Source organism: Oryza sativa, chromosome 2 (assembly GCF_034140825.1).
Source record: "Oryza sativa Japonica Group chromosome 2, ASM3414082v1".
NCBI classification, from domain to species: domain Eukaryota; kingdom Viridiplantae; phylum Streptophyta; class Magnoliopsida; order Poales; family Poaceae; genus Oryza; species Oryza sativa.
In genome coordinates this window covers 34,804,668-34,918,293 of record NC_089036.1, presented here as the reverse complement: position 1 = coordinate 34,918,293, position 113,626 = coordinate 34,804,668, and the positions used below count along the sequence as shown (strand labels likewise).

The 113,626-nt window shown below is 44.6% G+C and overlaps 16 protein-coding genes and 1 long non-coding RNA gene across 28 annotated transcripts; 9 read left to right on the top strand and 8 right to left on the bottom strand.

Annotated features, from left to right (window-relative positions):
- Positions 1-8,273: 8,273 nt before the first annotated feature.
- Positions 8,274-13,108, bottom strand: LOC9269581 (GATA transcription factor 11). The gene is made up of 3 exons (XM_015770621.3): positions 12,753-13,108; positions 10,773-11,137; positions 8,274-10,121 (listed from the first exon to the last, which is right to left on the bottom strand). Exons 2-3 carry the CDS (start codon positions 11,112-11,114, stop codon positions 9,207-9,209), a joined length of 1,257 nt encoding a protein of 418 aa, XP_015626107.1. The 5' UTR covers positions 11,115-11,137; positions 12,753-13,108; the 3' UTR covers positions 8,274-9,206.
- Positions 13,109-33,618: 20,510 nt separating this feature from the next.
- LOC4331070 (GCN5-related N-acetyltransferase 4, chloroplastic) lies at positions 33,619-39,411 on the bottom strand. The gene is made up of 3 exons (XM_015770167.3): positions 39,244-39,411; positions 38,449-38,845; positions 33,619-34,236 (listed from the first exon to the last, which is right to left on the bottom strand). The coding sequence occupies exons 1-3, from the start codon at positions 39,380-39,382 to the stop codon at positions 33,957-33,959; spliced, it is 816 nt and encodes a 271-aa protein (XP_015625653.1). The 5' UTR covers positions 39,383-39,411; the 3' UTR covers positions 33,619-33,956.
- A 187-nt stretch (positions 39,412-39,598) lies between these two features.
- On the top strand, positions 39,599-42,982 carry LOC4331069 (mRNA-decapping enzyme subunit 2). Its single transcript, XM_015770166.2, has 8 exons — positions 39,599-39,765; positions 39,888-40,039; positions 40,142-40,269; positions 40,618-40,716; positions 41,180-41,332; positions 41,916-42,019; positions 42,186-42,253; positions 42,627-42,982. The coding sequence occupies exons 1-8, from the start codon at positions 39,680-39,682 to the stop codon at positions 42,806-42,808; spliced, it is 972 nt and encodes a 323-aa protein (XP_015625652.1). The 5' UTR covers positions 39,599-39,679; the 3' UTR covers positions 42,809-42,982.
- Positions 42,983-43,312: 330 nt separating this feature from the next.
- Positions 43,313-49,279, top strand: LOC4331068 (uncharacterized). Of its 2 annotated transcripts, none has more exons than XM_015770165.2 (17): positions 43,313-43,847; positions 43,939-44,178; positions 44,271-44,437; positions 44,529-44,709; positions 44,797-44,849; positions 44,989-45,132; positions 45,284-45,388; positions 45,859-45,984; positions 46,073-46,270; positions 46,641-46,747; positions 46,906-47,068; positions 47,280-47,345; positions 47,439-47,532; positions 47,673-47,785; positions 48,060-48,130; positions 48,284-48,473; positions 48,598-49,279. In XM_015770165.2, exons 1-17 carry the CDS (start codon positions 43,439-43,441, stop codon positions 49,042-49,044), a joined length of 2,874 nt encoding a protein of 957 aa, XP_015625651.1. In that variant the 5' UTR covers positions 43,313-43,438; the 3' UTR covers positions 49,045-49,279. The 2 variants fall into 2 exon arrangements, with proteins under 2 accessions (XP_015625651.1, XP_015625650.1); XM_015770164.2 differs by having other exon boundaries at positions 48,272-48,473.
- A 339-nt stretch (positions 49,280-49,618) lies between these two features.
- On the top strand, positions 49,619-51,654 carry LOC4331067 (uncharacterized). Its single transcript, XM_015768547.3, has 4 exons — positions 49,619-49,886; positions 50,804-50,915; positions 50,999-51,049; positions 51,238-51,654. The coding sequence occupies exons 1-4, from the start codon at positions 49,699-49,701 to the stop codon at positions 51,319-51,321; spliced, it is 435 nt and encodes a 144-aa protein (XP_015624033.1). The 5' UTR covers positions 49,619-49,698; the 3' UTR covers positions 51,322-51,654.
- Positions 51,655-51,971: 317 nt separating this feature from the next.
- On the bottom strand, positions 51,972-54,226 carry LOC4331066 (uncharacterized). Its single transcript, XM_015767668.3, has 6 exons — positions 53,886-54,226; positions 53,271-53,450; positions 53,108-53,189; positions 52,901-53,008; positions 52,558-52,716; positions 51,972-52,374 (listed from the first exon to the last, which is right to left on the bottom strand). The coding sequence occupies exons 1-6, from the start codon at positions 54,144-54,146 to the stop codon at positions 52,178-52,180; spliced, it is 987 nt and encodes a 328-aa protein (XP_015623154.1). The 5' UTR covers positions 54,147-54,226; the 3' UTR covers positions 51,972-52,177.
- A 1,935-nt stretch (positions 54,227-56,161) lies between these two features.
- Positions 56,162-59,072, top strand: LOC4331065 (3',5'-bisphosphate nucleotidase AHL). The gene is made up of 3 exons (XM_015771920.3): positions 56,162-56,709; positions 57,323-58,007; positions 58,310-59,072. Exons 1-3 carry the CDS (start codon positions 56,307-56,309, stop codon positions 58,611-58,613), a joined length of 1,392 nt encoding a protein of 463 aa, XP_015627406.1. The 5' UTR covers positions 56,162-56,306; the 3' UTR covers positions 58,614-59,072.
- LOC4331064 (uncharacterized) lies at positions 59,070-60,614 on the bottom strand. Its single transcript, XM_015771922.3, has one exon. The coding sequence runs from the start codon at positions 60,489-60,491 to the stop codon at positions 59,286-59,288; it is 1,206 nt and encodes a 401-aa protein (XP_015627408.1). The 5' UTR covers positions 60,492-60,614; the 3' UTR covers positions 59,070-59,285.
- Positions 60,615-61,266: 652 nt separating this feature from the next.
- LOC4331063 (uncharacterized protein At4g04980) lies at positions 61,267-63,472 on the top strand. Of its 4 annotated transcripts, none has more exons than XR_010739554.1 (5): positions 61,267-61,620; positions 61,716-61,799; positions 62,509-62,770; positions 62,866-63,018; positions 63,149-63,472. XR_010739554.1 is itself a non-coding variant. In XM_066307843.1 (4 exons), the coding sequence occupies exons 1-3, from the start codon at positions 61,590-61,592 to the stop codon at positions 63,002-63,004; spliced, it is 624 nt and encodes a 207-aa protein (XP_066163940.1). In that variant the 5' UTR covers positions 61,445-61,589; the 3' UTR covers positions 63,005-63,018; positions 63,149-63,371. The 4 variants fall into 4 exon arrangements, 2 of the variants coding, with proteins under 2 accessions (XP_066163940.1, XP_015627410.1); XR_010739555.1 differs by having other exon boundaries at positions 61,279-61,620; positions 61,716-61,812; XM_066307843.1 differs by having other exon boundaries at positions 61,445-61,620; positions 61,716-61,812; positions 62,509-63,018; positions 63,149-63,371.
- Positions 63,473-64,889: 1,417 nt separating this feature from the next.
- LOC9269153 (transcription factor SPATULA) lies at positions 64,890-67,968 on the top strand. 4 transcript variants are annotated; one of them, XM_015771757.3, is made up of 9 exons: positions 64,890-65,178; positions 65,299-65,423; positions 65,506-65,604; positions 65,698-65,763; positions 65,908-65,973; positions 66,365-66,667; positions 66,785-66,854; positions 66,959-67,100; positions 67,579-67,968. In XM_015771757.3, the coding sequence occupies exons 2-9, from the start codon at positions 65,331-65,333 to the stop codon at positions 67,634-67,636; spliced, it is 897 nt and encodes a 298-aa protein (XP_015627243.1). In that variant the 5' UTR covers positions 64,890-65,178; positions 65,299-65,330; the 3' UTR covers positions 67,637-67,968. The 4 variants fall into 4 exon arrangements, with proteins under 4 accessions (XP_015627243.1, XP_066163939.1, XP_015627242.1 ...); XM_066307842.1 differs by having other exon boundaries at positions 67,542-67,968; XM_015771756.3 differs by having other exon boundaries at positions 65,293-65,423.
- Positions 67,969-68,058: 90 nt separating this feature from the next.
- On the bottom strand, positions 68,059-70,288 carry LOC4331062 (proliferating cell nuclear antigen-like). 2 transcript variants are annotated; one of them, NM_001417034.1, is made up of 4 exons: positions 69,876-70,288; positions 69,638-69,790; positions 69,443-69,540; positions 68,059-68,625 (listed from the first exon to the last, which is right to left on the bottom strand). In NM_001417034.1, exons 1-4 carry the CDS (start codon positions 70,192-70,194, stop codon positions 68,404-68,406), a joined length of 792 nt encoding a protein of 263 aa, NP_001403963.1. In that variant the 5' UTR covers positions 70,195-70,288; the 3' UTR covers positions 68,059-68,403. The 2 variants fall into 2 exon arrangements, with proteins under 2 accessions (NP_001403963.1, NP_001403947.1); NM_001417018.1 differs by having other exon boundaries at positions 68,165-68,625.
- A 1,550-nt stretch (positions 70,289-71,838) lies between these two features.
- LOC4331061 (auxin-responsive protein IAA9-like) lies at positions 71,839-73,113 on the bottom strand. The gene is made up of 3 exons (NM_001417017.1): positions 72,567-73,113; positions 72,327-72,432; positions 71,839-72,209 (listed from the first exon to the last, which is right to left on the bottom strand). The coding sequence occupies exons 1-3, from the start codon at positions 72,964-72,966 to the stop codon at positions 72,167-72,169; spliced, it is 549 nt and encodes a 182-aa protein (NP_001403946.1). The 5' UTR covers positions 72,967-73,113; the 3' UTR covers positions 71,839-72,166.
- Positions 73,114-77,513: 4,400 nt separating this feature from the next.
- Positions 77,514-85,313, top strand: LOC4331060 (AP-1 complex subunit gamma-2). 3 transcript variants are annotated; one of them, XM_066307885.1, is made up of 20 exons: positions 77,514-77,745; positions 77,863-78,133; positions 78,271-78,412; positions 78,701-78,874; positions 79,186-79,365; positions 79,854-80,008; positions 80,217-80,307; positions 80,771-80,934; positions 81,014-81,068; positions 81,406-81,528; positions 81,619-81,714; positions 82,118-82,245; positions 82,509-82,613; positions 82,713-83,002; positions 83,507-83,611; positions 83,726-83,791; positions 83,870-83,944; positions 84,027-84,196; positions 84,582-84,686; positions 84,927-85,313. In XM_066307885.1, exons 3-20 carry the CDS (start codon positions 78,344-78,346, stop codon positions 85,020-85,022), a joined length of 2,247 nt encoding a protein of 748 aa, XP_066163982.1. In that variant the 5' UTR covers positions 77,514-77,745; positions 77,863-78,133; positions 78,271-78,343; the 3' UTR covers positions 85,023-85,313. The 3 variants fall into 3 exon arrangements, with proteins under 3 accessions (XP_066163982.1, XP_015627036.1, XP_015627034.1); XM_015771550.3 differs by having other exon boundaries at positions 77,863-78,165; positions 78,721-78,874; XM_015771548.3 differs by having other exon boundaries at positions 77,863-78,165.
- Positions 85,314-85,338: 25 nt separating this feature from the next.
- Positions 85,339-87,315, top strand: LOC107278745 (uncharacterized). The gene is made up of 2 exons (XM_026022973.2): positions 85,339-86,505; positions 86,933-87,315. Exon 1 carries the CDS (start codon positions 85,482-85,484, stop codon positions 86,403-86,405), a length of 924 nt encoding a protein of 307 aa, XP_025878758.1. The 5' UTR covers positions 85,339-85,481; the 3' UTR covers positions 86,406-86,505; positions 86,933-87,315.
- A 1,246-nt stretch (positions 87,316-88,561) lies between these two features.
- LOC4331059 (ribonucleoside-diphosphate reductase large subunit) lies at positions 88,562-93,477 on the bottom strand. Its single transcript, XM_066308066.1, has 18 exons — positions 93,065-93,477; positions 92,903-92,964; positions 92,726-92,813; positions 91,918-92,181; positions 91,600-91,840; positions 91,438-91,514; positions 91,179-91,349; positions 91,010-91,102; positions 90,780-90,929; positions 90,609-90,695; positions 90,366-90,530; positions 90,167-90,286; positions 89,740-89,942; positions 89,490-89,639; positions 89,260-89,407; positions 89,057-89,140; positions 88,878-88,979; positions 88,562-88,785 (listed from the first exon to the last, which is right to left on the bottom strand). The coding sequence occupies exons 1-17, from the start codon at positions 93,290-93,292 to the stop codon at positions 88,878-88,880; spliced, it is 2,433 nt and encodes an 810-aa protein (XP_066164163.1). The 5' UTR covers positions 93,293-93,477; the 3' UTR covers positions 88,562-88,785.
- A 612-nt stretch (positions 93,478-94,089) lies between these two features.
- LOC136355313 (uncharacterized) lies at positions 94,090-96,502 on the bottom strand. The gene is made up of 2 exons (XR_010739474.1): positions 96,346-96,502; positions 94,090-95,104 (listed from the first exon to the last, which is right to left on the bottom strand). It is a non-coding gene; the product is annotated as an uncharacterized lncRNA (long non-coding RNA).
- Positions 96,503-97,515: 1,013 nt separating this feature from the next.
- Positions 97,516-112,184, top strand: LOC9268394 (adenylyltransferase and sulfurtransferase MOCS3). Of its 2 annotated transcripts, XM_015768256.3 has the most exons (11): positions 97,516-97,874; positions 97,953-98,045; positions 98,281-98,336; positions 98,639-98,703; positions 98,822-98,896; positions 98,983-99,061; positions 110,301-110,339; positions 110,419-110,527; positions 111,001-111,119; positions 111,229-111,348; positions 111,629-112,184. In XM_015768256.3, the coding sequence occupies exons 1-11, from the start codon at positions 97,607-97,609 to the stop codon at positions 112,016-112,018; spliced, it is 1,413 nt and encodes a 470-aa protein (XP_015623742.1). In that variant the 5' UTR covers positions 97,516-97,606; the 3' UTR covers positions 112,019-112,184. The 2 variants fall into 2 exon arrangements, with proteins under 2 accessions (XP_015623742.1, XP_015623743.1); XM_015768257.3 differs by lacking the exons at positions 98,822-98,896; positions 98,983-99,061 and having other exon boundaries at positions 98,639-98,674.
- Positions 112,185-113,626: the final 1,442 nt, after the last annotated feature.

Here is a 113,626-nt window from a genome sequence, read left to right as displayed (position 1 = left end):
GACAGTAAATTTGTGAAGGAACGACAGCAATTTCCCACCATTTTGGGCCTAGCAATTCTGCTATGCTTGATGTTTCATACTACTACTTGCTTAGACAGGAGCTCCAGTATCCAAATAGCAGCTGATCCACTCTCTGCTTTTAATTGTAAATTTTACTGAATGTCATAAATCTTCGGGTGAACAAAGTACAGAAACAGTAGGAGTATGACTCTGCTCATCGAATAATCGCTACTAGCAATCCATCTTGAGATTTCAACCGTGGAGAAGAAATGGTGAGAGGAATTAAAGATGGAAAAGAGAAACAGAGCGCCTCAGTTTTAGCCTTCAGGAGAGTAATGCCGACTTGCAGAGAGCTGCATATGATTTAGTCGCTGCTCCCCTCTCCTGCCCGGTCGCCCACGTGGACGCCATCGGCCATTTAGGCATTTACCAATCTGGTGATCTGCCGGACCTCATCGCCGGTCCGCCGGCCGCTGGCGTCTTCACTGGTCATCGCCGGCCGCGTCCGGGCCTCACCTAGTCACCTCCCTTCGGCCTTGGACCAACAGCCCAACAGGCAATTCCTTCGAGAAGGCTAATTCGCGACTGGTGGCGTGCGGAGAGGAGGGCGGTGGACGGCGCGGTTTCTTTTTTTTTTTTTCGGTTTACAGTTTCCTTTTTTTTTCTGTTTCATCTTTCCGTATCGCCCTTTGAATCGTAGGAATAAAAAAACGGAGGAATAGGAAAAATATAGGATTCTGACAGGAATGTAAGTGTAAAACAGAGGATTGCAAAACACAGAAAAAACATAGGAATTATCGTTTGATTGGACCATAGTTAAAATACAGGAATCGGATGAGAGAGATAGACTCAAAGGATTTTTACCAAGAGGTTGGACCTCTTGCTAAGTTTCCTCTAAAACCAATATGCAACAAGCCATTCCATAGGAATTTTGTAGGATTTGGAAAACTTCAACCTTTGAATCAAAGGGCTACATGGGAAAATTTCCTGTAAGATTTCAATCCTATGAAATTCCTTCATAATTCCTTTGATTCAAAGGGGCCATAGTATTTTCGCCTTTTTTAATACGTATTTATAGAACTTTGTATACATACACATACAAACTTTATATACGCGTATACAAACTTTATATACACGTATATAAACTTTGTATATACGTATACAAAGTTTGTATATGTGTATATTTTGGGTTTTTATCCGTACGCACTCAAACTTAGTATATGCATATACAAAGTTTATATACACGTATACAAAGTTTGTATAAGTGTGTTTTTTAGACTTTTTTATACATACGAACACAAACTTTGTATACATATGTATATTTTTATACATTAAAGTGTGTATGTATATACAATATACATACATATAAATTTTGTATTTACGTATACAAAATTTATATGTATGTATATAGTATATGCATACGTATATACACTAGTACTTCCTCCGTTTCACAATGTAAGTCATTCTAGCATTTGCCATATTCATATTGATGTTAATGAATCTAGATAGGGGAGTGGATTCTAATCCCTCGAGGGGATATCCCCTCGTATACCTTTTTCTTTCAAATTCGATGTAAATAGTTATGAAAAAATCTGAAAAAAATTGACAATGTAGAGTATAATGATACCTACTAGTGCACCAAAATTCAAGTTCAAATTTGAACTACACATCGAGAAACAAAAAAGACAAATTTAGATATAAACAGTACGCTACTATTCATATGCTGAATTTGTCTTTTTTATATCTCGACGTGTGAGTTGAGTTTGGACTTAAGATTTTGTGGAGTTGTATATATATGTTGTATGAATGTTGTCAAATTTTTCCAGAATTTTTCATAACCGTTTAAATGGTTTTTAAGCAAACGAGGAAACATCGCTTCGAGGGATTAGAATAGTTTCCCATCTAGATAGATATATATGTCTAGATTCATTACCATCAATATGAATGTGGCAAATACTAGAATGACTTACATTGTGAAACAGAGGGAGTATATAGGAGAAGAGAGACTAGAGGGGGCCAGCTGATCGCGCACGTGCGCGGCCGCGCGACTAGCCGCGGATCAGCAGCCCCCTAATGCAGAAGCGGATTCAACGTGGGTGCCTGCAGGGGGACTTGAGTCTCACTACACCCACAAGACCTATGGATACCCCCTCAGCACCCTTTTCGATTTTTTCACCATGGATGATAAACCAAAGGTCTCTAGATGGCTAGAGGTTGAAAAAACTGCGTAATTGAGCCCCCCCAATTTTTTTCCCGGATCCGCCCATGCCCCAATGCCTTGGCCTCCTCTCACTTCTCCTCTTTTTTTCTAATTCTTGATTTGATTTGATTTGATTTAGTGTAAGAACTCCAATATTTCTATTAAAAGTTTTGAATCACTGTATAACTAGCATGTAACATGTTAGGCCACGTAGATTACATGGCTAGAATTATTATATTTTTCTCACATAATAGCATATATATTTTCACATTTTATTAATAAAATATATTAAATGGTAACATAATTTTAAGTTCTGTACTAACTTGATCAGATTAACAAATGTGTAATAACTTAATTATATTTCTATATAGACTCTAGATTCCTCTTCCAATATTCCTTCTTTTTTAATTTGAAGTTTCGTTATTTATAAATTTTATTCCTATATGTACTCTAAACCCTTATTTCAATATTTATTATTTTTAAATTCCGAATTTCAGTTATTTATAAATTTTATTTCTATATGGACTCTAGATTCATATTCCTTATTTTTTTTAATTCCGAACTTTTGTTATTTATAAATTATACTTCTATATGGATTCTAAACTCTTTTTTTCAATATTCCTTATTTTTAATTCTTAATTTTAGTTATTTCTAAATTGTATTCATATATGGTCTCTAGACTCCTTTTCCAATATTCCTTATTTTAATATTCCTCAACCACTCGCAGAGAACTCCGGTGGGATCGCTACCACGCCGGTAATTGGACCAGGTGTGTAGTTGTACCTTGACCACTCGTAAAGAACTCGTAGAGGTGGTGGGATCGCTACCACGCAGGTACTCGGACCAGGTCTCTAGTCATACCTTGATCACTCGTAGAGAACTTTTAGAGGTGGTGGGATCGCTACCACGCTGGTACTCGGACCAAGTGTGTAGTCGTACCTCAACTACTCGTGGAGAACTCTTAGAGGTGGTGGGATCGCTACCATGTGGCTACTCAGACCAGGTGTGTAGTCATAGCTCAACTACTCATGGAGAACTCGTAGAGGTGTTGGGATCGCTTTTTAAACCACGCCTGTACTCGGACCAGGTGTATAGTCATACATCAACCATTCGCAGGAGCGCTTGAGTTGATTATTACATGTGCTTTTCATGTGGCCAACATGACATCACATACCTAACTTATAAGCATGTCAGATGTCCATTCGCAATCATGCCGGGTGATCAAGCTGACAATGCTCGCGAGGAGATTGTATGTAGCAACCTTTTCACAAATAAACTGGGTCGTGACCGGCACTAAATGTGAGATAGGCCGCCGGTATTTGTTGGTAGGTTTGGTCCGACAAGTCCACGTTTGTTCGAGAACGTTCTCGACAACGGGGTGTAATCGACCTCTGGCTATTAGAGTGCTCGATCATTCCTAAAAAATATTTTCTATAAGACAAAATATATAGCATAGAAAGCTGAGTACATACTCAGAAAATTGTATAAATCTTCTAGTATTGCAACATATATAACATAGAAAGCCGAGTACATACTCAGAAAATTGTATAAATCTTCTAGTATTGTCAGGATGTAATGAGCATATTTGGATTAAGAATCGGGTATTATGTATACCGTAAACAAGCGTCATATATACAAAAAGAATAGAGTAAGCCCTCAGTATTAAATGGTAATCGGCCTAATATAGGGAGCATTTGCACAATAGATATTGTATAAAAATATGTTATATGTAAACATAATAAATTATTGATATGAAAATAGGTATGGTAAATTGTATATATAAAATATTATGTATCTTTGTAGATATATGCCGAATATATATTTGAAATTTTTAGATTAATTGAAATCAATTAGTCTACTAATTACCTTTTTGGACACATACTACAGTCTACAGGTAATATGCGTGTCTGTCTCCTGGATGTCCATGTGCACGTTTCTGGTAAGTGACCACCAAACAAGCACGTTGGTTTTGTCCTTTACCGAATAGGTGCATGGATCGGGTCATACGGTGTATTCGCAGTTACAGTAGTAGACTCGTAGGTATGTGTCGACAGAGTAGATTGTGATTACGGTATTTGCATGATATGAGTATCGTTCGTGCTAACGTAGAAGCGAAATTGAGATAAAAGAGATATAGACAAGTATTTTTATATAGGTTTGGGCTCCTTGATTGTCAGGTAATAGCTCTACTCCTGTCGATCGAAGCCGGTGTTGCTCTTATTCATCAGGATCATATGAGCACAATATTTGGGTCTAACCTACCTAGTCGTCGTCGACGTGGCAGCATGGAACACCACATGTAGTAGACGACAGGGTAGTCTTCTTACTTGAATATTAACTAGACGAGGTTAGAGGATAGCTCTAGATCCCTCATGTCGGCCTCTGTGACTCCAGATTGGGTCTATCTAGGCATGTCCCTCATGTTTGTGTTTGTTGGCATATATTCGTGTGTGTCCCCTCTTCTTCTAGGGGATCTTGTATTTATACCCACGAATATCCCTTTTTTCAAGTAGAACTAGGAAGATACATATGGATATGATCCGAATAATCCTTGTAGTTTCCAACTTGAAGTAGTTTCCTTCCTTATCTAGAACACCTTTCGTATATGAGGTATGATTTGGTATAAGACTAGTTATATGGTGGGCCTCACCGAGACCAATCCAAGATCATTAAGCATGCCTTATCCATAACACACAATATGCATTAGTTGTTGTCGTGTTCGACTTGATGATAGATGGGAGGATGCAAGCGCACGACAAGTTTGCAGGGGAGATCAACATAGTACTCTGTACTCGACTCTGATTGCTCGAGAGTGCCGATGTCCGTCCAATGTGAAGGGCAGTCTTCCCGAGGTTTAGGTTGTTGAGTCTTGGTTTGCGTTGATTTGAAAGTAATCAGCCCGGGTGAACTCTTGTGGTCGACGATATCGAACCGTTGTTAGTCAATCTTGGTAGATGGAAATTGTTGGTGGCGACGTTATCTAGTCGGGTCATATTTCCCAGAGCCCAAGCCGTTGAAGTATCTCTCGTCGAAAAAACCACACTAGCAATGTCTTGACAAAGTTTAAGACAACGAGGATCCCGCTCCATTGAAGAGAACGCGCTCCGATTGGGTCGTATCTCCTAAAGCCGAAGTCATCAGAAAGTTCGCCACTTGAAACCCATCTCGTCAAAAACTTGAAGCACCAAGTCCCCTACCTAGTGCTCCACTATCGAGGGTGGATATCCCGACCACAGTATTTATACAGTATGGATATCCCTACCTGGTGTTAGGTTATACGTGAGATTGAGGTAAAAGAGACGGGAGACAGATATTTTCATACAGGTTTGGGTCCCTTAACTAACCGGTAATAGCCTTACTCATATTGGCCAAAACCAGTGTTGCCTTTATATATAAATATCATACGAGTACACTATTTGGGATGATTTAATCTAGTCTTTGTCGGCTTGGCGGCATGGAGCTCTCACACGTAGGCGACGGCTGGTGTAGTATTCGTTCTCGGATCTCGAATATGAACTCGGCGAGATTGGAGGTAGCGCTAGATCCCTCATGTCGACCTTTGTGGCTCCAAATTGGGTTTGTCTAGGCTTGCCTTCCATTGGTCTAGATTTGTATTGGCTTCTGTTGGCGTGTCCCCCTCCTCCTAGGGGTCTTGTATTTATACTCTCGGATGTCTCCTTGTCCAAGTAAAACTAGGGAGATAAGTATGTATATGATCCTTGTCCAAATAGAACTAGGAAGATAAGTATATATACGATCCGAGTAATCCTTAAGTGCCCGAGTAGAAGTTTGTTTTTTCTTCTTTATCCGGAACACCTTCCGTATATGAAGCATAATTCCGTATAAGATTTAGTATATGGTGGGCCCCGCCAACCCCAACCTAAGATTATTGAGTATGCATTATCTATAACACTCATTCCTAGAGGCTAGATGGAGGAGGCTGCCCCCCAGTACCACGTGGCCCTCCCCGAGGGGAGTCAGGCCCGAGGTGGGGCGGCAGCCACTCCTTCTTAGAGACTAGATGGAGGAGGCTGCCCCCCAATACCACGTGGCCCTCCCCCGAGGGGAGTCAGGTCCGAAGTGGGACGGCGGTCACCCCCTCATGTGACTAGGGGTCGGGCTCCCCCGACCCCCTCAGCAGGTCGCCACGTGCGGTGGGTTAGGTGGCCACCTTCGAGCGCTCACCTACCCACATTAATGGTGACCTGAGCAGACGCGCCACGCCGCATTTAATGTGGCGTGCACCGCGCGCTAATTTGGTCTGTGACTGGTCGAATGACCGACAGGACCCGGGGTGTCAGGCGTACTATTGCATGGGTCAGGGGGCGTGCACCCTGTCTTGTCCCATCAGTCATGATGACGAGAGGTCTTAACCTCTCATCCTGGCCAGAGTTGGTCCGTCCGCCCTGGTCAATTGGGGATTCCGTTTCCCGGCGCAAATAGGGACCCAGAAGTCTCCACCCATTAATAGCAGCTGACATGGGCGCCCCTCGTGTCAGGCAGCAAGATTTGACAGGCCCCATCATCAAGATGACGTGCGCTTGCTTCCCAAGTCAAGAGACAAACAGGCATTTAATGCAAAACACTTCTCCACCGGAGCTAGGTTTTTGGGCCCATGTGGTAACCCCTTGAGATATAAAAGGAGGTCCAGGCCTAGAAAAAGGGAGGAGGGATCGAGGACGATCCATTGGACACTCTAGAGCAGTCTCTAGCCACGGATGATCAACACCACATTTTACTCCAACAAAGAGATCTTATAATCCTTCACTCAAGGAGCATAGCACAGGAGTAGGGTATTACGCTTCTTAGCGGCCCGAACCTATATAAATCCTTTTGGTCTCATCATCTTTGAGGGGCTCGACCCCCTCAACACAAACACTGCTTCGCTCACCGAATCCTCAAATCTCACCCGCTGCCTCCGGCTGAACTTACAAAGGAGGGTCTCATGACCTTCCGCTAGAGAGGATCACTCCTCGACAAAACCAACTAGCAATTTCTCCTCTAGATGGGTTCAATCCAGCACCAGATACACAATGCAACATGAAATCCGAGCCAAGTTGGTTGAAATATAGGGATTGCGAAGAACAAGAAAACAACAGGTCAACTGGTACCTGGGTAGAGGATTATATACGCCGGCGGTAGCTCAGCCACATCGTAGCCGGCCTCCTCCACAACTTGAAGCCACACCAACGAATTGGATTCGCGCAGATCGGCACAGCCGGGCGATCGATCGGCGGACTAGAGGCGATCTATCGTATCGTAGGACGTCCGACGCTATCGATGAGATCAATAGGCCCAATAGGCCCATTGCCGTGAGGCACCCGCACCTCTTTGCTCAGTTTGTGCGAGTTTTCTTTGTTCTGTTTTGGCCATGAACTCTTCAAGTTTGTCTAATTCTGATCCTCTACTTCTAAACCGTTTAATGATGAGCAATGAACGATGGGAGAAAGAAACAGAGCGACTCTGTTTCTAGTCTTCAGGTCAGAAGGAGAGTAAGGCAGATTTGCAGAGAGTTGAACATGATATTGCGAATTGTGACGGGCTGATGATGTACTTAGTACATTTTCATGGACATGGCAGGCCCAAGTTTTATTACCACTAGCAGCCGAACAATATCTAAAGAGGATTTGATTCGTTATTGTATTCATGACTCCTCTTAAATCTACTGTAGTTTCTTCTCAAGCAGTTGAGCCCCGTGAAAAATCACTCATACTAAGGTGGAGTACTAGAACACAAGATGAAGATTTGAATGTTCATCATCCGCACACGGTACATCTATGGTGTGGCTGTGGGTAGTAAGACGATAAATAATCTCCATTCTGAACCCTCGTTTGTCAGAATTAGTTTGCATTATGTTCTTTCTTTTGTCTTTATATTATTGTACTGATCCGGCACAACAGTAGATTTCCCATTCATAATCTGCACGACAGTACAGCAATGTTCAAGTGCCCACTGGTCCAGCACATTATTAGGTGCCCAACTGCCCAGCAGAAGCCGCAAATTGAGTTGTCAGTAATCAGCAGTAGCGCATAGTTATACCAGAGGTAGCCAGATCACAAGAAGAAAGAAAAAGTTCAGAGCATAAAGGAATATATCTCCTCAAATTGGATGATCACAACTTGTACAGAGGGAGGCACCACCAACCAACAAGGCAGGAGAAACAGAAAAAAGGCATATAGAGATATATAATTAATTGCTACAAAGTAATTGCTAGTATAGAAACCAAATAACACTTATCAATCCCTAGACATAGATGAACTGCAAAAAGAATTTTTCGGAGTTCAGTACATCAAGCTCCAATATAAACTATGATGGATGTCCCCCCTGAGTAGCTACTAGCAAGAAGAAACTTCTAATTAGCAAACCAACAAACTCCACTTCCTCATCACCCCCCTTAAAAAAAACACATCTCATTTTCCTCCTCCTAATTGACTGACTGACTAGCTGCAAAGTTTTCCTCTCTAAATCTGTCTCCCTCTGCTGCTGGTTTAGCTCTCCTTCTCACCTACCTAATTTTGCAAGCAACTGCAAATCTGCAATGCAACAACCACTGTGATTCATCTATTTCTCCTGCCCTCCTCCTCTCTCTCTCTCTCACCCACCTCTATACAAAACAAAAAATCATCTTTTTAAGGGGAACCAATTAATCAATAGACAAAAAGGAAAAAAATAAAACCCCAAGAAAAGCCCTAGTGAACTAACGCCAGTATGACCCCGGCGATCGATCCATGGATTGATGATGATGCTGATGCTGATGCTGATGGAAACCAATGCAGAGCGGGTGGTGATCGATGATGGATGATGGCTTCAGGAGGGCAATGCTGCTGATGATCACACTGCTGTCCATGTCCATGTCCATGGTGATGGTGATGACGAGGAAGACGACGCACTGACGACTGAAGCAAGCATGCATGCATACATACTAACATGTATACATATATAGCTAAGGGGGACTGAGACCGACGACCAACCGTCCTCCGACGACGCCGCCGCCGCCGCCGGGAGATTAATCCCGGCGGCGGATGTACTGCAGGAGGTCGCAGGACGGGTCGGCGGTCCGGGTTGCCTTCTGGCGCATCTCCACCACCTTCTTGTGGGAGTTGGAATGGATGGACGGCATGAAGGTGGGGCTCGCCGCCGGGCGGTACTCCGGGAAGAGGCGGCCGGACTTGTAGCGGACGCCGCACGCGTTGCAGAGCGTCTTGGGGCCGAGCGGGCCCGCGCGCCACTGCGGCGTCTTCTCGATCTGGCAATGCGTGCACCGCCGCACGGTGCCCGGCGGGAGCGCGAGCGCGCCGCCTTCCTCGTAGTCGGCGTCCGCCGCGTCGGCGTCGGCCTCGGCGTCAGAGGCGGCGGCCGGAGCGGCCGGCTTCTTGGCCTTCTTCTTCTTCTTCATCGGCGGCGGGTGCGGGTTGGACTCGGCAATGCTCTCGGGATCCGAGTGCGACGAGGTGGACGAGTACATTGGCGTCGGCACCAGGATGGTGGTCTCCGTCGCCGCCGGCGCGCCGCGGACAGCCGGGAACGCGGACGGCCTAGACCGTTTGCTGCGCGCGCGCGCCGGGATGACGAGCACGGGCGGCTCCGGGCGCGGCGACACGGGCGCGGACCACGCGCGGCCGCTGCCGGAGAACGACTCCGACGAGGAGGACGCCGACGAGGAGGACGACGAGGAGGAGCCCCCATTGGTTGCCACGTTGAAGCCGCTGTGCTCCAGCACGGAGATGGGGCTGGAGCTGCGGAACAGCGCCTCCTCCGCCTTGTCCGGCAGCACGACGCCGGCGTTCGCCGTCAGCGCCGACGCCTTGATCGGCGCCGCGCAGTTGACGCCCGGAAAACTCGGCTCGTGCGGGATGGTTCCATCGTCGAACAGCCCCGACAGCCACTCCAGCTGCGCCATGTCCATGTCCAGCTCATCACACTGCAAACGACAACCATTGCCACGTCAGATCAGTCACATTTCCTCTACAGCTGCATTGCAGCAGCCTGCTAATTTTGTCGTTACTAGCTGTTCATGTTCATGGTCAGTAGTACTACTGCTAGTACCACCATGACATCATAATTTCTTCCATCCACTACTACTGTGTAAATCTACTGTAAATCAATCATCATTAGCGGTTGGAGGAAGGGGCCCAGGTTTAATTTCGGTTGCTTAAAGCGGAGAAAAGGGTTACTGCTATGCTAGGACTGTTTGTACCACGTTGGGTTTAGTACTAGCATAGTATAGTTGTTGGGCAGGCTAACTACCCAAAGTAAATGGGCCCCAAAAAGGCCGAAACCGCCGTAAAAATCCAACCAAACGGAAGCAAAAAACTCCCATCACGATGGCACGCCGACGCCCGTCCACCGACACGGCCATCGCCTGACCCAACTACCCCATTCACACACGACGCGCGCGCCGCGTGGCGTGGAGCGGGCGCCAACGCCTAATTGGCGCCCAGCTGTTTTGAACTTGAACCGCTCGACCGACGCCGACGCCGACGCCGACGCCGGCAGCGGCAATATCGTCCGAATTCCTCTAAATCGGCCGTACGCTCAACCACGGGGAGGTGGTGGGGGAGGGGGAACTTACCGGGCCAATGTGGGCGTCCTTGCGGTCGAACACCTCGGCGCCGAGCGCGCCGGCCGCGTCGAACAGCGCCGACGCGTCGTCCTTCGCGGGGGCCGGCGGCGGGGGGAGCGCCATCATCTGCGGCGGCGGTGGCGGCGCCGCCGCCATGGTGGCGTGGCCGCCGATGATGCGCGAGGACAGCGGGCTCCCTGGCGCCGGCGCGTCGAGCAGGAGCACGTCGGCGGCCGACTCCTCCTTGGGGAAGTCGAGCAGGTCGTCGATGTGGTCGAAGAGGTCGCCGCAGGTCGCCTCCAGGAGGCTCTGCTCCCGCAGCATGTCCTCCACGAATCCAACGCCCGCCATTGCTGCTGCTACCAAATCACAATCTGTTCACCGTATAAATACAGAGGGGAGAGAATGAAGAAACGCGTGTCAATAATGCCTCATCTCGAGATCAATGTTTGGATATGCATGCATTAAACAAGGCAGTATCCACAATAATAAGAAAGCAAATTAAAGCAACACGGATTTATTCACCTATGATAAAATTAATCAATTCCAAGGATATGATCCACCTATATCAATAATAAGATAAAATTCGTATAAATGGTTACACAACACACCACTGCCAGAAATGGATAGATGACGAGGCGTTACTAATCTATCCCTACTACTACCAGAAGAAGTGCAAATCTATCTCTCTGAGCTGTAAATCAAAAGCTGCAGGAGGGAGATTTTTTTTTCTTCTCTTTCAAAGTGACGGCAGGAGCGGGCTCCATATGTATGCGGTGCATGATGACGCGCTTCCGTGGGTGGGCCCCACCCACCCCCAGCCATGTGACCCCGCATGTGACGGGTGAATTTTCTTTTCTTTATTCTGAAGCAAGGCTATACAATACAGATGGCGTACTACTCTACCCAGGGAAGAAAATTAATATACACTCACTCCGTATATAAAATAAAAATAATAAAAAAATAATAAAAGTAAAAAAGAAAGAAAAAATCTGGGCGTTTGTTTGATTGATTCACCACCAAGGACTCCATCCCTATGCGTACGAGTAGTAAAAGTCAAAGCTTGCCAGCACAAGGAATTTGTCAAAAGGGCGGGGGGATTAGCTGACGTGGAGGCGCCCTATTGGTCCGGACGCGTCACTGGCGTGCCACTGGACAAAGCAGCCGCCTCCCTCGGTAAAAGCAGCTAATTATTGCCGAGTCCTCGGGTGAAAACACCGAGGAATTCATCAAATTTTTTTCTCGCATCAATCGCGGCCATTCCCACAGGAGGAGGGAGCAGTACGGATCATGCAAAGGCGAATCTTGCCATGGCGGCAATGGAAGGAATCTTTTTGGTTTTTTTTTTCCCTTTTTGTTGTTGTTTTTACTGCTTGCTTGCCGGCGTATTGCCTCTCAGAATTTGCACATTTTTTCTCACTGTCCCCAAATGTTTCCAGATAATCCAGACTGTAAAAAAAAGTACTACAAAATCAGGGGGACGCGGTTGAAAAAGCTTGGAATAATAGCAGTAGTACCGACGTGTGAACCCTGATAATCCCATCCAATTTTTCCATGACTTTCTATCCATCTAGTAGCCGGAAGCTTCCCTTTAGTAATTTTACTCTCGATTTTTTTGAATTGATTTGAAAATTTTGAAATCTTCAAATTGAGAAAGAGTCCAAATCGGAGGCTTCCGAGTTTCGTCATCCTCCTATATTCCTCCCCTTTCGTCTTCCTTCCGGGGAAGATGAATGAAGCAATGAACGTGCAAAAAAACACGCATGGCAATGAATTAAGCTGGCGACGCGGCGAAATACGGCCGCGCGCCACCGGGAAGCCAACTTAAAATGCAAAGCCCCTTTGAATTCCCGATCATTTCTTGCCATTTTTTTGAATTTGAAGAAAGCGGCGGCGGCTGATTTTGCGGGGGGGGGGGGGGGGGGGGGGGAGAGAGAAATGGGAAAGAACACATCACATGCAGCAGGAGCAGCTAGGCTTTCAGCTCACCTGTGTGGGAAAATTGTCTCTGTTTCCTCGCACCGATCGATCAACACCTGCTCGATCGCTCTCCTCGATCAGCTTTTGCTTGCCTTGCCAAAAAAAATTGTCTCTGCTACCTCTTGTTGCACTCTAACTAGCTGCTGTTGCCGATCAAGAAGCTGGCTATCTGAATGCGTTTGTTTATGTAAGTAGGGAGCAGCTGCGAACTAACTCTATATATCTAGTACACCTTCTGCATGGACATGGTTGCTCCAGAGGAGGAAAAGGATGAGCAGATTATGATAGGAGGAAGAAGAAGAAAGTTGCTGCCTGCCTTGCACCACTGCAATTATATGGAGAGCACTTCACTGTACTCCTAAGGCAGAGAGATGGCGCAATTCCGGAGTGCTATATAGGTGGAGGTAAATGGAAGAACGGAAGGAGGGGGATGGAGAAAAAAGGATGCGTGCGTGGGTCGGTGGAATTCAATTCTAGAGCTATAAGAGGAGGTGTATGTAGTACTACTAGTATATGTATATACTGGGGGAGGAGTTAAGCTGCAGGCAGAGCTCAAAAAAAATTTCAAAAATAATAAAAATGGAGGATTAAATATGGGTGTGAGAACGTGAGGGAAGGTAAGAAACCAGCACAGCTTTCAGGCTTTCAGCTGGGACTTGAGAGGAGACGAAACCAAAAAAAAAAAAAAAAAGTGGTATCTGCTTGCTGGGCTATGGCTCCTGGGTTTTGAACGTTGGAGGCTAGCTAAGCTATGGCGGAGTGGAGATCCACTCCCACTCCTCGTTCCCTTTTACACTGGTGCTCGCACACGACCTGCACGGCACACGCGGATGGGAGGAAGAAAAAAGGAGACGATGCGTCGAGCTGGAACGGCACGAAAGAGACGACCAGAGAGAGGCGCCCTTCTACAGCTAAGCTTCCGTCCGTCAGTCACTCACTGCCTCGTGAGGACCCAGCAACAACTAGTACTACTACTGCTGCTACTATGCATGCCATTTACTGGGTCTGGGACGACTACTTCTCCCACGATTATTACGATTACGGTCACGATTAGCAGTGTGGTAAATGGGTTGTTTAACCATCCATGACGTAAAAAAAATCAAAATCAAATCAGCGTGGTAATTAGGATCGTTGAGCAACCACAATTGCTTGCTGGTAGTAAGTGCTACAGTACAGGGAGATGGGGACGGTAGGTGAGCCTTCCTCCCTCACTGCTAGCTGTCCTCGCCCCTGTCGTGACGTTGAAGTTTCCTCCCTCTTTCTCTCTCCTCACATCCCTCTTTTTTTCCCCTCTCCCAGTTAACCAAAAAAACCCAGAAAATACAAAATGCTAAAATCACCAGCTCAGATTTTTTTTCTCTCCCTCCTGTATGTACACATGGCGCTGGGTTATCACACATGGATGGGCATGAGATGCCAGCTGCTGTCACGACGGTCACGACTTTCCTCCCCCTTGCCTCCGCCGCTCGCTCCTTCACACTGTTTAACCGACAGCCACCGCTCCCGGGCATCGGTCGTCGGATCCTCTGCGGCCACTGGTAAAATCCTCGCACGCCAGACCGGTCGTCTCGTCGCAGCTACTAGCGTCCAGCCGTGTCGCGGTTAGCGCGCGCCTCCACGGAAGCATCCCGCGGTCGCCGCCGCACCGCGGCCGCGCATTGACCGCGCGGAGGCCGCGTCGTCTTGCTTCGCTTGCAGCTGGGTGAGAACGGTCAGAAACAATTGGAATCGGTAGCATCTCTTATAAAACAATATTAGATTAATCGGTAATTAATTATATTTATTATTTAAATTACTCAGTGTCAATAGATACAGCAAAAAAATTAGAAAAAAAAATTTAAAAATAGCCAAAACGATACCATTTTGGAAACGGCGCTCCGTCCATCAGTTGATCGGCAGCCGTATGGACGCGGACTCGCGAGCCGCGCGGCGCAGGGTGCGTAGCCGCATGCGACTTGGAGACCGCGACGGCGATGTGGGGGGGCAAGTTGGGCAACGAGACAGACGCTGCGGAATTGCCTCTTGATTGAGAAGGACGCGAACCCGATTCAAAAATTTTCTTTCTCGGTCCAAAGGACTCGTGGGGTTGTAAATTCAAAACTTATCTAACTCGATCGTCGATTGCATATCCGTTCGGTTTTGTTTTTTTTCTATGTGCCTACTTGTTGGCGTTCTAGGGTCAGCGTACGTATGCTCTCTCGCCTAACACTTTTTTGAGTGTTCTGGTATATTGCCCAACCCATGGAGGATATGTGCGCACGAACGACAGTGCAGTTAATCCACTGTCTCTGTCAAATTAATCCCTTCGGTCGATAGATATTTACCGAACTTAATTACTGCCGTGCCCATGTTACGACTTACTAGGATATATACATGACGTATACGCACATATATAGGACGTAATAGTAGTAGTAGTTGATCCTTTGATCCCTGATGCATTACTACTAGATTAATCTTATCCTGCCAATCGATCGATCTGCATGCATGCATGCAGCTGGTGTTGGTGGTAGCAAAGCACACCTGCACATGAACGATCGCATCTGGATCGAGCAGCAGTAGTGGCCAGGTCGGGTCACTCACTCACTCACTCGACCTACCTACTTCTCTCTACTACTACCTCCTGCGTGTGTGCACACACACAGCCACGAATACAAACGAACGAACTTGGTTTCGTTCGTGCATGCAGGTGGATGGGATGCCATCGGGGACTACTACTACACCCGTCTAAAATTAGGATATCTTTTTGAGTTTTTACTTATAACATTTGACTATTCTTCTTATTTAAAATATTAGTGTAAATTAAAAAATCATATTTAAAGTACTTTTGGTAATAAATTAAGTCGCAAATTTAAAAATAATAATTCTATATATTTTTTAATATGATGAATGGTTGAACGTTAAAAATTTTTTAAAACGATAAGTATATTGAAACAGAGAAGTACTGATCACACAAATCAACAACAAGAGTTGTCCTGCACAGGCAGCACAGCATGCAAGCACAGCTGCGCCACATGTGACTTAACGACCATCGTGGTTGGGGTTGGGAAAAAAATCGCACGGAAAAAATGGCGATTAATTGCTGGAAACGGGAGAACGGAGAAGAGGGGGGTGCGTGGTGATGGAAAAGGGGAGCAACGGAAAGGGAAGGAAGAGTAAAGTGACCGCACAACCGATGGTTGTTCGGGCCTCACTGCCCCCAGCAAATCATATGACGGGTCCCACTCCACTACGCTACTGATCAACCTCTTTTCTTTTCTTTTTTTTCTCATATCATCTTCTTTCTTTGCATAACTAACTTGGGTTGCACTCCTTGCATCCATTCCTTGAGCTTTACTACTCCCCAACTCACTCTCACTCTCTACCCCGATCACACCTAAACCCATTGGCCACGCCAGCACCAAAGCCTGTTCCACGTGTACGACAGTCGGATTCGTAATGCTTGGCTTCATCTTTTTAGTGTAAAACTCGATACGGTATCAGAGTCAATTTGACGAAAACGTAAACCCACTTTCAATCAGGTGAACATAAGTCCATATCGTCAATGAATGTTTAAACTTTTCATATATATATATAGGGATCTGGAGGATGAAGCATGCATCATTTTATTTTATAAAAAAAATATTTAAAGCGTACAACTTGATGGGAAGGAATTGAAAAGGTATTAACCATTTTGCGGTGACATAATTCATATGTGTGTGTTTTTTTCAGTGGTTGTTGCGGTTGCCACTGCCGTTTTCGCGAGGCATAATTCGAGCCTAATGATGCCGACTTTTTCCTCGATCGCGCGCTGCGGACGCAGCAGAAAGAAATTCGTGCGCGGCATGTCTTTGCTTGTTTGCCACCGACGGGGCCGAGCGACCTCTGCCAGACAAATGGGTGGCATATTATACTAGCAAAGGAGGTCGACACTGAAGAGTTGATCGAGTGAGTTAACATCACTCGTCACCAACCCGTATATATACGTTGTCAAATCAATCGGCCGGGCAACTCAAATTTTATGTCAATCTTTGTTAACATATTTTTAAAATTATTAAACGGTGTGTTTGATTAAAAAAATTATATAAAAATTGTTTTAAAATACTAAATAAATTCATCGTTCAAGTTTGCAGTAACTAAAACTTAATTAATCTTAACCGTGCAGTTGTATGGTTTTCGGGTCTGGTTTTTCTTCTAAAGTGGACCGATTCTCTTCTTCTAAATATAAAAGTGGAACAAAGTTCCGCCAGTGGTTTAAAAAAACTTAATTAATCATACGTTAATATATTTTTAATTTTAGGATTGCTAATTTGATCTTTATCTTTATTAGAAAAAGAACACCGTTGAAGAGTGGCATACTAGCAAGGAGAGTTCGAGACTGAACAGTTGAGTGAGTTAACGTCACTCGTCACCAACACCAACCCGTATACGTCGTCAAATCAATTGGCCGAGCTATTCGATCAGTGGCTGTGCTGCTCTCTCAGCTCGATCAGATCAGTTCGCTTGATGGCCGTGGCTAACTAGGTACGGCTTCAATTTGTTGGTGTCGGATCACTCACTCACTTGATATGATCCAACTGCCGCCTCTGATCTCTCTCTTGCATCTCCAGCAAGCAACAATTGCTGTAGCATTTCTGGCCTCATTTTCTTCCTTCCTATTCTTCTGTTGAACATATAATTGCACGATTGTTGTATACTCCCTTCATTTCAAAATATTTCACACCGTTGACTTTTTAGTATGTGTTTGACCATTCGTCTTATTCAACAAATTTAAGTAATTATTTATTCTTTTTATATCATTTGATTCATTGTTAAATATACTTTTATGTACACATATAGTTTTACATATTTCACAAATTTTTTTTTGAATAAGACGAATGGTTAAATATGTGCTAAAAAGTTAACGGTGTCAAATATTTTGAAACGGAGGGAGTACATCGAATGGAAAAAGTAGTATACTGATAATGTTGGATTCAGTACTACACTGTTGGTGGCAGTAGTAGTACCAGTGCCACGACGACTGTACACACATGCATGCTGTCTCAGCTCGGTGGCTTGGCTTAGCTCCAACACCTGCGTTCCGGGCAGACAAGGATTAATTATGGTTTGTTGCAAGGCGAGACAGCCAGCCATCCATCCATCCATCCCTACGGAGAAGAGGACCATCGGATCGAGTACTCATCTTCATCTAGTGCGTGACATATATCACGAGTCGTCGTTTAACCACTCGTTTGGTGGTTAGTTAGCTGTGCGTATTAGCAGCGATCGAACAAACACATGTAGTACTACTGGTTCCAGTACCGTTTACATTGATCGGTCCCAAAATAAGCTTATGTGTGGGTTTCTATGCTTAACGTTTGATCATCTATTTTATTTAAAAATTTATAGAATGTTAAAAAAACAAGTCATGTATAACGAATTATTCATATTTTATCTAATAATAATAAAAATAGTAAATTATATTATTTTTTTTAAAAAATAAGTCTAATGGTTAAACGTTGAACATAAAAATTTACAAATGAACTCGTTTTGGTATGGAGGGTGTACAATTTCTCATGGGCACCTTGTCTTCTTTTGCCATTGAGAACTCACAGAGAATCAGACATGTATTTGTTACTGCTACTAGTAGTTGGCCAGGTAGATTGGCATTAGCAGGAGCAGCAACAACATGATGCTGCTTGTTGCTTGTTGCAAGTAGAGAGTAGAGTACAGTAATAATCAGTGAGAAGAAGCGACAAGAAGCACCCGATCTCTGACAATTATGGGATATTCAAGTCCCCTGCATCGATCCCTAGGGGGAGCGGATTATGATTGCTGCATGCTCAACATGCCCCTTTGTGCTGTCAGACAAATAAAGTTACTCCTACTACGATCAGTTCCAATAGTAGGCTATTAGGCAGCTGTAAACATATTTTAATGAGATAAACAATGAGAGAGAAAAGCAGCGGGCTATAGATCTGTAGTCAGCTATAGCACGGACTCCAAGACACATTGTGTGTATGATAGGTGGGACCATATATTAATAGTATAATAAGCAATTATTGTATGAATTGACTATTAAATTATCTATTGATGAATTAGAGCTAGGAGTAGACTGTACTATTATACTTGCTCTACTAGTACTACTGCAGGCAGGGCACCAATCATTCAAATGCTGCCAGTAATTAAACTGGCACTATCTAGTTTATCTCTGCCGTAGAATCACTTGGTTTTTAATCAACCGTGACCGATGCTGACGGCCCACTGGAATTCAGATTCTCCCTTCTCCCTCCTTGCAAGTAAAAGCTTGCATTCTGGTAGAAATGGCTAGCTACTGATTAATTAATGAATTGAAGTGAAATCCACCGGTCGATCGATCGAGCCATGTGTCAATGTACCAAAAGGGTCGATCCATCCAACCACCGGCCGGTTAAGACCAAGATGAGAGTTTATCTGGATGATCCGGGAGTAACATGGGATTATATCAGCTAGTAACATGTACATTAGTTGCTAGTATCATGGCCTGCTCTTACTTACTGTAGCCTTGTGACTAATGAGCAAGACAACAAGTAGTGATAACAATTCATCAGGATTAGTGAGATAATTAATTCACTAGTATGCCTGAGTATCCTTGTGATAATTAACTCACTTGATCGCCTGTTAGTGAGATAAGCGACAGGCTAACTGCTTGGAATTTCCTCTGGTTTCACTGCACAGGTTAATTAATCAACAAGATTGTAGATTAGTACTATTAGGTGGATCATCAAACGTAAGGAAGATTCAGACAAAGCATGCACGCACATGGCCGGAGTTAACAGACAAACCAGCCCAAATTCATGGTTGGATCACCCCCAATTGCGCAATTTGATAATGAACTGACATAAACAAATCGAGGGCATAATTTTTTTTAAAAAAATAAAGGGAGCTGATGGAGCAAACCCCAGTGGCGCGAGAGGTAACAATACTGGAGTAGTAGTGGTACTAATCAGTTTGACACTGATGCATGAATGGATGGCTCCTGATTAATTAAATTAAACAATTTATTAATAGGATGGTAGAATTAGAGCTAGAAATTTAAGTAAGTTATTCAGAGGAGAATTATTATAGCCGCGAGATGAGATGAGATGAGCTAGCATGTGGCTTGCAAGCTCGATCACCCTGGCGTCGTGTTGGTTGGTTGCCCGGTCGCTGGTTTCTGCTAGCTGCTTCACCTGCTATCTCTCCGCGTGTGCATGGATGCATGTATTCTACGAGTACTAGCTTAGTTATGTATTTTTTTAATAATAGAATATAATATCGGTTTTTGCTCAAAGAGTTACAGCCAGTTCTCCATAGGTTCCTAAATACAAACATTTATAGATTATTTAGCAAAGATTAAAAAGACAAGATCTCCCTTTAGCCATCTCTCATTAGTTAAAATTTGAATTTTGAATTGGTTAGATTTGTCTTGTAAGCATCTGATTAACTTCAGATGCTTGGTTTTTTGTGTGTTGAAATCAGTTCCTTAGAAATGTTTATGTTGTGTATTACAAAATTTAATTTATAGAAATGCTTATATTTTTGTAACGCTGGAAGTATTAGCTAGCTGATGCGTTCTTGGATCACCACCGTGTCCATATTGCTGTGCCTGGTCAGCGCATGCACGTACAACATTGATCATACAGTCCAAATTCAGATTAAGGTGTTAATCATGTCATGTGCTTGCCCTCTATTATGCACTACCAACACACAGTCCTCGTCGTAGCGGTAGTGCCACTACTACAACTACCAGTTGTACATTCTAGTATAGTATAGTACTATACCTCATTCTAGTATAGTATAGTAGTGTATGCTAATTGTTGCTTTGACCGGAGCTGGATTGGAGATTCGTCGCCTTTACTAACTGACGCATGGGTAAAAAATGCAGAGGTAAATAAAACAGGGGTTTTACTAGCTTGACTCTGTAATTATCTTGGAGAGTTGAGAAAAGGACTGGTTCCTCTGCATTGCCTTCCCAGTTGTACTCTGTCAAAATGTTGTTATTTTTCTTCATCAACTTGTCTCGTGCCAAATGTTGAAGTGGTAATACGCGCGCCGTAGCTTCCTAGCTAGTGAGGTAACCAACTCTGCGTGAATTCCTGATCTGTTCTAAAATAAAAGAAATCTGGTTTAAAAAATAAATAAAATAAATCGTGATCGATGCAGGCACGTCATGTGGATCGTGCTTTGTCAAACCTAACTGCATAGTATTTTAGAAGTAGTATATGCTTCATTCGTTTTTTGTACGATTTAATTTGACTGAACAAACTAAAATATATCGAGATGGGCCGTTAATGCAAGGAGAAAAGAAAATCCCTGTGTCCTAAAATAAGTTTTATACGTGACCGTTCTTCTTATTTAAATTTTTTTATGATTAATAATTTTATTGTTATTAAACGACAAAACATAAATAATACTTTATACGTGACTATTTTTTTTTATAAATTTTTTAAATAAAACATACGGTCAAATGTTAGACACAGAAATCCACGGCTACACTAATTTTGTAACGGATGCAGTACAAAGAGAGTTAATATGTTGGATCAAATCCGGCCGTTGATTTTGTGGGTGATGGATGGAGCAGGCAAGGCAGCTGACCCGGGAACTGTTTCCCAAACCGGATGCGACGACCAATGCCCTTGCCCTTGTAGGACAGAGAGAATGAAATGGAAGATGTGGCTGGTCTACTTCTCTACTACAGATGTATTTATTACTAACAAGCATAGTGGCCCGCGCAGATTGCGCGGCTAGCATCATTATATTTTCTCTCATATAATAGCATATATGTTTTCTCATTATATTATTCAAATATATTAAAATGACAACATAATTTTAAATTTTACAATAACTTTACAAAACTACTAATGTGTAATATTTATATTATATTTTATATACGTGTTAGTTATTAATTATTTTTAATATCAAATTTTAGTTATTTGTAAATTATATATATTCCTATATGGACTCTAGACTCGTCTTTTAATATTTCTTTTTTTAATTCATTTTTATTTATGAATTTTTATTATTTCTAATTGTATTTCTATGTGGACTCTAAACTCATCTTTCAATATTCTTTAATTTTTAATTTCGAATTTCAGTTGCTTCTAAATTATATTCCAATATTTGTATTCCTATATTGACCTTAAATTCTTCTTCCAATGTTTTTCTTAATTTTGAATTTTAGTTATTTGTAAATTGTATTTTTATACAGACTCTAAACTCTACTTTTAATTTTATTATGTTTATTCCAAATTTTAGTTAGTTTTAAATTCCTATATGGACTCTATACTCTACTTCTAATATTCCTTATTTTTTTAATTCCGAATTTCTATTTTTTTTTCTAAATTGTATTTCTATATATACTCTATACTTTACTTCTAATATTCCTTATTTTTAATTCCGAATTTATATTATTTCCTAATTGTATTTCTATATGTACTCTATACTCTACTTCTAATATTCCTTATTTTTAATTCCGAATTTCAGTTATTTCCTAATTGTATTTCTATATGAACTCTATACTCTACTTCTAATATTTCTTTTTTTTTAATTCTGAATTTCAGTTATTTCCTAATTGTATTTCTATATGGACTCTAGTCTCCTCTTCTAATATTCCTTTTTTTCATTCCGAATTTCAGTTATTTCCTAATTGTATTTCTATATAGACAGACTCTAGTCTCCTCTTCTAATATTCCTTTTTTTAATTCTGAATTTCAACTATTTCTAAATTGTATTTCTATATGGACTCTAGTCTCCTCTTCTAATATTCCTTATTTTTTAATTCCGAATTTCAGCTATTTTTAAATTGTATTTCTATATGGACTCTGTCTTTTCTTTTTCTCCGATTAATGTGAGAATTTCTAGGCCATGAGAGCGAACTTGGAGGTTCCTTTTTCTATTCCTTTAATTATATATTTAATTCCAAATTTCTTTGTAAATTGTATTTCTATATGGACTCTAGTCTCCTCTTCTAATATTTCTTATTTTTAATTCCGAATTTCAGCTATTTTTAAATTGTATTTCTATATGGACTCTGTATTTTCTTTTTCTCCGATTAATGTGAGAATTTCTAGGCCATGAGAGCGAACGTGGAGGCTCCTTTTTCTATTCCTTAAATTATATATTTAATTCTGAATTTCTATTTTTTCCTAATTGTATTTCTATATGGATTATATAGTCTACTTCTAATATTCCTTATTTTTAATTCCGAATTTCAGTTATTTCCTAATTGTATTTCTATATGGAGTCTATACTCTACTTCTAATATTTCTTATTTTTAATTCCGAATTTCAGGTATTTTCTAATTGTATTTCTATATGGACTCTAGTCTCCTCTTCTAATATTCCTTATTTTTTAATTCCGAATTTCAGCTATTTGTAAATTGTATTTCTATATGGACTCTAGTCCCCTCTTCTAATATTCCTTATTTTTAATTCCGAATTTCAGCTATTTGTAAATTGTATTTCTATATGGACTCTGTTTTTTCTTTTTCTCCGATTAATGTGAGAATTTCTAGGCCATGAGAGCGAACGTGGAGGCTCCTTTTTCTATTCCTTTAATGGACTCTAGTCTCCTCTTCTAATATTTCTTATTTTTAATTCCGAATTTCAGCTATTTTTAAATTGTATTTCTATATGGACTCTGTATTTTCTTTTTCTCCGATTAATGTGAGAATTTCTAGGCCATGAGAGCGAACGTGGAGGCTCCTTTTTCTATTCCTTAAATTATATATTTAATTCTGAATTTCTATTTTTTCCTAATTGTATTTCTATATGGACTATATAGTCTACTTCTAATATTCCTTATTTTTAATTCCGAATTTCAGTTATTTCCTAATTGTATTTCTATATGGAGTCTATACTCTACTTCTAATATTTCTTATTTTTAATTCCGAATTTCAGGTATTTTCTAATTGTATTTCTATATGGACTCTAGTCTCCTCTTCTAATATTCCTTATTTTTTAATTCCGAATTTCAGCTATTTGTAAATTGTATTTCTATATGGACTCTAGTCCCCTCTTCTAATATTCCTTATTTTTAATTCCGAATTTCAGCTATTTGTAAATTGTATTTCTATATGGACTCTGTTTTTTCTTTTTCTCCGATTAATGTGAGAATTTCTAGGCCATGAGAGCGAACGTGGAGGCTCCTTTTTCTATTCCTTTAATTATATAATAGATAATACTTTACCACTATTTACCGATAAATATTAGCACACTTACTTAAAGTTGAAACGATTAAATTTTTTCACACCTTAACAAGCATAAGGAAATCTTACCATATTTATAAGTCAATGGCGTGCGAGATTTAGTTTGCTGGAAAAAAAATATTGCCATGACTGTATCTATAAACAAACAACTGCTAATGTGATCAAACCCGTCTAACCTTAGACGTGACAAAACTGTGGTAAAACGTGGCTGACAACCTAAGGGCATCCACAATGTAGTCTAAAACTAGTCCATAAGCAATAAAATATTTCATTCAGCTACCTCACCATATTGTGGAACTAGTCCATAGCAAGAAAATAGCAAAAGCTACCTATAAGCTATAAGCATATGTGTTGCTCATATAGAATAAAATATGTTATTTGTCTCTATTTTCTCTCTCCTCCTAATACTAGTTGCTATCTATATACATTGATAATAATAGTTATAGTCTATATATGTGGGTCCCATTTATATGGACTACTTTTGCTATATGCATTGTTGTTGCCGTAAGCACAACCTACTGCTGTATTGTTGCGTAACGCGTACAGCAAAGCGCAAGTGGAGACCATGCATCGATGCAGAGATGCATGCAGCTAGCCCATGTCGAGAAACAGGATAAAGAAAAGGGGAATTGCGAGATGGCAAACGCCCAAAACGGGCAGCTTGTTGCCTGGAGAGGAAGAGTGCTGGAGAGTAGTAGAGCATTGAGCATTGCAGAACGTGGGTGCAAGTACAAGCCCACTTTACTTTTAAGTTTTTTTTTTTTTACCAACGCTGCATGTTACCCCTCATGGATGGATGATAATGCCCTTTCTGGTTTCATCAGTACAATGTACAGTACAGTACTAGCTCTAGTTTGGGATGATCACCTACTTTATTTGTTCAGCACCCGTAGTAGTTGTATAATCTATGCTACTAGTTGTATCCAATGCCCATCCATTCAAGTGATGGCATCCAAATAATACAATAGCGAGAACCTATCATCCAACAAATAAGCGAAACGACATATTTACCAACGACAAATAATTTATAAATAAAACTTTTATATACGTGTTCCTAACGATATAAAAGCAAAGGCTAAAAAATAAAGTTCGAGATATAAAAGCAAAGGCTAAAAAAATAAACTTTGATTAAAAAACTCAAATTCAACTCCAAATTTAATATTGAGAATTCAAAGCTGATAAATATAAGTATAAGTGTGAGGCCGTAGTATAATCTAATCTAATCTAATCAACCTGTTTGTTCTCTCACTGCAGTTGGGTCCCACAACACAGCAAGGGCGAGTGAGTGAGCGAGTGGTGCGGCGGCACGCAGCGACGACGAACCAGGAAACGAAGCAACGCAACGGTGGACAGCTCACGCGCGGTGGGGGGCAGCGTGGTCGGCGGCACGTGACACCCCCCGCCCGCGGCTTGGCTTGTCGTGAACCCAGCCAGCCATGTGAGTAGTGATCACCGGGGGCTCTACGCCGTCGATTCCGAATCCGATGGGCGTGATCAGACGGCAGAGAGAGGGGAGGAGGGGGGCAATTCAGCGCGGGGATCACGCATGCGTTCACGCGTCGGTGTCTGTTTGGATTCTGAACAAGAAGAACAACAGTGGGTCGATTTTCAGTGACGCGCTGCTGGGTTGTGAAGTCGACAAATGAGGTTCCTCCTCTCTATCGTACTCCAGCCGTTCCATAAAAAAATCTAGAATTAGATGTTTGATTCATAATATTAATATGTGTTACATTCGGTGATAGTACATCTATTATCTCGATGCTGCTAGCTACGAGTACTAGTTTCATACTGAAATTTTCTCTTTAAAAATTGTTCCATTCTAAACCAACCTCTTTACACTGTAATAATAATTAGTTTATTTATTTTTACTCTGAAGTAGGTTATAAAAAGAAATAGATTATTCATTAATTTATAAATTTCAGCTGTGGGGTCTTTAATAATTAATATTGATAGCGAGTCGGTTAACAAATTCAGCATGGTTAACAAATTTCATCTTCAGAACATACTGTTTATTTGCCAAATCAGCTCTGGATGTTGGTATAGCAATCTGACGATAAACCCACCTTTTTTCTGAACCATGATGAACCGATCCAACCAGCTGACCTGACATCAGTTTCATAGTGAGGTCCTACAACATCCCGGTCTGTTCATCAATGAGCAGTTCCCAATTTGACAGCATGTAGCCAAGCTACTGCTACCAGTACTGTCCTCTTCGTAAGTCTTTCCACCATTTTTAATGGCTGACGACGGTGGTAAAATATATTTTACCACTAGTACTTAAGATAGTAGTGATTCATTGGATTCCAAAAGAAAAATAAACGGTTTGAATCAATTTATGTTACCAATAGAGAACATTATAGTTGTCGGTAAGAAATTCCCATGCATCTACCAACCTCATCTTTTCTCTTATGCATATACTTATCAGTTAAAATTTAAATTTTCAACCTTAAATTTATAGTTGATTTTAGGATTTTTTTTATTGAAGTTTATCTTTCAGCCTTTGCTTTTAGATCGCTAAGAACACATATATAAAAGTTTTATTCTTAAATTATCTTTGTTTGTAAATATGTTGTCAAACAATGGGGCCGTATATACTCCCTCTGTCCCATTATAAGTACAGCCATAAGTTTCCGTGCCTAATGTTCAACCGTCCGTCTTATTTGAAAATTATGAAAAAAATTTAAAAGTTAAGTCACGCATAAAATACTATTTATATTTTACCATCTAATAACAATAAAAATACTAATCATAAAAATATTTCAAATAAGAAGAATGATCAAAGTTAGGTGCTAAAACCCTGTCACGCCCCGAACTAGTCCCGACCAGCACTAGCCCGTGACGCTCCAAATTAACCTGTTAATCGATACCAGTCCCAGGAAACAGTGCTGATATCACAGGGAGACAGAATATCACAGCAACAGAGGTCTCTTTATTATAGAGTAGATGTACAGTCATGTTGGGCTGCGGACAGATCCCGAGCTCACAACTGCATCACAAAAGGAAAGCGGAAGCCAGGACTTGGACCAATCAACACAGGCGCGACTTGGGAACTAGGCCGAAACCCTAAAACTCATCGTAGCCGGCTTGCTCCTGGAAGAACTCCTCATCAGCAGGATCCGCTTCATCTTCTTCAGCAACTGGGGGGGATTATTTATATAGAGCAAGGGTGAGTACGGGAGTACTCAGCAAGCCATGGGAAGTAAGTGTTTAATGCAGGCTTCAAGGAAAGGCTGGTGTTTTTTTGCAATTAATTTTATTTGAACTCTTTTCTGAAACAACTAAGTGAGTGCTTCTCAAACGACACGGATGAGACAGTGCGTCTCGTCCGGTCGGAGTATGTGCAATGTATCAGTCTTTAGAATTTAAACAAGGTTGGCACCCGGCCAACAGCTTTTTCAACGGCCACCCGGGCCAACAACTTTTCAAACGGCCACCCGGGCCAACAACTTTTCAAACGGCCACCCGGGCCTAGCTGATCCCATCAGCTGCAGATTTTTCAAACACCGAACCCCTTTTCACACAGCAATTTCACAAGCAGTAGTCAAACCAAACTACGCTAGGAATCACCTCACATCCGCCCATGACCGTGGGCACGGCTATTCGAACAGTTTGTTAACCTCTGCAGAGGGGGTACACTTTACCCACATGACATTACTAACCCGGATCACCCAGCCCGTGGGGATCAGCCACGTCGGGAGACCTCCAAGCTTTCATGACAAGGCATTTCCAAAGCCGACACAGGTTTACCATATGCCGACGAGAGGGGTCCCAGACCAACAACAGGTTAGGTCCCAGACCATACTGTGCCAGGAAGCCCAGGGGTCCTCCCCGACACCACCCCGGCGAATCCACATGTCTCTCGGCATCAAGGCTCCCCTGATAAGCTAGTTACTCAGCCAGGGGTGTCCCATTCCACCCATGTGGTCGTACTTGTCTTATGTTTGGATGAAATTCCAAGGAATCGGTCCTTAAATGCAAGAGCAGGAAACCGTACACCCGGTACGTTCCCCGATCCGCGGTTTTGGAAAATTCATTTAGTTCGCAAGCACCGACCCAGGTGTCGGGTTTTCCAAGTCTTTTGTAAAACTCCAGTTTTACCCAAGTTGTTAAACAGATTTTAAGTTTGAAGGCGTCCGTCGATACTCGCACAGGGTGCACGAATATCGAGACGCAACTAGATGGTTACAAGGGGACAAGATATAGCAATTAACAAAGGAAGGATCAAATGCGACAAATTAGGTAGGTCCGCCAATCTGCCTTGCAGACGGGACAAACAGATTAAGTGCGATCCTATCAATGCATAATATTTTGCAAGGGATATAATTAAATTTCAAATATAGGCTCAAGATATTCAAAGGTGGCTTGCCTTGCTCGAGATCTGGAGCTTGATCCTCAAAATCCTCGCACTGCGGGTCTTCGGGCTCCGAAACTACACGCAAAACGGGACAACTCAACAAACGGCAAAAATAAAGCCCTATTAATGACCTCTAAGCGTGCAATTAGATAGATCTCGAGATTTGAGAAATTTTGGAAGTTGAACGGAGTCAAACGGATTTACGGTTGGGAAGATATTGAATTTCTAAGATTATTGGATTTTTGATCTAAAGGAAAAAGGATTAAATTAAATCCTTTTTGAAAAAGAAAAGAAAGAGGGAGGAGAAGTAGACTTCCCTCGGGCGGCTAGGGCGTGGCCCGAGAGAAGAAGCGCGGCTCGGCCGAGCTAATGGGCCGGCCGGCCCAAGAGGACCCGGCCCAGAGCGCGCGCGGGAGGGGAGGAGAGAGGGGGCCGGTGGACCGGGCTCACCACGCGCGGTCCCGGGTGGGACCCGCTTGTCAGCGGCTCGGCTCACCGTGCGGAGGGAGTACGCGGCTCATGCGCGCGGGCGGGGGAGGGACGCGGTGCACGCGCGCGGACGCGAGAGCCGCGCCCTGCGCCCCTCCGCTTCTCCCCCGCTCAGCTCCGCTCCGCCTCGCTCGCGCGCCGCGCGCTCTAGCGCGTAAGCCGCCCGCGCCGAGCCAAGTCCAAACCCACAACTGTATTTATTTTGCGACGGAGGGTGTATCTCCTTAGAGGATCACATCCAGACTTTTGCTGCGCAATGAGCGCAGCAACATGAGCAAGCAAATGTCAACTCCTTTTTTCCACAGGTCTTCGACTAGCACAATCGACATGAGTACATACATTGACACAAAGTGAATGACAGGTGGAGCTATCATATTCTTCATACACGCTGGCGAGGGGGGCCCACACGACAGTGGCAGCAAAGCTAGTGCAGGAGCATTGGCTTGCAAGGAAGGAAACAAAGAGAAAAAAGACAGGGGAGAGAGACGCAGAAGAATTCCTTGAAAGCACACTATACTATCATCCAATCGATCGATCGATTGATCAGGTGATGGGCTACCCATATGCACATCACAGTTCCTGTACACAGTACATCCCCCCTTTCTGTTTCTCTCAGCATATAATTGTTTCAGTTTCTATGGGCCACCAAATAATAATTCCTCTTTGTTTTATACTAGCTGGGAATTTTCAGGCCACTGATCACAGTGTTCAGTACACCACCCTGATCAACAGTTTAGGAACAAAACATACTCATTAGAGTAATTTGAAACACAAGAACGCCAAAAAATGATTGTTTATGAAAACCGATTAATTAATTGAAACCCTGATTACTTATGTGTATACTTATTTCATCAGCAGACAGAATGTTGACCTATGAACTGCAATGTGCGATCTATCTATGTGACAATTAGCAATAATAATAATAATAATAATAATAATAATAATAATAATAATAATAATAATAATAATAATAATAATAATAATAATAATAATAATAATAATAATAATAATAATAATAATAATAATAATAATAATAATAATAATAATAATAATAATAATAATAATAATAATAATAATAATAATAATAATAACAATAATCACAGTTCAGTACACAATCCTGATCAAATGGTTTAGAAACAGAACATACTAATTAACTTGAAACATAAGAATGCCAAAATTGATTGTTATGACAAGTGATTAATTGAAGCCCTGATGATTACTCAAGTGTACATTTTCTTACATCAGCGGACACAACAGTTGACCTATGAACTGCAATGTGCAATCTATCTAAGTGACAACTATGAATAATAATAATAATAAAACCAATGGTGCAATGTGTTTGGAGAGGGAGGCATATGGAGCTTAGATATAGCCATCAGTGCATCGCTTTCATGACGGTGGAATATTGGTATAGGTTAGGTGCAGAGACTTGGACGCTAACACGGTGGAATTGATAAAAATTTTCAAGCTAATCATATAGTTTTACAACTGGTCGAACTATATTAGGTACAGCTTTTGGATGGTAGTAGCATATACATAGCTTCCTCTATTTCGACGGCTAAGCTGAACCAACTTAGTACGGCACATGCTACACTCTTTTGCGTACTAAGGTTGGATAGGGTGAGACTATCAAGAATAAAAAGACTCCTTTTGAATCCTTGAATTTTACAGAAATTTCAAATGGATTAGTTCAATTCCAAAAAAAAAAAAAATTCTATAAATTCCTCCATTCAAGGAATGCAAAAGTTAGATGAATTCTGCCAATAAATTTTTTAATTAATATACTAGAAGAGCATATTTTTCACTTTGTTTTTAATTTTATATTATAATATACTTTTTATATTGTTTTTGTATTGGTACAATGTACATGGGAGAAAAGCAAGCAAGCTGCTTAGTTTAATTAGGAGTACACAGTACTATGCTCTTTTGTGACCTGTGAGCTGTCTTGTAATACTGACCTGGCGTCGCCTCATGAATCCGACGTGCCACTGGCCAGCATCTCTGCGGCCAGCTGGCACAAGCTGACAAGCTGTAGCCATCGCCACGTAGGATGGGTACCACGACAAAAAATGACTTGCATTGCTTTTTGCAAGTGTTTGTTTAGTCGCCACTACTGTCGTTGCAACTTCTTAATCACCCCTACTTTGTGTACCAATGTATGTATATATGCATACACGCCCCAAGATGGAGTACATTAATTACTAGTTTCATGTCACAATCCAAAGTAATTATATTTTGGGTACATACAGAGAAATTAATTGATTTGGAAGCTAACCTCTACTTACATGTTTTGATGGATACGTGTGTAATGTAAGGCCCTTTTAATTCTTTTTTTTTTGAAGGTAGTACTATAGTGTTTTGCCGTGCTGGTAATCTTGCTTCTAAGATACGTCGTTGCATCATTATTATGGCAAATATATAATAGTAATTCTACTGTTTTAGCAGCTGCATAATTAGGTGATGGGATTTGTCAATTGGATGCTGGAATTGCATGCTCAACCATCAAACAAATGGTTTAGTTTAAAAAACGTAAAGTAAAAGGGAAATGAAAAGATGGGAAAAAATAAAGGAAATTAAACATGGGATCACGTTGGTTGCATGTGCGCCAAAGACTAAGCTCCGTATTCTAGACCAAGTGATGACTAACTAATTTTTATAGTTTATGAGCGTGCAAAGATGTGGAGAATCTGAATTATTCTTTTTAATTTTTTTTGCAAGTGGGGAATCTCTAGTCTTTATGTCCATTTTATCACTTTGGAAAATGGAAAGAAAAATAAGACAACATCGGTCATACCGTACTACTTTTGTTCTCCTAAAAAAGAAAGGAAAACTTCAAAGTATGTATCACTGCACATATGATCGAAAAAAGACCAATTTATAAAAGAAGAAAAAAAAAACAGAAACAATCACTGGTATTGGACCAAATAGCACATAAAATTCAGTTAGGGGAGCCCACTAAGGAGCATTTGCAACAAACTTTTCATAGAAGAATATATGTAAACAATATAGTATATACTAATATGTAGCTCTCCCATATTATTGTTGGGATTTCTCTCTACAGTTTGCATTGTTAGTTAGGGAGTGAACATCTTCCTCTTTTTAGCTAGTCCAAATACCTTCCTTGCATTGGTATTTTCCCTTTTTACTCGTCCAAAGCAACAATTTCCAATGGGTTATTCATATCATAAGATTAACTTGATTGCATATAAATTTCTTCACGGCAACGTAAATTTATGAACATGATTCAATTAATTTCTATCAGAGTGTAGTATTTTCAACATGATATAAATTAATTTACTAGGTTTTTATAATTCTGCATTTTTTTGTTGAAAATTATGGAGGCCATATGGGAAAGGGTGACGATGGAGTTGTCGGTGATATGGGGTATGGCAGACAGGGAGGAGTATATACTACTGCTACACAAAGTCACAAAACTACACCGAATAAATCAAATTATTTCTTCAGTAGCAGCAGCAGCAAACAGCTCATCAGGTGTTGGTGATACCTATGTTCCGGGCACCGATGCGGCCGTCGGCCACCGACACGGCGACTCCACCGGCTGCAGCCGGTGTCCGGCACCGGCGATCGCCGGTGAGCCCAGCCATCTTCTTTCTTCTACACTGACAGACTAGACTAGGATTCGTCTTTGCCTCGGGATTCCCACCAAAGCAGAGATGTCAAAATGGTCCCGGTCAAACTGCCCTACCCAACCACATTATTGAAAATTGCTAATTTAATCGTTAACAAATCGTAAAATAAATACCAAAACCAAGTGGATCCCAGTAAACAATGCTTTGAACATGCAAATTAACAACTCCTATGTGTCTACATCTCATGCTAATGTGCAATAACATGAGAAGCTGCTCCTAAGATTGAACAGATTTTGACAAAGGTGAGATCTTTCGAATTTTGAAACATTTTTCACGGGCAAAACACAGATCAACCAATCAGAACGTCAGTATTAGAGGCTATTCACTACTTGGAAGCTGTTAACAGTTTTTCACACTTGACACGGTATCAGCAGTCAAAAAATTTTCAATGAGCCACTGTCCATGTGCAAGTATTCCTTTTTCTTGTTACAAAAATAATTATGACCGATCTGAATCTTAATGGTGCAATGTGTGTGGTTTGTGCAGGGCATAATTCTGGGTCCTAAAGGGAGATAAATGATGTTAAAATTCGTTGAGTCACATGCATTATGAACAGATCTATCCATGCATCTGCCTTATTGGTGTGGTGTGGAGGATGATGAGGGCTCTACATGCATATGCATATGCATCCCATGTGACATGTTCTTCAGCTTCCATCCAATCCAACTATCTCCCAGTCCTCCTCACCCCACACCATCCACTCAACAACAGCAAAAATCTTTTTTCAATTTCCTCAATGAGATCAGCACAGCAGGCTCAACCAAAGAAACAATTATCAGCAATGATCCAACAACCATACAGTTCAGAAAAGGGGGTAACCAGGTTGGTGCCAAACATCATAAAGGCCACAGCCCACACTACCACCCCCTCTTGTTAACACACAAACAGTCTCAGGGTGCCATTGTTTAGTATACAAGCATTGTTGTTGTAGATGTATCAGCAATTAATGAAGGTGTTGATAAGGAAACATAAGAGCATAAATGCATGCTGAAATTTCAACCTCCAAATTAAGCTAGAAGAGTTCATCAGGAAAATGACAGTAAATACATTTACCACTTTACAGTGCAGATCCATGATACAGACCAGTGGAAATATGAACCGGCACAATGAAACCACAGCACTTCCTTCTGAATATCTGATATCTTCAGGTACACTAGTCATAAGATTGTTACAGAACATAACTGAATATGCTCCACCAAGGGGGAAAAGGGGGATATCATCATATATTGAGAACAACAATAAATAATGTTGGAAGCTGTATGGTTTGTTTCCTTCTTCAGGCTACTTCTCAGGAGCTCTGAGTGAAGGAATGATGTCATGGTTACTACTTCAAAACAATACATAGCAATTATATGCCATACAATGTACTGTCCAGTCTCCACTATACAGCTACTATACATGTGAAGTGAATGAGCTCGCACATCACTGTAGTATCTACATGTTTCAATTGCTCTACTCTGATCGTATACACTTCAAATCTTGGGTAATAGCTTCAAGTGTGAAGCTGTGTCTCAGTTTCTCTGTTCTGATCATATACACTACATCTTGGGTACTAGCTTCATCATAAAGTTGTATCGCACTCCTTTTGCTATCTTAGGTTCTGGCCACTTAGCATCTTCTGGTACATGGATGCATTTGTATCCTAGATTTTTGTACAGACGCAGCGCAGCAATGTTGTTTACATCACAATGTAATGCCATGGATCGGCAACCCCAACTCTTTGCTCGCTCCTCTGCTTCTGCAACAAGCATTTTAGCGATTCCTTTACGACGTTCTTCCTTTCGGACTGCAACATTTGCTATATATGCAATACCTGTTCTGCATGTTTCAAACAAATCTGGATGATGTCAGGCGGCAAAGTACTAGCTCGTGTGTTATATTAACCCTCCAAAAATATAATAATGGACAATCTTCTACAGTTTATACAGAGTGAGGCAAATGAAAACAAGGCTTCACATATCTGAGCATTTCATCAGTGCAAAAGAATAGCACAACCAATGTTTTTGTTGACTTTGTATCCAACCAAAAACAACTTATTCCATACATGCCACAGTGCTGCAGCTTCATTTAGACCGCATAAGGTGTTAGAAGAGGTTGTGGCAGTGTTGAGATGGATGTCATAAGAGGTGCCATGCTCTATAATGCAGTGCAATAAATATTAGAAAACTGCCACAAGAAACGAACTCAGAGAATATCCTTTTATGTTATCTTGTATATGACATTTCACATCTGGTGAGATTAAAGGCCACACAGGGCAGCCTTTTTGGCAGTGTTTTCATGATGATCTGTTGGCTAATTTGGAAGGAAAGAAACGCAAGAGTATTCGAACAAAGAGACAAAAACCCTGCTCAGTTGGTTGAGGATATCAAAGAGGAAATAATCATCTGGAAGTCTGCAGGTCTCTTTTCACATTGTGAGAAGTAGAACTGTTTTTCAGCCTTAGGGCTTTTTATTTTCCCTTTCTCGTGGGGTAAGGTTTTGCCTCACAACACGTTCGACAACTTCTTGTCGATGTACCCTTGTATGTTTGTAATTTGTTTTCTTCCAATCTTAATGAAATTTGGTCAGCCATTCCTTCGGCCAACCCGGCGAAAAAAAAAAGAAGGCTGTGGCACAAATACAATGCGCGTTCTATCCTAATTCAACAAGACGGTTTAATCCCTAACTATGATAGACTTCGTTGATTGAACTGGATGTTCATTTTAACCCAGGCAAGTTGCACTGCATTTAAATGTATTTCTCCAAAAAATATAATAAAACACATGTTTTTCCTCTATGTTTCCAATCAAGTTGAAATTCAAATTTGCTCACTGTTTACAAATATTTTCTTGAAATAGTCAACAATGAACAAGAAATTCATGATATTTATTGCATTTTCTTCAAAATTCTGTAGGTAGGCTGAGCCCTCTTGTTTCACACAGTTCTTTCATCTTGTACAAGTAAAGCTAGGTGAGAGTCACCCAAGGAAAGGAAAGAGACATCTCCAAATAAATTCCAAGGCAACAAATGGTGCCCTAGGTGGACAGTCAATACAGGAAAAGAGAGTGCGCATGAAGTTGTGTTTGTCTAGCTGTAGATAACTGTATCTCCCTTTGGATCTTAGTCAAAGAACAAAAAGGAAGGACAGCAAACAGAAAAGTGTATGGGGGCACATACAAGTTATAACCATAAACGGGAGCTGAAGCAACTCATGTCGAAGCATCAGGACAATATATAGCTTTTTTCTTTAGAAACTTACAAGGTGAGAATGACATGGACTATGGTAGTTACAAAAAGGATAAACAGTATAGAGAAAAAACATGTGATGGTAAAATTCAATGCGATGAGGTACAGATCATGATAAATTAAAACCTAGCATTAAGTTAACTATGCATTCCTGGAGAAAAAATGGAGCACAACATTTTATGTATTATGCCCAAGATTGTAGTTTTCTTAGTTTTGATTGATTCAAACCAATTGTGCTTAAGACTTATATTACATCTTGGCACCAGTGATCAAAAGACTGAGGATGGTGAAAACCAAAAAGATGATACTGCTATGTGCAAAGCTTGGGAGAAAATTAAGATGCCACGGATAGGAAATTTGTTGCAACAAAAAGGTTTTATATGACGATTGAGTTGCCGGGTCCTATGCAGATTTACTATGCATGCTGCTAGTGGAGTTTCACTCTTTTTAATTTAATAGTTCTTTCTGTATTTCAGAAATTCCAACGAAATATAAGTGCAACAAGGCTTAGGTGGCTGTTAACAACCAAATTTGGTAACATCGGTGTCAGGAAAGAAGATTGGATCAAAGCGAAGTCGGAAGCGGAGATCGAGTTCGGAAACAGAGCAGGAATCGGCCGGAGTCCAGATCGGCTACGGTTAGGATCGGCTAGGTCTGAGTCGGGCTAAGTAAGCCGGTACAGCCGATTCCGACAATATGACTTGTACACGACATCGGGTTCAAGTTAATGTAGTTCAAGATGATTGCCACGCACGGATAGAGTCCTGGGAAGGCAATTGTATCTATTAATTAGGATATCTTATGTAAATTCCTTATAGATAAATATAGGCAAAAGTCTGCCGCAAAGACTTATGGTATCTTAAGAGTTTGTTAGAGATAATAGTCATGTCCGGTATGGGCATATCTTGTAATTCTCGGGCATAAATAGACCCCGAGCCCTATGTAATTTAACAACACACGTTCAATACAATCTCGGCGTATCGCTACCCTTTTTGCTTTAGTTTTGTTTCGACGAGTTCTTGCTTTCGGGTTGAGCTGCATCGATTTCGATCTTCAACAAGAGGTAAAATTCGTTATGACGGATTGCGTTCTTAGGATTAGTGCTTCCATCTTTATGATACTCTAATCCCGTTTATGTAATTCGTCGAGTTATCATATGTCTTACATAATCTCTAGCAATATCATCATCTAACCTGCCATCGGTTAACTTCTGTTAATAGAGGGTAGCCGATTAGGTTAAATATTGATGTTGATCTAGATTATATGAGATATCTACCATTCTATGAAACTTCTAGCGGCTTGATTGTCTAGATATCGTTATTCTTTTCATACTTAATGCTGCATCAGTTGAGTTTGATCTATTAAGTCGTGCTTAGAATATCGATCTCTAGCCTGCCTTCTAGTTGCCGATTAGAATAGCATCGGAGTTTCAGCTGATCGTATCTGATTTAACTATATTTATTCTATATGCCTCATTGATATGTTAAATCTGCCCTTTATATCAAGATATTGCTGTATCTAAATATGTTAGGCCTTTGTTTGATACATTATTCTTGCTTTAATATCCTGGTATGGAGTAGTATCGGAGTATTAGCCGATACATGCTAGATTTATCTGATCGGCTATGCTATAAACATATATAGTCCTGTTATTGATATATATTTCGATCTAAGTGATTTATACTGTCTCGGCATGATGACCGATCTATCCCAATCACTTGATTTAAGTATACATCGATATAAGGAGTATATATCATTAATATCTACAGCCGATCGAGTAGATTTAGTTCTTTTTTACTTATTCATGACCGCCGATCGATACACAGATGACATCGGCTCAAAGATAAATGATATGTCATCGGCATCTAGCCGATTGGCTATCATTTATAGATTTAACCACGGCTTCTTTGCTTCTATTTCTTGTTGATTACAGGATCAAATCAACTGGCACGCTAACACATCCGAAGGCGAGCTTTGGACCTGCACTGGAGTTAAGCAGACCTCCCAGGCCACATGTTTTCTATCAACAGTGGCATAGTTCAGAAATTCTATTCCCGACTCCAATGGTAAAGAGAAACGCTTTCCTTTAGTAATTATTATCATGCAAGAAACACTTGTCTGTTATGAGAGAAGGGAACCATTACTTTGTATACTTAAATACTCTCTCCCCATTTTATGGGAAGGAATCATATCATAATTTATCACTGTTCTAGACACAAGTAGTTTAAGACAAAACATATTTGGCATTTGAGTTTTGCATGCACCTCATATTTAGCAAAATGTATATGAATTGAAAAATGGGAACTCAGGTGTTCCCCCATTTATGCAATTAGTATAAAATAATATGTTATTGTTTTTATGGCATTGCATAGTCAAGTGTAGTCTTCAAGGCTCCAATTGCACAATAAATTTAAGTTATTAACTAGCATGTTTTTTTAATATGACCTGTGTTAATCTGTTATTGACTAGCACATATCCTTCAGAGATGGAAAGGCATTACAACAAATTATCAATTTTTTGTAGCTTGGTATGAACTGTTAGAAATTCCCAAGCCAATAAAGTAAGCTTCAAATGTAATGGGACGAATAATTACTTGGCTGAGGGATACCAAAAAAAAAAGGAACATCAATGTCAGGACAAAAAGGAAACAACACCATAAGTAGAATGGATATGGTAAACAGGCTTTGGAAAAGTGAGTGAATGCATTTAAGGTGCAAAGAATAAGCAAACCATTTATATCTTGCAGTTGCATATGTGTATATGTGTTAGCAATCTTATAAGGTGTTTGAAGAAAATAAAGGTATACCTTCTCTGCTTGAGAGGCCCTCTTCTGGGAAGATAGTCTGCCACCGTGTCTACTGTAAGAATGCCAGCTATGGAGGCCTTACTGAGACCGTGTTTTTCTTGGAAGTCAGCATCTCTTAAATCTCCACATTCAATGCTGATACTTCTACTAAGCGAATTACTGTTAACGGCGACAAGGCAAGTTCTCATGCAGCCAGGTGGAACCGAAAAACCGGATAGGAGGGCAATGTAACGATCAATACGTAGAACAAGGTCCAGTGGAAAAGTGTAATCTGGAAAGAACGAGCTGCAATGAGTATCAGCTACTTCCCAGCAATCCTCTAGCCGCGCATCTCGAACCAGGATGTCTGGGCTCAAAGATGGCAACAATTCAACCGCCGGGCTGGCACAGCAAACTCCTGAAAACAAAGTAGACATTCTCATGGGCACATGCCAACCATGTGAAATAAACCCAGATAAATTTACAGTTAGCTCATACAAGACCAACATATAAAACACTGAATGTTTAGTGTAGTAAGTTCAAATTATCGCGATATATTCATTTTGAGGTAGCATGGTACCCTTTCTAATGACAACACTCTAAGCCAAATGCCCCAGTTGGAGCAAGGTATTCACCAAATACTAATTCAGTCGATTTGCTAAACGACACTCCCATCCTTTGGGGAGAACCAAACCGATTGCGTGCTGTCAAATTAATCTTCCCCGGATAATCCAATACTACCCAATTGTAAAGAGGATTACGATTATAACCTCAATTACTTATCAATGCCAAGAAAATTGGAGCGGTAGATAAGACCTGCAGCGGGTTTGGTGGCGAAGGACGGGCAGCGGTGGTGCCGGACGGCGACTGCGGCGGATCGGCGGACGGGGTAGAGAGGAGAAGCGGAGGCGGACGACGTCGGAGAGCGAGCCAAGCTTATCGCCGGCGGCATCATGGCCTCCCTCCCCCCGCCTCGGCTCCTCCGCTCCTTCGCTGTCTCTCTCCTCCGATTTTTAATCTACTACTGTTTGCCCCCACACTTTCCGCCTTCCAAACTCGTTTACGTAAAATAAAATTACGCCTTATTAGGGTGTAGCCCACGGCCCACCTTTCCGTCTTCGAAAAGAGTTTACGTAAAATTAAAGTGCGCCTTGTGAACTGTGCAGCAACTAACAAGGCAGTGGATTCCGGAGGCGAGCGAGAGAGGGAGAGAGGAGGGGTGGGAGCGGGGGCGGCGCGGCGGCGGCGGTGGATGGCGATGGCGGGCGGCGGGGGGCTCAACCGGTCGTCGTCGAGGGGGCAGCTGCCGCCGCAGGAGCTTCTCGACGATCTCTGCAGGTAGCCCCCATCCCAAACCCTCGATCCCATCCATCTCGCGAGTTTCTTCTCGGCTTTTGCTCAGATCAAACCCCCCGGAAAAAAACTGAATCGAATCGCCGGTGGAAACGGAAAAATCGCAGCCGCTTCGTGCTCAACGTGCCCAAGGAGGATTTGGAGTCGTTCGAGCGGATCCTGTTCTTGCTGGAGCAGGCGCACTGGTTCTACGAGGACAACTCCGTCGAGCACAACCCCTCCCTCAAGTCGCTCTCCTTCAAGGACTTCACTACGCTCAGTAAGCTCCGGCCGAACTCCACCTTGGATTCATCGGTGGCGCTTCCGCCGTTGGTTTGATCGCTGACACCGTTATTGTTGTTGTGGTGGTGTATGTGTGCAGTGTTCAATAGCTGTGCTGCGCTCAGGCCATACCGCGCGCACCTTGATGACATTTACAAGGATTTCACTCACTATAAGTTCCGTGTCCCTGTCTGCGGCGCCATCATCCTCGATGACACCTACGAGAAGGTAACTACACCCCTACCCCGATCACCTTGTACCATATTACTTTCTACCTAGATTAAGTTTAGCTGAGTAGCTGCTTATGTTGCACAATGTGTGGGTGTGGCAGCTTGGAAACAATGCTAAAGTAATTCTGGTATTTTGTCTGTTGCTGCAAATACCTTGTAGATGGTTTATTGTATAGTCGCTTCAATGCGTATAGTTTCAAGCTCTATACTGCAATGCACTAGGCACAAATAAAAATTACATCTTTGGATCTTTAACCCTTGTAGACCTCAATTCGCGCATTCTTTTTCACTTTGTCATCACATACTCACACCCCAAGTTTCATTCACTTTTTCTCCTTCTGTGCAGTGCTTGCTTGTGAAGGGATGGAAGTCTAGCGCCAGCTGGAGTTTTCCTCGTGGAAAGAGGAGTAAAGATGAAGAAGATCATACATGTGCTGTTAGAGAAGTAAACTTCTGGGCTGAATCGATGTTGTTCTTTGCAGTTTTATCAATTAAATTAGACTTATAAAGGATAGAAATTTGTATAAGTCACTGAACAATAGTTTTACATTTCTCTAGATCATCAAGATGCTTTTTTCTACAATTCAAATATCAAAGTTCTAGATATTCTACCATGCTCCAACACTTACTGTTTTCATTTAGTGTTTGCATTTTAATCCATTGCATACACCATTTGTTGTTTCTTCTCTAAAAATGAATTGCATTGCCTATCTCATGTTTAAAAAGGAACAAAAAAAGCTTAGCATTGGTTAGCTAAATATTGTCAGCTGGTCCTGTGCATAATTTTTTTTAAAGACATGCAGTGATCACGTCTTAGCTTTCGTGAACTAGTTTCCATGTTTTGCACTTCCCTTTGCTTATTGCATTACTAGTCTATGTAAGTGACATTTATTTACATAACAATGCAGGTTCTAGAGGAAACTGGGTGTGATGTTTCGAAGCTTTTAAAATTGGAAGATTATATTGAAGTTTCAATGTGGCAGCAAAGAGTCCGCCTTTATATTATAACTGGTGTTAAGGGGGATACTGTTTTTGCGCCTCAAACTAAGAAGGAGATCAGTGTACGCAAATGTTCAGTGTTTTTATCATATTTCTTTTTGCTCAACTACATTCAGAATATTTTGGACTCGCTATCTGAAAACGAAAAGGGGAATTGCGTGACATGATTGCAAAATGATACAATATGACTTTGATTGTTTGATTAATGGCCATAATCCTTCGTGTGTGCTTAGCTTATAGTAAGGAATAGCTCCTTTCCGATTAACAAGCTGTTCTACAGATTTTTTTTTCCATAATGATCTGCTAAATTTCAACTCAGTTGAGAAGAGACTCAATTTGAAGCATTCTGTAATCACTTTATTGTTACTTAACTGACAAGTTAGTACATGTTCAGCCACATATTTTTGCTTGCTGACTGAGGTACTTTATCTTTTTATGCTGGTGTATGAATCACTTGCAATGCTAGCTGTCTTGTGTGGTTGTGTTTACTACCTTGTGTCTACTTGAAGACTGTAGTTACTGTAACTACAATTTATTGTTTTTTTCGTTGTAGTTTATCCATTGACCCTTTTGAGTTTTGAACCTCTCTTTGGTTAAAGAGAGTTAAATAGGCATTACTGAGTCGTGATCCTCTGAAATTGACAGGAGATCTCATGGCACAACATCGATGAACTCCTTCCTGCTGGTGATGACGCAATATCTCGTGGAGTGAATGGGATGAAGCTCTATATGGTCGCACCATTTTTGCAGTCAGTACCTTTTTGACCCACTTTAGTTTTTTTTTCTTGGTGCAGACAGTCATCATGAGCATGTTGGTTTAATGGCTTCTAAAATATTTAACCCGCATCCACATTTCCTGAGTGTGAATTTGTTTCTACATTGTTTAATTCCTTTACATTTTACTTCTTCATCCAGGGGTCTAAAAGCCTGGATAGCCACACATCGTCACCCACAGTATCAGAAATCAGACACGTCTGCTAGAGGTTTCTTCTGATCCTCCCTTTGCCCATTTATGTTAGGACCTAAAAATGTTAAATTATTTGTCAATTATTTTTAGCAGTTCTGCTTCAAGTTTCGCTTGTTGTTTTCTAAGTTAATCTGCAGAAGTAGTTCTCAACTGAGCAAAATATCAGCTAGTACATAATTAAAGCAGGTCTGATCCTGGCATAGTCATGAACTCATGGCTATACTTATGATCAACTTTTAGTACATAGTGTGTGTAGTACCATTGGTGAACCTGGTGCAATGTACTCCTAGTATGTAATTTGTGATAAAATTGGTGAACCTCTGGTGCTACATATACCGTTTGCCTCTATAATTGTGATAACATCTATGGTACCACACATCATTTGACAGGTACTGTGTGGAAAGCGAAGAATTCCTCAACTGGAGCGGCGCCTGTTGAGAACCCCGTTATTACTAGAACAGGATCTGACCCACAAACTCTTGACAGCCGCCCAGGTAAAAGCTTCCGAAACTTCAGGTTCGACACAGCGAGTATCCTGCAGTCCATGGAAGCTTCCTTCCTACGTACCTAGGAGCCTGACAAAGCATCACCCCATGTGTGTATGCTTGATGTGTATAGACTATGTAAGCCAAGGGCGTGTCTTCTGTTGTTAACTCAGCTTTTTCTTCACTTTTCTAGTTGTATCTGTAATCCTGAATGCAACAGATGCTTCTACCATTGTGATAATATCCCTACATTTCGTGCACATGAATGTTTTTTCTTCTGTCCATTCAGATTTGTGTTTGAAATGTTGCTCAAAATGGAGTAAGAATTCCTCTGCATTTTGCATGATCTTGTTCCGTTATTCTTACATTGTGGTTGAGAACTGAGAACTGATAAGCATCCTTCCTTAGACAATGTAGCGGGCTGTGCATGGCCCGAATGTGTAGAATTATGATGGGCCTAGCCTTTTGAGTACGGAGTTTGGGCCGATCCAACCATTTGTAGTGATGGGCCGTGGGCCTTGGCGACAAGCGAAGCTGAATGGGCTTTGTTCTTTTGCTATCTGTGGAGACGAGTGATGCGCCGATGACGTGTGCGGAGCGTGTGGCCAGGCATCTTCTCCTTCACGCTTTCGCTGTACCACCACCACCGCTGCTAGTGCTCGCGCGCTCTCCTGCTGCTGCTAGAAGCTTCTGGAATCTGGAGCCGAGCCGATGCCATGGCGGCGCTCGTGCGGCCCGCCGTGCTGCCCGTCTGCGCCATGACGGGCGGCGGCGGTAACGACAAGCGGTCGCCGCCGCAGCAGCGGTCGTGGTGGGGCGGGAACAAGCAGAGATTGCCGCACCAGCCGCGGCGGCAGCCGGGCGGGAATGGTGGCCGAGGAGGAGGAGGAGGGGCGCTGGACCAGGTGCTCGGAGTGCTCCGCCGCGACGGCGAGTTCCTCCAGGCGGCAGCCGGCGCCCCCCTCCGCGACATCTTCTGGCTCCGCTTCCTCGAGAAGAAGAAGCAGCAGCGGCGGCGGAAGCAACCAAAACCTAAACCCAAACCTCCGGAGCAGCAGCAGCAGCAAGAGGAAGCGGCGGCGGCTATCCAAGCCCCATCCTTCCCACCTCCCTCCTACCAGCCAGGTTTGTCGCCGCGCGGCAGAGAAGCATCTCGATTGGGCTCCGTTGCGCACGCATTGTTCCTGTTGCTGATGGGGATTCTCCCAATTGGTAGGATTATCATGCCTGGATCTTATGACTGCTGATTTCGAAGCCCTGAAGCTGTATATCGGCTACTCGAAGCATGCAATCGAGCAGCAATTTCTCAAAGGCAAGCGGCAACCTCAGCATCAGCAAACTCCTAAACCAAAACTCCAGCAACAGCAGCAGCAGCAGAAGAAGAAGCAGCAGCAACAAGAGCAGCAGAATCAGACACTTCAACCTCCGGCCTTCCCTCCCCCATCGTACCCTCCAGGTTGCTTACACCAAGCAGTGCCCAATTAGCTGTTGCTTAATCATTTAAGTTTCATCGATTGCATTATTAACTTGTTTTATGATTTTTGCTAGGGCTGTCTTGTATGGAGCTGATGATGGCTGATATCGAAGCTCTCAAGTTGTACATCAACTACTATGTAGCCATTCTCACCACTCCTCTACCCCAGCATTACGATCCGGAGATACTGTCCCGTTACTTCACCTCGCGTCCTCATATTCTCGCATTTCGCACCATTCAGGTAAAAGCTGTAATTACTGTTCATCTTTGCTCTTACTAAGCTTCAACTGATAAATCTAATAGTTCAGTGTGCCATGCTTCTGTATCTGTAGATAATCTTCGCATTTGTCTCGGCTGCAGTAAAGATGCAAATTTCTAAAAGAACAAACTTGATCACAGATGCCACCTACAGCTGTAATAGCACCGGAAGCAAAGGTTTCAATGCTTCACAATACATGGTTGGCCAGCTTCTCAAAGAGACATTTCTAGATCTTGGGCCTACTTTTGTTAAAGGTCAGGTTTTCAGGTTCGATAGCTTTAAGCCATGGTAGTGGCCACTCGGTTCGGATTAATGTTGACTTGCTTGTCTTCTGTGTGCAGTTGGACAGTCCCTCTCAACAAGGCCTGATATCACAGGCTCGGAGATTTCTGAGGTTAGGTAAAATTACTGCAGGATACAATAACATTTCTGCATTTCTTTAATTGCTTCATCATCTTCAGAAGTGTTTTGTTGATCATTAAACAATCTCCATAGTCTTTCTCAAAATTAACTGGCGCACACCCCAATCATAGGCACTCGCCGAGTTACATGAAAAGGTTCCTCCCTTCCCGAGAAAAGATGCAATGAAGATTATTGAGGGAGAATTTGAGCTCCCTGTATCACACATTTTCAGTTACATTTCTGATGAGCCTGTTGCTGCAGCTTCCTTTGGACAGGTAATCATATCTTGCAAAACTTTTCCCGTTCTTTTTTAAATATTAGAGACAGGAGCTTTGTAGTTTCTGATTAAGCCTTATTATATTTTTCTGTACTATCTCTTTCAATTTTTCTGTTATGCTCAGTGTACTCTTGTTTGTTGTACTTTAGGTTTATCAGGGACGTACAGTTGATGGTGCTCTTGTGGCCATAAAGGTTCAACGGCCTAACCTTCTTCCTTCAGTATTGAGGGACATTTATATTCTACGGCTTGGGGTACGTATGCAACTATATCTCCATTAAATATATAAGCTCATCTGTTTTTGAGTGTTTTTAATTCTGCCAAGTGCTAATGCCCACATCTTGTTCATAGAAGATATATACACCATAGGTTCTTCGCCTACTGTTTGACAAAAAAGAAAGTTCATCTTCTGATCCTCAGCATGAGCATAATACCTGATGCCTTCTATTTTGTTGTCCCTAAACAAGCTTTACCGTTTCCCTGATTTTGTGTTTAATTAAGAGTGTTAATGTGACTATGATAACCTGTGCTGACACAAGAAACATTGTACAGTACTTTCTTTCAATACAGATGGACCTTGTCTCATTTAAGTTTATCTGTATTTAGATTAAATGTTCTTGCACTTCATTTTATTTCTTTATTTTGCTTACAAAATTATAGCATTGCAGCATTTTTCCACTATAGTCCTAGCAACTTGATGTCTTTTCTACCATATATGTTTCAGCTTTCTTTTGTGAGGAAGGTAGCAAAGAGGAAAAGCAACATTGCCCTCTATGCTGATGAGTTGGGTAAAGGTTTGGTTGGCGAGTTGGACTACAATATTGAAGCTGCTAATGCTACCAAATTCCTGGTGCTTTGGTCTTGTCTCCTACCTATACTTTACTAACATATGCCTATTCCTGTTTTGGCGTTTTATCTCATAATTTGTACTTCTGTAGGAATATCATTCCAGATATTCATTTATGCTGGTTCCAAAGGTTCTCAAGCAACTTACGAGGAGAAGAGTTTTGACAATGGAGTGGGTATCTGGTGAAAATCCCACAGATTTGCTTTCCTTATCTAAAGGAATTTCATCAGAAATTGCTGAATCGTCAGAGAAGCAGAAGATCGAAGCAACAGCCCGTCTTCTTGACCTGGTATTTATGTTCGTCACAAGTTATTTCTAAATTATCTGCTTCATTTGTAAAAAGATGAGCACCATAAATAAATTAATCCACAACAATCAGTGCTCCCGGGTAGCAAATATTTGGAATTGAAGTCGTGCTCAGTGAATAGGGCTTTTTTGTCAGTTAGAAACTGCAGTTTACATGGTTCTTTGCAATATTGTGTTTGTTTCAGAAACACGCAGCTTAATTTTATAAATATCTATCACTTCAATATTGATGTTCTTTTCTCTCTGCTGTGGTAGAAATATAAACATTATAACAACAATTACTACATTTCAATAAACATTTTTCCCCTCTGGACAAAATGTTTTAACATCTTGTTAATTACTATGATGATAAGGTCAACAAAGGTGTCGAAGCATCATTAGTGCAGCTCCTCGAGACTGGTTTGTTGCATGCTGATCCTCATCCTGGGAATTTGCGTTATACACCTGAAGGTCGTGTCGGGTTAGTGTTAATTTATCTTTTTATGTACGCTCTATAAGAAAATGTCTTCTTACTATAATCAGCAGAATCATGTTATACAGTGGGTCTGATGTTTTTGTAATGGTTTTCCTCTGTCATTCTCCCTTTGAGCAATAGTAACACCTTCCTAATTATGTTAGGTTTCTTGATTTTGGTTTGCTTTGTATGATGGAGAAGAAACATCAGCATGCTATGCTTGCAAGTATCGTTCACATAGTAAATGGAGATTGGGCTTCTCTTGTTTATGATTTGACTGCAATGGATGTTGTTCCACCAAGAACTAATCTACGCCGAGTGACAATGGTAATTCATCAAAATGCAGAATATTTATTTATTTATGGTTATTACAAGATGGAAAAAAACAAAGGTTCTTATCTCATACTCCCTCCGTCCCAAAATATAAGGGATTTTGGATGGATGGGACACATCCTAGTTTTACAAATCTGGAAAGGGAGCTTGTAGTGTTATTTAGTTTGTTATTCCATTATTATTTTTAATGTTTGTTGATTGGTAGGACTTGGAGGATGCGTTGGGTGAGGTGACCTTTGAAGATGGAATTCCAGATATCAAGTTTAGCAGGGTGTGTAGCTTTCCCTCTTTAAGTTCAGTTATAAACTGCGGCATGTCTCTCTCTTTATCGGCATCTTCCTGAACTGTTAAAAACATCCTTTAGGTGCTTGGAAAAATATGGTCTGTGGCATTTAAATACCACTTCCGTATGCCGCCGTACTACACGCTCGTCCTGAGGTCACTTGCCTCTTTGGAAGGTTAGTTTGTTTAGATGAAATTCAGTACTGAACTAGCTCAATTATAAGTATGTGTTGCTTTTTTGTTTCTGACTTGTACATATTTGAGCATGTGTTTTTTTTTGGAGGCTTACCAGCGTCCCCTTTTGTGTAATCTGTAGGGCTGGCCATTGCAGCAGATGGAACTTTTAAAACATTTCAAGCAGCATATCCATATGTTGTGCGGAAGCTTCTATCGGATAATTCAGTTGCAACAAGGAGACTCTTGCATCAGGTATTATTATTTTACCTCATTTGTTTACCTGTATAGTATATATGTTAAGTTGATTTAATTAATTGATTCACTTTTCTTATATTTTGTGCAACCTGGACAATATGTGCTCTTTGAAACAGTCAACTCACCCATTTTCGTTTGTACGAGATGTACAGAAATCCTGCAATAAAATTTGAAATTCTGAGTTTTGTTAGTTCACGATATCAAACGTCAAACACCCAAGGGAAATGGCATCGATGATAATAGAGTTCTGACACCAATTATTAATACACAGGCTATTTTCAACAAAAGGAAAGAGTTTCAGTGGAACAAGATTACAGTATTTCTAAAATTAGCATCAGCAAGGTCAGTTCTCTAGTTCTGAGCAGAATTGTGTGTAAACATCATGTTTTTTTCACTAAACTGTATGAACAGAATTTCTTCTACTATGATGCTTACTTGCTTAGTTTTCACGAGATGCATCTGATGATGTTTTCGTATGTGAAGGGGTAACTTCAGGTATAATACTGGCGTTTTGCCTGAGAGGAAGGGTTTGGATGTTGCAAAACTTGTAGAGATCAGTGATGCATCTTCTTCACTCCATCTTAACCGTGCTACACCAGAAAGAGCACTACATACTGCAAATCTGTGCTTGCGGCTTTTACTATCGAAGGAGAGCATTGTGATAAGGAGACTTGTAATGACAGCGGTATGTACTTTTCCTTGTTTCCCCTCTTTACCTGAATCGACTGGCCCTTTTGGCTGGATTTCTGAACGCATAAAACACACTAAACTAGAAATCAACTGAGCTCACCATACTTCCTGTTGCACAGAACGCGAAGTCACTTGCTCGTGACCTGATCTCCAAAGATGCATCGATTTACCGGGTGCTCTTAAGTCGGGTACTTGCCGATGTCATCTTCCAGTGGATGGTGAAGGCAACTGGTTTTAAACGAGCCGGACAGCTCGAGCCTCACCCACGCGTGACAGCAGGAAAGAACGATGAAGACCTGGGGCTGTCCAAAGAAGCACCAGCCTTGGTGACATTCCAGACAGCAGTAAGAGATCGCAGGCTGAAGGTGATATTCTCCAAGTTCGTCAGGGACATAAGAGAGGACCCCATCCTGATGGTCAGAGTGAGCTGGAACATGTTTGCTATCTCGGTGGTCTCCGCTGCAATTGGCGTTCACCGTTTCATCGTCGTCTTGTCGGAGGAATTTCTGTCTACATTACCACCGCCTGTGCCTCCGCCGCGGCTAGTTCAGATTCAGAGCATATGAAGAGCAGCAACTATGCCTTGGTGCATGAAGTAACTTTTTTACTGGGTATCCCGTAGCTGTATATAAACGTTTTCAGGAGCAGAATCAGCCATCCTGTAGCTGACAGTAGCTCGATCAGAGTTCTCCATGGCTAGTTCTCCGTAAATTTGTCTTCTACTATTACAGGCTTCCTTTGAAAAGGGAATTTTGTGGGAATTAAACTGATTTTTGTGAAAGTACTGTAAAATTCTTGTCATCGTGTCGCAAAGGAGCGAAAAAGCTTACTAACTCGTAACGACTGAAGGCTGAGATCGTGTACAGGCTAAACATTTGCACACAAAGCGAAAAGTCTAATTAACACATGATTAGTTAAGTATTAAATAATATAAATTTAAAACCCATATATTTATTTGTTTTTAAAAAAAACTTGTATGTGGAATTTTTTTTAAAACGCGCGCGCGCACACAGTTTATAATAGTTCGGTAGAGAAAGTAACCGTAGAAACTGGGCCTTAGCCAATTGGGCCGATAAATGGGCCGTGCGAGCGTCGTGTACCGGTCGACGAGACAGAAGCAGCTGATGCGCCTTGTGACCTGACCTGACAGAGAGAGCAGGTGGAGCTGTGTGTGTGTGTCCGTGTGATCCAGAGCGGGAGGGAGGAGGAAGCGGAGGGGGATGGTGGGGGGAAGAGGAGGAGGAGGAGGGGGAGGAGGATGGGGAGGGGCGGGGCGGAAGCAGGAGAGGCGGGCGCTGATGGTGGCGTTCGCGGTGGCGCTGCTGATGGGCACCGCCGTCTACTTCCGCATCTGGGCGCGCCAGTCCACCGACCCCTCCTTCACCGTCGACGACCGCGAGGAGCTCCGGTTCGTCCTCCTTCCTCTCCTCTTCATTTTACTCTTGCGAATTGGACATAAGGATCTCTCGGTCGAGCTAAAAAACGGAGGAAACCTGTTGTTGTTTGGTGAAATGGATCCGTGGCTGGGAATTCATGGACGCCTTGCTTTTGAAATACGAATTGACAGGGGAAATTGGTGCTTGTTGGGCGTTTGGCACTGGCTAAACCTTCGATTTAGTCATTTAGACCTTGTGGCATCATTGTCACGGCCCTGTGAATTGCATTCTTATCTTCCATGATAGGGATGAGATCAGCTCCTGAAATGGCTTGTCCCTGCTTAGTGGTAACGCAGAGACAAAAAGGAGTTCCTAACGTAGAATGGTTTTTTTTACTGTTATTGTCTATCTGCAATTAACCATTCACCCTAGATGCTTTGATAACTAAAAAGTGCGAAACTGCCATTGCTCGTAGGTTTATCAAGGGGAAGTTTCTGGAGGCTTTTGTCTTCTATTTTTGTTTCCTGTCAAGTGTCAATATGTCTCTGCCCTTTTTGACTGAAATGTGTTCTTGCCAAAATACTCCTGGCTGGCATAGGTTAAGCTGTTACCCGGTCCTCATTCTCCTTCCACATTGGTAGCTTGACAGCCCCATCTTTTCGCTTATGCTTATGCTTACGACTTTTTTTTACTTAAAATCTATACAGCTTATTAGTAACCCAAAAAATAATTTATGGATAAAACTTTTATATACGTGTCTTTAGTTGTTATTTTGTAAATAAACTATGATAGAAAACCCACAAAATTGAGTTTTAAAATTCAAAATGTTATTAGCATAAACATAAGCAAAACGGTTGGGCTGTGAAATATCAACCCATGCCTGTCCAATTTGTTCGAGGCTGACTGATAGTTTCAATTGCACTTTTTTTTCTGCATCAATCTTTTGCAGGAGGCAATTTGAGCGTGCCAACCTAGAAGCAATGGATGAATCTGCTGAATGGAGAATGAAATATGACACAGAGTTTGCGAAAAACAAACAGATGCAAGATGAACTTTTAAAGGTCTGGTCTATTTATATTATGTACTTGTACACAGCTTTCCTCAGTTTCCTTCTGCAGTGCTCATTTGAGAATCTTGTTTACAGGCTAAGGCCTCACTCTCTGCTTCAACTAAGAGATTTAGCCTATTGAAAAAGGTAACCTTTTGGGGGCAAACTTTGATGCTTCTCGTTGTAACACCCTAACATAATATTAGCTCTATGCTTCCTCAGTAATATTGAGCGCTTTCTCCTGGTTTCTCCATATATTTCACTCTCTTAGGTGTTACCATGCTTATGCTCATTTTTTTTCAACTCTTTTGAGATGCTCGTTTTCACAACTGCAGGATAATGAGGTGTTGAAGAGGCAGATTCAGATCATGAAACAGCAATGCAATTGCACTGTTACATCGAACCTTACACAAGAATAATGACATTACTACATACTTCTTTTGTAGTTTAGCATTCATCTTCCTTAAAATTTGACATATGAACTAGCGGGAGGCCTAGTAGAGTGGTGAAGTATGAAGTAGGAGAAATAGCTACTGTAGCAAGAATATTACTTTGCTTGCAATTGTTAGTGAGTTTTACACATGCCATTTTGAAGTGGTTGCTCCTGACTAGCAAACTACCAGTGCAAATAGAAGATTTTTGGTTCATTTGAGTGGTGTATTCAGTTATAAGTTATCCTTGACTGGCCCTTACAAGGCTGTTTGGTATTTGTAAATATACGTTGTCTTAATGGCCATATCCAGTTCCTTTCTTGTTTGGTCCGTGCCCACATTTGGCCATGCGTTGACATCAAGTGGTGCAGTAATATATTCAAATGTCTGAAGTAACATTATGAAAACATCATGCATCATCATTTGATGCTAATCATGTTTCTTAAACATCTACTAGCTGCACCATCATGACATCAAGTTGTGCATACATATATTCAAATTTCTTGAAGTAGCAATATAGATCCATCCAAAAAAAAAGTACTTGCATTATATAAACATCATGCATCATCATTTGGTGCTAATCATGCCTTTTAAAAATCTACTCTAGTGTCATCATCATGAATAACACCAATGCCAGGGACTCCAAACCAAGCAATCGCATTTATATCCAAATGATCCGTTGGTTGAGAGAGCATGAGTACATAACTTTCTTCATGTATTGTGACACATAATTTTCTGACATAGTACGTCCACTCTTGTCAACATGCAAGATCAAAGGACAAACCAAATATACAGTGTTTAAAGTGGCTCCGATAGTGAGAGCACAAACAAGATACCAATACATTCATGGAATCAATAGTATCTTGCCAATGTGGGAACTTTCTTCCATCAACTTGTGAGCTTCAGCAGCTTCTGACAGAGGAAACGTCTTGTATATTACTGGTTTCACCTTGCCTTGCACAACGGCAGGCCATACATTTTTCTCCACCTCACTGACAATCAGAGCTTTATTATCAAGGCTTCTGTTGCGTAGTCCAGCAGCTGCACAGAATCATACCATTTCCACACATGCTAAAATCAGCGATATCGTTTAGGTATCATCCAATCACATAATTGTGATTCTCAGTAAGGCAACAACCAGCAGTGGTATAAGATCGTAAATAACAAAACTAGAAACACAAAAATCTAGTATGAGGGACATTGTTGCCTATAGATCAACGTTACCTTGTATGGTCAATCGTCGAGCAAGCATGGGTTGCAGGTTCACTTCAGTTACAGCGCCTCCTTGGAAACCAATGATGAAAAGTCTACCATCAACAGCTAAGCTGTTCAGGTTACGCTGAAGATACAATCCACCGATGTTGTCCAGAATGACATCAACACCTGGTAAATATACTTCCATGTCAAGAGTCACTAAAGCATATGCAAACTTGGCAGGTATCAAACATTATAGACAGTTCCATGGAGAAATGCCGTTATAAGAAATCCATCTGCATATAAGTACCAATTGGCTGGGGAAAATAATATGAACATGAACACACAAAAATGGTGAACGCGTGCGATATACCCTTTCCATTTGTTTCTTCTTTGACACGTGCAACGAAATCTTCAGTTTTGTAGTTTATGCATACATCGGCACCCAAACCTTTGCAGGCAGCTAGTTTTTCCTCACTACCTACAAACACATAGTGTAACAGCATTTACTTGAGCGATCTCTGCAACATCCTATTATATACTCCCTACTGTATCTATTCTTGTTCTACTATAAACAAACCTGCAGTAACAAAAACCTTAATTCCAAGGTGCTTTGCAATCTGTATAGCAAATGTACCAATTCCACTCGATCCACCATGGATCTGCAAACACCAAGGATGCACCGTGCTCAGGAATGAATCATGGAGTCAATGGGGGATTGAAAAGGAGAGAAGTTATCTTACGAGGAACGATTCGCTGGGGGAGAGGTGGCTGGTCACGAAGACGGTCGACCAGACGGTGCAGGCCACCTCGGGCAAGCCGGCGGCGTCCGTCAGAGACACCCCCTCCGGCACCGGGAGCAGCTGCCCCGCCGGCACCACCACCTTCTCCGCATACCCGCCGCTGCTGAGCAGCGCGCACACCTGCAAGGGGAAAAACAAATCTCCCAAAATTTTACATCCTATCACATAGAACGTTTGAACATCTGCATGAAGTATTAAATATATGCTAAAAGAATAACTAATTACATAGATTACGACTAATTTGCGAGACAAATCTTTTGAGTCTAATTTCTCCATGATTTGACAATGTGGTACTACCGTAAACATTTGCTAATGATGGATTCATTAGGCTTAATAAATTCGTCTCGCAGTCTACCGACGGATTCTGTAATTAGTTTTTTTATTAGTGCGACGGATTTTGTAATTAATTTTTTTATTAGTGCCTAAACACCTCATGTGACACCCTATATAATATCCGATGTAACACGCTAAAACTTTAAACCCTAGATCTAAACACCCCCTAACCTAACGTCCTAATCCAAACGGCAGCGGCGGCGGCGGCAATCACCGATTCACCTGGTCACCGACGGCCCAGCGGGAGGGGACGTTAGGGCCGAGGGCGAGGATGGTGCCGGAGCACTCGAGGCCCGGGTAAGGGGACGCGCCGGGCGGCGCGGGGTACCGGCCCTGGCGCTGGACGGTGTCGGCGCGGTTGACGCCGGCGGCGGACACCCCGACGAGCACCTCGCCTTCCCCCGGCGGCGGGAGGCCCTCCCCGACGTCCCGCTCCTCCAGCACCTCCGGCCCGCCGGCGCGCGCGATCACCACCGCCCTCATCTCTCCCCCTACCTCGTCGGGGCTCAGCTGCTCGCTTTGCTTTGCTCCTCTCGATGAGTCCACGCACGCGCTGACACTCTGCGTCTCTGCTGCTGACTCGTCGACTGGATATTGAGATGGGCCTTGGGCCTGGTTGAGTAAAATTGGCCCAGATAGCTGAAATCTGGTCCAGCCTTCTAAAAAAAGATAAGTACTTCCTAAGTGCTAGTCCTTCCGTTTCATATTTTAAGCCGTTTAACTTTTTTTCATTCAAACTTTGTTTTGATTGATCAAGTTTATAGAAAAATATTACTAACATATTAAAATAGTTTTATTGAATCTAACATTGAATATATTTTGATAATTTGTTTGTTTTGTGTTGAAAATACTACTATATTTTTATATAAATTTAATTATACTTTAAAAGGTTTAACTATGAAAAAAAGTCAAACAACTAAATAATAAATAATATGAATGAAAAGAAGGGAGTAATACGGTATAAACGTTGTTTGCTACATTGTCTATATATTTTGAAAATGAATCGATTCGGGGCGAGTTGGTATTGACTGGAGAATAGAAAGTCTATATATCTGTGTAATTGAACATTTGGAGAATACTCTCACATTAATTAAAAAGATATAATCATTAATTTGGTGGATCATACTTGTACTAAAACGGATACCTTCTGAGGTATGGCCTGATATAGACTTCCATTAAAATGCTATTCTCTTACAACATTTGAGAGGACAAATGACTATACTAATTAATGCACAATTTTTTTTCTACCACATGTCTTTCTTTTTTTTTCTCTATCCATATATACTAAAGTTTTCCTCTATAAACGCCTAGAGTCGACGACCATTGTCACATTTAACAAGTATATTTCTCTCTTTTTTTTTCATTTCTCTTATATGTCAGCAACTTAAAAGTCTGTTTATTAATTGTCTTTGTATCTGCCCTAATTAACTCTTACATTCACCAGAAAAATGTTCATACATCAGGTTGATATGACCTACCGTAAATAGTAGTTTAAAGTTTGTGTGTCAATAATAATGCAATTTATAAAAACTATGGACTTATTAATTGTATTTTATTATTTTAATAATTTTAATGTTAGAATTATGAATACGAAGTCTATACATCCTATGCTCTCAATTTAGTTTTAACTTTTTATTTTAATTTCAAATTAAAGACTTGCATGATGTAACCAATATGTACAACAACTAACATATTCAGTCATCGTCTCGAGTGGCAACGAATAGAGTGTTAAATCATCAAATTTTGCTTGTACTCCGTGCAAACATCCCAAAAAAAGAAAAAAAAAGACTGGATAATTCTCTAGTGATGATATAAAGTTACAAACTCGTGCAACACATGGATTGATGGCTACTTAATGATATTCCATGCATATTTATGAGGTTGTCAATTTTAATTGTATTTTAGTGTAACGAACTACTATACCTAATCTTGTTTTGCTTTTAGTATGACTAGTTACTATACCTCATCTTGTTTTGTTTGGTATTGCAGAAGAATTGTTTTTATCTTCTTTGTTAAGCTACGCGTTATTTAAGGCATCAGAAGTACTATACAGTTGGAAGAGAATCAACCAGTAACCATGACAAAAATATCAGTTGAGTGGCGGCAAATCATGTCATGCTCGTGTGGGACATAGTACTAGTACTACTAATGGGCGATAGCAACTCAGCAAGGCGAAAGAAAAGAAAAGAAATGAAAGTGAAAAAGACTGTGTTCTTTATAGATGAGACGGATATTTTGTACGTAAAACGAAATGATCACTAATCCATAATTAATTAAATATTAGTAAAAGATATATTTAAGGTAAATTTAATATATCTTTTTAAGAAATATTTTTTAAAAAAAATATATTATTTCAAAATTTAAAAAACATGTGCACGGAAAAATAAGGAATAACGTGCGCACTAGAAATGAGAAGTGTTGCAAAGAAAGCTTTCCAGATTGAGATGGATTCCCACGGTGCGGGGGCTTCACCCGCACGCGCGCTCTCCTTCGCCACCGTTGCCGGCTAACCAAAAAAGTGGAACACGAAGAAGAAGCAGCAGAAGAGGAGGAGCATCTCGCAACCACCGGATCGATTCATCCACCAATCCATCGCCGCCGCCGCCGCCGACGACGACGACGAGGGCTTCGGGCTTCACCGCCATGGGATGCAGCGGCCTCCGCCTCCCCACCTGGGCGGCGGCCGCGCCGCCGTCGCCGTCGGACTGGGACGGGCGCCGCCCCCGCCGAGGGGCGCCGGTCGTCCGCCGCCGCTGCAGCGCCCCGTCGTCCACGCCCGCGCCCTCGGCGGCGGCGGCGCCGTCCCACCTCGCGGCGGGCGGGTCACCCCGGGTCGGGACCGCGGAGCACGACTGGCTGTGGGATTGCCGCGGCATCGGCGGGGGCGGGAGGGACTACGCTAGGGAGATGGAGGTCGCGGTGCGCGTCGTGCAGGCCGCCTGCACCCTCTGCCAGCGCGTGCAGAGCTCGCTCCTCCTCCCCGCCTCCGCCTCCGCCTCCGGCAGCGTCCACTCCAAGATCGACCGCTCCCCCGTCACCGTCGCAGGTTGGTCTTGTTGCCTTCACTCCTGAGCGAGCTCGTAGCACTGGTCAGTTCGTCGCCGCAATTTAGTATGCCTCCAAAATCCATAGCGAGAGATTAGTCAAACTGGAGCTCCATCATATTAGAATATTCAGATTGATACTGATTCATTGTTCTTAATTCAGTCCGAATTCCTAAATGGAATGGTTGCTTAATTAGTTATTGTTGTTGACTTTGAAATTGAGCGACCGTGTGCGTAGTGGTCTTATACTCTTATGTTCTGTGATTTCCTAAGGAAGAGAATTGAATACTTGCACTTGACTTGTTGGCCTGTTAGAACACTACTAAATAATAATGGTCCACTACCAGGTTCAGTATGAGTACAATGGTAGTGGGTAGCTCATGCTCCATGTTGCCAACATACCAGATACCAGATAGCTCATAATACCACATGGTCATATGTCAAATCAAATCTGATCTGATGCAATGTTATTTGGCCCACAAATTTAAGAAGATCTTTGTGTTAAATGCCATCAAGAATTGTGACTTTGTGGTTGGTATCTTTTGGATGCAATAAATTTATGCTTTTGTGGTAATTGGTTACCAGTAGTAATCTTTCCTTCAAACGTTATTCCAGATTGGGGCGTCCAAGCGATAGTAAGCTGGCTACTCTCGGATTGCTTTCAAGATGAAAACATATCTATAGTAGCCGAAGAAGATGATGAGACGCTATCTAGTAGCGATGGTGCAGCTTTGCTTGAATCTGTCGTTGCTGCTGTCAATGGTTGCTTGATTGAAGCTCCGAAGTATGGGCTGAGGTCCCCAGAGAAAGAGCTCAAAGCTCATGATATTCTTCAAGCTATTAGGAGGTGCAGCTCTATCGGAGGTCCAAAAGGAAGGTTTTGGGTGCTTGATCCTGTGGATGGCACGCTTGGGTTTGTACGTGGGGACCAATACGCTGTTGCTCTCGCGCTAATTGAAGATGGGGAAGTTGTATTGGGAGTTCTTGGGTGCCCAAATTATCCAATGAAGAAGGAGTGGCTCAACTACCACCAACGATATTACAGGTTGATGTCTAAGGTTTCTCCTCCCACATCAGGATCCTGGCATAAGGGTTGTGTGATGTATGCTCACCGAGGATGTGGCCAAGCTTGGATGCAACCATTAGTTCATGACTTTGGCAAGCTTGATTGGCGTAATTCAAGAGAGGTCCGAGTATCAACTGTTAGTGATCCAATCTCAGCAACATTCTGTGAACCCGTTGAGAAAGCTAATACAAGTCATTCCTTCACTGCTGGACTTGCTCATAGTGTAGGCTTAAGGTCAGTTCTTGAGTTTAATGTCTGCGCGGTATGCATAACCTTTATGGATGCTAATATTGTGTAACTACAGCCAAAACTACTCTATACATTTACATGCCATATCTGCAAACCATTGCCTGATCTTTCCCGAATAGTATACTTCTTTTGAAACTGTTTCCTGAATAGGATGCTGGTTCTGCATCAGTATAAAATTAAATGGCACCTTCATTTGACAGTTGTCCGTTTCCATCTATTGTAGCATGTAATTTGCAAGTTTTGGATTTATCGTACTGTTATATTTATATGTTTTGCTTGGATTCCAGGAAGCAACCCCTGCGTGTGTACAGCATGGTGAAATATGCCGCAATAGCACGAGGGGATGTAGAAATATTCATGAAATTCGCTAGAGCTGGATACAAGGAGAAGATATGGGATCATGCCGCTGGGGTGGTTATCATTCGAGAAGCTGGCGGAGTGATCACAGATGCTGGGGGCCGCCCACTCGACTTCTCCAGGGGTGTTTTCTTAGAGGGCTTGGATAGAGGCATAATAGCCTGTTCCGGACCATTGCTTCATCACAGAATTGTGGGTGCTGTCGATGCAAGCTGGAACTCATCAACACTGTAATGCAAATAGTACGGATGATTACAGTTGGTTGGACCAATGTCGGTCATAGAATGCAAAGGTGAGTTTTACAAAGAATTGCTGTTGTGCCCTCTGGTTGAAATCTGTTCAGCCATCTTATTCTCTGATAGTCTCCTACGGGAAAATCAGCTATTTCTAGGTTGCAGAATTAGTATGTGTTCATTTCAGTTCGATTTACGAACACGAAAGGTAATACTGCAGCACGTAATACGGTATATCCTGTTGTTCAATAAGCAAGTTGTGAGACGAGATTGGCATATTATTAGCTGATTCAGTTAGTTCTTGTATCTCTTCTCGCCGTTTCTGCATGTGAAGTTGTCGGCGTAAGCTCCTGAAGGTCACAACTTGATTAAGTTACTCATCTGCAACTTGTTGGCACCTGAAATAACTGAACCTTTGATTAACTGATTGAATGATGATTACATGATGTATTCTCTGCCACGCTTTACCCCTATATTATGCCTTCTTTTCTATGATTTCATTTCCCATATTTCAGATACTTGCAATCAATTACACTGATCCATTTTTCAGCAAAGATGAGACCATCTTTATGGGTCACACACATTCAGATGAGATACAGAGTATGGTGCTGTGATCAAAACTATGATACATTATACTGTGTAGACTTTGGTCTTGTGTAGTGTAATTCTGCAACTAGAGCTGCACGGAGCAGCACTGGCTGAACAATTCCTTGCTGCCGTCTTCCACGCCATCCTGATCCATGGTGGGCTGGAAGCTTCTCCATGGCGGCATCAGCCCGGGGTTTGCACTGGTGTCGAAGCTGTGCACCAGGGAGACGGTCCTGAAGCCGCCGTCGCCGCCCGCCGCCACCTGGTAGCCGGCGAGGAAGTAGAGCTGATTGCCGACGACGGCCATGGTGTGGTACCGCCGCTGCGCCGACGGCGGGAGGGCGGCGAGCAGCGGCATGTCCGGCATCGCCGAGTGGTCCATGATGCTCCAGATGTTGAGCTCGCCGTCGTACACCTCGACGTGGCCCTTCCAGCTGTTGAGGCAGTCGCCGGAGCTGAGCAGCCGGCCGGCCACCGCCACGATCTGGTTCGGCGGCACGTCGAGCTGCCACATCCCCGGGATGATCTCCCACACGCCCCTCGCGCAGTCGAACACCTCCGCCGAGCTCCGCTCCAGCGCCGACGACTGCGGCAGCAGCAGCAGCAGCGCGGTGGCCCTCCCCGGCGGCGCCGCCGCCGCCTCGTCGTCGGCGGCGGCGGCCGGCGACGACGACGACGTGCTCTCCGCGAACCCCCCCACGACGTGGAAGCGGCCGTGCCACGTCACCCCGACGCACTTGTACCGCCGCGTGCTCATGTCGGGGAGCCGCGACCACCCGCCCTTGTCGGCGTCGAACACCTCCGCCGCCGCCGTGCCACGGGCGCCGGACAGCGAGCGCTGCCCGCCGGCGACGCAGATCTTCCCGCCGCACGGCGCGCACGCGAAGTCGAAGCGCGGGACGAGGAGCGGCGCGCACCGCCCCCACTCCCCGCGGCGCGCGTCGTACCGGACCACGTCGCCGCGCACGTCGACGTCGGTGTCGCGGTACTCGCCGCCGCCGCCGCGCTCCCTCCGGCACAGCCGGCCGCCGATGACGTAGACGAAGTCGCCGAGCGCGACGACGGCGAAGCCCTTCAGCACGTGGCCGTCGGGGACGCCGGGGAGCTCGCCCACGCGGCGCCACGTGTTGGCCCCGGGCTCGTAGCACTCGAGGCTGTTCGACCCGCCAAGCGCGAAGCACGCGTATATCCCGACCCTACCGCCGCCGCCGCCGCCGCCGTTGCCGTCGCCGCTGCTCCCGGTGCTGGAGAAGGACGGCGAGGTGGCAGCGTCGCCATCAAGTGACCCCATGGATTCTCACCAAGGTAAGGTAATCTCACCTCTCCTTCTCCTGCTACCTGGTTGCTTCTTGTGTTCTTGTGCTACTACTCATCAAGCGGTTCTTGTGTTCTACCAATGGATTGGCCGGGGGAGTCTTGCAATGAGGACGTAGTAGCCAATTTATAGACCGATTTTGTTCTGTTTTCCATTTGTTTTTTGGCCGGGCGGAGCGATCGATGTGATGCACATCGAGGTGTTTATTGGGAACTCCGGATGTGCCATGGATCTGTCAGCCTGCTTGCCTTTCAGTTTGTCTTCTTCTCGAATGAACCAGGAACTGGTGCTCCATCTCTGTTTTTGTACTCACCCAAGCCAGGCTAGGTCAAGATTGTTCTTAGATTCAGTGCTGCATAAGAGAAGATCCTTTGATAACCAGTTTTTGTCAGTTCTTGATGGAATTGCTGTTCATTATTCAGATTTCAGAACCCATGGTATGAACAACTTAAGACAAAAATGTGTCTGTGTGACCATATCCACTTCTTGGGAAAAAGCATTGGTATTTACCGTGGGTTACCCTCCACACAAACATATAACCACATGTCCTCATGGATTAGCTGCTTTTTAGCTTGGATACTTAATTTTAGCCAACACTGGCTGCCTCAAGAAACTACTATGCTAATTATAAACCTCTTCCATTTCCATCTTTCTGTTTCTGATTCATTAAATCTTAGCCATTTTCCATCAGATGCTTTGATCCCTTCTCCCTTTCTCTGCATATATCATTGTAGATTGTCCTTGTACCGATGGGGCCATCCTCTTTCTCTGAGGATCATCATGCCTTGAGGAGAAGCATTGCTGAATCCTCTTGGCGGCCCCCTTGCTTATCACACACAAAATTCGGCCACACCAACAAAATCGGCCTAAAGCATGACAATTTGCACCTCATAACCAGAATTTGCAGGAGGCTTCAGGCGTTTTCAACAGACATGAAGGCCTGGCATTACTGACAACTATTGTTGAGGGTGGTGGAAACTGCAATCCTGCTAGTGATCCATTACCAAACCAGTCCCTGTTGTCAGCAAGCATCATTAACAAGATCCTCCATCTGATAGATGCTCTAGATCTGCTATGCCGAAGGTCATACATTGCGTTGGATCAGGTACATGCCAAACTAGAATTCAAATTGTATCAAACTTTTTTTGCGCAAGTTTCATGGCCAGATCGATTTACATTTGCCTTTTCAAATCAATTCAGTTGCTTTTGGATACCCAAGAAGCGCTGAAGATCGCATACCCGAAATGTTTATCAGGCTTATCTGCATACCACAATACTTCCTCTGTATGTACAGCAGGTCAATTACTTCAAGTAATATTGTATATCTGTCGATGTCTTGACAATACACGCAAATCATCCTGTGCAAAGCTGTTCAGAAAAGCATGTCAACTTTCTGAATTTATCAATGATTTCTTAGCACATCTTCTGCATTAGGCATTAGCTAATGTCAGTACAGAACAAGGAGGGTCTAGTTCACCTCCATGAGGTTCTCAGAGTTGGTTCAAGACTGTCATGCACAGCACAGACAAATGGGAAACTTAGGATCTGATAAGTTTACAGCCACAGTGAGACCCTGTTTAGATGGGACTAAAACTTTTAAGTCGCTATCACATCGGATGTTTGGACACTAATTATAAATATTAAACGTAGACTATTAATAAAACCAATCCATAATCTTGGACTAATTCGCGAGACGAATCTATTGAGCCTAATTAATCCATGATTAGCCTATGTGATGCTACAGTAAACATTCTCTAATTATGGATTAATTAGGTTTAAAAAATTTGCCTCGCAAATTAGCTTTCATTTATGTAATTAGTTTTGTAAGTAGTATATAATTAGTTTTGTAAGTAGTATATAATTAATACCCTAAATTAGTGTATAAATAAAGAGACTAAAGTTAAGTCCTTGGATCCAAACACCACCTGAGCCAGAGCTTTGAACAATTTGGTATGTACTTTCATCTAACCTTGTTAATGTTGTCAACATCCAGATCAGAAGGAAACCAAAGCTGTAATTTTATTCTGAGGTTAGCGCTGCGCGCAAAGAAATCCGCGACGAAGCTGAAGCGATCGGCAGAGATGGGGAGCATGTACCGGCATCTGCGTGACCGATCTAGTAGAAGGCGGCGCTTCTCACCTGCATGGCGGCAAGAGCTCGCGCGACAAGAAAGCCCGGGCGTCGCCGGCGGCCGGCGCCAAGGGCGGTGGTGCAGGTCATGGCATGGCCGACGCATCGGCCGAGATGACCAAGAGGTACGTGCACGCACCGCAAACACCATTGACATTGATCATGACCTCGAGATTCTTGTGGTAATCTTCGCTTGCTACGACAATATTGGAACGGAAAGATCGGCCTACTTCCGGCAAATCGAGGAGGACGTCGGAACCCACCCGGCGGCGATCCTGGAGCTGAAAGACGCCGTCGGCGCGTTCCAATCCATGGACATGGGCGAGCTGGCGAGGTTCCACTGCAGCTCGCGTGCCTGACCGACGAGACGCAGGTGTTCGTCCGGGCGCGCACTACAAACCAGCTCACTCCCCTCGAGCTCGGCTGCTCTGCCATGGCGCCGCGCATGCGCGGCGCGTGCCGGCCGGCCGGCCTGACTGGCTTCCATTGCTGGTGCTTGCCAGGTTCGAGGGCTTCCCTTCAAAGAAGCTGGAGGCGCTGAGAATGGCCGCGGCGCTCTACTCCAAGCTGGACGGCGTCGTTGCCACGCCGAGTATTTTAAACATGCAAAAAAAAATTCTTACTTTTTGAAAAATATGTATATATATAAAGGTCTTGTTTAGTTGGGGAAAATTTTTAGGTTTGATTGTCATATCGAATATACGGATACACATTTGAAGTATTAAACGTAGTCTAATAACAAAACAAATTACAGATTTCGCCAGGAAACTTCGAGACGAATTTATTAAGTCTAATTAATCCGTCATTATCAAATATTTATTGTAGCACCATATTGTCAAATCATGCCACAATTAAGCTTAAAAAATTCGTCTCGCAATTTACACGCAATTTGTATAATTGGTTTTAATTTTTTGTCTACATTTAATACTCTATATATGTGTTTAAATGTGATAGTGTAAAAATTTTTGTTTTGGGAACTAAATAGGACCTAAGTTTTTTACACGAAATGTATAATTAAATAGTTTAAGAAATGTGTTAATGGGAACGATGAAGTTGCTCAATCAGATACAGTCAATCCGATCATGTCCAATCGTGGGCCGTCCGATGACGGATGAACGGTCCAGATCAAATCCTAGAGGAACCCGTGTGCCATGAGAGATTTCAGAGGGACCATTTTTTGTCCCGTTGGTGCCTCTTCTTGATACTGTTGTCAACATTCGCTAATGCTGCAGTTAAGGTCACGTCATTGACACGGCAACAGCAAGACCGATATGCTGCTCCTCCTGATGAGCACGCGAGGCTGGAACAGCATCAGCAAGCAGCTCACGCTCATCCGTGCGGCGACGAACTGACTGATCCCGAAAGGAGCCGGCGCAAACACTGTACCGGAGTAAAGCGAGCACAGTGCCAACTGTACTAGACTACTAGTCCCTCCCATGGTGCGGTATTTTCTCCTCTTCTATACTTCCTCCATTCTAAAATATAAAATATAAGAGATTTTAAATTGATGGCACATTCTAAAATGTTTTAGGGCGAATGAAGTAACTTCTATTTATCGTGTTTTGTGTTCACGTTTTTAAAATTGTTAAACGATATACCCCTCAGTCAAAAAAAAACCCAATCAAATCTATATGTCCAGATTCGTAGAGTTTGTTTTTATAAAAGACTACTATATGAAAGTTGTTATAAAAGAATATCTTAATTTATTTTCAAATTATCTAATTAATAATGTGATAATTCACCGTCTTATTTTACGTAGTAGTAAATATTACTTCTTTCACTATAAAATATAAGAATCTAATACTCTCACTATTATAAATCTAAATAGAGATTCTATCTAAATTTATAATATTAAAATGTGTAAGTTATATTATATTAAGATGGAGAAAATAGAGTCCACACAAGTACCAAGCCTACACACAACTACTTCCTTTTGAGTTTTTACTTGCACTGTTTGATCACTCGTATTATTCTTAAAAAAAAGTTAAAATTATTATTAATTTTTTTTGACTTACTTTATTATCTAAAGTAATTAAAGTACAACTTTTCGTTTTTTATATTTACATAAAAAAATTTAATAAGACGAGACGGAGGGAGTAAACGAGTACACGACACAGCATATATCCATGTCCATGTCTTCCCACGGAAACTGGCACTGTTGAGCTCTGAAAGCCGAGCTCAACACGCCACGCCATTAACACCACACCCCCCCGCTCATAAATGAAAACCGCGCGAACCAGAACCACCCCTCCCTCCCTCCTCCATCAATGAACCTCTCCACCCCACCCCGCGACGCGACGCGACGAGCCGTACACCGACCGCCCCGCGCCGCTGCTGCCGGAGCCGGAGAGAGAAGCTGAAGCCGAAGCAGAGGCAGCCGCAGCGGCAAAACTCAAAAGACGTCGTCAAAAGCTCTGCCGCGCTTGCAGCTTTCTCGGGCTCAAGGAAAAGCCATCACAAAACCAGAGACACAGAGAGAGAGAGAGAGAAACTGAAGAAAGGTGGCAACTCCTGCAGCAGCTGCAGCAGCAAGGTATGGGCAGCTCATGACCAGCAACAGCAGCAGCAGCGTCCAATTTCTCGTGGCGCTCGCTCGCCATTTCTGGAGTACTTAAGGAGTTCTTGGTTTTGTTCGTTCGTCCGGTAGCGCTAGTGTTTGTGGTTTGCTGGTGCTGTGGCGAGGCGATGATGGATGGGCGAGGAAGCCAGGAGGAGGAGCACCTGGATTTGATCATGCGACACCACGCCAGCATGGGGCTGGATCGCTGCGAGAGCGAGGTTGGCGTGCGGTGTCCGCGTTTGATTCGATCGGATGCTGGTGGTGATTTGGCGGTTTGATTTGGTGTTTGGTTCTTTTTAGGAGGCGCTGGGGTCGTCGGAGTCGGAGCAGCCCACCAGGCCGGCGCGGCCGCGCGGCAAGAGGAGCCGCGCCGCCGAGGTGCACAACCTCTCCGAGAAGGTTAGCCCGGCGACGGCGACTGCTACCTCTCGTGTTCCTCTTGGTATCAGCTGATTTTGTGGGATTGATTTTGACCACGGTAATTTGGTGCAGAGGAGGAGGAGCAGAATCAATGAGAAGATGAAGGCCCTGCAGAGCCTCATTCCCAACTCCAGCAAGGTAGTAAAAAAAATTGTCTCTCTTGTTTCTTACTCGATTTTTTGTTCAACGATTTATACACACTATTACTTGTGTTGCTGGAAGCTAATCTCTCGAGTTAATTTGGCGTTTATCTTGTGCTGATGGTTTCATTCACCGATGCAGACGGACAAAGCCTCCATGCTTGACGATGCCATCGAGTACCTGAAGCAGCTTCAGCTCCAGGTCCAGGTAAGTGTAATGAATGTTGCATTGTTACTGAATTGCTTGAGGATTATTTTCGCAAATCCACAGACTTAATGCTCCAGGTATCGACAATGGATATGTCAAGCGTTTTGAATATTGAGCAGCTGTGTGCTGAAGTGAAATGGTACTAGCATATATGAGTTAGGACAAGCTTGAAGTTCTAGCATCAAAAAGTGTACATTAGCTATCCTAATCACCATTTTCTGATGGCTTACTGTCTAAGCAAGATTTAGTCGGTTAGGACGTCAGAAAAGAACATTGATCTAATCACAGCATGCCACATTGTTGTTTGCACGGCATTTGTAAGAAAAACAAAATGTATGTATTCCACGTTACTGCAGCTAATTTCTGTTTGATTGCTGAATTTTTGTTCCAGATGTTGTCCATGAGGAATGGTCTATATCTGCCCCCAGTGAACTTATCTGGGGCACCTGAGCATCTGCCGATCCCGCAAATGAGTGCTGCACTTGACCAGAATAGTGCCAAAGCATCAGATCCTTCAGTTGTTTTGCAGCCGGTGAACCAGACTTCAGGAGCACTTCTTCCATTTGAGCTGGCAAGCCAACATAAACCTCTATTCTTACCAGGTGTTCCTAATGCAACCGCTCTGGAGCCTCGGTTCCTTGTAGAGTCTTCGCGTTCCAATCTTCAATCCTTACGGTTCACTGAACCCGCTGAGGTAATCCTTTTTGTCTTGTAAGATCTTCAGCAGTCAGCATACTGAACCTCTTTCCTTGCTAATAGAATAGCACTTCATATGGTCATTTTTCACTTGTTGTATCTATTTATGTTGAAGATGATCTATCCTGATGAGATGATGTTAAAGCACCGCCTGACTTCAGCTAGTGAGAGCACAATTGTGCCAGGTTAGAGAACATAAACTATTTCCAATAACCAATAGTAGTTTCAGATTGCATTTTTGGTGAACATTTTTTTACATTGACTGACCTTCCCTTTGCTTCTTCAATAGGAACCGATGAGAAGTCGGTTAGGCAGAACACATACATGATGAATGCTGATCGTTTTGATAGATATGCACTCAGCAAAGACCAGTTGCAGCACATTATGCCGAAAAACACAGAAAGTGTACTTGATATGCCACACTTGCAAAGGTAAAAGCTTCTTTTGCCACTTATTTATAGTATAATGAAAGTAGGCTCCATTTTCCTTATAGATAGGATTATTTCTTTATAGTACACCATAATACTTTCCTGTGATCATAAGCATATTTTAAGGAAACTGGATTTGGATGGCCTAAAGATTAGCGTGCGCCTATTTTATCTTGTTTTTTCATTAACATGTTTAGTAATAAATGAATGTCCCATAGCAGCAAGGTTTCTTGGTCTGACTATCTTATTCTGAGAAATAGAGAAAGGACCCTAAAATTCAAGCTGTAGGTAGATTAAACAGCAAGAACTAACATAATTTTGCAAATTAGACTATGCAACTGCAATTATTAGACTATGCAAAGAGCAAATTTCACTTATTAAAACTAGTAAATCAGTTTGTGACACTGTTCTCCAGAATTCTGACAAAGGTGTTAATTGTTTCAGATTATAAGCTGACGATTCAGCTTCCAATCTTGGACAGGTTGCAAACCAGTGACACCAAAGTTAGGGTCGAGGGCAGAATCAAAGTAAACCCATGATCTAATTTCCAATTGGACTTGTGGAGTGCAGAGCAGATCAAAATCGGTGACTGGTGATCATGAGCAGCACCTAATCTAGCATTTTACCTCTAGAACAGTAGTTATATCTTGTTGTGCCATTGTACTCTGGTGTGAAGTGCTTTGTAAAGGGAGATCTATCTATAAGCTGCCAGTAACAATGAACATATCCGATGTTAGGAAATAGGAAAATACCATCAAATCAAATCTATATTGCCAATGTAGGCCGGAATTGGGAGATGTGAGATGCCTGTGGCCACTAATTGAGGCTGCATAGTTTGTCTCCACTGTTTTAAAAAAAATCATTTTTCATAGCTTGTTTTGTTTCTTATCGGTTATCACAGGTGACAACAGAGAGCCTAAAATAGATGGAAATTTGGAAGCCTTCTCAAAGATGGAAATTTGGCTTTCACAGCTTGAGGATGATAGCAATTCTGGGTCCAAACACTGATGAAGTTAGTGTCAACCCAAAGGAAGCTCCTCTCCCAACAAATATGTAACAACCGAATTGAACAAACAAACAGCAGCACAATCATGCTACAGCAATGCAGTCATAAACTCACAAATCTACTAAACCTAACATTCATCACTGTAAATCCAAGGATTTACAGAAGTCACAGATACAAAGGTAAAAAGCATTCCGTCGTAAGCGATGATAAGCATAACATCATTTTGCTTACAAACAATTGTTAAGCAAAGGATGATGGTCTGAAGACTAGGGGGTATTTTGTCATATCCTTATGCGACAATCACGACTTCATTTCCTCATCTTCTTCAATCTTTGGCGCCAGATAAAATCTAATGTAGCCCATCTCTGCAATCTTATACTCAACCACCACTGGCAGCTCAGATGAAAGGCTGATTGTAACTTGTTCAGAGAGCGGGCTTGCCTTGGTGAAGGAGTTCATGTACCTCAGGGCAAAGGTTAGTGACACCGGTTCCTGCATCTCTATGATTGTAGCATCTTCTGGCTGCAATGACCCAAAAAAACATCCATTAGACACTGATTATCACTTACTGTACTCATTGCTGCATGATCCTAAACCGGTACTCCAGTATGGAAAGAATAACAGAAAGTTTTGCAGTTAGCATAATGATCAGATGACATATTGACATGCAAGATGGGGATAATAGGATTCATACTTTATTCATGCTTAGAAATGTCTTAATTTGACTAAAGGATTTCAGATCCCTTGCAGCAAAAAAAAACTCCTTTTACTAGTTTTAATAGGATTCATACTTTATTCATGCTTAGAAATGTCTTAATTTGACTAAAGGATTTCAGATCCCTTGCAGCAAAAAAAAAAAACTCCTTTTACTAGTTTTACTACTAAATTGTTAGATACAAACTTTACTCTGGATAACCAGATGAATGAGCACAACTATAGGACTGATGCAAGCCAGTTACTTAAAGATACAGGTAACCCAATTATTGACCCAGGACCATACACATTGCAAACACATAACAGAAACATTAACAAGCAAACTAGGGTGACCGCAGATGTAGCTCAAATGCTATCATGTAACTGAACCAAATAATTCTTTTAGTACAGACACTACATTGTTCTCCATGAAAAAATTAGCTGTAATGTTTTCCTAAGGAAATTAGCTGTCTAGCTGCTGTACTCGTGATTACTTGTTAACAGCGCAATATTTGAGTACAAAAGAACCATCTCTGCTACTGTAGTTTTCTTGACTCTCTTTCGGCATTCCAAGTTTACAAACATGACAGGTATCGTAGACCAAGTTAGTAACAGTTTGAGAAGGCACCATCGATAGATTAATTACCTTGTCAACAGTCTTGTTCTGCCTGCAGACAATGTTGGCAGTTCCAATATCTCCAGCGGTCGAGAACTTAACACCCTCCTTGGTCACCGAGATGATAACTGGAATGCCAAGCAGTTTAAAGATTTAAGAACAAGCCACAGAAACAAATTAACAACAAGCGTTCTGCAGAAACCACGGGAGGATAATCACACACACCAGTGTCTCCGATGCTGCTCAGATCCTTGCAGATCCTGGAAAACTCAGAGGACGGCATGCGGACGATGGCCTGGTACTCGGAGTCAGGGATGCCGAGGTGCTCGCTGTCGATGTCCATCAGCTTCATCTCGAAATCCGCAATCTTATCTTGGTCTATTCATCCAAGCACAAATTAATCAAGGTCACACAAATCAAGAACACGTGAGGGCACGAGACGATTGAGACTAGTACTACTCACTGGGCGACTCGAACATGAAGGTGACGGTGTCGGAGCCATCGTCGGCCTTGATGGTGATGATGTCGTCGTTGCCCGCGCAGCGGAGCATCTTGGCCATGTTGTTGAGGTTCATCCCCATGGAGAGGTTGCGGTCGCAGCGGTAGTGCTCGAACCCCTCGGAGCGGAGGAGCAGCGCGACGAGGGCGACGTGGCTGGAATCCATGGCCTGCAGCGAGAACCCCGTCCCCGAGCAGTCGAAGTTGGCGTCCGTCACCAGCTCCCGGATCGCCTCCAGCACCTTCTTCAGCAGGCTCCCCTGCACAAGCCTCAGCTCCAACATCGCGGCGGCGGCGGAGACTTCCCGGCGGCGATGCGGCGGCGAGGCGAGAAACCCTAGGATTCGCTTGTGGGGTTTGGGAGGAGGAGGCGGCGGCGAGGGGAAGAAAGGGGGAAGGGGGAGATTAATAGGGAGGGGTTTGGGGGACGCGAAGCGAAAAAAAAAATGGAGGGAGAAATTGGGGGGAAACCCGCCTCCACCCGAAATGTTTCCCGCTTCTTGCAGTGGAAGATTCAGCTGACATGTGGGACCATGGTGGAGTACGGGCCCACCTGGCAGTGGGGGAGAAGTGGATGACGGGTGCTTGGTCTTGGTGATTTGGAAAAGGGCGGGTGTTCTGGGAGCTGGGCGGGAGATGGAATTGCCTTTCGCGCCATCTCGCTGACCGCACAGCTTGGCCATTTCCCTCCAATGATTTTGAATTATTTTTCTTTTTTACTCTCTCCATTTCACAATGTAAGTCATTCTAGCATTTCTCATATTTAGAATCTAGATAAAATTTTATCATCAATATAAATGTGAAAAATGCTAGAACGACTTACATTGTGAAACGGAGGAAGTATGTATGAATTTGTGTTCGAAGTATCCTACTACTACATGAATAATGGCCGAAAGTAAGTACGGTACAGGTGAAATAATTATACGTTTTGCATCAAATTTAATTTTTCTTTGCCGTTCTTTACGCATGAAATTGCGTTCGTTCACCAGGAAAAAAAAACAGAAAGTGGAGCAGATAAAAATAAAATGTATATTTTTAGATGAAAATAATTAGTTTCAACGGAAATGGAGTGGGTACAGTTTGATCCCAACCGTCGATTCGATCCAACGAGTGGAAAAAGTCGACCGCACCGTGCCGCCTCCTTGGGCCTAAGTTTCACCGCGAACCGGCCAGAACGGTAGGTGGGCTTGGGCTGCAGCCAGCTCTTCCACTTCCGTAAGAACCGGAATCTGGCTCAACGCGTCACTGCTCTCGGCCCATTAGGTGGCCGACGTTCTCCGGCCCAGCTTTTTGGTTTATGAAGAGAGCGAGCGATCCACGATCAATCTGGCCCACGATCCACTCCACAACCCATGCCTACCGAGGCTTTCTTGTTTCCACGCCGTGTATAAGTATTGAGCATTTTGGTGTTTCTTAGCAATGCACCACGCTCTCTTTTCTTTGATCATCCTACTAGTCCCCCAATCTCAAAATAAAGTATTTTTTAATATGAATCTGGACATAAACAAATATTTTTTTTCCTGGAGGAGTAGTACGATACAATCTGCCCGTCAGAACATCAAGCAGGGCAGAGTTGCCTGTGATTTGTCAGTCTACTGTCTACTCCCTCCGTCCCAAAAAAAAAGATAAACCATGAGTTTTCGTGCCAACATTTAACTGTCCATCTTATAAAAAAAACTATAATTAGTATTTTCATTGTTGTTAGATGATAAAACATGATTAATACTTTATGCGTGACTTATATTTTTTTCATAATTTTTTCAAATAAGACGGACGGTCAAACGTTGGACACGGAAACCAAGGTTTGTCTTTTTTTTTGGACGGAGGGAGTACATTGATTCGGAAGGACAATCTCATATATCCGGTTTTGGAATTGGAAATTTGAAACAGAATTTTCTTCAGATGAAGAAAAAAGTATTGTCATCAGCTTATATGGTGTGTGAAAAAAAAGAGAGAAATAAATAAAAGTAGTATTATAGTACAAGATCAGTTTGCAAAACATATAGAAGGTGTAAAAACACAGAACTCTGTAAACATTCTCAAAACCTAGCCCTGGGCACACATGAGATGTGCCCAACTACAGTATATATAAGCTAGCAGTATATAGTCTTTGACAGAAAGCTCTTTCTCTCGTCCTAACATCCTGACTGAAAACGAAAACATGTACATACATCAGTGCACACCCACACGCAGATGCCAGGCAACCAAAACCGAGCTGTGCTCCATCAACTCACGCATGCATCTCCTTCAGTTCAGTTAACCCAGTATCTTCAGGCGTTTCACAGATCGTGCAAAATCACTGCAACAAACAAAACAAAGGATTAACATGTCAGTATTACACAGAATCTAATGTTCAATCTTGCTGATTCATTAAGTTATACTAACACTGAAATAACTAAGCTTGAAATCGACTTACTCCCATGGCACGTCCCCAACCAGCATCCAATCCCCATCACCATCCTCGTAGGTGACCACAGGTCCAGCGGCATCGCCATGATCATCATTGGCCATTTTCTTCTCGCCTGTAAATATATCACGATAACCAAACCTAGCATCAGAATCATTGATCGCAATCGAATTCGGTTACTAGATTCTGCTTGCTTTTGTAATCACATGTGCTGATGAACAATTGGGTTGAGTTAAATTAGCTACTGACCTTGGTGGTCGTTGGTGGGGAACATGCGGGCGAGCGTGGCAGCGAGCTCGTCGTAGGAGGAATGGAGGGCCAAATCAACCTTCCTCCCGATGGCGTCGCCTTCCTTCTTCACCTTCACGTAGTTGGCGCCGCCGCACGCCCGCCGCGCCGAGCTCACCGGTGGCCACCCCACCACCGTCTTCTTCCTCCTCCTGCAATCGTCGTCGCTGGTGTTGCAGCAGCTGCCGTCGTCGAAGAGCAGCAGCGTCTCCTGGAACGCCTCCCTGAATCCCCTCTTCCCGGCCGACGAGGCAGACACCGGCGCGCTGCCGCTGCCGCCGCCGCTGCTGCTGCTGCTGCTGAGCTCGTCGACGACGAGATGACCGGAATTCGGTGGCGCCAGCCCAAGCTCCAGCTCCATGCCGATGATCTGATCCTTCGCGTAGCTAGGCTAGCTGTATCCGCTCTCTCGATCTTCTTGGATGGATTGCTAGCTGTATCCGGTCTCGATCTTCTTGGCTGGATTTCTAGTAGTTGTGATCGATCGATCGATGATGGCGATGACTTTAGTTGCAAGTAGGGAACGAGATGAGGTTTATATATGCAGAGACGTGCAGTGGTGTTGGTGGGACAGCGAGAGGAGATGAGGAAGAATCGGTGCGAGGGGGGGGGGGGGGGGCAGGGTGTCGGGGTTCAGGGGCGCACAGAGGCGGGCAACCTGTCTCCCTGTCCGTCCAGTGATTCAGTCTAGCTTCGCTTTGATCTCTTGTTGTTGTAGCCTACCGACACACGCATCAGTAGTTCTTCCCTGCGCCTCTGTGCAGCGTTTGCGTTTCTGTTTTTTTTTTCTTTTTTGATTGCTGTCATGTGATTGTGATCCTGTGGGCTGCTAGTATGTGAAATTCAGAGCTTCAGGTTGCCGCCCACTGTCAGACTGACAGTCAGAAACGTTGCACCGTTGGGCGTTGACGTGCATTTGGAATGAAAACGGCCGGGAAATACCATTTTCGTAACTATATTTTTCTCCGTCATCGAAAATGTAAAGCTGGAAACAAAAACCGTATCATATAACTACACGAACAAAAAAAACATGCTGGTATCAACTGGGAACAGGTAATTGTTAATGTATAACATATTTAATTCAATGTTACACTATATAAATTATTAGTACAAACTATGTATATATGTCTATTTTATGTCCTTAAATTAGATATTTAGTTAGAAGTTAATACATCACTAAACTATGAGCTAAATAGAGACATGTTAAAAAATTATAAGAATATTTAGAAATACGGTTCCCACTAGAATACCATAACGATAACGATCAGTACAACATGAAAACCATTTATTTCCATAGTTTTTACTATCTTAGTTAAACTTTTTTTTAAACGAACCGTAGCGAGATCTCATACTAATCAGGTTGAAAATCAGAAACGAGGGTCGACCGGTTCGGCCTGGGAGACGCGTTGGCGCTAGGCATGCATGAGATGCGGCAGCCAGGATTTGTCAGCCGCCCAGCCGGCCGGCGCGCGCGATGTTGCCGTCGGCGCGGAAGGCGGCGCGCGGCCGGGCATGTGGCCTCGCCTCGCCTCTCCCGGGGAGGTGGTTGTGCGCCTGTGCGTGGGCCGTGGGCGTGGCTGTTTCCTGCGCGCCGTCAAGCACGTGGCGCGCGCGCGATCCATCAACAAACCAGCTGCTTCTCTGCTCTGCTTGACAGTGTTCCTAGCTGTAGCGCAGCCTGCTGTGGAATCCTCCGTTTTGACCCGTTTCTTGCCTTGCTGATGCAGGACACATGCAAGCCAAGCGTGTACATTGGCATGAAAAATACAGATGCCCCCCGTTTGAATCTGATTAAAATACAAAATTATATGGATTTTGATAACACGTTTTCCAAATTAATAAATAATTGAAATTCATTTATCGTTTTACATGATGCTCGTACTTAATTTCAATCTTCGACGGGTGCAAACAGGGCCGATATAGACTACTCAAAACACAAAAACTCATGCAGACATGGAAAAGAGCTACTACAGCTCACCGTTTGCTCTTTAACTTGTATGTTGTTGTTAAAATTTGAATTTTAAAAGTTAGTTTTATAGTTTTATTTTTTATGACTTGCTTTAAATCGTTAACATAAAAATGTTACTGTAAATTATTTGTTCATAAAAATCGTTACAGCTTATGACCAGCTACAGAAGAAACGATGAGTTTAACTCGGAACCAAAGATTTTATTTTAAAAAGGGAGAAACACCCCGAGCCAAAATTTCAGAGATATGCCAAGTGTCTTCGCCCATTCGGCGGCAGCCCGCGTTACAATAATCCTCGAGACACAACCATTATTAAAATCGAGCACATGCTCCTAGCACGAGATATTCGTTGCCATCCATGACTTGACATAAACAACTAATCAACCGCTTTTCATTTGCACATATTAATCCGGCTTTTTTTTTCTCCAACTAGTAATCAACTGCAATGTGCTCCTCCTGCTATATCTTAAGCTGCTCCTTAAGCTACTCGTAAGTACTAAGTACGAACCACTAATGGCTTGGAGGAGAAGGGAGAGGGAAGCTGCCGTATCTGGCGTGTCCCCCGGACATGGCGGGTCTCATGGACACCTTTGTCCCGTCCCACTCGCCGCTGTCGGAGTTCTTCCACTCCTCGATTCCTCATGCGCCGCACCAGCTTCGATTCGATCTCTTCTCCCTCCAGCCACACAGATATTCCAAGCTGCTGCTGCTGCTATTTCGCGTTTGATTTGATTAAACAATGGCTTAATTGATACTACTATTATTAATCATTCACCTTCTTGAGAAAATTATATGCATTCATTCTATCAGACTATTTATAGAATCAATTTATAATATAACACTCTATTAATTTGTTGCCTTAACAATTCACATGTTGGAGAGAATATTCAGAGAAAGTAGCTCGTGGGAAGCTAGTTTATGCTTATAGCTGCCGTTCGATCTTTGGAGCATGAGACCACTGGTTATCTGAAGATTCTGAAGATACAAGATATATCTTCTACATCCTCGCGCTCACCACTCATCGGCATTGATAAATACGATGATGAAAAGTGATTTTTTATAGGCTCCCTGAATACTTTACTCGAGTTGATATTCCACATTTCCATGGATCATTATATCTCTGCGACCTGATCATGCGAATGTGTGATGATATGCCAGCTGAAAATGTCAATGGTGAACAACTTAAAACACGGCAGAATCAAAGGATTCTTCGGGAATAGGTTGATGCTTGATAACATTCAAAGTCCAAGCTGAAGCATGTGATATATACTTGACAAAGCACCTGGGATCCTGCCGGCATCTTGCTTGCTATAAGTTCAATTTTTCTTTCTCTCACTTGTTTCCTTTCAAGGAAGCGGAGGAGAAAGGTGGTACTCTTTTTAGCTGTGATTCACTACAAGAAAGGTGATGTTGTATTTACGTTCCAATATTGACAAGTGAAAAGTGATGTATGATCCACTCTATTACAACGATAAATTAAATGCTATTATTAGGGACTATCTACTCTACATTCCTCCCTAATATATTGTGAATTTTGGGGCGTTGGGTCGCTTTGAGATTTATACAAACACCTAAAACTTGCTACCTCGTTTTCTTCTTCTCTCCGTCGATTGTTACCGCATCTAGTGCATTTTCGAACTTGACCCCACTGCCACCGCCCCTCCTCGACTTGCTGACGCTGGAAGAGAGCAAAGGTGTAGACGAGGCCTGCTGGACCTTCTCCTCCATTTCCTTCTCCCCAAGCGGGGCCCACAATGAGGTGTCCCTGCCACCTAACCACTTAGGTGAGAGATGCCCCCGTTGCACCATCATCCACTGTCCTTCTCCGTCTTGCCGCACTGCTGCCACCGCCTTACCACCATTCGATCGCCAACTAGCATACCATGCCACCGTCGTCGTCCCGACATCCCTCTACACCTAAGGAACCCCCCCCCAAAAAAAAAACCCAAAACCTAATTGGTTGTGGTTGTTAACGCTGTTAACAAAGATCAACCAGCTTGCCAGAGCAGGAGAAGATGGTGGTGCATCATAAATCTTGGATCGAATTGGAGGATCCAAAGTCTGTAAGATATTGGGGGCAACTTTGGTCAAGCGGAGGTTAGCAAATCCATATATATTATTAGATGAACAAATATTTTAGAACAAGTAGTATAATTAACGATGATATTTGACAAATAGTTGAACTCAACATATGAAATACTCCCTCCGTCCCACTAAAAGTGTCGTTCTATGTCCTCAGTAGTGTCCCATAAAAAAATGTTGTTATAGCAAAAGTTTGGTTGCAGAGGTGGGGCCACCTAGCCTGACGGACCTAGCTTGTTCCGTCAAGTCTTCTCGTTCTTGATACAGAAGTTGGATTGCTAGAACAACCATAGCAAGCGGATGGTGGGGGACATCCCTGTTGATGAAATGACAACCACATCGAATAGGTAGGGGCAATTTAGTCTTTTTGACATCAAGATAATTTGGCTTGGGAATCTCAAAACGACATGTTTTTGGGACGGAGGGAGTAGTTGAATGCCAATTCAGTCTCCAACATGAAATTACAAGTTATCCATCATTTTTCAATATCCTAATCTATATATAATTATCTCATTTGGAATAAAAAGAATATATAATGTTTATAGAAACTAGTTTAATTCTTTAAATTTTCTACGTTCCAAAGCAAACTAGTAGTAATTAAGAAGCGAATAATGGAATAATCTAAGTCACACATAAAAGAATATTCAAGGACCAATGCATGAAATTCACACGACAAACGTTCTCCGCGATTTCTATGTTGAAATTCACAAAACAAAAAAGTCCACACAGATCCATTCCTCACATTTTACATTTTTACATTGGGTTTTGCATTTGACAAATTATCTCCAAATCCCCGCAAAATTCACTGCTCCAGCAAGGTGTACCCGCAGTTCTCACGGTTACCACCATTTTCAGTTCAGATTTCAGAAGTTCAGATCCATCCAAGGCGAGCCTTCGTCCTCCTCCTCTGCCAGCCTCGCCTCGCCTTCCCGCTCCAACCACCTCGCGCGGGAGCCAGATCCACGCGAGCTCTCCTCCTCCCCCCTCCACGAGATCCCCGCCCCCCGGCAATGGACACCGTCGAGAAGATCGTCGAGGACTTCGCCTCCGACATCGCCATGGGCCCCTTCTCCTCCGGCACGCGCCTCCGGTGGGGTTTTCCGCTCTCGCCCCTCTCGAATTCGGATCCGTATGGGTGTTTGCACGGAGCGCAATGGCGTGATCTCGCGAATTTCTGAGATGAGCTGAGCTTTGCCTTGCCGCGCAGGGACATGATACGGGCGATACGCGCGTGCAAGACGGCGGCGGAGGAGCGGGCGGTGGTGCGGCGGGAGTGCGCGGAGATACGAGAGGCCATCGGCGAGAACCAGCAGGAGATCCGGCACCGGAACATGGCCAAGCTCATGTTCATCCATATGCTCGGATACCCCACCCACTTCGGCCAGATGGAGTGCCTCAAGCTCATCGCCGCCGCGGGATACCCGGAGAAGCGGATCGGCTACCTCGGCCTCATGCTGCTCCTCGACGAGCGGCAGGAGGTGCTCATGCTCGTCACCAACTCCCTCAAACAGTACACCACCAGACTCTATTATCTCTGCAATGCGCTGCTGCGAGTTCTGTTTTTCGCATGTAATTCTGAGTTTTGAGTAATTTTAGTGATTAATTTGGGGGGCAGAGATCTCAATCACTCGAACCAGTTCATCGTGGGGCTTGCATTGTGTGCGCTTGGGAATATCTGCTCCGCTGAAATGGCACGGGATCTGTCGCCTGAAGTGGAGAGGCTGATGCGTAGCAGGGACGTTAACACAAAGAAAAAGGTAGGAATACTTCTCACTGTAATTCAATTCCTAGTGGCCAACTGGATTAGTGTATTCATGCCAATATTCCATTATTAAAACAAAAAGCTACAGGAGATTTGTTGGTTATTGTTGTTATTTTTAGAGATTGGGTTCATGAAACCTCAATTGATTACGGAATTGTGCATTCTACAGAAATGCCAATGACACTAGCTCTAAGTTATTATCTGTTAATACACACATCAAAACAATGTAGGTCACTTTTTTTCCGTTTTGAATTCATGCTATATCCTCTCCCCTGTTCATTAGGCTGCTTTGTGTGCTATAAGGATTGTGAGAAAAGTCCCAGACTTGGCAGAAAACTTCATGGGTCTTGCTTCATCGTTATTGAAGGAGAAACATCATGGGATTCTGATATCTGCAGTTCAACTATGCACGGAACTGTGTAAAGCCAGCAAAGATGCACTAGAGTACCTGAGAAAGGTATGTACCAGTATTTCGTACCCCTTAGGCCGTTTTTACAGTAACTATATTAAGGAATGACCGTCAGTTGCTTATGTGTTATTCATTTAGCTGCTCAACTAATTCTGTTGTTAGTACCAAAACTTTTACCTACAGAAATGCAATATCCCCAGAAATCATCAGTGGCACCACACAGGAGCACACTATCGCTCCTAGTTGCATGCTTATAAAACACACACACACACATTCTAGAATATAACGCAACATTGTGAATATTCTATATGTTGAGAACGGCACTGTTCTCATGAACATTTTTTTAAAAATCCCTGCAGAACTGCGTTGAAGGATTGGTGCGCATACTGAGAGATGTCTCCAATAGTTCTTATGCTCCTGAGTATGACGTTGCTGGCATATCAGACCCTTTCTTGCATATTCGAGTTCTTAAACTGATGCGCATTTTGGGTCAAGGAGATGCAGACTGCAGTGAATATATGAATGATATTCTTGCTCAGGTGATTGAATATATCCTTTTTTTTCACATACAAAATACTGACACTTTGTTCTCCATACAAAACATGCACCATCTAGTCAATTCCTATGTCAGATTTACTAATTAATTTTATTTTATTTTTCTGGTTTCTGCCATATGTCCTGTGGACTTGCCTCCCAATCAGGGCATTGATTTTACAATATAGTATATTTGTTATATATCATCAGGATCTTAGTTTGCATTTTTTTTATGTAAGAGCATATTTGCTTATTTAACACATGGCGCTTGTAGTTCATGTTGTGTTATTCATACTAGAGGTTTGTTTCAGAAGGTCACACTTAGGGCATTGCTGCATGTTTTGGATTCTAGAACCTATTAAACTGTTAAACTTTCATGTTCCCTTCCATATTTATTTAAAATTTTACAACAATGCACTTCTTTGTTTTTGTAATTGAACTTGTTTTCATATTGTTGTGGATGGAATATTAACCATGGTATTGTTTTGTGCAGGTTGCAACGAAAAATGAGTCAAATAAGAATGCTGCTAATGCCATTCTGTATGAATGTGTTCAGACTATAATGGGTATTGAAGCTACTAGTGGTTTACGTGTGCTTGCGATCAATATTTTGGGTAGATTCTTGTCGAATCGTGATAATAATATAAGGTTAAACCTTGCCTGTTCCTTGAGTTATATCAGTTTCCTGTTGTTGATATAGTACCATACACGACATGAATGAGGCTACGATGTTCTTTTTATTAGCATAATGGTCACCCATCTCTCAATAGGCAAAAATTTTTATTGTGTATATGTTAGCATAATGTTCACCTATTTCCCCTAGACCAAGTATTTACTATGCATGTCATTCTTTCAGATACGTTGCTCTGAACATGCTTATGAGGGCCATTACTGTAGATACACAGGCAGTACAGAGACACAGGACGACAATATTGGAGTGTGTAAAGGTAACAGTGGAAATATCATTCTAGTTATTTTTTGGACGTCTGTCTTCTAGTGAAGATCAGTGGGCAATTCAACTTTCAAAAAATCTTAGAAAAAAGAGGGCCTAAATAAGTTTTGTAGAGAGATTGTGTTTTGAGTTATCTATGCATCCTTGGAGTAGAAAATTTCTCTTGGATACTGTAGCTAAAGCTGGATTCAAGTTATCTGACCAACATAATCCAGTTAGGTTGGTACTGCTCTTTCAAAGTAATCTTTAACTCAAGATTTTATTATATATACTTCAAGTAAAACAAAGATTTCACATATACTATTTTAAAATGACCAATTCCTTAATACTTGCTATATATGATTAATATTGCAATCTTGAAGCTTAAGTCAGCTTGGTCATCTATTGTTTTTGCCTTCCTAGAATCTAATCATGTTATTTTGGCTTTTAACATTTTAAATTACTTGTGGACCTTTCAGGATGCAGATGCTTCTATTCGCAAGAGGGCCCTTGAACTTGTTTTTTTGTTAGTCAACGATACAAATGTAAAGCCTTTGACTAAAGAGCTTGTCGACTACTTAGATTCAGCTGATCCGGATTTCAAAGAAGATCTCACTGCCAAGATATGCTCAATAGTTGAAAAGTTAGTATCCAATATATACACATATTTTAATTTTTCCTGCTAAATTAAGGCACTTTTAACAGTGTTGCATCCCTGCTAGGTTTTCTCAAGAGAAGTTATGGTACCTTGATCAGATGTTCAAGGTTTTATCCTTGGTAAGTACCAAAGTACAGTAGGGCATTTCACATCTGAAAAGTGTGTGCTCCAGAACATATACTTTTCAGTTTCAGCAATTCCTTCCTAGAAACCTACCAGTGGGACACTCTTCATGGTGGACACCTACTATAAAAATATTTTTATTTCTTCTTTTGTGTGTGTGTGGGGGGTGGGGGGTGCATTTCCTGGTAACTTTTGCACATTTGTCAGGACTGCTTATATTTTATGCTGATATTATTGAATGCATGCATCCATGAGATATATCTTCTGGTCGTCTGTCTTTGACCAATAGTAGAAAATGTCTTCAATTCATGCTGAACTCTTGTTGATTAACAGGCTGGAAATCATGTGAAGGATGATGTGTGGCATGCCCTCGTTGTTGTAATAAGCAATGCATCAGAACTTCAAGGATATTCAGTGAGGTTATTATACATGGCTCTACAAGCATTTGTCGATCAGGTTTGGAAAAAAAAATGTGTTTGTTATGATGCATATTGTTCCACCTTAACCTAACTGATTTGTGTAACTTGGTTGCACTACACTGTGTAGGGAAGTTTAGTAAGAGTGGCTGTTTGGTGCATCGGTGAATATGGTGAAATGCTAGTTAACAATGTTGGCATGCTGCAAGGGGAGGAACCTATTACGGTGAGAGGAGAATTCTTGTAGGCTATATTATTTTTGACCTTTTGATCTGGCTAAAGAAAAGCTTCCAGTTATGTCCCTAACGTTGAAACATTGTTGTACTTTTTCTATTTTTGTATGATCCACCAGTGTTGTTATCATTCTCATTTCTGCTTTTGCTAATTAACCATGTAGTCTATGCTTGCAGATTATTATTGCCATTTTTTTTTCTGCAATCATTTATTTAGCTGTTCTTGGTAGTTGGTTTTGTACATATTTCGGGCACTTAGTTGAAGACAACTGGTCAGTTTAGGATCATTGTCCTATATAGGTTGCCTACACCTGTAGTACAAACATTCAATTTGGCAGCATTAATTTGTGCAGTATGTTTTGAGACATCATGCCACAACACATTATTTTTTTTCAGGTAACAGAATCTGATGCTGTGGATGCTGTACAACTCGCTCTTAACCGTTACTCTGCTGATGTGACAACTCGAGCTATGTGTCTTGTGGCTCTTTTGAAGCTCTCGTCACGATTTCCATCGACATCAGAGTAATATACCTTTCAACTTGAAGTGCCTTTTTTCCTGGTGAATATTATGCTAAAATTTGGGAAGTAGTAGAGTGGAAACCAATTTTGCCCCAATAATATTGATGTGCTGCTGTGTATGAGCTGCTCGTCATTTTAGCTTTTATTTTGAAGTACCTTCTTTACAGGCTTATTACATCTTCTTTGATGGAGCTAGTTTTATCTAGATTAGTCTTATATTGTATTACTGTTTGGTTAAATAATACAATCTTACTGGGTATTAACAGGAGGATAAAGCAAATAGTTTCCCAGAATAAAAAGAATATTGTGCTTGAACTACAGCAAAGATCAATTGAATTCAGTTCCATCATACAAAGACATCAGTCTATCAGGTGTGTTATAGAACTTTTGGATGCTATCGCGGAAACTTTCTTCAATACTGTGGCACTTAATATAGGTATTAATGTTAGAGAAATATGGTGAAAGTGCAGGCCATCTTTGCTTGAGCGTATGCCTGCATTGGATGAAGCTAGTTATTTGCTGAGGAGGGCTAGTGCTACACAAGCAACTCTTGCAGCTGATAAGCCTACCCCAGCAGTCACTCCCGGAGGCCTTAAGCTTCCAAATGGTGTAGCAAAACCTGCCACCAGTCCTTTAGTTGATTTGCTTGACTTAAGTTCTGATGATGTGCCAGCCATTACCACTGCTTCTACCACTACAGCACCTAACGACTTCCTACAAGACCTTCTGGGTATTGGTGGGATAAGTTCATCACCTGCAGGTATTTATTTCAATATTTTTATTGTTGTCCACTTGGACTTCCTTGTTACTTTTCTAATCTTGTAATATAAATGAAGCAGCATAGTCTGATAGTCCCTCCCTTCCTCCCTGCTGACATGTACTGATTTTTTGCTGCATTTTGGGGCCAAAAGTTCAATGTCTTTCCAATTAGCTGTATATTTTTGCCCTAAAAGTTGATTCTGTCAATATAGTATCGTACAATTTCTGTTCCAATAAAATTAATTCTGTCAATATAGCATCGAGCAGTTTCTGCTCCAAAAATGTGCATGCAACCTCCTTGCCTTCTTTTGTCCCACAAAAAGATATCAGTTAGTTTTTGCTTTTGCAATAATTGCAACTATAATATAGTACACATTTCACATGCTGCCGCAACGTCTGAAATATTTGCATTCCAATCTATTATGTTAGTTTAGATTGCCACATTCTTTTTGCATGCTATAGAATTCCTTACCTTAGACTAAATGTCTTTTTGCTTTATGTCCAGCTGCACCTTCATCCGCAAGCACAGATATTCTTATTGATCTTCTATCTATCGGATCATCTCCATCACAGAATGGCCCGCCAGCAGCAGACTCTACTCCTGCCCAAGGTAAATGTAATTCTAATTGTGCTAGTCATGTATTTCCATATTTTCTTATAGCCATCACTGAATTGTTCAAGATTAATGTACCTGATACTAAACCTGTTTCTACCATCTCTCAAGTCGGTGCGATTGTACCTGAAGCTACGGATGTTCTCAGTAGTTTGTCATCAAGTACATCTGTTTCTGGTTAGTTTCGTTTCATGCTTGTCGTACCGATTGCTTCTATTACAGCCTTTGCCAAAATGTCTGACACTTCCATTGCAGGGACCAAATCCGCTCCTGCAGTACCTCAAGATATGGATTTGCTTGATGGTCTGCCATCAAATACATCTGTTTCTGGTTAGTTTGATGTTAGATATTTGCTACAAAGTACTGAATATAATACTGTCATGATTACTAATAAACCTCCTTATTTGAGCAGGACCTGTTAATCACTCATCAATAACAGCTTTCCAGAGTGCAACCTTGAAGATCAACTTCAATTTCAAAAAGCAGCCTGAGAAACCACACGAGACTACCGTCCATGCTACTTTTACAAATTTGACATCCAGTTCTTATACGGATTTTGTTTTTCAGGCAGCTGTTCCAAAGGTAGCATCATGGCGCCTTTATCTATTGTCTTCTATATTTGAGCTGTCCTTACTTGCATTAGTGTTATGGCATGCAAGTTCTCAAATCTCACTTGACGAGCAATTATAATTTTCCGTAATAGTTTCTTGAGGCGCAAATCTTCTATTGTGGTGGTAGTGGTACCATGTGGTTGACCATTCTTTGTTCTTTTATTAATTTATATGGTTTTATTTGTCTATCTTGTACTCTTGAAGCTCTCTATACAAATTTACATTATAGCAATTGAAACAGATGCTAAAAAAATGGCAAGTGTGTTTTAGTTCATTTTATTCTACTAGTTTAACAAGGCTAAAATATTTGATGACACTGATGGGAATGTTTCTTGAACTGTCCAAATGAATTTCAGTTTATCCAATTGCGACTGGATCCAGCTAGTGGCAACATTGTTCCAGCTAGTGGCAATGGTTCAGTTACTCAAGGGTTCAGTGTCACCAATAACCAACATGGGCAGGTATGTGGAGACTTGCATCCTTCGCTGCCGTTTCACTTTTTATGCACACGTGTCTGCTGTCAACATGTGTATACCATTCTGACAGGTGCATAATCTGCAGAAATTTCAGTCTTTGAAATTCATGATTTTCTTTCAAGTTATGGAGGTCTTCAGATTTAGAACATACGGATTTCTTCTCATGTTTTGGACCTATTTGCCTTGTGCTTATAGCTGATTTCGCTTTGCTTTTCTTCTGAACAGAAACCACTTGCAATGCGTATCCGGATGTCATACAAAGTGAATGGTGAGGACAGACTGGAACAAGGCCAAGTGAGCAATTTTCCTGCCGGACTATAGTACTGCTCGGTCAGTGCCATTTTGTTGTTACATTATTGTCGTGATAGTCCTCTCCATTTGCGTACCTTGTTCTACGTGGTTCTTTCTGTTTTCTGTCTCCCTTGGAGGGGTTGGTTGATCAAAAATAGTTATTTTCTCATTCATTCTTCCTATATATTGTATAGTAGTAGAAAGGTACAATGTGAAATATTCAGATTCATCACCAAGATACCAATGTACTCATCAGTTCACGCCTGGTGTGCTGTGTGCATCAGTGACTGAGGAAAATTAATGAAAGAAAAATGACCAGCCTCCCTGCCCGAATAGGAAAATTTCTTGGACGCCGTTTTGAATCTTACTCATGCTGCAGTACGTGACGAAATTCTACGGCTTGTGTTCGTGTCCGAAACAGCCTTACGATTATATTGTCGTCGTGGTAGAAGGAAACACACCCACGATACGTTACGTGCATCAGTGGCAATGGTTGTCGACGACGGCGAGCAACGAGCGTGCGCCGCCGCCGCCGGCGACGGCGATGGCGGCGGAGACGACCATCTCAGCGGGCTACCCGACGATGTCCTGCTCGACATACTGGAGAAGGTGGTGATGGACGGCGACGCCCACGCCGCCGCGAGGACCTGCATCCTCTCGCGGTGGTGGCGTCACCTGCCATGGCACGACATCACCACCGTCTCCCTCGACGTCGACGACTTCATCCCGGACAAGGAGAACGCGTGCCGCCCCGTGCTCCAGGTGCACCACCGGCGCGCCACCGACAACCTCGCCGCCGCGCTGGCGAGCTTCCTCGCCGCGCCGCCGAGCAAGCGCGCCATCGACAAGCTCCACCTCAAGCTCGTCCTCACGACGGACGACGACCGCGTCCACCGCGTCGGCGCGCTCGTCGGCGACGCGTTCGACACCGGCAGGGTCAAGGCCGGCGCCGTCGAGCTCGAGATCCTCGCCGAGAGCGCCTGCGCGTTCGTCGACGACGACGACGAGGAGCAGAAGCGGCTCATGCTCGGGAATGGCCGCCGCTTCACGCGGCTCCGGCGAGCCTGCCCTGGCGCGTTCCGGTCGCTGGCGAGGCTCACCGTGCACAACCTCTGGTTCGACGGCGGCGACACGGCGGCCACGATCACCCACCTCCTCCATGGCTGCCCCGCCCTCGAGTACCTCGACATGTTCTACTGCGGCTTCGTGCCGTTCTCCGTGATGACGATCGACGCGCCGCCGGAGTCGCGGCTGGCGACGCTGGTGTTCGACCAGTGCCACGCCGCCGGCGTCGAGCTTGTCAATGCGCCCAAGCTACTACGGGTGGCTCGACGGCGAGCCGGCGGTCTCGTACGGCGGAACACCGTCGCTCAAAGGTATAACCCTAGAAAACTTCTACGACGAGGAGCATAATGATGGGGTTGTTTACGATTTTAAATGGAAGCTTAGTAAGCTAATCCCAGAAAACCCTGGTCAATTAGAGCGGCTTTGCATCAAGTCCTTCGGCACAAAGGTAATCCCCTCTATCGTAATCCCCTCTATCTTTCATATTATAAGTTTTTTCTTAGTAAAATCCTTTTAAGTTTAATCAAATTTATAGAAAAACATAGTAGTATTTTCATCATAAAACAAACATATTATCAAACTTAATTTAATAATTTAAATGTTAATTTAAGAAAAAAAAGTCAAACAACTTATAAAATGTGATTATATATATATATATATATATATATATATATATATATATATATATATATATATGTATGTATGACAAACTTTGATCAAATTTTGGTTGAATTTTACCGCTTTAAATTTAAATTCTTAAAAACCATTCAAAATCTACTTCGTCCCGCGTCGAAACCTCAAAATTCTACGGTTTTCGTCGAACCCATAACCCTGGGTTAGGCTTTGACAACCTGACGTGTATGTGCTGCATGCAGATCTGGGTACAACCAGGAGCCCCTTGAGCAGCTGAGCTGACAATCCAACTCGGCGGCCTAAAGAAGCTTGAGCTGGATGACATCTCACACACACACGCAACTTTCTCTCATGTACTACGGGGTTGTTTGATTTATATACTAACATTGTCTAGAGTTATCATAGCTTTTTTTTATCAAGTTTGTCTAAGGTTAGACGAACAAATTTGGCACCACGCTATGGCTAAGAATCCACAAACTTGTCACACTTTTCTTGAGACAATGACATGTGGGACCAAAAAGCTAGAAAAAGAATCTGGCCACAATTGTGACAATGAACCAAACACATAGCTAATGTAATCAAAGCTGCCTAAATTGGGGTGTGGCAAAGTGTGGCAACATGTGATTATGAACCAAACAACCCTTACGTTCCTGCTTGAAGCGGCACCACTCCTAGAAACTTTCACTATTGCTGTGAGTTTCTAAATTTTAATTACTCTCAAGAGTAGGTTATAAAACGTTTTGACTTTGATCAAAATTAAACTGTTTTAAGTTTTTAACTAAGTTTATAGATAAATATTAGTCTCTCCATTTTAGGTTATAAGACGTTTTGACTTTGATTAAAATCAAACTGTTTTAAATTTTTAACTAAGTTTATAGATAAAAATAATAATATTTATAATACTAAATTAGTTTCATCAAATTAGTAATTGAATATATTTTTATAATAAATTTGTCTTGACTTAAAAATGTTACTACTTTTTTCTACAAAATTAATCAAACTTAAAACAGTTTGACTTTCACTAAAGTCAAAATATCTTATAGTCTAAAACAGAGGAAGTAGTATATATACTATTATTAATAGTAGCACTAATATAATCCTCTTCCTCTTCTTGCTTCAGACGGACAACCACGTGTGCTCTGCCGAGTGGCGCAAGAGATGGCCCTCGCCGCCGGCGCGGCAGCCATCGCCGGGGTTCAAGCACCACCACCTCGCCGAGCTCCGCATCCGCCACGCCTTCGGCGTCGCCGTCGACCTGCCGTTCGCGAGGATGGCGATGGAGGTGGCCGTCAACCTGGAGCTCCTCGCCATGGGCGTCGAGTCGCTGGAGTGCGACGGCTAGGACGCCGCCGTGCTCCGGTCGCCGGATCTGGCCAGGTCGAGGCTCAGGTTTCCAGGAGCCAAGCAGTACGTTGATTCTCTCGTCGACAGGCTCAGACATGGCATCAACACCTCTGCCCGTATAGAAATACTAGGAGTCTCGGAATAATCCAGTACGTAGTAGTCGTATTCTAAAATAAATCAAGCTATGCACATGAATCTGACATAGCTAATTTAACATCTCTAGTTTCCATCTTTTGCTACTAATTGACTATTAGCCATTATGTTAGAGGTGCAATTCCCTCTCAATGAAATCATCTTAGTCATCGAAGGTGGGCCACGATGGTAAATTGTATGTATGTCATTCATGTCTAAGGATGACAAATTATAAAATGCCACAGTTAATACATAGCAGTTATATAAATATTTACTAGTAATGTATGAGAATGAGAACATGGCATAGACGATACTACCTCCATCCTAAAACATAAAAGATTTTGTCCATATATAATTATATAGGCAAAATTTCTTATATTTTAAAACAAAGGTAATAGAATAAAAGTATAATGGATTTTGCTCATATAATTATATGGCTAAAATTTCTCATATTTTAGTACAGAGGTAATAGAATGAAAGCACTAGGTGTTTAGATTTAGATAGATACAGTCACAGTAGCCTAAGCATAAATATACAAGCCAACGGTGAAGTTCTAAAAATAAGTCTTGTCTGATAGCCTCAATCCAGAATTTCAGAGTGCACCAAACACGGGTTACCACTATTGAGATCGAAAGATAAGCCGGTTTAGCCTAGGGGCAGTATAAGGTCATATATATAGGTCAGGATAAGGTAGATGTGATTTGGACGAACCTAACTACCACATGCCAAGCATTCGTCCCGGTTGTTCAAGGAACACACCACCTCTGCCATTTTAGACTGGACATCCTCTTCCTCTGCATTATGCTGCTTATCCTGCACATGCAGCGTTTCTCAGGGTAAGAATCATGTGTAAAATATGATGCAAAATCTGTATATAGTTGTCGAATCACCTTGAGGAGAGTAGTGTCCACTGTGAATTTGATTGCATCGGCAGCAGCGCGTGTTCTTAGATAATACATTCCAGTTTTCAGGCCCTGGCATCAAACAATTTAGTTCATGCATATACTATTCAAGATAGCTGCAAAAACGTGAACTGTAGAAGAACTTGATGCAGAATTATAAATTGAACATGAACTGAAACTAAAAATTTTACCTTGGACCAAGCGTGGAAGTGCAGGGAAGTTAGCTTCCCAAAGTTCGGTTGGTCCATGTGGATATTAAGACTTTGGCTCTGATCGATATAACAACCACGATCGATGGCCATGTCAACAATAGTTTTCTGCTTGATTTCCCACACGGTTCTGATTCAATGACAGGATACATTTAGACACAAGTGATAGTTGGCATCTTATGAGACTATAGCTGACATGATAATTCACAAACCTGTAAATTGCTTTCAGATCATCTGGGATCTCAGAGATCTTTTGAACAGAACCATCTTCATAGACAATCTTGTTTTTCAGAACAGGGGACCAAATACCCATCTCAGTCAAATCATGGAGAAGATGCTTGTTTACTACAACAAACTCGCCACTGCCAAAAGGAAACTAGTCATGTAAACCAAAACAGACTGGCAAAAATTCATGTAACCAAAACAACGGTTGAACGTTTAACAAGGAGCAGATTTGCAGACCTTAAAACTCTCCGACTGTATATGTTTGAGGTGTATGGTTCAAAGCATTCGTTGTTGCCAAGAATTTGACTAGTAGAAGCGGTAGGCATTGGAGCAATAAGAAGAGAGTTCCTAACTCCAACTTTGGAAATCATCTCCCTTAAATCTGACCAATTCCATCTATCAGATGGAACTACATTCCACATATCAGGTTGAAGAATGCCCTGGTAGGAGATGCATTGAGTACAGCCTTAGAACATAGTATTGGCTATTGCAACCCAGATATCAAATAACAAAATGACATTTCAATTCAAAAGCCCTAAGAGTTTCAATATCTTACTTAAACTACTTGAGAAAGAATAGCAAATCATACAGGCAGCATTTTTCTTGGCCGGATTGGCACCTGCAACATAAATGCTGGGAAAGTTATTGGACATCAGGCACTAACCTTGCTGACAGGGCTCCCGCTATAAGTTTCATAAGGACCTTCTTTTGCAGCAATTTCAGCAGAAGCTTTCAAGGCATGATAATAAATAGTCTCAAAAATATCCTTGTTCAATTGCTGAGCCTGAAAAGATCATTGCATCGCATTTCAGCGAAGTATATATAGATTGGAATAACCACATTTTTAGGTTGGAAAAATTTACCTCTGTTGAATCAAATGGCATGCCAAGTAAAATGAAGGTGTCTGCCAAGCCCTGAACACCGATTCCGATTGGCCTGTGCCTCATATTTGATCTCTTTGCAGTCTCAACAGGGTAATAATTAGTATCAATTATTTTATTGAGATTCCTTGTGACAATTGAAGTAATCTGCAATAACCAACAAATATTAGTAGCATTCAGGCTAGTGGGGAAGAGGCATAAAGTAAGTAAATATTAAACACAAACCTCAGCTAATTTATCAAAGTCAAAATATCGGTTTTTGGATCCATTACTACCAACAAGCTTAGCCGGATGAGACTCCATAGGAACACCCTGAACAAATTTGTGTCGTGAGATACAGAAATTTCAACCTACAACAAATCAAAAATTATACAGCCAGTACTGCATAGTGCATACCTTTTCCCTTACAAAACGCGGTAAACCAATCGATGCTAGATTGCACACAGCAGTTTCAGTGGGACTTGTGAACTCAATAATCTCCGTGCACAAGTTTGAAGACTTAATTGTCCCCAGGTTTTGTTGGTTACTTTTTCTATTACAAGAATCCTGCAGACCAGATTTCAGAAATAAGCATATGTGGCAACAGAATTGTAGGCAAACTACTGTTCCCTTTATGAATTGCACACCTTATAAAGCATATATGGTGTTCCAGTTTCTATCTGTGCCTTCAAAATGTCAAACCAGAGCGCCTGTGCTGAAACAACTTTCTTTGCCTTGCCCTGAAATTGCATGCTAGGTTAACAAATATTCTTTAGATATTACTTCAATAAACTGCACACCCAGCACACATCTTACCTCTCTTTCATATTTCTTGTACAGATTCTGAAACTCATCTCCCCAACAGTCAGCCAAACCTGGAGCTTCATTGGGACAAAACAATGACCAGTTTTCATTATTTTGCACCCTTTCCATGAACAGATCTGGAATCCAGAGCGCATAGAAAAGATCTCTTGCACGATTCTCCTCCTGCGAATTGCACATGGTGAGTAAATGTGTTTCTGTGTTATCAATTTCTAATGTCTATCAGAAAATGCATCCTTTCAACAGCCTTTACCTTTCCATGGTTCTTTCTTAAATCAAGGAACTCAAAAATATCAGCATGCCAAGGCTCCAAGTATATAGCAAATGCACCTAAATTAATGTTAGGAATCCATAAGAAATCCTGAACACTGAACATGTAAATTAGGTCCATGTCTAACTAACTGATGGTATTTACCTTTTCTCTTGCCTCCGCCTTGATCAACATAACGTGCAGTATCATTGAAAACACGCAGCATGGGAACAATCCCATTAGATGTTCCATTTGTTCCTCGAATGTAACTCCCAGTAGCTCTAATATTGTGAATTGAGAGACCAATTCCACCAGCACATTTGCTTATGGTAGCACATTCTGAGAGAGTATCATAAATTCCCTCAATGCTATCATCGTTCATGCAGATGAGGAAGCAGCTACTTAACTGCATAAAACAGAGAGGAGCATAAGAGACCATTTTTAATAATCCAAATTGGACTTCAATGGTAGGAAGCATATTACTTGAGGCCTTGGAGTGCCAGCATTGAAAAGGGTTGGCGAAGCATGAGTAAACCAGCGCTGAGACATCATGTGGTACGTTTTGATAGCAGATTCAATATCATCCTTGTGTATCCCAATAGAAACTCTCATTAGCATATGCTGTGGTCTTTCCACAACCTTCCCAACAACTTTTAACAGATAAGATCTCTCAAGGGTCTTAAAACCAAAGTAGTCATAGTCAAAATCTCTGTCATAAATTATCTCACTGTCCAAGCGGGTGGTATTCTGAAATGGTGCATCATATAGAAATTATCAAGTCACATTGGCACAATATACATATAATAAAAAATTGAAGCACCTGAAGAAATATATCCACACAAGAAATTGAACAACGCAAAAAAGCAGCATTGATATAAGAAAATTTCAAGAACTCCAACAAAGCCAATAAAGCTAAACAAATATCAGATCATCAAATATGAATTTCAAACCAAATGACGGGCAACATAAGCATCATAATGGATCCAAAAGAACAGAAGTAAACAAAGAGTCACGGCAATACACGTGAATAAAATGTTAGTAAATAAATGTTGAAGAACAACCTATTGGTGCGATTCTATAGAAAGTGACATATTGCAGCAATACATGATTCGGAAACAATCTTTTTGGGGGAATAATATCATAAGAAAACAAATAAACAGTTAACAATTTGCGAGGCGGTCATCGTCACAAATGTTAATTGCAATCTTCATGCATGCCATATTGCAGAAGCACACATGCTGTAAAAATGTTAAGGAACTTCCAAACTGATTTTGATAAGAATGTATCTCACCTTCATGATGATCTCATAGACGTCATCGGCAATCAGAGGAGCCAACAGCCCAGATCGCTCATCGTAATGCATGTACATGACCTTTATCCTGCATGCAGAGATCAACGTAACCACTTCACAACACAGATCATCAACATTTCTATACCAGCAAATAAGAAAAAAGGGATCAGAACGTACGTCTCTGAGAAAGACTTCATGGTGGTCTTGTGCAGGTTCGAGATCGCGATCCTCGCGGCGAGCTTCACAGTGTAAATGAATCAGCGCCACATCCAGTCAATAACCATCGGATCGCCCCAGACGACCGCGTGTAGCGTACGGATCAGTCGCGGAGGGCCTTACCGAGGCGTAGTCGGGGTGGGAGGCGGTCATGGCGGCGGCGGTCTCCGCCGCGAGCTCGCCGAGCTGGCTGGTGGTGACGCCCTTGTAGACGCCGGCGCAGACCTTCTGCGCGACGAGGACCGGATCGCAGTGCTCCTGGCTGAGGCCGTAGCTGAGCCTCTTGAGCCGCGCGGTGATCTTGTCGAAGTGGACCGCCTCCTGCCGCCCATCGCGCTTCACCACGTACATCCTCGCCGTCGCCGCAGCCGGCCTCCGCTTCTCGCGGGCTTTCCGTCGAACACGTCGAGGGCACACACACGAACCCGATCGGCGGCGCGGTGATCGGTGATTGGGGAATTGGAGAAGAGAGAGAGGGATTCGAACGGCCTCGAGAGGTTGGTGGTTGCGGCGATGTGATCACTCGGCTTCCCTTCCTTTCTTTATGTATTTTGAAAAGTAAATACTCAAGGGGAGAGAGGATGCGGTGGGAGAAGCGCGGGAGTTGAAATTTTTCGCGCGCGTTTTTGCTTTTGGGGAGTGGAGGGATTCGTTGGCGGGAGAGGGGCAAGGGCAGCATTGCCAGCATAGGTGTACTTGCGGTTTGGAGGCCCCACACGTCAGTTGGTGTGCGGCAATTCTCCCAACTTTAAGGATGATCATTGCTCCTGCTCCCGCTGGATTTCGAGTTGAATAAAATTTGTACTGAATTCGAATCGAAGAAGATTTGTAATGCATATCTTTTTAGTATTGAAAAGGTTGCTTTCAAGTGCCAAAAGGGAAAAAAAGGTACTGCTACAAAAGTGAGCATAACACGTATACTTACTACAGTATTTATTTTGTTCTCGCTTCCTACCTTATGATGGGTGTATTTAATTCTTGAAAAAAGTTAGAAGTTTGAAGAAAGTTGGGAGTTTGTAAAAAAAATTAAAAGTTTATGTGTGTAGAAAAGTTTTTGATGAGATATGATGTGATGGAAAGTTAGGAATAGGGGGGAAACTAAACACGGCCAATAACTTCAGGCCTATTCAATTCATGGGATTTCCAAATCACAGTAAAACCAACTTCCAACTAATATTGAATTGTTGATACATGGCAATTATGATTACACAATCTAATTGTTAAACTTAATTCTGAAGAGTGAATACCAGGTTAACCGTGAGCATGCTTCTATGATATACATACATTAATGTACAGTTCAAGGCATTGGAAATTGGAATGCAATTCTCCAGCATGGGGAAGGCCTACAGATTAAGAATTCTAAGGTTGTGTTTAGATCCAAAGTTTGGATTCAAACTTTAATCCTTTTCCATCACATCAACCTGTCATACACACACAATTTTTCAGTCACATCATCTCCAATTTCAACCAAAATCCAAACTTCGCGCTGAACTAAACACAGCCTGAATCTGGTTGCTCTCCAGGAATACCTTGTCCTTGACTTTGCTAAGCTATTGCTTGCTGAGTTGCTGTTATGTGTACCTGCCAGTCAATGCAGTTGCGGAGTACAGCAGCCTGACCACCATAAAGAGGACAGAATGGCAGACAACAAAAGTGATGACATGCTGGGCAGCTTGTTGACCGAGTTCGTCATGCGATTGGACCAAGGCACATGCTATCTGGGGATCCATAGGTGAGCACAGTGTCCTATCTTCACTGAATGTTAAGACTATATGCCAATGTTGTTTGCTGTTGATATTCTACGCCACTAGGCTGAAATTGCGCTCTACTGCTTAACGACGACAGCACTCAAGGGCGATCCCACTGGCCATAGTGCTTGAGGCTTGCCAGATGAAAACCTTTTATGACTAACTTGGAGTAAGCCATTCTGCAGCTGTTTTGGCACCATCTCTCTTGTACTGTACTTGTACTGTAGGTTTATGTATGTGCCTAGGACAATGAAAATGCAGTCAATCTCACCGTGCACATAGACCTCATCCCTCAAATATTGCTCGGTTATTTGGGCGTCTTGGCCACCAGCATACAAGGTTCTTCTTATTCATAATATAGTGAAATCTCTCGCCTGACTTGCTCAGGAGCTCAAGAGCAATTGGATCATTAACTCTGCAAACAAGAAAAAGGCTTCTTGTTAAACTGTCGGATTTGAAACTCCACACATGTTTGCACACAAATGTGAGCAGCATTGAATAGCTCTTTTAGGATAAAACAAAGAAGAAAACTGAAAACAAAAGGTTCAAACATTGAGCAACAAAAATAATGAACTAAACTCCTCATATGTCTCTTCATCTCCACAAATGTGCAGCATCTTATAGGATGCTGCATTCAGGAATTGGAACGATATATGATGTCAATTCAGTCATCATTGGAGCATACCGAAAGGAAGCAAAGGAATGCAAACCACCGGAGTAGGAAAAAAGGAATAAATTTCACAAAACCCTAGGTATTATGGTCCAAGTTGCACAAAACCATAGGGGTTTTGGTGCGTTACACGTAACCACAGGTATTATGGCTTTATAATTTCATAAAACCACACCATTAACTATTTTTTGTTTGATGTATCATGCACATGAGTTATAAACTTATATCTGAAATATATTAGTTTCTTTAATTTCATTGTATAAATGCTGTAGTAATCTAAGTTAATTATTTTTTTATTTTTGTAATAGTACTAAGATAGATTGGTTAACATTGTGGTTTTGTGAAACCTTAGGACCAACATACTCGTGGTTATGTGATATGAATCGTGCAACCGCAGTCGTTCAGCCGACGGTTTATGGAATAGTTCTTTTAGGATAAAACAAAATACAAACGAAGAAAACTGAAAACGAAAGGTTCAAACATTGAGCAATAAAAAACAACGGAACTGAACTCCTCAGATGTCTCTTCATCTCCACAAACGTGCAACATCCCATAGGAGCTGCATTCAGGAATTGGAACGATATATGATGTGAATTCAGTCATCACTGGAGCATCCAACCTAAAGGCCTAAAGGGAAGCAGATTCGGCACAGTGCACTCACCCTTCTTTTTCCCCTTCTCATAAAAGAACAAATAATCAAGCAATCAAAAACCTATTTCAGTGTTTTGCACTTTGTAAAAATGAAAAGGATTGCAACCAACCGGAGTCGGGGGAGAAAAAAAATCCCCAAATGCAACACGGAAAAAGCTTCATGGAGTAAAATTACTCCGCTGAGAACCGACTCCTGACCCGTGCAACCACAAACCAAGAGGATCTCATCAAATGGATTTGCGTAAATGATGCAAAAGGAATTACTACTAAACTAAGTGATCTGTACGGGGCGCTAGGGTTTATGCGAGTAAGAAGATAGAACGACGCGGCCGTACCGTTGGAACGTAGCAGGGGTTGCCGCCGAAGCAGGATCAGCAGACGCTGGGTACATCGGACCTCTCCCTCCGCCGCCCGACTCCGCGGCAACCGGTGCGCGGTGCGCCATCTCCGCCGCCCGCCGCCGCCGCAAGGAAGAAGAGGGAGGAAATGGACAATGGCCGCGCGAGGGATGGGTAGAGAGATAGACACACGGGCCGAGTGGCCGTTGGGCTTTCGCTTTGAGAAGGCCCATTAAGAATGGAGTATTGGATCGTGCATTGGGCCTGCGGATGATGGCAACGGCACGAAAGCACGGTCCGGATGCCCGAAATTTTGACGTTTTGACCCTTTCACAAAACTTATTTTTATAAATGACCCATGATAAAAACTATAACCAAAAAGTAAGCATCTAAAATTGAATTTTTGAATTTAATTTTTAAGTTGATTTTAAAATGTTTTCAACATAATTTTTTTTAGCATTGATTTTTAAACATGTGTATATGACATATGGTTCCAGTGGCAAAAAGTTAGTTGCCACACCTAAATGTGGCAGATGGTTAAATATCTCTAATAATAGGATGATATGTTTCTTAGCAAGGTGTACTAAGTAGTCTAGTGGTAAGTTACCCGCTTGTTATATTGGAGGTTATGGTTTGAATTCTCCTTACTATCTTTTTTTCTGCACATGAGCGTTTCGCCTTCCCTTTTTTCCCCAATTAAACATCATACACATCGGTGCTGAGCGTTCTGCCTCCCTTTTTTCTCCAATTAAACATCATACACAGAGTACGGTGATAGTGCAATTGTGTGTGTATGACTCTACTCACCAGAGTTTAAATCTTAGTACTTACGAATATTACGTACATGTAGGTAGTTTTTTAAATTAAAATTTAGTGAAATCAAGGATGTGTGTCAGTTTCGTCTCTTTGAACGTGTGTAGGTGTGATGTTACGAGATATGGATCGTCTGCAGTACTGCATTTATACTAGCAGTGACTGACAGGTGGATCCGATCCCACATATATGTGAGCGGCTGCTATTGCAGGTGTAAAGTGATGTGGTCTACCATGTAATAAAAAGTTCAATAAATAAATGAGATAGACATTGGCAATTGCCAGTCAGTCCGATTGGCGCAACGTACCTGTGGCTGGTAACCGTTTTCACCAGCCCTTGCACCCTTGCAACCGTGCAACTGGGCAACTGGAGTACTATTCCTACTACTACTCCTAGGCTCCTAGCTCCGTGGAGAAGGTGACCCAACCCCACCGGCACCGCGCCAATGGAGGGCGGCGGCGACGACGACGGCGGGAGGAGCAGGGCGGAGGCGATCATGCGCGAGCTCGAGAGGCTGCGCGCGGAGAGGGAGGAGCTGGACGGCCGCATCCGCCTGCTCGAGTCGCAGCTCCGCCTCGGCGCCGCTCCCCTTCCCCCCTCCGCCGCCGCCGAAGTGGAGCCCACGGGATCGCCCTCCTCCTCCTCCTCCGCCGCCGCCGACATGATCAGCCGCTACAGACGCCACCTCCTCCTCCCTCAGTTCGGCCTCGAAGGTAGCTCTTCAGCATCATCGCTCGTTGCTTGGCTTCTAGCCTGTACTACCACTGTTCATCCACTCGTTGTTATTTCAGGGCAACGGAAGCTGTCCCAATCATCCATCCTGGTGGTCGGTGCCGGTGGATTGGGCTCGCCTGTGGCCATGTATCTGGCTGCTTGTGGCGTCGGTAAAAGCGAATTCCCCTTTTTTTATCACCCTAAACATTGTAGTAATTTGACTTGGAAAAATTATTGCGATTTCCTTTACAACAAGAGCTGTTCATCAGGTATCAATTATCGTACTAGTTCATTCGGAAAGAATGTCTCTTCTCCTGAGGAACAGATATTTTTGCTTCGAATGCGATGATACCTTTTGTGATTAATCGTCCATGGCTTGATTTACTACTTGGTGTATTTTGTTAGGTTGCTTAGGTATTGTTGATGGCGATCGAGTTGAACTTGACAACCTGCATCGTCAGGTACCCGTTACCTGTCCCCCATATTCTCTTGCACTTTCTTCTAAATGTGATGGTATTGGAGCTCTATTTATAATGTTATGACTTCCTAGGAAGGCACTCTCATCGACTGCCACTTTATTAGGTTAATTAACTTGCAGGGTGGAAAGAACTTATTGACTAGTTAAGTTTTTTTTTTAATTTTCATAGACTAGTGGCTTGCATTTTCTTACATGGTTTGCTTTTGGCAACAATAGGACTTGTAATTTGTAAAACATCTAAGGGAGGCTAAATATCTTAAATTCTTCCTCAATGTTTTTTTACAGATAATACACATAGAAGCATATGTTGGACAACCAAAGGTGAAATCAACTGCTGCTTCTTGCCGTGCGTAAGATGTTATCATTTGGGCAGATAATCTATCATATATAAATTGTAAAAGCAATCTCACTTATGTGTGCCTACAAAGTGATATCAATTAGTTCTATATATGTTTCTCATGAAATCAGAATTAACTCCTCTATCAAGGTGTTCGAGTATCATATCACTTTGAATGCGAGCAACGCTTTGGATATTATGCGACAGTATCCTTGAGAATGCAATAGGAAATATCAATCATGTCCTTTTGTTTGTTCTTATTCCTGTTTCCAACACTACTAAAATATCACAGATATGACATAGTAGTTGACGCAACAAACAACCTGCCTAGTCGGTACATGATCAGTGATTGTTGTGTCCTGATGAACAAGGTATAAAGTTCAGCTTTGTTTCTCATCATCTCTGTTTGTAATAGTACATATAAGCTGTGACGGAGCGTGGGGCTCCTCACCGGGAGACTGCGCAGGCCCCCCTTTGCCGGTTCGGCCGGGGGCGCTAAGTGAGGTTCTTCGCCCTCGATCTGAGGAACGTCAGCGGGAGAGGAAATGCACAAGACACGGGCGACGTAGACAGGTTCGGGCCGCTGAGAAGCGTAACACCCTACTCCTGTGTTCTGGTGGATCTGTGCGTGAAGGAATACAGAGAGCTGGAGAGCGAGAGAGAGTTCAGGCTCTAGAACCCATTCCCCAGAGTCCCAACCCCCCTTCCTCCCCTTTTTCCTCCTAGGCCTGGGCCTCCTTTTTATCTGGTCCGGGGTCACCACATGGGCCTCTCGCTGCCTAAGAAGGGAAACATGCTTTTTACAATGAGGGCTCGTCTACAGCCGGAAGTGACCTCTGACAAGCAGAGCACACGCCTCCTGCCCCGCTCGCCCGCTTTCCCGGTGGACGCCCATTTCAACCTTCATTTAATGGCCAGCGACTTCCTTGCCATACTTGCGCTGAAGCCTGGAATGGATCTGACCGGGACTGACATACCAACTCCAGGAGTTAGCACGCCGGCTCCGGCTAGGGACGAGAGCCAGGAAACTCTCATCATTCCGACGGGACGGGGCGAGGCGTGTGACAGGCCGCCTGTTGCCACCTAACCCGCGATCTGACCGGTCTGTGACCGGTCACACACCGCGACCGGTCACGGACCGGATAAGCGTGCGCTGCGCCGCATTAAATGCGGCGTGGCGCGCTCGTCCAACCTGCTATAAATGCGGTTAGGTGAGCCCCGCTGTGCTCACCTAACCCACACACGTGGCGCCAAAACCACAGGGGGTCGGGGCGCCCCAGCCCTCGGGGCCGAAACGGGGGCGCCCCAGCCCTCGGGGCCGAAACAGGAGCGGCCCGACCCCTCGGGGAGACAGAGGGAGGGGTGGCCACGTCACCCTCGGGCCCGACCCCCCCCCCCCCCCGAGGGGGTCAGGCCACGTGGGTGACCGCGGCTACCCAAGCCTGTATTCACGATACCCCCGGCCCCATGTCACCGACAGTAGCCCCCGGCGTTACGCCAGGGCGATCGCCCCCCTCGAGGGAAGTGCTCGGGCGTGACGCCACTCCTTAGGCCCGGTGACAGGTGGGGCCGGTCCCTACAGGCGGGTAGAAACCCAGCGGTCGCAAATCGCGCGCATCGGCAAGGGAAAACCGACCGACAATAATGAGCGGCCTCTTCAAGACCGCTACATTACTCGAGCAGCGCGCGAATCGGGACGAGCCGGTTCGTTTCGCCTGGAGACATGATGATGGCGCTTTTCACGGTTGGCGAGCGTAGTTAATGCGCGCACGATCTGCCCCATCTCAACCGCCACGGCCGCACATCTGCCGCGTGCGCCGCAAACGGGCGAGTGGGGTTAGTGGAGGCGTGGGCGCGAGAAACGAGGGGGCGAGGTAGTGGGCGCAGGAAGCGAGGAGCCGGGCATAGCGTTGGCAAGGGTGTAAAGACGCCGAGGAAGGGATTCGTTTCTTTCCTCTCGCCACTCTTCCCCTTGCCTTCGCCACTTGTGCTCTAACTCTTCGTTTCCTGTGCCCTACCCTTGCCGCACTCGCTCGCTCTCAAGCTCCTCCGCCGGCGTCATGGCACGGGGCTCCGCACCGCTCGACGGTAGCGTGCTGCCGCCTTCCCGCATCGTGAGCGAGAGGCAGGCCGGGCTGCCGCGCCGATTCATGCCGGAATCTGCCACCGGCCGGGAGGTGGTCGCGCTGGGCGAGGGACGCCCGGCGCCACACTACCCGGGGCGGTCCGTCTTCTTCCTCTCTTTCGCAATGGCGGGGCTGGTCCCGCCATTCTCTATTTTTTTCATGGATATTCTGGAGTTTTATGATCTCCAGATGGCGCACCTCACCCCCAACGCGATAATGACGTTGGCCATCTTCGCGCACCTGTGCGAGATGTTTATCGGGGTGCGCCCATTTCTCCGGCTGTTCCGGTGGTTCTTCACCGTACAGCCGGTGTCGCCGCCGACGGTAGTCGGTGGCTGCTACTTCCAGCCGCGGGCTGCAAGGCACACCGCCGGCACGCCTCACAGCTCGAGGCCCGTCGTAGGGACCTGGCGGAGGTCGCCAGGGAGGTGGAGGAGGAGCGGGAGACTGCCCTCATCGCCACCGCCGTGCTCGACGGGGCGCGGGACGACCTCCGCCTCCAATACGGGAGCCGGGCGGCGGAGCTAGAGGAGAAGCTCGACGCCGCCCAGGGAGTCCTTGATGCCGCCGCTGCCCGGGAACGGCGGGCGGCGGAGAACGAGGCGGCGTCCCGGCAGCGCGAAGAGGCCCTTGAGGCTCGCGCCACGGCGCTGGAGGAGCGCGCCCGCGCCCTGGACGCGAAGGAGAGAGACCTGGCGGACCGCGAGGCCGCCGTCGCCACCCGGGAGGCAACACTGGCGGCGCACGAGGCCGCCTGCGCCGAAGAGGAGTCCGCACTCCGCCTCCGCGAGGACGCGCTCACCGAGCGGGGGCGAGCTCTCGAGGAGGCCGAGGCCGCGGCGCAGCGGCTGGCGGACAGCCTGTTCCTCCGCGAGGCAGCGCGGGAGGAGCAGGCGTGCCGCAATCTGGAAGGCACCCGCGCCGAGAGGGCCGCACTGGATCAGCGGGCCGCTGAGCTCGAGGCGCGGGCGAAGGAGCTGGACGCGAGAGCGCACAGCGGCGGGGCGGCCGCGGGCCACGGCAACCTAGCCGCCCGCCTCGCAGCCGCCGAACACACCATCGCCGAGCTGCAGGGCGCGCTGGACTCGTCCGCCGGGGAGGTCGAGGCCCTCCGCTTGGCGAGCGAGGTAGGGCCCGGCATGCTTCGGGACGCCGTCTCCTGTCTAGACCGCGCCGGGCGGCAGGCGGGCCTCTGGGACGGGCGGTACGCGAAGTACGCCGCCAACTAGGGGGGCCTCGCCCAGCGCCTCTCAGAGATGGCCGGGGCCCTCGAGCGGCTCCCCGAGGAGCTCGAGGAGACGATCAAGTCATCCTCGAGGGACCTCGCCCGGGGGGCGGTGGAGCTCGTGCTGGCAAGCTACCAGGCCAGGGACCCTGACTTCTCCCCGTGGGCAGCGCTGGAAGAGTTCCCTCCCGGAACCGAGGACGGCGCGCGCGCGCAGGTCCGGGACGCCGCCGACCACATCGTCCACAGCTTCGAGGGTACAGCCCCTCGGCTCGCGTTCGCGCTCGTCTTCGACGAGGAGGGCGGTGACGACGGTGCGGACGACAGCGACGACGAGGCCGGCAACCCGGGCGCGTCGGAGTGAGCCCCTAGGCCCCCGCCAATCTTAATAACTTTTCCTTCTTCTTCCGAGGCCTTCGGGCCCCCTTCTTGTATAGACTGATTTAATCTGCAATCAAGTAAAGAGGAAATTTCTGCGTCAGTTCTGTTTGTTGTGTGTATGAGACGAGGATGGTCTGTGCCGCGGTCCTTCTATGTCTTGGCTTGAACAAGGGCTCGTGCCCAGGTCCCAGCCTCAAACGGCGCGGGTCGGGGCTAGTGCCTGGGGAGATCCTCGTGTCGAGACTGGCCAGGCCGGGAGCGCGGTGACCGAGGGTTATGGATGACCCGATTGTGGGCCTTTGCCGATTCCCCCCCGGAGTTCACCACGCCCCGGGGCACGGCTCGGTTCTGGGCCCCGTTTGGCGATTTTAGCCGACCCGGGCCACCGAGGGCAGGGTCGAGCACGAGCGTGCTAATTCGAGCCAAGATTCTTCAAAAGGAAACGATGGCACAGACACAGTCCTCAGGAAATCGAAAATGCTTTTATTGAAATACGGAAGAGAAAAAAGGTAAGTATATGCATGTGGTAGCCCCCGGCCAACCCTGCACGCCCGGGGGGGTGCGGGGTTGGCCCGAGCCCGAGACATGACACCCGACCCCCACTAGGGGTAGAAGCGACGAAGGTGTTCGATGTTCCACGGGTTAGGCAGCTCTGTGCCGTCGCCCGTGGCTAGCCGAACGGAGCCCGGCCGGGGGACGCCGATCACTCGATACGGACCCTCCCACATTGGTGAGAGCTTGCTCAGTCCAGCACGCGTTTGGACGCGGCGTAGGACGAGGTCGTCGACGCAGAGTGATCGGGCCCGGACGTGGCGCTGATGGTAGCGCCGCAGGCTCTGCTGGTAGCGCGCGGCTCGGAGGGCCGCGCGCCGCCTTCGCTCTTCCAAATAGTCGAGGTCGTCTCGGCGAAGCTGATCTTGATCAGCCTCGCAATACATGGTGACCCGAGGGGACCTCAGGGTGAGCTCAGATGGGAGGACCGCCTCCGCGCCGTAGACGAGGAAGAAAGGCGTTTCCCCGGTTGCTCGGCTTGGCGTGGTTCGGTTCGCCCAGAGCACCGCTGGCAGCTCCTCGATCCACGAGTCGCCGTGCTTCTTGAGGATGTTGAAGGTCTTGGTTTTGAGGCCCTTGAGGATTTCCGCGTTGGCGCGCTTCACTTGGCCATTGCTTCTGGGGTGGGCGGGGGAGGCGAAGTAGAGCTTGATGCCCATGTCTTCGCAGTAGTCACCGAAGAGCTCACTAGTGAACTGGGTGCCGTTATCCGTAATGATACGGTTAGGCACCCCAAACCGAGCAGTGATGCCCCTGATGAATTTAAGCGCGGAGTGCTTATCGATCTTGATGACCGGATAAGCCTCGGGCCACTTAGTGAACTTGTCGATAGCGACATACAGATACTCGAACCCGTCCGGGGCCCGCCTGAACGGACCCAGGATATCGAGCCCCCAGACAGCAAACGGCCACGAAAGAGGTATGGTCTGCAGGGCCTGGGCCGGCTGATGGGTTTGCCTGGCGTGGAACTGGCACGCCCTGCACCGCCGGACCAGGTCGACCGCATCGTTGAGAGCCGTCGGTCAATAGAAACCCTGGCGAAAGGCCTTGCCAACCAAGGTGCGTGAGGCGGAGTGGGCTCCGCACTCGCCTTCATGGACATCGGCGATAAGCTCGACGCCTTGTTCCCGAGGAATGCACTTCAGGAGGACTCCGTTAGCCGCGCGCCGATAGAGGGTCCCTTCCACCAGCACGTAGCGCTTGGAGATGCGCCGGACGCGTTCACTCCCTTCGCGGTCCTCGGGTAGAGTCTTATCTGCGAGGTACGCCTGGATCTCAGTGATCCAAGCAATCAATCTAGGGGAGCTAGGAGCGCTCCCCTCGGGTCCCGAGGCCTGGACTCCGACGGGCCTCGGGGGCCGTTCAGGCGCGTCCGTCTCCCCTAGGGGGTCGGGTCGCGCCGACGGCTGGGCAAGCCTTTCTTCAAAGGCGCCCGGTGGGGTCTGGGCTCGCGAGGAAGCGAGCCTTGAGAGTTCGTCGGCGACCGCGTTATCCCGTCTGGGCACGTGCCGAAGCTCTATCCCGTCGAAATGGCGCTCCATACGCCGCACCTGGCGCACGTAAGCGTCCATCTGCGGGTCAGAGCACTGGTACTCCTTACAGACCTGGTTAACAACCAACTGGGAGTCGCCTAACACCAGGAGGCGGCGGATCCCCAGTCCAGCTGCCACTCTGAGTCCCGCAAGGAGTCCCTCGTACTCCGCCATATTGTTGGTCGCCCGAAAGTCGAGGCGGACCAGGTATCTGAGGACGTCTCCGCTCGGCGAGGTCAACGTGACCCCCGCACCGGCGCCCTGAAGAGACAGGGAGCCGTCGAACTGCATCACCCAGTAGGCGGTGTGAGGCCGCTGCGAGGGGCCCGAGCTGGCCTCGGGGGCGGAGACGGGCTCGGGAGCTAGGGTCCACTCCGCCACAAAGTCGGCGAGGGCCTGGCTCTTGATCGTGTGGCGTGGTTCAAAGTGCAAATCGAATTCAGAGAGTTCGATTGCCCATCTCACCACCCGTCCAGTACCCTCTCGGTTATGCAAGATTTGGCCGAGGGGGTAAGACGTAACCACCGTGACCCGATGCTCCTGGAAATAATGGCGCAACTTCCTCGAAGCCATCAGAATAGCATAAAGCATCTTCTGGGCCTGAGGGTATCGGGTCTTGGCGTCCCGGAGGGCCTCGCTAACGAAGTAGACGGGCCGCTGCACCTTTCGGCGGGGCCGATCCTCTTCGCCAGGGGCCGCATCTCCAGGGCGCTCTTCGTCCGAGAGGCCACGCGGGGCGCACTCGGCTTCTGTGCCGACGACCTCGGGGTCAGAGGGCGACAGGCGCGGCCTTCCCGCAGTGGCCCCGGGGCCATCCTGGGGGTTGGGGGCGCCTGGCACCGTCGGACAAGCAGGCGGAGGGCCAGCTCCGGCCGTCGGGGGCCTTGGGCCGCCGTTCGGCTCAGGGGCCTCTCCTCCCTGCTCTCTCCCGGGTCGAGTCGACACAGGGTGGGGATGCGCGGAGTGAGGGTTGTCCTCGTCGCGCTCCACGACCAACGCCGCGCTGACCACCTGCGGGGTTGCCGCCAGGTAGAATAGCAACGGCTCATCTGGCTCCGGGGCGACCAGGACTGGGGGAGAACTGAGGTACGCCTTCAACTGAGTGAAGGCCCGCTTAGCCTCCTCCGTCCAGGTAAACGGCCCGGAGCGTTTGAGGAGCTTAAATAGGGGTAGTGCCTTCTCTCCCAGCCTCGATATGAACCGACTTAGGGCGGCCATGCAGCCGGTGACGCACTGCACATCCCTAAGCTTGCTGGGGGGGCGCATCCGCTCTATAGCTCGTATCTTCTCGGGGTTGGCCTCGATGCCTCAGGCAGAGACCAAGAACCCGAGAAGCTTGCCCGCAGGCACGCCGAACACGCACTTATCGGGGTTCAGCTTTATGCGGGCGGAGCGGAGACTTTCGAAAGTTTCCGCTAGATCCGAGAGTAAGGTCTCTTGGTTGCGCGTCTTCACAACCAAGTCATCAACATAGGCCTCAACATTGCGTCCTATCTGGCTACCCAAAGAAATTCGAGTAGTACGTTGAGAAGTAGGACTTGCATTCTTTAACCCGAAAGGCATTGTCGTATAACAATAAGTTCCTATGGGGGTAATGAATGCAGTTTTTTCCTCATCCTCCCTAGCCATGCGAATCTGATGATAACCAGAGTATGCATCTAGAAAACACAAAAGGTCGCACCCCGCGGTGGAGTCGACAATCTGATCTATGCGTGGCAGGGGGTAAGGGTCCTTAGGACATGCCTTGTTAAGGTCGGTGTAGTCGATGCACATCCGAAGCTTGCCGTTCGCCTTGGGAACGACGACCGGGTTCGCCAGCCACTCCGGATGGATGACCTCACGGATGAATCCGGCCTCCAGAAGTCGCGCCACCTCCTCGCGGATGAAGGCTTGACGTTCTGGGGCCTGCCGCCGCACTTTCTGCCGGACCGGCCTTGCGCCCGGCCGCACGGCGAGACGGTGCTCAATCACCTCCCTGGGGACCCCGGGCATGTCCGCCGGTCTCCAGGCGAAGACGTCGGCGTTTGCCCGCAGGAAGGAGACGAGCGCGTCTTCCTATTTGTTGTCCAGAAGACCACCGATTCGTGTGGTCTTGGACGGGCCGTCGCCCAGGGCAACCTCCTTGACCGGGACCTCGTCGCACGTGACCATCCGCTGCCTTGGGGCAGCCGGGACGGAGGTGCTGAGCCTCTCGTCGCCACCCACGGGCTTGGACGCCGCGGCGAGGTGGTCCGCGCGCTGCTCCATACAAGCAAGCGCGACTTTGAGGTCGCCATGGACGGTGATGGGGCCACCGGGGCCCGGCATTTTCATCTGGAGATAGGCGTAGTGGACCGCCGCCATGAACTTCACCAACGCGGGCCTCCCAGGACCGCGTTGTAGGGCAGACTGAGGTCCGCCACATCGAAGTCCACCCGCTCCGTGCGGAAGTTGGCGGAACCACCGAAGGTGACCGGGAGGTCGATATGACCCAGCGGCCAGGTGTGCCCCGGCGTCACACCGATGATCGGCTGGGACGGCCGGAGCACCATCCCCGGGGCCTTGATGGCGTCAAAGGCTGCGGGGGAAAGGATGTTGAGGGCTGCACCCCCGTCTATGAGGACACGCTCCAACTTCACATTGCAAACGGTGGGGGAAACCACCATCGCGATCTGTCCTCCCCGGGCAACGCACGGCGGGTGGTCGGTCTGGTCGAAGGTGAGGGCAACCTCCGACCACCGCGCCCGCCGCGTCGCCTCATGGGTAGGGGCCGCGGCCAGAAGCTCTCGCTTCATGGCCTTGAGGCTCCGGCGAGAAGCGTGAGCGCACGCTCCCCCATCGACGGTGGCGACGGAGGCCTCAGGCTCCTGGAACCCCAGGTCATCGTCGCCATCGTCGATGTCCTCGGCAGTGGCCTTCTGCTTGGCCTCACCTCGCCGGTTGCCGGCGGGAGCCGCCGGGGTCTTGCCCTCACGGCGCTCCTGCCTCTTCTCCTCCTCCCACTTCCTCGTCCGCTCAGCCAAACTTTTGACCGCGCGGCAGTCCGCGAGGTCGTGGAGGGAGGTGTTGTGCACGGTACACCACTTGCCGGTCGGGCGCTCCCTGCTGGGAGCGCCGGCCTCCTTCTTTTTGTCGCTCGCAGGCCTCCCCTTTCGGGGGGCCCGCGAAGCGCCCTCGACGGCGAGGACATGACCCTCGTTGTCGGAACGGGCCGACCCCTTCTTCCTCCTCCTGTCCCGCCGCCCTGACCGAGCGGCGGACCCGGGGGCGGCCGGAGCTGCCACACCAGAACCGGAGGAGTTCCAGGTCCAGGCCTCCTCCTTGCGAGCCACACGGTCCGCGAGCTCAAAAAGCTGCGCGGTGGTCTGGGGCTCCTTGGAGGCGATCTTCTCGAGCATGCGGTTGTGCCGCACGCCCCCCCTGAACGCGTAGATCACCGCGTGTGCGGGGATGCACGGTATGGTGTTGCGGACTTGACAGAACCGCTGAATGTACGAGCGAAGAGACTCATCGTCCCTTCGCTGTACCGCATGCAAGTCCGCTTCTTCGCCTGGGCGCGGATATATGCCCTGGAAGTTCGTGGTGAACTGCTGGCACAAATCCTCCCAAGAGTGGACCGACGCGGGTGGCAAGTTCATTAGCCAACCCCGCGCCTGACCCTTCAGGGCCATGGGGAAGAAATTCGCCATGACCCTGTCGTCACCCCCGGCGGCCTCGATCCCGGTCGTGTAGATCTGGAGAAACTCGGCGGGGTTGACGTTTCCGTCGTATTTTTCGGTGATGGTGGGCCGGAACCTTGGGGGCCAACGGACGTTCCGAAGGCTCGCCACAAAGGCTCGACAGCTGGCACCGCCAACCGGGGACATGGGGGGCCGGCCCCCGTGCCCGGACCGAAGTGGCGCTCCAGACGAGGAAGCGCCCTCCGTTGCGTGGGCGGCGCGACGAGCGTCGCGCCGGCGCTCGATATCGAGGCGGGCATCCGGCCCCCCACGCACATCTTCTTGGGTCGGAGGCGTTGACGAGGGAATGGCGGATGAACGGCGGGTAACGGCCGCCGCTCGCCGCGCCCTCCGCCTCGACGACATGGAGCCGGCGGCGGTAGCGCCAGAGGCCTCGGTGGCGGAGGACCGCCCGCCGGCGCCTAGGCGCTGCTGCGCCGTCATGACCAAGTCGGCCACGTCATCCAGCCAACGTCGGGCTGGAGTCTCTGGATCGGGGACGACGGGCGGGTGACGCAGGAGCGCGCCCGCAGCCTGGAGCGCGCCCTGGGGCGTGCCGCCATCGCCGTAGGCGAGGCGGCGACGCGCCCCGTCTCGCCGTCCTCCCCCGTCGCCCGCGGGCGGCGAAGTCGCGGATCGTTCGACCTCCCCGAGCGCCTCCCCCCGCCCAAGATTTCGGCGAGAGGGGGACGGTGGGGTGCGAGCCCGACGGCGCGGATTCTGCTCCCCGTCGTCACCGCTAGCGTTCGGAGAGAGGCTGTGCGCCACTGCCCGTTCGGCCATTGGGCTGAGCGGGAGAAGCTTGGCGCACACGAAAGAGGACGAGGGCTTAGAAAGACACGCGCGCCCCCTACCTGGCGCCCCAGATGACGGAGCGTGGGGCTCCTCACCAGGAGACCGCGCAGGCCCCCCTTTGCTGGTTCGGCCGGGGGCGCTAAGTGAGGTTCTTCGCCCTCGATCTGAGGAACGTCAGCGGGAGAGGAAATGCACAAGACACGAGCGACGTAGACAGGTTCGGGCCGCTGAGAAGCGTAACACCCTACTCCTGTGTTCTGGTGGATCTGTGCGTGAAGGAATACAGAGAGCCGGAGAGCGAGAGAGAGTTCAGGCTCTAGAACCCTTTCCCCAGAGTCCCAACCCCCCTTCCTCCCCTTTTTCCTCCTAGGCCTGGGCCTCCTTTTTATCTGGTCCGGGGTCACCACATGGGCCTCTCGCTGCCTAAGAAGGGAAACATGCTTTTTACAATGAGGGCTCGTCTACAGCCGGAAGTGACCTCTGACAAGCAGAGCACACGCCTCCTGCCCCGCTCGCCCGCTTTCCCGGTGGACGCCCATTTCAACCTTCATTTAATGGCCAGCGACTTCCTTGCCATACTTGCGCTGAAGCCTGGAATGGATCTGACCGGGACTGACATACCAACTCCAGGAGTTAGCACGCCGGCTTCGGCTAGGGACGAGAGCCAGGAAACTCTCATCATTCCGACGGGACGGGGCGAGGCGTGTGACAGGCCGCCTGTTGCCACCTAACCCGCGATCTGACCGGTCTGTGACCGGTCACACACCGCGACCGGTCACGGACCGGATAAGCGTGCGCTGCGCCGCATTAAATGCGGCGTGGCGCACTCGTCCAACCTGCTATAAATGCGGTTAGGTGAGCCCCGCTGTGCTCACCTAACCCACACACGTGGCGCCAAAACCACAGGGGGTCGGGGCGCCCCAGCCCTCGGGGCCGAAACGGGGGCGCCCCAGCCCTCGGGGCCGAAACGGGAGCGGCCCGACCCCTCAGGGAGACAGAGGGAGGGGTGGCCACGTCACCCTCGGGCCCGACCCCCCCCCCCCCCCCCCGAGGGGGTCAGGCCACGTGGGTGACCGCGGCTACCCAAGCCTCTAGTCACGATACCCCCGGCCCCATGTCACCGACAAGCTGAAATCACTTCTTTCTGTCATGTTAGCTTCATCCACCTGGCAAGTTTCTACTTTATGGTTTCAAAATTTAGTTGCTAACAACTGACCATTATCAATTATCTTCTGTCAGTTCTGCTCAACATACTTTTTCATAGATGAAGTGCTGATTCAGATGTCATTTACTCCTTTCAGCCTCTTATATCTGGTTCAGCAGTAGGTTTGGAAGGACAGGTACTGCTGTTTTTAGTAACACGACGACTTTGACTTATCTGTTCATTTTAGTGACACTCATCTGAACTTTCTCTAACAGCTGACTGTTTATCATCACAACGGAAGTCCATGCTACCGGTGTCTTTATCCAAACCCACCATCGTCGCCAACATCGCAGAGTTGTTCCGATAATGGTATTCTTGGAATTCGTAAGTAATTATCTTCTCTACGTAGCAAAAAAACACCCTATGAAAAGGCATGTGGATCAAATTGTGAGAAATTTCTGCATCTCAATTCTAATTGTACCAACATGAAGAAAATTTCGGATGGAGATTCTCGAATAGAATTCAATAATTGAGGGTTCTTTTATCTTGTGTTGGTGTCTTTTAGTTTATGTTTTCTTTACATTATGTCAGTGTGTGCTGAGTTTGTTCGTGTGTGGACTTTGTAATAATTGGTTGTATCTCGTTGAGCAAAAGCCGGAATGTTATTTCATTATCTTAAAAAAAATGAAGAAAATTACCAACTACAGTAGAATAAGTAGAGGAATTCCATAGGTATAGGTATATTATCTTCATAGGTACATGTAAATGTACTTGTCGTGGATGTAGAGGCCGGTTTTCTAATATCCCATCCATATTGTCTATATGAATGATCCAATGTCTACATTTTTGTTTGTTAGTTCCAGGAGTAATCGGCTGCCTTCAAGCATTAGAGGCTATAAAGGTTGCAACTGCTGTTGGTAAACCTCTCTGTGGAAGAATGCTACACTTCGATGCACTGTCCTCTCATACCAGGATCGTAAGTCAGTTCATTATGTCCATCGACTCAATTTCCTAAACAGCAACCATCAGAATCCTCTGTTTCAATCTCCCTGAAAGGCCATAAACGGTTACACAAACTCCTGCAGGTCAAGATCAGTAGGAGTTCACCAACTTGCAAGGTCTGTGGAGAAAATCCTGTTTTCACCAAAGAGGACTTCGTGAACTTTGATTACGAGAGCTTCACACAATCTCCAATGTCCAAAAATGTATGGATCGCTCTTTTTGTTGGGTTCTTAGATTGTATCATCGGATATCTGTGCATGGCAATATGACATCAATAAATAGTGCAAACTTCATATGTAGTGTAAATCTAAAAACTATCGTAGGATACGCAAATGGATGGCGTGAACAAATCTTAGACGTCCATTTATATATCATGTGGTAGTTTTCAGGTTTGCACTACACACGAAGTTTGCACAATTGCACTGTGTATTTTCCCTGGCATCACTCCTAATCACTCTCTGTTTGAACTGATGATGATTGCAGTCGACGACGCGGAGCCTGAATCTTCTCCCGGAGAACGCCCGGGTGAGCTGCAGAGACTACAAGAAGGTGCTCGACAGCGGCAGGCCGCACCTGCTGGTGGACGTGCGGCCGTCGCACCATTTTCAGATAGCGTCCATGGCTCACTCCATCAACGTCCCGCTCTCGCTGCTGGAGGAGAAGCTGCCACTGCTGCGGGACTCGGCGAGGGAAGTGTCGTCGCGGCGCGACGGGCGGCAGCACTGCCCTGTGTACGTCATCTGCCGGCGAGGCAATGACTCCCAGGTCGCCGTGCAGATCCTCCGCGAGAATGGGTTCCTGTATGCGAGCGACGTCGCCGGTGGGTTTGAGTCCTGGGCCAAGGAAGTCGACCCCAGCTTCCTTCTCTACTAGCCAGATGCTTTACATAGTTGATAGTTGCAACTTGCAAGTAACTTGTACTAGAGATTAGAGAAAAGGACATATGTAGTTGCCTTGAAGGTTCAAACATGAGTCAGGTGCCTAATGTTAAATGTAATCCATTTCCAGTGTATAAAAGAAAAAAAAATGAAGGCTCAAATAGATGTGATTGATAATATGATTGTATTTACCACTCCTCTTAATAAAAAAATGTGCGTCTCGCGTATTCCAAAAAAAAAAGATAATATGATTGTATTTAGATCATGAGAAATTCACATGAGTCTGTCAGACATTGAAATGGGGTGTAAAATTTTTGTTCCTGGAGATCAAGTTCAAACAAATGAGATACCATAACCAGGTCAAGGTTTACCTTTGATATCTGCCTCATTGGTCGTGTGTTAGAGGCGTACTCATATATATACTCTCTCGGTCTCTCCAAGTTAACAATAATTGTCGTTTTAAATTAAACAGATGTTAAACTTTTAAATATTTTGACTACAAATAACTTTTAAAATATTTACTTTTAGCAACATGGAAACAATATGTATAGATTAATTTTAAAAAGTATTTCAATAAAATCATATATTGTTGATAGTTCTACATACTACTGTAAGTACAAAATAGTGGTAAAAGTTGTGTTTATAAGAACATATTCTTATCTAAAACGATAAAAAAAATTAACCTGAAAGGAGTACAAGCATGTGGGATGTGTGTTTAGTAACTAATTTATCAAGCAAAACAATATGATCTATAGGTGGGCAAAGTGAGTATAGCTCAACCAATTAGCTAGGTTCCTTGCGGTAAAACCACTCCACTGGGTTCAAGTGCTAGACTTGAAATGGATGCTCACATATACGGTTAATTATTCTTTCACTGTTAGGTGACGCACTCATCGATAGCGAGGCGCCTGTGGTGACTCCATCAATCCTAATATGTGTGAGTGTGTGCGTTCACAGGGACGAGTGCACGCGCATTGTGAGCACCTATGTTTGTACTGTGTTTCTCAAAAAATACGCAACTGGTAGAGGATTGACACTAGACCGAGTAGCACGAGGGTTGGGCTTCGACACCGTTTTATCTGGTGTTGAGACTTTCAACCTCGGCAACCAACGAGGCAATGACTCTAAGATCAAGTTTAATAGTATAGCCAACTACTAGTTCTAATTCATCTATAGCCAATCTAATAGCTCATCCATACAATAGTTACATACTACACTATTAATACCTGGTCCCACTTGTCATACACACAGTACGTCTTGGAATCCGTGCTACAGCTGGCTACAAATATGTAGCCCTATGCTCTTCTCTCTCCTTATTTATCTCTTTAAAATATGTTTGTAGCTGGCTTATAGCCTGTTATTGCACCTGCTCTAATGTTGAGTTAGGGTCTACTCCCTCCATCTCGATTTACCTCTCGCTGGGGTTAAAGCCATTGTCCTAGAAAGGAGGTCGTTTAGGGCTGGGTAGCTATAGGTGAGCCACTAGAATGAGTATTTCTATTAATTTTTTTTCTCCATGTTTGTTGCAGGCTTATCAGAATGACAGATGCCGTACTAGTTTTGTATCAATTTTTAAGCACGGTAATGATTAACATAGGGGCAC

Bases quoted from the DNA above. Each gene is read 5' to 3' on its own strand.
- LOC107278745 (XM_026022973.2), top strand. From the start codon at position 85,482: ATGGTTGTCGACGACGGCGAGCAACGAGCGTGCGCCGCCGCCGCCGGC.
- LOC4331062 (NM_001417034.1), bottom strand. From the start codon at position 70,194: ATGTTGGAGCTGAGGCTTGTGCAGGGGAGCCTGCTGAAGAAGGTGCTG. The intron at 69,791-69,875 runs GTGAGTAGTACT...TTGGATGAATAG, and splicing joins CTTCATGTTCGAGTCGCCCA to ACCAAGATAAGATTGCGGAT. The intron at 68,626-69,442 runs GTAATTAATCTA...GGGTCATTGCAG, and splicing joins AGAACAAGACTGTTGACAAG to CCAGAAGATGCTACAATCAT.
- LOC9268394 (XM_015768256.3), top strand. From the start codon at position 97,607: ATGGAGGGCGGCGGCGACGACGACGGCGGGAGGAGCAGGGCGGAGGCG. The intron at 97,875-97,952 runs GTAGCTCTTCAG...TTGTTATTTCAG, and splicing joins CCCTCAGTTCGGCCTCGAAG to GGCAACGGAAGCTGTCCCAA. The intron at 98,897-98,982 runs GTATCCTTGAGA...AAAATATCACAG, and splicing joins GCTTTGGATATTATGCGACA to ATATGACATAGTAGTTGACG.
- LOC4331065 (XM_015771920.3), top strand. From the start codon at position 56,307: ATGGGATGCAGCGGCCTCCGCCTCCCCACCTGGGCGGCGGCCGCGCCG. The intron at 56,710-57,322 runs GTTGGTCTTGTT...ACGTTATTCCAG, and splicing joins CTCCCCCGTCACCGTCGCAG to ATTGGGGCGTCCAAGCGATA. The intron at 58,008-58,309 runs GTCAGTTCTTGA...CTTGGATTCCAG, and splicing joins GCTCATAGTGTAGGCTTAAG to GAAGCAACCCCTGCGTGTGT.
- LOC4331063 (XM_015771924.3), top strand. From the start codon at position 61,590: ATGCCGAAGGTCATACATTGCGTTGGATCAG. The intron at 61,621-61,715 runs GTACATGCCAAA...AAATCAATTCAG, and splicing joins CATACATTGCGTTGGATCAG to TTGCTTTTGGATACCCAAGA. The intron at 61,813-62,508 runs GTCAATTACTTC...GTCAACATCCAG, and splicing joins TTCCTCTGTATGTACAGCAG to ATCAGAAGGAAACCAAAGCT.
- LOC4331070 (XM_015770167.3), bottom strand. From the start codon at position 39,382: ATGATGCCGCCGGCGATAAGCTTGGCTCGCTCTCCGACGTCGTCCGCC. The intron at 38,846-39,243 runs GTCTTATCTACC...CTTTGTTTTCAG, and splicing joins CGCCACCAAACCCGCTGCAG to GAGTTTGCTGTGCCAGCCCG. The intron at 34,237-38,448 runs GTATACCTTTAT...TGAAACATGCAG, and splicing joins GGGCCTCTCAAGCAGAGAAG to AACAGGTATTGCATATATAG.
- LOC4331066 (XM_015767668.3), bottom strand. From the start codon at position 54,146: ATGAGGGCGGTGGTGATCGCGCGCGCCGGCGGGCCGGAGGTGCTGGAG. The intron at 53,009-53,107 runs GTTTGTTTATAG...ATGTGTTTGTAG, and splicing joins TAAGGTTTTTGTTACTGCAG to GTAGTGAGGAAAAACTAGCT. The intron at 52,717-52,900 runs GTATATCGCACG...TATATTTACCAG, and splicing joins AGAAGAAACAAATGGAAAGG to GTGTTGATGTCATTCTGGAC.
- LOC9269153 (XM_015771757.3), top strand. From the start codon at position 65,331: ATGATGGATGGGCGAGGAAGCCAGGAGGAGGAGCACCTGGATTTGATC. The intron at 66,668-66,784 runs GTAATCCTTTTT...TTTATGTTGAAG, and splicing joins GGTTCACTGAACCCGCTGAG to ATGATCTATCCTGATGAGAT. The intron at 67,101-67,578 runs GTAAAAGCTTCT...AATCTTGGACAG, and splicing joins GATATGCCACACTTGCAAAG to GTTGCAAACCAGTGACACCA.
- LOC4331064 (XM_015771922.3), bottom strand. From the start codon at position 60,491: ATGGGGTCACTTGATGGCGACGCTGCCACCTCGCCGTCCTTCTCCAGC.
- LOC4331068 (XM_015770164.2), top strand. From the start codon at position 43,439: ATGGCGGCGCTCGTGCGGCCCGCCGTGCTGCCCGTCTGCGCCATGACG. The intron at 47,346-47,438 runs GTGTGTAGCTTT...AACATCCTTTAG, and splicing joins CAGATATCAAGTTTAGCAGG to GTGCTTGGAAAAATATGGTC. The intron at 48,131-48,271 runs GTCAGTTCTCTA...TCGTATGTGAAG, and splicing joins CTAAAATTAGCATCAGCAAG to GGGTAACTTCAGGTATAATA.
- LOC4331060 (XM_015771548.3), top strand. From the start codon at position 77,666: ATGGACACCGTCGAGAAGATCGTCGAGGACTTCGCCTCCGACATCGCC. The intron at 82,246-82,508 runs GTAATATACCTT...GGGTATTAACAG, and splicing joins CGATTTCCATCGACATCAGA to GAGGATAAAGCAAATAGTTT. The intron at 83,792-83,869 runs GTTAGTTTCGTT...CTTCCATTGCAG, and splicing joins ATCAAGTACATCTGTTTCTG to GGACCAAATCCGCTCCTGCA.
- LOC9269581 (XM_015770621.3), bottom strand. From the start codon at position 11,114: ATGGCGGGCGTTGGATTCGTGGAGGACATGCTGCGGGAGCAGAGCCTC. The intron at 10,122-10,772 runs GTAAGTTCCCCC...TGTCGTTTGCAG, and splicing joins AGGACGCCCACATTGGCCCG to TGTGATGAGCTGGACATGGA.
- LOC4331061 (NM_001417017.1), bottom strand. From the start codon at position 72,966: ATGGAGCTGGAGCTTGGGCTGGCGCCACCGAATTCCGGTCATCTCGTC. The intron at 72,433-72,566 runs GTCAGTAGCTAA...ATATATTTACAG, and splicing joins CCCCACCAACGACCACCAAG to GCGAGAAGAAAATGGCCAAT. The intron at 72,210-72,326 runs GTAAGTCGATTT...TGTTTGTTGCAG, and splicing joins GTTGGGGACGTGCCATGGGA to TGATTTTGCACGATCTGTGA.
- LOC4331067 (XM_015768547.3), top strand. From the start codon at position 49,699: ATGGTGGGGGGAAGAGGAGGAGGAGGAGGGGGAGGAGGATGGGGAGGG. The intron at 49,887-50,803 runs GTTCGTCCTCCT...AATCTTTTGCAG, and splicing joins GACGACCGCGAGGAGCTCCG to GAGGCAATTTGAGCGTGCCA. The intron at 51,050-51,237 runs GTAACCTTTTGG...TCACAACTGCAG, and splicing joins GATTTAGCCTATTGAAAAAG to GATAATGAGGTGTTGAAGAG.
- LOC4331069 (XM_015770166.2), top strand. From the start codon at position 39,680: ATGGCGATGGCGGGCGGCGGGGGGCTCAACCGGTCGTCGTCGAGGGGG. The intron at 40,040-40,141 runs GTAAGCTCCGGC...GTATGTGTGCAG, and splicing joins CAAGGACTTCACTACGCTCA to TGTTCAATAGCTGTGCTGCG. The intron at 41,333-41,915 runs GTACGCAAATGT...TGAAATTGACAG, and splicing joins AAACTAAGAAGGAGATCAGT to GAGATCTCATGGCACAACAT.
- LOC4331059 (XM_066308066.1), bottom strand. From the start codon at position 93,292: ATGTACGTGGTGAAGCGCGATGGGCGGCAGGAGGCGGTCCACTTCGAC. The intron at 91,841-91,917 runs GTAATATGCTTC...TGTTTTATGCAG, and splicing joins CTGGCACTCCAAGGCCTCAA to TTAAGTAGCTGCTTCCTCAT. The intron at 91,350-91,437 runs GTAAAGGCTGTT...TGCAATTCGCAG, and splicing joins TAAGAAAGAACCATGGAAAG to GAGGAGAATCGTGCAAGAGA.